This window comes from Eubalaena glacialis, chromosome 12 (genome assembly GCF_028564815.1).
Source record: "Eubalaena glacialis isolate mEubGla1 chromosome 12, mEubGla1.1.hap2.+ XY, whole genome shotgun sequence".
NCBI lineage: Eukaryota > Metazoa > Chordata > Mammalia > Artiodactyla > Balaenidae > Eubalaena > Eubalaena glacialis.
Window position 1 is genome coordinate 101,517,629 of NC_083727.1, and position 144,179 is coordinate 101,661,807.

At 37.3% G+C, this 144,179-nt stretch overlaps 1 protein-coding gene across 1 annotated transcript; it reads right to left on the reverse strand.

The window, feature by feature from the left end:
• Positions 1-26,636: 26,636 nt before the first annotated feature.
• LCA5 (lebercilin LCA5) lies at positions 26,637-89,300 on the reverse strand. Its single transcript, XM_061207032.1, has 8 exons — positions 89,138-89,300; positions 78,138-78,527; positions 73,025-73,554; positions 35,935-36,072; positions 34,904-35,000; positions 34,051-34,193; positions 31,347-31,479; positions 26,637-29,104 (listed from the first exon to the last, which is right to left on the reverse strand). The coding sequence occupies exons 2-8, from the start codon at positions 78,334-78,336 to the stop codon at positions 28,242-28,244; spliced, it is 2,103 nt and encodes a 700-aa protein (XP_061063015.1). The 5' UTR covers positions 78,337-78,527; positions 89,138-89,300; the 3' UTR covers positions 26,637-28,241.
• Between the last annotated feature and the right edge of the window lie 54,879 nt (positions 89,301-144,179).

Consider the following 144,179-nt stretch of genomic DNA (forward strand, 5'->3'; position numbering starts at 1 on the left):
AATCATTCTTTGTGATTTCCCGACTCCTCCTATGGCCTCATACATTTTTCTGGAGGTCATGGAATTGTTGGCATCCCTCTTAAGATGGGTCATCCAGAACAGACCCCCATGTTCAAGTGCGCTCAAGCCAGCCCAAATCCAGTGGACCTTGTTTGCTCCTTTGATCTCTAACCAGTAAAGGCCACGGTTTGTATCAACTTGAAGTCAACGAAAACTTTTCCAGAGATCTTCTATATGAGCGACTGTTAAGGGCCATCTTCCCCAATTTGAATTCATTCTATTAATTCTTTGACTCCAAAGCAGAATCTATACAGCTATAACAAGCTGCAATTCAGCTTCCAGCCTTTCTATTAATCCTTACTAAGCCATATCTTATTTGTTTTATTCTATATCCAAGTCTATCAAACTCATTTCAAATCTTGATTCTGTCCAGCAATGTGTTACCTCTTTTTCAGTTTTTTGTACTTCCTATATTGATAAGTAAACCATCTCTATCTTTAGTCATCTCTGAAAATCATTTTTAAGGGCAAAGACTAGAAGTCTCTGAAATCCCAAATCTGCTTTTCACACAGGACTTGATGGTACAGTATTTCACTGGACGTCCCCCTCTATTCACGTCCTACAACTCTGGGGTGAGCCAGCAAGCATCCCCGACGAGATGGCATAGGCGGCAGCTAGGGAGGAACACAGCCCTGAATTTCCTACCACCGGGCACAGTAAAAATGTCTTGTGCTTTTCCCACCACCAGGCACAGGAAAAAGAATATGAAAGCAAAAAGTGGAGACAAAACTAAAGAGAGGGTATTTTCCCGAAAGAAAGGAAATGTAGTAAAAGAACGGAGTCCCTGGTATCAATCAGCGCTTCCATGCCACTGACAAGCTAAGACCCTATAAACAGAGTAACGGGTTGGACCCCTGCCTAGTTTCCCCTGTAAATGCCACCCATGTCTGGCCCATTTATTTGAAATGTGGTCTCCAGAAAACTCTTGGATGGGGGAACCAAGTTCCTGGGAGAATTAGTCAGCTGTGAGTTTCACAGACTTTTGTCTTTACCCTGATTCTGCAGCGTCCCCATGGAGCTCTGGTTCCACACGTCCACGGTGAGGGAGTTGAATGTGACCTGGTGACCTTCACGTCTTCTCCGTTCAATACTTTTGATATGAAGATAAGTTTGATGCACGGTCAAGGGGCAATTTCCAGTTTTTCCTCATTATGCTGTTCAAGGTTATCTGTGGAACACAGATTTGATATTTCCAGAGCTTCTCTCTTTTTAAAAAAAAAAAATTATTTTATTGATGTAGAGTTGATTTACAATGTTGTGTTAATTTCTGCTGTACAGCAAAGTGATTCAGTTATACACACATATCCAGAGCCTCTCTCTTGCTCAGTAGTTCTTTCACATATCTCAAATAGGCTCCCTGCTTTTTCCACGCCCCTCAGGCACCGCTTTCGGCCCCTGCATGCTCCCTGTTTCCTGAGAAAATCGCGGAGATCTAGCCTGATGGCTAAGGGCAGCTGCGGCAGCCTCTCGGGCCTGGACCTCTCAGGCCTGGACTGCACACCCCTCAGCTGTGAATCCTGCTCCTTTCTGCCGAGGCACCCAGCCCACCGCTAAATTTCTTACAGCCTCAGTTTACTTACATAAAATGGGGATGATAATTCTCGCAGGACCATGGTGAGGCTATGTCAAAGAAAGAGTGTAAACTGTTAAATATATTGTCTGGCACATAGAAAACACACACATAGATGTTAGCAAAAAAAACAAAAAAAACTTCACATTTCTCTGCATCTTCACCCTATCTGGTCTGAGAGGAAGTAGGATACATATTCTTTTTCTGAGGTTATCACAGTTCCATTTGTATTGATTACTGGCTTAAAACAATAAAGAGGAATTACAGGTTTATGTAAGTGGAGGTCCAGAGAGAGGACAGAATACTGACAGCAACTTCAGGTTAAGGTGAGGGCCCCTCAGGGTGATGAGATGGCTGCAGAAGTTCCAGCACCTCATGCTTCATTTTTCACATTCAGCAGAGAAAGAGAGCTGCTTCCAGAACTTCACTCAGAAGAGCAAAGCAGCTTCTTTTTCAAAAGTCTAAAGAAAACTTCTCTCATATCTCACTGGTCTGAATGAGATGAGATGCCTTCCCTAAATCAGTCGGGTGATAAGTTCATGCTATTTTAGGCTTGAACCCCATACTCTATTTCTAGAAACAGGGTGGAGTCAAATTTCCCCATTGCCTATAGGGTTTGGGGTACCCAGGCAGCATTGTCCAATTATACAGTTTCAGGAGGCCTGATCCCTATGGATTTCTCTTCTGGAACTGTGTTCTATGCTATCCACATGAAATGCAATGGGAATAGTGCTCTGTGGAGTTACTCAGCTGGAAGCATTGGACCTGGAAAGAGGTACAGTAAGTCCCCTACATACAAACCTTCAAATTGTGAACTTCCAAAGATGTGAACATGCGTTCGCATGTCCAATCACGTAAGTTGGTTCACATGTCTGGTGTATATTGTCATGTGCGTGCATCCTCTACAAGTGGTTATGCTTTTGTATCGATCTGCAAGAGGATGACTTCATTGAATTCCTTGCTGTGCAACATGAGGAGCTTACTAATGAAGACCTGATAGAATTGGAGGCACAGAGAAAGGACGAAAAGAGACAAGAGGAAGAAAAAGTAACTGAAGAACTGAAGAGATTCACGATGCAGGAAATGGCAAAGAGATTTTCTGTATTTGAGGAGGCACTGTTAGTTTTTGAGGCACAGGACCCGAACGTAGAACGGTACATGAAGAATGCAGCAGCCATTCAGAATGCAATCCAGTGCTACCGTGTCATCTATGAAGAGGAAAAAAAGAGCTACTACCCAGACATCCCTGGATCATTTTTTCAAGAGGGTAGATAGAATTGAATCCAGCAAGGAACCAGAACCTGTGCCATCAACGTCAGGCGTGAGTGAAATTGCAGCCTGCCCTCCATCTCCTATTGCTGACGGTCCTTCATTTCTACCATCTCCCACCTCCTCTCCCTCCTCCAGTCAGTAACTCTTCTTGCCTGTTCACTCGATGCCAGCCCCTGTATGCCAGCTGTTGTACTGTACTACTGTACTTTTCAAGGTACTGTACCGTAAGATTAAAAATGTTTATTTTTGTGTCTGTCTTTTATGTATTATTTGTGTGAAAAGTATTATACACCTATTACAGTATAGTACTATATAGTCGATTGTGTTAGTTGGGTACCTAGGCTAACTTTGTTGGACTTAAGAATAAATTGGACTTACAAACACACTCTTGGAATGGAACTCGTTCGTATGTAGGGGACTTCCTGTACTTGAAGTTCAAGGAAGTTACCACAGGGGTACTAGATATTGGATAGCTCATCACAAAGGTCACTCCACCATGTGCCTTTGAGTCCATCTCTTCCTCCTTTTCCTACGGAACGTTCCCCTGTTAATTTATCCTTTTTCTTGAATTGGCATCAGCTCCCTTTTTATTGGGTCACTCGCTTATGCTGATTCTTCTTCATCCAAAACCAAACAGAAATTAAAATTAAATTAAGTTAAAATTAAAAAATCAAAGCTTCCCCAAACCTGCTACTCCACCAAGCTACCTTAGCTGCCCTATCACAGTTGCTGAAAGCACGGTCTGTATTCATTGCCCCGGGTCAATAATCTTGCTTCTGCCTCAACCTCTCCGCTGAATCTGCTCTCTCAGAATCATTTCTCTGTAAACTAATCCAAACGTCAGGCCAGTTCCAACTCCTCTGATCACCACATCCTTCTCCTTGAAACTCTCTCCTCCTTTCTATCCATTTCTTTGATCAATATTTATTGTTCACCTGCCATGTGCCAGACACTGGGGTAGATGCTGAGAATGTAAACATTAAAAGAATCCGGTCCTTGTCCTCAAAGAGGCTATAAAGGCAGTGGAAGGACAGCCAATGAGACAACAGGTGAGAGCCAGAGTGGAGGAAACATCTAAATCTACTAGGAATAGGAGAAGCTTCTAAAAAGGCAATTCTTGGACTGTTTTTAAAAAGCTCGGAGTCTGTTGATTGGAAAATGTCAAAGGCACAGGGAGAAGCATGGTGCAATCGGGAAACTGCAAGTGGCTTGGTATGGTGTGGAGGATGGCAGAGACTGTGGGGCGGGAGGGAGATAAAGTTGTTCAAGAAGGTAGAAGCCAGGTCGGTCAAGGTTTTGGACAATGTGATATAGATCGTGGGCAGCTGCTGAAGAATTCTGAGCCATTTAATGCCATGATCCAATTCATATTTTACAAAGGTCATTCCAGTGGAGGACAAAATAGGCAGGCCCAGAAGCTGGAGGACCAGTAAGGAGGGTGCTAAAGAATTTGGATAAAGATGATGATGTTTCTGAACTACAACTATGGTGGGGGGTGTTAAGGAGGTAGAACAAATTCAAAAGATATTGAGGAAATAAAAATATACAGCATATAATATGGGATAGGAAGGTAGGACCAGTAAAAAATGGTGAAACCAAGTGGAAAGAGAAATTCAATAATGTCAAATATAGTAGAGAGGTTAGTCAAGAAAAGAACACAGAATATTCTTGGTTTCCTCATTACTTCTATGACCAGTTCTCACTCGTGCTTGGGTTCTTAGCCCTGCCCCTGAGCAGGGGTGCTTCCCAGTGAAAAAGCCAGAGCAGATCTCCTGCATTCTTCCCTTCACAACACCATCTAATCTTATGGCTTCGACAATCACATCTATGTCCTAAGCTCCAGTTCTACTCATCTGAGTCTGAATTGTTTCTCAAATTCCAATGTCAGTTTTCAGTGCTTCCTCAGTGTCTTTTGCTTGGATGTCCATCTCTGCATTCTAACTCAACTGAAATCATCGCCTTTTCTCCAGACATATTCCTTCTCCCCTGTTTCTTAATCTGTTAATGCCGCTGCTCTCCTTTTAGCTAGACAATTTACTGTCACCTTTGCATCCTTATTAGTTCATTCATTCACTCATCAAATATTATTGAACGCCTACGATATCTCTTGAACTCTTCTAAGTGCTGTAGATATAGTGATGACCTAAACAAAGGTCCTGCCCATATACAGCTTCATTCTAGTAAGGGAATACATATCATATTAGATAAGTGCAAGAGGGTAAGAGTGACAGAGTGCTTGCTTGCGACATTCAATAAGTTGGTAAGACCTTTTACTTTAATGTCTTTTGCATTTATCCTCATCCTCTATTCCAACACTGGACCAAAGTTCTGCCTTCAGCATCCCTCAGACAAATGGTAATAGTGTCTCAGTTTAATCCAATTCATTTGAAACAATATGTAGTGAGCCCTTACTACATGCTGGACACTTGGCTTGTTACAGATCCTGAAATGAACTCTAAAAAATTTGCAATTTAGAAAAAGTGATGAAATGACCACCTAAACCACTTAAATACAAAAAATTGATAAAATTCCACATGGAAATTCTACCTAACTAGCCAGGGAAATTCACAGGATGGGTAGATCACTTTTGAAGGGGGCTCAGTTGAATTAGGGGTATTCAAAATGCCACTCAAAGAATGGATTGGACTTTTATTGGGTCTGGGGTGGCAGCTGGGGAGGAAAATGCATTCCAAGGGGAAGACACTGGATGAGTAAAGGAAGGAATATGGGAAGGCATGAGTGTCCCGGTGATAGTGGGTAGTTCCATTTTCTGGGAGCTTCGGTTACTGTTAGAGGAAGCTGAGGCTAGGAAAACAGACTAGTACCATCCTGTAAAGAAGCATAAAGGCTGGTCTGATGAATTTATATTTAAATTATGAAAATCCATCGTTTTTTCTCTTATTTTTATTAGATACATGACCTTTTCATTTGTTAATTTGTTTATTTATAGAACACTTGTGGAATTACTACCCACTACTATCCCAGAATATTGGTAATTTAGTAAAAAATTGCTATACAAGACCCATGTGTTGAAAAAGTATCTTATGATATGAAAGTTAAATGAACTCTGGTAGACGGTGGCATGAATGTATTTGTATCTGAAAAATTATGTTTCTGAGCTTTGAAATATTTTGGGTTTCCCATTATTTTGAAATTAGATAAAGACTAATTTGGAAGCTAGGAGTGAGCTAGCGTCCAAACTTCTATTTTTGCTAACTTCGTAGAATGAAGAAAAAGAAAATTTCTCTCCTGTGGGCTTTATCAAAATTCTATGAATTGGCAAAGGCTATGAAACATGAGAAATTTGAAGAACAAATCTGAGTAGAATATCTCCAGACTTTAATAAATGTCTGAATGAAAATACCATAAATATGGTTTCTTCCAAAAATATGTTAATAATTATCCATTTCTAGAATGAGACATTAGTTTCTAAAGAGGTGCTAATTTGTCTTTCTAAATAAAAGATTGAATTGTTTTAAGTTTTGCATCACCTTATAAAAGGAAATTCCCATTTGGAGGATTTTCAAAAACAAATAAACCAGTTGAAGTTTCCAAATATAGAACTATATGTGTTATATTGATGACATCTCCTAACAACCAGCTTTCTAATTTAGCTTCTGAATTATTCTGTACATGGACAATCTCTTGAAAGTATATATTTGGTAATGAGTATCATACTATTATTCTCCTATGTGAGTAGATTTGAAACCCAATATGATTTCAAAATTGGCCAACTTTACCAAGGAAACATGAAGGTTTCCATGGTTCCAGAGAATCAATAGTGCCCTCTAAAGGAAATCCATGTGAGGTACGTCCCATATCCAGGTTTAATTCAGCAGTTAATCTGCCAAAATGTTACTCAATTGTAAATCCAAAAATGGATTCAAAATTATAAAAAGAATGCAGGCCAGCCCTCATCATAAGTACCCTAGGTAGCTGCCCACCCCACTTTGGGGCTGTTGGAGCAGAAAGACCATTCTTCAGCCCTAGTTGCTTCTTCGTGCTGAGAACTGTTGTCACCACCCTGGTGGAAAGTTCCTGGAAAGGGAAAAGGTGATGGTTTCTAAAGGGAATCCAGGTACGTGTCTTGGGAAAGTGTGTCACGTATAAGGAAAAATGTGTAGGAGTTTCAAGGAAGCCTTGTCAGCTTTTTGCCCTGGGCCAACTCAGAAAACGCGAATATCGGGAAGACAGCCAAATCAGCTGAATTCCAAGAGGACAGACAGTGTGGTCTGGCTGAAACACATGGAAATTAAAAGAAGTGATATGAAACATTTATGGATATGTATCTGTCCATCTAATTTTGTGGTTTAATCTTACATTTTTTCTTCTATCCATCTTGCATGATACACAGAGAAATAGTCACAAATGACTTGATAATGTTACAAGAAATATTGGGCAAAATTTTATATTGTTACTGCTGATTAGGAGCGGGAGAAGCCTTGGAGATTAATATCTGCCTTAGAGGCATAAAAAGTCAATAAGTACAGAGGACGTTAATCCCAAATATAAATTGCTGAAGCAGGTTATTATTGTCATAATGAGATGGCTGAGAATGAAGTTTAAAATATTTCCTTTCTTCTGTTGCCAAAACTACACGTACAGAGAATTGTTTATATTTTAAAAATTTTCCTTCAGCATTCAGGTCCAGTTTTGTCAGACAATAAATATCATGGTAAGGTTGGCACTCGGCACATACACCTGTAACAGGTGAGACAGCTTACCTGGCACCTCCAAATATAAGACTTCACCTGAGCCTCACATTGACCTTGTAAGGTCGGCAGGTCAACTATTTATTTTTAATTAGTTAATTATTTATTTTTGGCTGTATTGTGTCTTCATTGCTGCGCACGGGCTTTCTCTAGTTGAGGCGAGCGGGGGCTACTCTTCGTTGCGGTGCGTGGGCTTCTCATTGTGGTTGCTTCTCTTGTTGCGGAGCACGGGCTCTAGGCACATGGGCTTCAGTAGTTGTGGCACACGGGCTCAGTAGCTGTGGCACACGGGCTTAGTTGCTCCGCGGCATGTGGGATCTTCCTGGACCAGGGCTCGAACCTGTGTCCCCTGCATTGGCAGGCAGATTCTTAACCACTGCGCCACCAGGGAAGTCCCAGGTCAACTATTATAATAGCAGAGATGGAAAGAAATCTCATGAGCATTTAATTTCCCAAGATCCTTTTTTCTACTTATTGATTAGAATATTAAAACACCTGAAGATATATTAGGTTAAAGATGAAGGGAAGTTAAAAATCTGCTAAGATGATCCATCAGCCACAGCAAAGCTTTCCGCCACCTTTTGGGACAGTCCAGGTGAAGGGACACATTTCCACAGAGATGGCTGTGGTTAGTAGAGTGAGTACCATCTTAATTAGACGTGACCCATTCGTCTAAAGGAATCTGAGAATTATGGCAATTAGAGTCATTCTTAGCAGGTTCCTCAAACTACGAGCCAAGCTAAAAGGTGCATCGTCAGAGCATCGTCAGAGAGCTGACAGGACATGCTGGCTCACTTATAGCACTACATCTACTCACAAGCCTCCTAGGATGCATTTGAACTTCACAGGCTAGAAGTTAAAAGGGGTTTTAAGTGTTCATTTAGGTTTCCCTTCCAAATGGCTCTTGGAAAAGACAAATCCTGGAAACTATAGATTTCTTTAAATCTCCAGGGCAGGAGGTTACACAAAATCCCTCCTATGACTTATCCTTTTTAGCTAAGAGGTTATTTTAAAGTAGGTGCCAAGGATGTACTTCTAAGGGTTTATCACCACCACAGCCCAGCACAGTGGCTGGCGGGGCCAGAATCACAGAGCTCCCTGGGTCTGACTGCCCGTCTCAGTGTGGAGTGGGATGTGGGCAGCCTTCTCCCAGCATGTTTGGAATTCTTTTCTGGAACCAAGGCCCCACTTTGGGAAAAAATGGCTCTTGATGGAGTTTCTGCTCACGGGGGCCTCTGGTGGGGTGAGCAAGAAAGCTTCTAGCCTGGGAAACACAGAAACAGCCTAGGTACAACCGAGGGTCAGAAGCTGTCTGCCTTCAGTGCCTTGGCCACTGAACAGAAACACTACTTTCTATTTTATGCACTAAACTCTGTATGAGGTCAGAGCCCATGGCTCTGAGAAGGGTGCTGTTAAGTTCGTACTGACTCCATAACTACTGGGTCTTCTCACTGTCACAGACCAGTTCCTCCTTGTCCTATGAATTATTATTATCATGCTGCTCTGTGTGGTTGTCATACTTGGACATGGCACGGACAGCAAGTCCAGAAGTTAGGAGGGCAAGGATTATTATCCCCACCTCGCTGCTAGGAAACCAAGGGTGAAATGAAATGATTGGGCCTGAGGACACTCTGCTGGCTGAGGACACTTGGCCCCACCCTGTAAGCAGTGCTCTTTGCTTTGTATCATTTATCCACCCTCCTTCCCTCCTGTGCCACGTGTCCGTGAGGCAATGTGATAAAATAACTAACGCCGATAGGATGAGATCAAAAGTGATTCCCCCTTGGTCTCTCTTCTGTAAGATCTTTCTGGAGACAGTATCTTTAAGTGTTCACTGTCTTGGTAAGCATTTGAGGCTGGAAAGGATAGCATTTTCTTGTGGCTTTTAGGGATGATGAAAAGCAGTGAGTAAAGGTGCACCTTTAATTTTCTTGTATAGGACGTTCAGGAACACACTACAGGTCTTTCGGCTGTTCAAGAAAACTGGCCCAGATACTAGGATTCTGCCCTGTGTTGGGCCAGGGGGACTAGGTGACAGGGCATGGGCGCTACATCAGTTAGACAGAGGATTGTGACCTGTATGTATGGAAACCTTCTGCCGGAACACTGTAGTTGTTAAATCATAGAGTCATTCAGGATGTTTCTTGTGGATAATGGGGCAATTATCGCACATTTTATTTCTACTTTACTGGATTTGAGCACTGCTTTGGCGACTGGAAGAGCAGGAATAGTTTGGGGGACGGTTGTGAAGTGCAGTGAGATGGGGCGAGGAAAGAAGAGCAGGCAGGAGTCGATGGGCCCTTTACCTAAATGAGCCATGGTTCAGAATACTCATGGCCAACAGAATTGCTTTCTGAGTCTGCTGATAAAGAGAAAGAAAATAAATCCTGAGGACTATTTCTGAAGGCTTACCCGCGACAGGGTCAATCACTGGAGGCACTGGCCTCCATTAGACTGGCTCATCCCAGGAGTCTAAGATTCTACCAATCAGGAAACCATCATTTTCCTGACCTCCAAAAACTGGAAAGCGAAAAATCACATTCGCCAGACTTGTACGTACCTAGGGTTCTGGATGCAATGAGGTGAAGGCTATCTTCTTTCAGTTTGGGGCACTTTTTTTTCTGCTGGCAGCCAAGACTTTGGAGACCCTTAAATACACCCTCTAGGTGCTGTAGGGCCAGCGGGAACTAGACTCCAGGCTCCAGTGTCCAGCAATTGTGGTGATGTTGCTTTCCAATAACGGCTTTTAATTCCCTGAATTGCAGCAGGGATAACGCGTTCTTGAAGTCGGGGGGCCCTGCCTGTGGCGAGGAAGGGGTGCCCTGGGGGATGAGTCAGGCAGGGTTCTGGAAGTCAGTTGTAGGAGCCCAGTCTAGAGCCCAATCCTCCAGTTCTTCTGTTTTCATGAGCACTTCATTCCCAGTGTTAAATCCTTTCTGTTCAAGATCTCTCGAGTGGTTCTGTCTTATGCTAAACTTGTTCTGATACATCAAATACCAGGAAAAATAGGAGAGGCCTTCAGTAAACATGGCCCGTTGACATTTTTATTTCAGTAATAAGGAAAGAAAATCTAAGCAAACAAAGAAGTTACTAAGGGGAGGAGATTTGAATTAGAGTAATAGTTCTCTATAATACTAAATAGCAAGAGAATTGGAGTGGTATCAAATTTAGGAAATGATGCACACTCCACTTAAAGGTTCATAATATGTAATTGCCTGGTACAGACTTGGAGAAGCTTGCAATAAAGAAGCATGCTTAATTTTGTTTACCCTTGTATTTCCCAAAGTCATTCAGAATGACAGTCATTATTTGGGAAATGCTAGTTTACTTCAATTAGAGGTAAAAAATATGGTCTTAATAACTATTCTTAAAGTAGCTTAGTACTTCGTAGTAACTTACTAAGGAAATACTTGAGACACACACACACAAAAAATCATGATTTAAAAAGCAAAGACAGGATATAGAAGAAAAGTCAGCAAGCAGTAAAACCAATAAAATAGTGAATGTTGAACTAATTGTTAATGTGGTTACTAAACTTAAAATGCATATTAAGCAAAAGTCTTGTAAGGAAAGATAAAGTAAAATGCTAATAATAACTATAAATTTAAAATCCTCTAATATTTGAACAAAATACTAAGAAGTAGGAAAGGAGGAATGAAGAAAGTGTGTTAATTTTTATATTCTACACTGAGATTTGGTCAACAGATTTGGATTTGTTCTTGATGCTGATAGGAAAATTTAGGAAATACATACATACATACATATTTAATGCTTAAGTAACAGAAAAGTATTTGGATTAATAGCTTTTAAATAAAGAGAGAGAAAGAAAGAAAACCTAATAGAGAAAAAATATCAAGAAATTCTAGCATTAGATGACAAACATAAAATAAAACCCAGTAGTGACACCTGTAACTGTAAAAAGCAAAAACACTTACACTGGCTTTTAAAGAAATCCAACTATATGTTCTTTATAAGCAATCTATCAAAACCAAAATCATATAGAAAGCATAAAATAAATCAAGGGATAGACAAAGATATCACGAGAAACGCAAACCAGAAAGAAGTACAAGGTCTTGGTATCAACACCCAAATAAAACTCAAGGTAAAAAAAATTAACTGGAGAAAAAAATGAGATTTTAATGTTGCTAAAAATTACACAGTGATGACAAAGGGGAGAGATGCCATTGTCTCCCTCTCTGAAATAGGAGCTCCCCACCTCTCAGAAGTGTTAAGGCCCAAGCCTTCAGAAGTGCTTTCCCCTTTGCTCTCCTATGTCCCTTCCAAGGGATGGCTTATTTGATCAATGAAATCAGAAAAGGATCATGTGTACTCATGGACTCCACTCTTGGCACACTTTCTTAGAGCCACCTACCTAAAAGCACAATGAGTTCCACATGGAAATCTCCCTGGAACATAGAATGATTCCACTGGCGAGTGGCTTTGGAGAAATCCGGCCCCTCCTCACCGAAGCCACTAGAATGAAGAGTGAAACGGTGTGCTTGCTCTGTAGACACGGCTTCCGGATCTGCTCCCTGGCATGCTCTGCCAACCTCACTATATAGAACCACCCCAACTATATAGAAATTCTGGGGCTACTGCCTTTTCTGTCCTGGCTACTCCGTTAATGACTAAATGAATTCAGTGAGTAGAGGAAGGTCTATTTTGGCTAGAAATCCAAGCTAAATCCTCCAATTCAGTTTAGTATGCAATGAAGCTAATATTTTATCCCAATCTGATTTCTGAGTATCTTTACCAATTAGTTTATAAACTAGAAAGGAGAGAGCTGTGGGTAATTACACCCTCCAAACCTCCAAAATGGGGGCCGTTAACTTTAATGAAAATATATTAAAGCAATATATAAGAAGAAATTGACAAAACCACATTCTAGAAGGGATACTTAAAACACTCTGTTTCAATCCTTAACTGAACAAAAGGACAAAGACTATGACAGGAGATAGAGAATTTGAACAAATAATAAGAATATGAATACATCAAAATTTGTGCTCTACGAACAGAGACGATATGCATTCTTCTCATATATTCATGGAAAAATTTACAAAATTTGATCATATACTAGCCCCAGATAGAAACTCAACAAAATTCAAAAAGTGACAGTTCTTCCTGCTATATTCTCTGACTGTAAAAATAAAACTGAAGGTTAACAATACAAGCAACAGTAAAATAAAATTTTAAATGAATTAAAAATATTGAGTAATCCTAACCGTCTGGTCAAAGAGACAATTCAAATTATAGTTTCAGAAAGTTGAAATAAATTACATCAGATGCCACCTGTGTACCTTACATCCTTCTTGGTTTCACCTCTGATTCCATCTGTATCTGAGACAAATATTTCCACACAGGTTTCAGCCTGTTTTGTGCGGATAACCGTGCCCCTCAAGGGTGGGTCATACTCAGTACTCATGGATTCTCAACCAGGACGTGTGGGGAAGTTAAGGCCTCAACCAATGGGGATGGGAGTCAGTGGAGAAATAGTTCTTCCTTTTGTCCTTTGGGGAGACAATTCTACGACACATTCAGTACAGTCCTCAGAATGTCCCTATGGGATCAAGGACCACTTTCACATAATGATCATCAACTCAATAACACGTACACACCTTAAACGTCCCTCTTTTCCCTGTTTCACTCTCCCTGGTCTCTCACTCCTGCTCCTGGTATCACTTCCCAAATAAACTACTTGTACACAAGCTCTTGTCTCAGCCTTGCTTTTCCCTTTCCCAAGAACACAAGGTAGGTCAAGCATGGTGCTAGAAAGCTCACCCTTGGGATGGCATCTGGAACCCAATTCACCAGGCAGATGGCAATAAGAACCCCACTGTGGTGAAATGAACTTCAGGTAACTGCAAGAGGACTGAGAATATCACCACGAAAGGATTGCTGCCTATGAGCACTGAGTATATTTACCTATAGAATTAAGACTAAAGCAAATGCAGAATAGGGTATCAGAACAGAGTGTAAATGTTTTATGTCCTGATATTACGGAAATTATTAAACTTGGGAAAGGAAGGGAGAAAGAAATAGGAGCTATTGTAAGAACATTAATTTCTTCATCTGTAATAGTTTAGAGTTAAAAGATATCATTTAAAGCTGATGACCCAAGAATCAGAAATATAATAATATTTAACAATACAAAAAGAAGATATTATCAGCTAAAATTTGTTGTTAGAGAAAAGGGGATGGGGGGAAGAAATATGCTAATTTTTGTTTAACACTGCAGGGTAGGAAATTAATAGATATTGTCCAAAGTAGTAGAAGACTAAGTAAGGGTATTAGGTAGTAGGGAAAAAAACTCACAAACCTTTCTTAATATCAGAAAAAGAAAACACACACACACAGAGGCATATGCATGTACAAAGAAAACAAGCCACATAATGAAAGACATTTTAAAAACTGCTAAAATAGAGTACATAAAATAATACAGTGGAACAAAGATCATCTGAATATCAATAAATATAAATTTAATTTATATATTGAAAGAAAGATTTTCATATTAGATCACAAAATAATCCCCAACTCTATGCTTTATACAAGAGGCATATCTAAAACAAAACAATCTAGAAAGGTTCAAAATAAATACTAAGCAAACACTTCCCAAAATAAAAATAGGGTCAGGATCTTAATATCAAAAAAGGTGGAATTCATACCAAAAAGCAGTAAACAATACACACAAAAAAGGACTTTTTTAAACCTAATGGGCACAATCCACAGTGAGTGTATACTTAAGAATCTTTCATGCACCAAATAATGCTGCTGCAAATTCTAGAAAGCAAAAATTGCAGAACCTACAAGGAGAATTAGAAACACAGTCTACTAATATCGTTCACCACATTATTAGACCAATCATATAATCCTATCTATTGTTACCAAAAAAGCATTTGGAAAACAGCCGAACAATCATTCTTGATTACAAATACTCAAGTAAAATGGGAAAATATGATTATTTGCTTAACATGATAAATCTATTTCAGCCCAAAAGTCAGCATCATGCTTAAAGGGAAAACAATAGAAGCATTCCTACCAAAAATTATGTGCAAAACGAGTATGACCACTGTCCTGACTATTATATAAAACTGTGCTGGAGGAAGGAGCCAATGCAATCAACCAAGGAAAAGAAATTAGACACATGTGGAATAAAAACAGATAAAAGTACCGTTATCAAAATGATCACAAACCTGGAAAACTCAAAGAGTAGCTTTGACATATACAAATAGTAATCAGATAAAATATATGATATGAAAGTAAAGTTGCTATTTACAATAGCAGCAAAAAGATTAAAAACCTAGGAATGAACTTAACAAGAAATGTGTGAGACCTTTACAAAAACAATAACAACAAAACTTTAAAACATACTGAAAGATACAAAAAAATTGAACAAATGGAAACACATACTATATTCTTAGATAAGTCAGCCAAATATTAAAAGCATCAATTTAACATAGTTTTAATAAAAATACCAAAAAGTTAAAAAAACTAGACAAAAATGATTCTAAAGTTTTTAAGGCAAAAAGCAATATATATCAAGCAAAACTCTGAAAAACATGAGGTGAGTAAATGAGGTAGAGGGTCTAGTACCACTAGATATTAAAATATATTTTATAGTTTCAAAAGTTAAAACAATGTAATATTGGCAAATGAATACACAGACATCCAAAGGAACAGAATAGAAATACCAGAAATACATTCAAATACATAAAATAATTTAGTATATGATAAACGTAGAATTTCAAATCAAAGTTCAAAGACGAACTTTTAACAAATAGTGTCAAAACAATTGGATAGCCATTTTGAAAAAAAATTACGTTGAAACCTTGTCTCACAGTATATACAAGTATTGATATAAATTCTATCAAAAATGAGACTAAAAAATTGTTAGATGAAAATAGAGGACTCTGTTATAACTCCATGATTCAAAGCAAATAACTGATAAATTTTACATAAAAATGAATCATGCATGGTGAAAAGAAAAAAACACATAAGCAAATCAAAAGACAAGGGATAACTTGGGGGGAAAAGTTTCCAAGTCATATCATGGGTAAAGAGCTAATCTCCCTAATATGTAAATAAATCCTAGAAATAAAGAGTAATAACCTAATAGAAAAATGGAAAGATTATGAACCGTCAGTTCAGAAATGTAAATGGCTCTTAAACACAATCCCACACTTACTAAGGGAAATGCAAATGAAAACCATATTGAGAGATCTTCAGAAAGGCAAAACAGGCACTTACATTGCTGAGTGTGTAAATTGGTTAAAACCATGGAGGGTAATACTGTAGTATCCGTCAAAAAAACAAATTATATATCTTCTGGCCCATCAATTCCACTTCTGGGACTTTGTCCAAATGAAGATATACTTAGATATACATAAAACTGATGTACAAAGTCATTCAATGAAGCATTGTTGTAATAGCAAAGACTGGAACAATACAAATGCCCATCAATAGAGGACCAGTAAATTAACTCTGGTTATTCATCACAATGGAGTACCGTGAAGCTATTTTTTAAAAGTAAGGATGCTTTCTATGTAATAATGTAAAAAGATCATTGTATTAGTTTCTCAGGGCTGCTGTAACAAATCACCACAAACCAGGTCGCTTTAAAACAACAGAAATTTATCCTGTTACTGTTCTGGACATAAGAAGTCTGAAATCAAGGTATTGGCAGGGCCACATTCCCTCTGAAGACCCTAGGAAGGATCTGCTCCATGTCTTTCTCCTAGCTTCTACTGGTTGCTGGCAATCCTTGGTGTTCCTTGACTTGTAGGCATCACTTTAGTATCTGCCTCCATCCTCTTATGGTTTTGTCCTCTAGATTAGTGTTTGATTGAACAACTGGGTACTACAGCTAGCCAAGTTGACACATAAAATTAACCATCACAATCACCAAGAAATATATTAAGGGAAAAATAATTCAAGATACACAGTAGTATGTAAAATATGCTACGTTTTATTTACAAAAGGGTAAGAATAAGAATTCATATTGCTTGTATTTGCATAAGTTCTGGAAGGATTCTCGTGGTTATCTGTGTGCATGTGTAACTGGTTAGATTAGGGACAAGGAAAGGAACAAGAATTTACTATAAACCTTTTCATATGATTTTAATTTTTGAACCATGGAATGCATTACCTAGGCAAAATGTTTAACTTAAAAAAAGATGCAACAGTGAGATCTGTGGTACTGATGTAAGAAAAGGCAGATCATTAGAACACGATACAAAGTCCAAAAATAGACACACACACACCCCCCGTTTAATTTTTTTTCCTATCCGTATTTTTTATTTCCTCAGTGAACCTGTTTCTTCTGTGGCGCTAGAAAAACAATTAAATGTCCTTAATCCCTCTTGGAAAGTTTAGCAGAGACAAAGGATGATGGATCAAAGCCTTTTGAGAATCAGAGAATTCATCTTAACAAAAATGTTGAAAAACTGATAGCCTCTCCTATTTTTTTTAAAAGATACATTTCTTACCTTGAAGGATTTGAAGGGCGAAAGAAAGGAGAAAGGTCCAGCGACTTCATTATCTGTACAGTTCATGTATTTATGAAACTCAGAATTAAAAGTGAGAACTGATCTTTAGGGAAACTGACACGATCATCTCTGCTATTACCGACATTTGCATTTGCATCTTTTACATATTTCGTAACCTTGTGCAGACCCATGGCTACAAATTCCAGATGTGTGTGATTGAGTCCCAGATCAGTATTTCTGGTGTGGCTCTTCCTTCCGTTTGCCGGACATGTCCACATGGACAACAAATTCTACATACTTAAACTGCAGTCACCCACCCCACCTCCTACCTCACACACCTGGTCTTTTCAGCCCCCATTTCAGTCCGTGTCGCTATCACCTCCTCAGTGACTTGGGGCCTCTTCTCTCTCCCCGACTCCTGTATCTAATGGATTACCAAGTGCTGTCAATTCTCTCTTAAAAATAACTCTACAATTCATCCACAGTGTAGTCCTGTTGACTCTGTCTCTTGTTATTTCTATTTTTCCAGTTTTATTGAGATATAATTGAAATACAACACTGTATAAGTTTAAGGTGTACAGCATGATGGATTGACTTACGTGCATTGCGACATGATGACCACAATAGGTTTAGTTAACATCCATCATCTGATATAGTTCAATAAGAAGAAAAAGCAAAAAAAGGAAATTTTTTTTTTCCTTGTGATGAGAACGGTTAGGATTTAATCTTCTAAGAACTGTCGTATATAACGTACAGCAGTGATAGCTACAGTCATCACGTTGTACTTTATATCCCTCATACTTACGTTTCTTATAACTGGAAGTTTCTGTTTTTGACCACCTTCCTCCAATACCCCCCGCTCCACCCTGCCTTCTTTGGTAACCGCATACATCATCTTTTTCTATGAGTTTGTTTGTTCGTTATTAGAGTCTATATATAAATGAGATCATATAGTATTTGTCTTTCACTGACTTATTTCACTTAATTTCACCTAGCACAATGCCCTTGAGGTCCATCCATGTTGTTGCAAATGGCAGGATTTCCTTGTTTTTTATGGCTGTTTTATTATATCTGTATATCTACAGATACAGCTATAGATATATCTATATAAATATATAAATATAGATATATCTATAGTTATATCTCACAACTTCTTTATCCACTCATCCATCAATGGACACTTAGGTTGTTTCCATGTCTTGGCTATTGTAAATAATGCTGCTATTACATGGGGGTACAGATATTTTTTGAGTCTGTTCTCATTTCCTTGGGATCTAGTCCCAGAAGTAGAATTACCAGGTCACATGGTAGTTCTATTTTCAATTTTTTGAGGACCTTCCATACTGTTTTCTATAGTGGCTGTACCAGTTTGCAATCCCACCAACAGTTCACAAGGGTTCCCTTTTCTCCACACCTTCGACAGCATTTGTCGTCTCTTGTCTTTTTGATGGTGGCCATTCTAACAGATGTGAGGTGATCTCTTATTGTAGTACTGTTGATTTGTATTTCCCTAATGACTAGTGATGTTGAGCATCTTCATGTACCTGTTGGCCTTACGTATATCTTCTCTGGAAAAATGTCTATTCAAGTCTTTTGCCCATTTTTAAATTGCATTATTTGAATTTTGCTATTGAGTTGTATGAGTTCTTTATATATTTTAGATATTAACCTCTTATCAGGTACATGGTTTGCAAATATTTTTTCCCTTTCCATAGGTTGTCTTTTCACTCTGTTGATCTGTGAAGAAATCTGCTCATTGTCTTACGGAGTTTCCCTTGTATGTAACTTCTCACTTCTGCTGCTTTTAAAATTCTTTGTCTTTGACTTTTGACAATTTAGCTGTAATGTGTCTCGGTATAGCCTATTAGGGTTCAACCTATTTGGATCCTTTGGGCCTCTTGGATGCAGAGGTCTATTTCTCACCACAAGCTTGGGAAGTTTTCAGCCATTAGTGCTTTAGATATACTTTCTGTCCCTTTCTCATTCTCTTCTCCTGCTAGAATTAGCTTCCCTACCCAGGCTCATCAGCTAAGTATCTCTAAGGCCACTAATGCTCTTTGTGGTCTTGACTCAAGTCAGCCTGCACCCCCGTTTCACTGGCTGAACAGGTGCTACTGACTTCGCTCTGGGGGCCACCGGTTCTGCCCACTCACCTGCTGGGTTGTGCAGCTTCCAGATGTTCTTGTCAGCCCGTCCCGTAAGATAGGAGTAGGTAAAGACCACACTCTACGGTGGGCGGGGCTGTGACCCAGACTTCTGCCTGGGTGGGACTGGGAGAGCCCACTTCAGGCAACTCTCCAGTTTTTTCTGAATAGGATTTCTGGTAGGGAGGCTGGGGGAGGAGCTAAGACTCAGCTCTTCTGCTGGGCATGGGCAGACCAGGCTCCAGGGCTGGCAGATCTCCTCATTGGAAGACCCGAATTAGGCAGACTTGCGCCCCACCAAGTTCCCTCGTCAGACTGTGCCACCAAATTGGGCTGCAGAAGAGCAAAGCTGCTGGTTGGGTTCAGTCTTTGGGCTCTGCAGGCAGGAACTCAGTCCGCCAAGATGCGAGTGCTGCTTGTTGGAAGCCCCTCCCCCTTTCTCCATCACAATCAGATTCCCAGTGGTTGAGCCCACAGATGCTCCTGTGATCCCCCTGGGGTGAAACCAGAGTAGGGGTTCCCATGAAGTGACCCCCGGTGCCGGTGGTGCTGGATGTCACCGCTGTGTTCTCTTTTGCCACTGGAGGAGCTGTAGGCACGGTGCTGTGCTGGCCCGGGGAAAGGGCCATGCGGTCAGCGTGTAGCTGTTCCTCTCACCCTTGAATTCAGTCTGTCTTGGTCTGTGTGGTGCAGGAGGTGCTTCAACCTCACTCCCATGTTCTGAGATTCTCTGAGTGATGTCTTATTCTTGCATAGTTGTTAGTTGTTCTTCTTGTGAAAGGGAGTCAAATCAGGAATGACCTATGTCACCATCTTGGTGATGTCATTCTCTCATTATTTCTGATCTGCAATTCCTAAACAGTTTAATCCATTTTCCACATTAGTATAGAAGTTATTCCTCCACAACGAAACTCTTATGTCATCAAAAATCCTCTTTTGACTTCTATTAAGTTCCATTTTATATAATAGAATCTCCATAAACTCTTGTTAAATGAACGAAGAAGTGGACAACTGGATGATAGGCAGTGAGTAGATTTAGGCACAGTTCTTTTCAGACTTATTAGCCATAAAACAATTGTTAGAAGAAATGCCAGCCAGTTAAACCCATTTGCTAGAACTTAACCTCTGAAACAACTGTCCGTATCACATCAAACTATTACAGATGAAGTTATTTTTCTTTGTAAGTTTCTTGATTTTATTTCATTAAATCAACCAGAGACAATGATGGCAACTTTATGAAATTTTGGAATTGAAAAGACCAGTAAATAATAATCATAATAATCACAATAGGATTTCTGCAGTACTATAGACACAATGGAGATGTATTTCCTAGTGGTGATTTAAAATTCAGAATTCTTTCAGCTCCAAATCCATATGTGTTGTGCAACACAAAGGAACACTCTCCCTCAAAAAAAGTGACTAATTCTCATCCACTAAATTGTTTAAAAACACATTCTTTATAAGTGTACCTGCACACATTTCTGTAAAGCTAAAAGCGTCCAGAGATATATAGCGCTCATCTTGCTATAAATTTAAATGTAATCCTGACCTGTATTTTTATGAATTAATAAAAATTTTACTTGGGCAATCTGGGTTTTGCAGTTAATCAAGAGAATTGTACCTTTAAGAGAGTATCCTAGCAACTTCTCAGCAGCTAAGCAAAGACCCATCTGACAACATACACAGATTTAATCACTCTGCTGGTCTCCATCAAACTTCGCAGTTTATCAAAAAGATACTTAAAAACAGAAACAGAAATTAAGCCACAGCTGAAAATGAGAACTATTGGTAAAAGGGCATAAGGGAAGAATTTTCTTGACTATAAAGAGAACTTTTTACTCTGGAACATGTTTATCAAGAAGCAGAGTAGCAATGAAATTGGTAAAGTTATGATTGCAGTAGGGGTGTCAGAACCAATATATTATTACTCTAAGAGATTGCTAGTTCCAGGGTCAAAGTTACATTGGAATAATCATAGCTTTATAGATATTCTCAAACTTGAAACCCCACTACATTTCAAGGCACTATCTAAATGTACACTTTCTAGTGGTGATGCATTTTGAGGGAACTAAGCCCTGGAGAAACGTTTCTCTTGAGCACACATTGGAAACAGAGCTAATTTCATCACCGCTACGTGCTTCAACCACCAGTCCAAACTCCCCATAATCACCACCGTCATTTTACATGGCCTGATATTCGGCCCCATCATTATCTCTTTATATCTATATATGTTTATAACAGATTACACAGAAACAGGTCTGTCCAAGATGAGGTAGGGTTTTTTTTGGGTAATAGATGCATAAATCAAGGAAGCCAGAGAAAGACAGATGGAGACTTTGTACAGCAAACAAAATCCAAACTTGTGAAAACATGGCCTACTTTGTCTAGAAATAAAAACTTCCCCTGGATGTATATAGGCATTCTTGTTTATATACATGTGTTCAGCAGTGCTAAGGAGTGGACATGAGAAATCTGAATACTTAGTTCTAATTTTTCTTTTATTTAACATATTCCCTGTATGTAGGCTAATTTCTTTTAGATAATTTTAATATTTCTTAAACCTCAGGCACAGAAAGCTACTTGCCTGGATCATTAAGTACACACACACACACATCTCAAACTTTGAGAAAGCTGAACTTTTAGATGTAATGTCAAATTTAAACCACATTGATTAGTTTTCCTTCAGGGAGTGCTGGAGGATGTTTGGAAAGTTTTTCTGGAAGCTTGGGGGTGATAGGCTGTGATGGAGGAACGACACATGAACTACCCAATCTTTTTGGTGCTGGTTGTTACAAAGGCGTTTCTCTTTCCTGACTAGTTCAAATCTTCTGATATATTAGCCACAGAGAGCTAACAGTTAGACCATACCTGGTTATAGCCGTAAAGAAGTGGCTTATTTCTAGTCTAGGTGGCACGCAGCGTGAGGGGCAAAGGTGAGTCCAGCCCCAGCACCTGCACACTGTAACCCCAAGCCCTCAGTGCTAAGATTCGAATTTGCAAACACTTGCAGGCAGCCACTTCTGTCTGTGTAGGAGCGTTTCCCCTCACCACCTCCTCCTATGGTTAGCTTGGAGCAGTAGTTCTCAAACTTCAGCTGCAGTGCGATCCCCTGGAGGGCCTCTTCAAATACAGACTGACCCACCTGTGGACTTTCTAATTCCAGAGGTCTGGAGTGGAGCCCGAGAACTAGCATTTCTAACAAGTTCCTCAGGGGACACGGCTGCAGCTCTGGGTGGGTGTGGCGACACACTTTGAGAACTACTGCCTCAAGTATAAAGCAAATGTGTCTATTTAAATGACGCTGAATCTGTTCTTCAAGAGAAAAACTGTGGTTATTGTTCAGAGAAATGCCATTATTTCCTGCTTAGAACCAAGGAGTGCGTATTTATGATAAAGCTCGACTTCAGAGTTATGCGTGCCATTGATTCTGGCCCCCGGTGATAATGTTTGAGGTGATAACACGACAGATTTTCCTGGCTTCTGTTCTTTGGTTCTACTGATTCTAGTTTTTACTGAAAATATTTTAAATAAAGAACAGATATGTGCTGATTAAGTCAAGGAGCTCCTCTGTAAGTGCTTAGGAGAGTAAATAGTACAGATATCATTGAAATTAGAAGCAAATATTGAAGCGAAATTTAAGATTTGGGGGAAAGTTCTTATAGAAGAACAAAAGGACTTCAATAAACCTTTGTTCCCAGGTGTACCCAGAAAATTTCAGTATCCACGATTGCCTAGGTAGGGTAACTCTTGGGTTCTTTTTGTCAGGATAAAAAAAAAGATCTGAAATCTATGATGTCCTGTTATATATATAGATTGTATGAAAAGTATGCCTAGCCAGGATCAATATCCACTGGGACAGGAATTCTGAAATTTGATATTTAGGTCAGTTACAGAGAGAGAGGCAAGGCAGCTGCTTTCGGCCATGCTATTCAGGGCAATCCTCACTCTATGGCAGAGAGGCTTCACCCTGAATTTCAATGCCCTGTCTTCAGAACACAGTGTGGGCTCCGGATTTCCATCTATTCCTCCTCCATGGAAACGGCTAGTGAAGCAAAACTATGTGTGTAAAACTGATTCTCCCACAGGCTGCTTGTTCCCAGAAGCAGCAAAGTGCCTTCTGTGGAAGACTGTAACCTCCGCATGGCTCTGTAAAGACAAGAGCCACTTCAAAGATGGCAGATTATAGGGTAAAATAGCACGTTTAGTTTTTTAAATTCCATATTAACAAGCATCTGTTGTTAAACAAAAGTTTGGGGCGTTGATACGGAAGTAAAATACTGACGAGGTGATGCTCTCCCTCTGCTGACATGCCACACTGTTTTACTTATTCTCTTCTCTCAAGAACACATCCTTTTATTAATCCTCACAATAACCCTTGTAAGATATGATCTGCCTTACTCCCCATCTGAGGAACCTTAAGTTAAATTATTTGACCAAGGTTGTAATTAGCAAGTGACAAACTCCCAACCCCAAAGCCTGTGTTCTTTCTACCCTACCCTGGCTACCTATTTCTAATTTTTGTTTTGTGCTGGATTGAGACAGAATGTCTTCATTTATATACAGATATAGATTTCACAAATGTAGCATTTAGTATGGGAAAATATGTATCTGGATCTCTAAGCCTTTTCTATGAACTCTAAAGCGTAGTTTAAATGTCTTGCAGACTCACCTACCGCTGAAACTGCCCACCTTTAACAACAAAATGAACTTCATAACACAAGCCCATGGTGAAATCCTATCTTATCACAGACATGGCCTGTTCCTAGGAATAAGGCGTATGGAGTAAGTAGCTAATGCTTATTCCATTAAGAGCTTTTCAATGCTTTTTTCCGTAAGAGCCATTAATTGTTTTAATTAATTGGGAAATACAGTAAATATGATTTTCTTTTTTATGCCCAAAGTGTCTTCATCAGGGAAAAATGCCTCCCCCATTCCACAGAAATACCAATCATTCCATGAAGAGGGCTAAGAGTAGGGAGTCCACGCCTCCCACGCACATGCCACCAGCCCTACAGGCGAGCACGCAACGTAAACTAGCCAAGCGGACCTTTGCCAGAACTACAGGAAACATTTTCTCTTTTCGAGGTGGGTGCCAGCTGAAGGGATGCTAGGGCTTGGGGCTGCCCATTGCAATACCGTCAGCAAATGTAGAAGTTATCTGGAAATGATACCCAGCAAATGATACGGTAAGAGGTGGACAGAGTAATAAGCACTACTGTTTTAACCTCCAGAGCAAACCACATTTTCTTGAGCTTTCCAGATTCAAGCCGAGATTAATTTCCTTGTTCTGCTTAAGCTAGCCTTATTTGGGTTTCTGTCACTTACCACTTAAAGAGTACTGCTGCAAAACTCTTCCTAAAATATTTTATTTCTTTGGACTTCTTAAATTGACTGTTGAATGCAGCCTGTTACCTGTGTAATCTATATTACAACCTGTTAGTCTCAACTGTAAAATGGGAGCAATAGTAAGCACCTTCTTTAGAAAAAGCTTTGTGAGGATTAAGTGAAAAAAAGCACATACATAAAAACACCAACCGCCACGTATAGAATTGAACAATACCACATCATTCCCCCTTTTCTCCATTACTTTTCCAAAAGTAATTTGAGCATCAAATGGTTCTAAGTTTTTTCACGTATGAACTCATTTACTGTATGCAACTACCACGAGGTAGGTACTATCATTAGCCCCACCTCCTAGAGGGGAGGGGCGGCACAGAGAGGCTTTGAACATATCCAAGGACACACACAGACATGGAGTCCCAGGGAGCTGGGCTACAGATTGTCACATGATGCAATCAAAGTCCGGTGTTTTCTGGATTTCATTGTCTTTTTGCTATGAGGCTAACTCTCTACCTCTCCTTATGTCACTAAAACTGTCTTCAGAAAAGCTTTCCAAAACTTAGCTGTTCTACTTACTCTTTTGTAGATTAGGAAACCAGCTCATGAATCATACACAGTTAGTGCCGAATAAAGGGACATTCTAAGTGCAGACCTAAGAGGCACAACGTATTTAGTACAGATATTTTGTTAACTTGGAGGTTTAGAAGCTCTTTTTGCTTGTATCTTACTCAAAGTATAATGTCAATGTATTTTGTATACATACCTATGCTCTATTTTTTCCAAGTAGTCCCTAAAGGAAACTCATAACAACTGTGGTAACAACAGCTGATGTTTACTGAGTGCTTATAATGTATCAGGCACTCTGCCAAACATTAACCTAAGTATTTAATTTACTCCTCATAGCCACCCTAGGAAGCATTATAGAAGACCAGTAATTGCTAAGTAGCCCAAGGACACCCAGGGAGTGGATGGAAGGGCAGGGACGCAGCCGGGTTCGCTGTGCTCTGGGTCCACACTGAGGGAGAGGCAGGGTCTTACCCTCCTGGCACCTCACACCGTGCCACGCACCCCCCAGGGAGCACTCAACAAACAGTCAATGAATGAATACATGACATGCTCTTTGCTCAAAAAACAAAACAACAAGAAAACACTTCCAAGTGATACGGAAGGGGACTTTAATGTGAAAGGGGCATTTGTTGTGTAGAGAGGAAAAAGCTTTAAAAGCAGATCCTTTCTTGACAATTTATGGTAACTTCTTTCTTTAATCCTAAAAAATCCACACTGTCACTGTAATACCAATTTCCCATCCCCTTCTCACCAGGCCGACTTGCAGGCTCTACCCAAGTTAACACCCAGCCAGGGACAGCAGAAGTTTAGTATGTCTGAAAGTGTGAGGTGGGGATGAGGGTCAGAAAACCAGTGAGTCAGCCCTGAAGTGTTTGTTTATTTTATGATTCAATCTAGTCTTCCTTACCCCCACCTTTTAATATTATAAGCAATATATGCCATTATGACAGCTATTAAGGGTGAAAGAATTCATTAAGACTGCAATTATCTGATAAGACTAAGCATACTGTCTAACCCGACTTAGGGCAGATTCATCTACTTCAACTAAAAATACTGAATAGGAAAATAAAAAAGGTGAATAATGAAATTAAAACCCTGCAGGTCCTATTTCCACGATATATTTCCCAAGTGACCTAAGGAAGGTATCATTCAAACAAAGAGTCATAGTGTGTTTTAAATTTTTATTAATAAGAGTTCTGAGTGCAAATAAATTTAACTTGACATTTAGGAAAAAAGTTATTCACTAAGGTTTGTTCATAAAGAAAAACTTGTTCTCTACAATCTCCCATTTTAATGCTTAACACCATATGCTTCTAAGTCTATAACTTAATTTTAGGTTTAATTTAATAATTCTGCCTTATTGCATCTGGTTAAAAAGACTAGAAAACATCAGGTAGAAAAAAGCAAGAGACTAATTAAAATGACCTGAATATAAAACTTTACTAAAGGACTTTTTACAAAAGCCTTTAGAACAAAAAAACCCTAAAAATTAGAATACTTTTGGCTGAAAAATTAGCAGCTATGAACAAAATTAACCATTACATAATAATATTTTATCAAGAACTGCATTACAATAATATTGTGGTTTACATGTATTCGAATGATTTACAACATACTAAATGCTTATTTATATCAGTCATAGAAAACTCTTTATTAAAAAATTTTTAATATAGTTTAGCACTTTTGAGAGATTCAGTTCCCAGTAAATAGCAGGAACACAATTTAGAAGATGCTAGGTGGTAACATCTTTTAATTAGAGAACTAACCAGGTCAGTCTTGTCAAATAATTATGAAATTATATTCAATAATTAGCATTTATAAGAACTCAAGATAAAACAGTAGCTCTAGTCCCCTCATCAGTATGTATGCTTGGCATGAGAAATCATACCATGAACAAATATGTAGTAAATGCTTGAAAACAACAGTTCACTTTAGAAAAAGTGCCAATCAATCAACATTTATTTATTCTTCCCCTGACGCACTATTTCCACCACTCTTCATCTGAACTGTGTTTTCTCCTTGGTTGGTGGTGTATTACTGCTGCTTAAAGACCAATCATGCCCAGCATAATCCAAGGTCATCAACTCCTTTGCAGCTGAAGTGAGCTACAAACAGCAAAAGACCAAACGCTTTTCAACAGAAAATATCAACCACCCTACTCAGCAAGGCAGGAGCCCCATCTCTAAAACAATTTTAACCAAGGTTGCTTTAAAATTAGCCCTGTAAGTCCAATAGTATCACACTATCGTTGTCTCTTTGGTTTGACAGTAAGTTCAAATCTTAAAAGTACCTATTAAAATTTCCTAGTTACGTTACTCTGGAAACATAATTGAGTTGAAAATCTTGCTATTTTGGGATGAAATTTCTTCTATTCCGTGTATTTGGTATGAACACTCACATCTAGTCACTGAGATATAAAAAGCGTAGGAGATCAAGAAAACGAATTACTGATTACACCGCACCCAAGCCTCTGGGAGCCATGAGAGGGAACTGTCCACGCAAACAAACATCATCTCAATTCAACCTAACGTATTAGCACAGTCGTAGGGAAGTGATTTAACGAGACTCTGTAATTGGGAAATGAGTAGCATTTAACTGTGGTTACGTCCAGAGGAATGGCAAGTCCCCATGTTGTCACCGTTCCACTTAAGAGCACCTCAGCCCTGCCACACTTCCCAACAGAGCCCCTCACTCTTCATTTCCATTCGACAATCAGCGGGAAGACGGTATTTAGCTCAGAGAGGGATAGGGCCAAAAATAAATAAATAAATAAATAGGGATAAAAGAGAAAATGAATATGTACACCAATGGAGTAAAACTCCCCACTGAGCTGATTCAGAGGTAAAACCTATTTGTAAAAAGAAAGTAAGATGCATTTCCATTTTTGGTTTCAGTCAAAAGAGCACGCTTCATTCTTGGCAAACTAGCTATGCGGTGTGATATGATCTACTTTTTATTTCCGCTGTAATTATACTTTAAAAACTATTGCTTAATAAGGACTTCTTAATATTTATTAAAAAGTCTATGTTTATAATAAATACTGTATTAAAACATTTTAATATTTACAATTGGAAAACATATATACTCTAGTCAGTCATCTCAGTGCTACTTCTTCAATTTCATCTTCTACAGAATCAACTGCTTTTACAGCTGGTTTATTGTTTGCATGTTTTAATTGGTGTCTATTTGGATTAAAACTTCTTCCTTCGCTGAAGAAAAAGTCGTCGTCATCATCATATTCCCTACCCCTGCTGCTTTTATCCCCAGGGAGAAAATTTAGAGGGTCAAAGTCTCCATTGGTGGCAGCCAGAGAATTTGGGTCACTGCTTTTACAGGAAATGCTGCTGCCACCACTGGCACCAAATAGCTGTTCCATCAGATTAGCTTTTTTCTCTTTTCTTGTAATTAAATCTACACTGTCTTTACTAAATTTCTCTATATTGTTTCTTTGGAAATCCAAAAGGCTACTTTTTTGGCTAACTGGATTTGACTTCCCTAATGTTTTCGCAAATGAAGGCACATAGCTACCAAATGCAAGCTCATCTGGAGAGGCTGGTTTTCTAATATTGCCCGGATTCTGACCATCTCCTTTTGTATTGAAAAGACTGATGTCTTGCAAATGATGCCCATTAAATAATCTCCCTGAGGATTCAAAGAATGTGTGTGTTTTGGGGTTTCTCTCTGGGGAGCGCAGTTTTGATTCCAAATCAGGAAGCAATGGCAGAGAAGGATATTTTAGATTCCGAGAACCTTGGAGTTCTCTGCTGATTTCATTCAGTTTAGCAAGTAGCATTTCTCTCTTTAGCCTTTCTTCTTCCTCTTCTTCCAATTTATCAGTATTTTGAATTTGGTACGTTTCCATCTGGTATCTTCCAGTTTCCAACACTGGCTTTTCTTCTCTCTCCAACAAAGATGTCTTTTCCTTTTGCTTTTTAGCAAGTTCTTCTCTTTCCCGCTCTGTATAAAATCAAATTTTAAAAATGGGATTTTATAGTAGTCAGTATTTTCGAATAAGAAAACTCAACTCTCATCTTTTACAAAACAATAGCTTTATCTAATTTCTGTATGATCAGTACAGTGAGGGTGAACACCATAAATTTCATTTTTATAACTTGATATTCAGGGTTTCAAAAAATAATATATACTTAATATATATTTAAGATTCACAATTAATTATAGAAAAAATTTTGTTCTTCAAGTTAGGGGTGAGCAAGAAGGTTCTCTGCCTATTTTTTATACCTAATAGTGTGCTGTACACTGAATGGAGGATGGTGGGATGGGTGGAGCAAAGAATTTTATTTTTAATTTAAAAATAAATTGAGGGCTTCCCTGGTGGCACAGTGGTTGAGAATCTGCCTGCTAATGCAGGGGACATGGGTTCGAGCCCTGGTCTGGGAAGATCCCACATGCCGTGGAGCAACTAGGCCCGTGAGCCACAACTGCTGAGCCTGCGCGTCTGGAGCCTGTGCTCCGCAACGAGAGAGGCCGCGACAGTGAGAGGCCCGCGCACCGCGATGAAGAGTGGTCCCCGCTTGCCACAGCTAGAGGAAGCCCTCGCACAGAAACGAAGACCCAACACAGCCCCCAAAAATAAAATAATTAAATAAATAAATAAATTTTTAAAAAAATAAATAAATAAATTGAACCTTTGGATGTCATACCCTGAGAAGGACACATCATCACTTATGTAGTGTTCTGACAGAAGATGCAATAACCTGAATTTAATTAATAGAAAACTTCAGATAAACCCCAAACAAGAAACATTTTACTAAAAAAATGGGTCGGTGTTCATGAAAAATGTTAATCTCACAAAATATTTTTAAAAGGCTGAGAAGCTGTTTTAGATGAAAGGAGACTGAAAAGATATGAGAACTAAGTGCAATTCATGATCACATCCTAAAGGGAAGAAAATGCTATAAAGGACAATACTGTGTCAACTGACAAAACTGTACTGTGGACGGCAGATTGGAGAAATGTGTTGTATCAAAGTTAAATTTCCTGAAGTTAAACTATACTGGAATGATAAAAGAGAATGTCCTTATTTTGGAGAAATACATATGAAAGTATTTTAGGATATGGGATATGGGCATGAAGTACACAACTTACTCTTAAGTGGTTCTCTGGCTATTACTGCCACTTTGCTATAATTTTGAAAGGACTTCTAAATGAAAAAACTAAAAATATTAAAACATGTAAGAACACTACGCATTTGGTAACTTTAGTAAATGGCACATATTCTCACTGATAATCAGATCATTCCACACAGACTCCAGGAAAAAAAAAAATCAGTCAAAAATGACAAAGAGAAGTGATAGTCTTCTGTTACTTTATTCCTTTTCCTGGTTCCAAGACAGAACTGCCCATAATACCTATTTTCTACTCTATAGTTTAACATGTGCAAGCGTCTTCCTTTGTGGTTTAGCCAACAGTGATATAGATGTGGCTTCTATTTCAACTGTTAGCTTGTTTTAAATACACACACAAAAATATACATACTCTAAGCAACAATTAGGTCATGATTTTTTGTTAACTTTAAGGGAAAAACAATATTTCTCTGTAAGCAGCTAATACATAATTAATAAAATACATGCAAAGGATTAGATTCTGGGATCCTTCTCGCTTATACCTTTAAGACATTTTATCCAAATGGAAATGAATTTATTCCTGAACTTCATTTCCAGTATCTGAAACTATGTGAATTGGTTCACTAAACTTCCACATGAATGGTTGAATATGTTAAAGATTTATTTTATATATTAAAACCAAAGAAAAATTATAGGAATATATTCAAGGCCTCACAATTCATTGATTTTAATGTTTGGGCTGGTCTACAGACGAGATAGTCTCAAGGTCAAGCCAATGAACAGGGTTGTCTTTCAGTTATCTCTTCATCAAGCTTTAGTTAATAAAGAATTTTTTTCCCCTTTCAACTGAATTCTACTTCATCTGAATTTTCTGAAGGTAACTTGTTTCTATCCCCTAATCCCAAACAGCAACTGACTTACAGTCTTCATTCTTTTTCTTTCCTTAGTAACTTCATTCAAATGTTTGTGACGCTTGATAGACTCCCCCCACCACTGTATCAACCTTTTCTTGTTCTGTATAACCAATTCACCGTTCAGCTGGAAGATATTAGGGGATATTAACCCTTTACTTTCCAAGGGATGCTGACTTATCACTTGCTTAAACTCTTTCTTACCATCCTCCAGCTTCTCAGCCTCCTGTTTCACAGCATGGAGTCCTTGATCTTTAACAAATTTGTCTTTTCTTTCCACAATTGGGTTTAGAATCCCTGCTTCTTCATGATCATCTCTCTCTTGAGGTTCCAGATCCTATTATACATTTTTTTTTTAAATGCAAGTTCACATGCAGGAAAAGGGGGAAAAAGCAATTTAAATATCATAGATTTATCTCCCATTAAGCACAACCCCAACTGTTAGAAATTAAAGCAAATTTTCCATTTCTAAAGCAGCAAGCTACAAGTTACCACCTTTGAAAGATTTTCAGAAGCACACAAGATTATTTCTTACTTTAGTTAAAATTTTTAAAGAGGCATTTGGAAAACATATCAGAACCAATATAATGGAAGCAAAGCCAATACCCTACATAAAATTCTGAAGAGACAAGTATCAGAAGTATCCTTACTGGGCTTCCTTGGTGGCACAGTGGTTAAGAATCCACCAGCCGATGCAGGGGACACGGGTTTGAGCCCTGGTCTGGGAGGATCTCACATGCCGCGGAGCAACTAGGCCCGTGCGCCACAGCTACTGAGCCTGCGCTCTAGAGCCCACGAGCCACAACTACTGAAGCCCACGCACCTAGAGCCCGTGCTCCGCAACAAGAGAAGACAACGCAATGACAAGCCTGCGACCGCAACAAAGAGTAGCCCCCGCTAGCCGCAACTAGAGAAAGCCCGTACGCAGCAACGAAGACCCAACACAGCCAAAAATAAATAAAATAAATGTTTATTAAAAAAAAAAGAGGTATCCTTACTTTGCACATTTCACAACAAAATCTGATGAATTCAGTTAACCAATAAAGGCTATTCATCAACTATTAAAGGCCAAGTGATATGGTGTTGAGCTGTAACACCGGCAGTGACAATGGCATAGAATCTTTCAAGTTTATACTATGCCCAAGGTCTCCAATTAATAAATCTTATAATATTTAAATCAAACAAAAATGTAAACTTAAAATTTATTGTTTCTTATGGTCCCTTTCACGTGTGTGTGTAATTTTTCTTAATAAAAGTAAAATTTATTACTAGTGGATTTGTAGAGAATTGTCCCCTAGTATCCATTTTCCCCTTCTTCCTTTTTGTTACAGAATCCCTTAAGTTTTAGCAGAGCACAGGGCTGCCTAACTGGAGATCACATTTGCTAGCCTCCCCTGCAGCTAGACAGGACCAGTGGAATGTGAGTGGAAATATGTACGCAACTTCTGATCACATTTATAAAAACAAAAGCTGCTTGCCCTCCGCTTCCTCATTCCTCCTTCTCCCAGGTATGATAAGACAACTGTAACCACACAGATGCGGTTACACACTTTATGATCAAAAAACAATAAGACAGAGAATGGCTACCATGGAACAAAGGTGTCTACCTATCCCGGACTACCCACTGACCTTCAGTTATTACAAGAGAAAGAATCTTATCTCTTGCTTGAGCCACTGTATTCTGGGTCTCTTTCCAATAGCAACAGCCTGTACTTTTACTAACAGAGCTCCCATTTGCTGGGACCCCTTAAAGTGACAGGATTAGTCTTAAGAGCTTGATACACTTCGTGATTAGTTATTACCACAACCCTGAAGGGTAACCCACCCTTGTTTTATAGATTAGGAAACTGAGGCTCCAACAAGTCACACAAGTCACTAAAATGTTAGAACTGCCATTTAATTAAAAGGCAGTGCTAACTCCAGGGCTACATCCTCTTTCACCACATCAGGCTGCTGCTGCCGCTTCTGCTGAATCTTATTATAAAGGGCAAATTTTTTTACCCTTCTAAAATTAAGAATTACTTTGCTATTCCACACTTTACCTTTTCAAAAAGAAAAAAAAAATTAACATGATCTAGTCTCCAGGATTTGTAAATATAGGAGGAAACACTTAGCAGATACAGCTAACTTATCTAACTTGTAAAACAGAAACAAAATAAAGGAAAAAAAAAAACAAAACAAAACTAGAGTACACACAGGAATCAATTCAGTCCACACACAGGAAGAGATCTCAGGATCCCTGGGATACTTACAAGTAGTATCAAAAATATAGCATTATATGAAATATGCAGGATCCCTCGCATATTGTTTTCTTTGGAGTTTCAACTGTAAACACTAAAGATAAAACCCTATTAGAGAAAAGGACCTTCCAGTACTCAACATGAGTCCTTTTAAATGAAGATGCAACACAGACCTCCTGAATTCCACTCTAATTTGAATGATATAAAGTCAGATTCCACTGCAATTACTTTGCTCGACATTCAGCTAAACTATAAAATTCTCTTACACAGGAGGCCAAAAAAATTAAATGTGGTCAAATTCTAACAAATCATTTGAAAGCTACTATAACTTGCTATTAAACATAAAAGCCAGAAGGATTTTTAGAGACTACGTGGTAAGAGACATAAAAGGTAAGAAACTTAGAAAATTTTCTTTTCTTCTTCCTCCAACCTAGAAAGTACAATTGACATTTCTGAAGCATCTGAAAGATGCAGTGTTAACTAAGGGTCAATCCAAAGGAGTTTAGTAAAATGCACATATGTTATCTCTTTCCCTGTAAAAGGCTAGTTGCATATTTATACAGCTATGGCACTAGCTTCATTGCTGAAATTTTTAAATGTTTGATATTGTGCATTTAGGAATAACTTCAAACCTAGAATTTAGTACCTAATCATATTGCTAAACTCACCAAAGAAAGACGTTCAGGTTCTTTCCATTTGTTTTCATAACACATAACTGTTTGTGGTGTTATAGGATATTCCTCCAGCTCGAAGTCTTCACTGGTTTGTACTTCTTTTGTACACTGGTTTGTAAAATCACTCTGGCATGCAGCTACCATGAAAATTATAAAAGAATTTTTCTAATCGTATTGAACAGTGCTAAGATATATGGAATTCAACTGGTATATGTTCACCCTCTAAATGAGAAAATGCATGTTTCTCAGCTCCATGACTACTCACTATTACTGTTTTTATTTCTAGGATTTACCGGCAATTTTGTCATTTGAGGACAACTCTGAGGGATGAATCTATTAAACTTTTACAAAGTTTATGCTTTTAACCTTTTGCAAACCAGAGAAGAAGGAAATTACACTTTTGTTTTTTAAAAAAGTAAGAATATGCATAAAAATACCAAAGTATTTATGAGTGAAATGAAATGACAGTTGGGATTTGCTTTAACATACTCTAGAAAAAAAGTAGAAAAAATAGGTGAAATAAAATTAGTAAAATGTATAACTGTTAAAGGTGGTGATACATGAATAAAGGTTTATCATACTATAATCTCCTGTTTAGGGTATGCTTATGATTTTTCATAAAAGTTTAGAAAAATAAGTTATCATAAGAAAAAAAAAATTAATTATGTAAAACATAACTGTAATGACCTCAAGGGAAAAAACTGAGAAAGTGAAAGGATTTCTGAAAAGTACCTATAAGGAAATTTATTTCAATAAAGTTCTTTCCCCTCATCTTCCTTCTACTTCAAAATTAATTTATTTTATTATTAATAACTACAATGTTTTTCAACAATAATAACTACTATACCATTTTTTCTTGATGTAATTTCTTTTTCTTTCTTTGGAGAAGACTTTGGCAGACGATTAGAATATATGTTTTTTATGTCCAGTTCTCTCTCCTTTTCCTGAAAACAAACCCAACACAATTAAGAATGTAGAGTCTCCGTTTAAAATAAAACGAAAATCCTCGTCTTTTCAACTGGTATTTTCCTCACCAAATTGGAATATACCTAAGTTCAGCTTCCCTTTGTAACTACCAACTACAGAAAGGAATGTCTTTAGGACATTTAGGTTACGGTAGAGCAATGATTCTCCATTAAAAGTCCAATATGCACTAGCAGTCACGAAAATCAGAATAAGGCAAAATTCATTTTCTACCCACTCCTACGTGATACAGTAATGTCTTCAACTGACTTCCAGGCTTAGCCACACAAAGAATTTAATTAGCATCTCTCAAATGTGGGTTTTAAATTAACGTCGAGTTAAAAATTAGACCATTTTTTAAAACACAAGTGTTCTTCACCATTTTGCGGCTATGGCTTTCTCTGAGAATTTGATTAACAAAATGAAAATTCTATGCAAGATAATGCATAAACAATGTTGCACAAAATTTCAACCCATCAATGACCTCTGGATAGAATTAAGAACACCTACTTTAACGGAATTAATTAATTCTGATGCTTCCTCTAAACACTGTGAAAAGGAAGGGCATTATTTGGAACAACTTTAAAAATAATCAATCATCGGGTTATCTGAGGAAGAACACTGAATTATTCAACCATGCAACACAAAAAAACTCTAGTTCCCATAACTTTCTTGCAGGATTTTATAACTTTTTTCAGTTATATCATTCCTATTAGTGTATCTAATGTCTCATTTTTGGTTATAGTGATTATATTAACAAATACTTTCTTTATAAGTGCCAAAGAAAATATTAGAATTTTGTAAATGATATTGTACCAAAGTTCCGAATATAAATGATAACAGTGTTTTAAAACAGAGTTTTCATCTAATATATAACATAGGGAGAAATGATGCCACTTAAAATAAAATGCTTACCTTTAATTTGTGATATAGTCGTTGTAGCTCCTTTTGAAGAACTTTATTTTCATCATGAGCCTCATATGCCCTTTTCCTTTCAGCAAGCAACTGTCGCTGGAAACTGTTAGTACTTAGCTCAAGGTTTCTTGATAGTTCCTATGATATGTGTGTAAATACATTAAAAAATAGTACTTAAAAAATAATTCAACAGTAAAATACTGCACTTAGTGTCAAAATGACATTTTTAGTGGTACTAAACAAGACATACAAATCAGGTTGGGCTTAGTGTTCATAAACATACAATAAAACGGGACATAGATTTACCAACAATTTAGTAAGATACTTAGCCTATTATTCCTCTCTTTGTTTTCTACATCGATTTGCAGATAAATTCTTAAGCAGTTGCATCAAGAGTACATGGATAGTCATTTAAGTTGGGAGCAAAAGACAGCCAAAGGATGTGATGAGAAGCACCGGCTTTTGGAATTAATTTTTGGGCAAATAGAAACTGAGGCAGCTGTGTAAAATTACACAGCACTATTCAAGGTGCAGAGATCATCATCCCAGTTTTTACTTATTTCAGCTCTAAAGACACATAGGATCAAAGTGAAAGAATGGAAGATGATATTTTAAGCAAACAGAAACCAAAAGAAGGTGGGCATAGTCATACTTAGATAAAATAGACTTCAAGGCAAAAAGGGTAACAAAAGATAAAGAAGGTCATTATCTAATGATAAAGTGGTCAACACATAAAGAAGACAACAGTCATAACACATACACTCCTGGGACTTCCCTGGTGGTCCAGTGGGTAAGACTCTGTGCTCCCAATGCAGGGGGCCCTGGTTCGATCCCTGGTCAGGGAAGTAGATCCCGCATGCGTGCCACAACTAAGAGTCTGCATGCCGCAACTAAGAAGTCCACATGTCACAACCAAGAGTCTGCATGCCACAACTAAGAAGTCCTTATGCCACAAGTAAAAGATTGCACATGCTGCAACTAAGACCCAGCACAGCAAAAATAATAAATAAATAAATAAATAAATATTTTTTAAAAAACACATATACTCCCAACACCCAAGCACCGAAACATATTAAGCAAATACTGATAGATCTTAAGGGAGAAATTGACAACAATACAATAATAGTAGGGGACTTCAATACCACACTATCAGCAATGGAAAGACTGTCCAGATAGAAAATCAGCAAGGAAATGTTGGAACCACACTTTAAAACAAATGGACTAACAGACATATATAGAACACTACATCCAACAGCAGCAGAATACACATTCTTCTCAAGTGCACATGGAACAGTCTCCAAGATTGATCATACTGACCGCAAAACAAATCTTAGCAAATTTAAGAAGAATAAAATCATACCAACTATCTTTTCTGACCACAATGGTATGAAAATAGAAATCAACAACAAGAGGAAAGTGAAAAGATTTATAAATATGTGGAAATTAAACAACACACTTCTAAACAACCATTAGGTCAAAACAGAAATCAAAAGGAAAATTTAAAAATTATCTCAAAACAAATAAAGATGGAACTACAACATACCAAATCTTGTGGGATGCAGTAAAAGCTGAAAGTTTAGAGCATTAATGCATATATTAAGAAATTAGAAAGATCTCAAATAAACAACCTAACTTTACACTTCAAGAACTCAAACAAGTTAAGCCCAAAGTTAGCAGAAGGAAGGAAATAATAAAGATCAGAGTGGAAATAAATGAAATAGAGACGAGAAAAACAATAGAAAGGATCAATGAAACTAAGAGCTGGTTCTTTGAAAAGATAAAATTGACAAACCTTTACTTGGACTAAGGAAAAAAGAGAGAATTAGAAGTGAAAGAGGAGACATTACAGCTGAACTACAGAAATGCACTGAATCATAAGCAACTAGTATGAAAGGTTATATGCCAAAAAGCTGCGTAACCTAGAAGAAATGGATACATTTTTAGAAACACACAACCTACCAAGACTGAATCAGGAAGAAACAGAAAATCTGAACAGACTAATGAGTAATGAGATTGAATCACTAATCAAAAAACTCCCAACATGGAGAAGAAAAGATCAAGATGGTGGAGTATGGGGACGTGGAGCTCACCTCCCCCCATGAACACATCAAAAATACACCTACAGGTGGAACAATTCTCACTGAAAACTAACTGGAAACTGGAAAAAGGACTGTACAACCAAGGCTGTAAAGAAGATACACAGGTAATCACACAGGAATGGAAGAAAAGTGATCGGGTAGGGACCTGTGCTCCTAGGAGGGAACTCAGAGGAAATAAGAAATTGCAAGAGTGGATACCCACCCTGGGGAGTGAGTGGGTCAAGCCACAGACTGGGTGTCCCAGTCCTGGGGTCCGATGTGGAGGAGACAAGCCTCCTGGACTGCTTGGACAGATAGAAAGGCTGGAGAAGCCTGGACTCTACTCATGAGGTGTGAGCACTGGCCTGCCTCTGACGCAGGGTGAAGAGAGGTCTGCTCTAGCAGCTGCCTGATTTCCCACAACCGTGCCACTCCGGGCCCCACTGTACCACACCTCAACACCTCCCTACCCCATAAACACAGAGAAACCATTCAGGCTCCCCTCCCCTGTGGAGCACAGTGGAGGCTGGGAACAGCAATCAGCTGTGAGGGGAAAGGGGGTCTTGCCTCTGAGGAGAGGTCTGGGTGGTTGCTGGGTTTCCCACAACCACCTCACCGTGCACCCCAGCCAAAGCCAAGTGAATGCTCTGGCTCTACTCAGTCTGTGCCGCAGTGTGGCACTGGATGTGAGACAGCCACGACCAGGGAAAAGACTCTACCATGGGTTGCATCTGAAGGAGCCACAGACACCTACACAAGCAGTGAGTTGAACCTCTGTATGTGAAAGGCCCCACTTGCTTCAGCACTCCCTACTCTGGGGCAAAGGTCTTGGTGCTGGGAGAGAGAAAAACACACACTTAAAGGGAAGAGGCAGCTTGAGCCTGACACAAAGGGCTTCTGCTTCAGCAACTTGGGATCAGACCCCGCCCCTGACAGAGAGGTGACAGCCACTGAACAGAGAGAAAGTCCCATCTCACACCAGGAGCCAGCTCTAGCCCCTCCATCCCCAGTCGCACCCCACTACCAAGGTAAGAGCTGCCAGCACAACATCAGGAAAGATGTGACTGGCATCCACATCAAATCCAGCCCTCCCACCAAAGGCACTGGGCATGTGCAGTCTGCATAGGGACACTCCCAAATAAGAACACCACTTCAAGACCACAAAAGGTCACTGCTTCACCTTAGTTCATACAAGCAGAGAAAAGTAAAACTAAAAGGCAGAGGAACTATTCTCAATTCAAAGAGCAAGAAAAAAACCCTGAAAAAATAATGAAATGAAAATAAACAACAGATAAGTAATTCAAAACATTAGTAATAAAAAGCTTAACTGAATTAGGTAAAAGAATTGATCTAAACACTGAACGTTGTAACAAGGAATTAGAAACATAAAAAAAAACACCCAATCAGAAATGAAGAATTCAACAGCTGAAATAAAAAACACACTAAAAGGAATGAATAGCAGGTTAAGTAATATGGAAAAATGCATAACTGACCTGGAAGATATAATCACGGAAATCACCAAATCAGAACAGCAGAGAGAAAAACAAATTTTATAAAGTGAAAGCAATCTAAGAGACCTCTCCAATAACATTAAGTGTTCCAACATTTGCATTACAGGGGTTCCAGAACGAGAGAGAGAGAAGGGGATCAAAAATGGATTTGAAGAAATTATGGTTGAAAACTTCCCAAACCTGAAGGAGGAAACAGATATCCAGATACAGGAAGCAGAGAGGGTTCCAAACAAGATGAACCCAAACAGACCCACACCAAGACATACAATTAAAATGGCAAAAGTTAAAGAGAATTCTAAAGGCAGCAAGAGAAAAACAAAGTGCCATATATAAAGGAATCCCCATAAGGCTATCAGCTGATTTCTCTGCAGAAACTTTGCAGGCCAAAAGGGAGAGGCATGATATATTCAAAATCCTGAAAGGAAAAAACCTGCAACCTACGATACTCTGCCCAGCAAGATTATCATTTAGAATAGGAGAGACAAAGAACTTCTCAGACAAGCAAAAACTAAAAGAATTCAGCATACTAAACCTACCCTAAAAGTAATGTTGAAGGGTCTTCTCTAAATTGAAAAGAGGTAAGAATCTGTAGGAAAGGGAAAATCCCAGTAGGAAAGTCAAATACACAGTAAGGATTGAAGATCACTTAAATAAGCCAGTATATAGATTAAAAGACAAAAAAAGTATAAAAGCAACTATAAAATAAACAGTTAAGGTATAAGCAGGAAAATGTAGAATATGATATCAAATACACAAAATGTGGGTTACGGAGGTAAAAAATGTAGATCTTTTAGAATGTGTTTGAATTTAAATGAATACCAGTTTAAAACAAGTAGATATAATTATGAGTCAACATATATGAACCCCATGGTAACCACAACTGGAAAACAAGTAATAAAATGGCAATAAGTATGTACCTATTAATAATTACTTTAAATGTCAGTGGACTAAATGCTCTGATCAAAAGACATAAGGTGGCTGATTGGACTAAAAAAAAAAAAAACAAGACCCTTGAATATGCTGCCTACAAGAGACTCACTTCAGGGGTGAAGACACACACAGTGTGAGAGGATGGAAAAAGATGTTTCATGCAAACAAAAATGACAAACTGTGGGTAGCAATACTCGTATCAGACAAAATCATATCAGACTTTAAAATAGACTACAATGAAAGACAAAGAAGGCCTTATACAATGATAAAGGGATCAATACAAGAGGGTATTACACTTGTTAACACAAACACACCCAATACAAGAGCACCTAAACATATAATGCAAATACAGACATAAAGGGAGAAATTGACAACAATACAACAATAGTATGAGATGTTAACACTCCACTGACATCAATGGACAGATCATCAAGACAGAAAATCAATAAGGCACAGAGGCCTTAAATGACACAACAGACCAGTTAGACTTAATTGATATCTACATGAGACTACATGCAAAAAAAGCAGAATACACATTCATATCAAGCACACATGGAACGTTCTCCAGTACAGATCACATACAAAGTCACAAAACAAGCCTCAACAAATTTAAGAGGACAGAAATTATTTCAAGCATCTTTTCCAACCACAGCAATATAAAACTAGAAAATCAACTACAGAAAGAAAAGTGGATAAAGAACAAACATGTGGAGATTAAACAACATATTACTAAAAAAACGATGGTCACTGATGAAATCAAAGAGGAAATAAGAAAATACCTCAAGACAAATGAAAATGAAAACACAACTTTCCAAAATCTATGAGATGCAGCAAAAGCAATTCTAAGAGGGAAGTTCATAGCGATACAGGACTTCCTCAAGAGCAAGAAAAATCTCTAACCACCTAACCTACCACCTTAAAGAATTAGAAAAAGAGCAAAGCCCAAAGTCAGCACGAGGAAGGAAATAATAAAAATCAAAGGAAATAAAGATTTAAAAAAAGTAGAAAAAGATCAATGAAACCAAGAGCTGCTTTTTTTGAAAAATAAACAAAATTGATAAATGTTTAGCCAGGCTCACCAAGAAGAAAAGGGAGAGGACCCAAATGAACAAAATAAGAAATGAAAGATGATAAATAACAACCAATACCACAGAAATACAAAAAATCGTAAGAGAACACTATGAACAGTTATATGCCAACAAACTGGACAATCTAGAGGAAATGGACAAACTTCTAGAAACATACAGACTGCCAAGACTGAGTCAAGCAGTTTTTTTGTAATAAAAAAAAACCCCAGCAAACAAAAGTCCAGGACCAGATGGCTTTATGGGGAAATTCTACCAAGCATTTAAAGAACTTATACCTATCCTTCTCAAACCATTCCAAAAAACTGAAGAGGAGATAACACTGCCATATTTATTCTACAAGGCCACCATTACCCTGATGCCAAAACCAAAACAAGACACTACAATAAAAGAAAGTTACAGACCAATATCTTTGATGAATATAGATGCGAAAATCCTCAGGCAAAGTACCTGCAAACTGAATCCAGCAATATGTAAAAACGATTATACACCATGATCAAGTTGGATTTATTCCAGGGTCACAAGGATGGTTCAATATTCAAAATCAATCAATGTGAACACCACATTAACAAAAGGAAAGATAAAAATCATATAATCATCTCAAAAGACACACATGAAAAGCATTAGATAAAATTCAACATACATTCATGATAAAAACTCTCAACATATTAATGGCCATTTATGACAAACCCAGAGCCAGCATACTCAATAGTGAAAAGCTGAAAGCCTTTCCACTAAATTCAGGAACAAGACAAGGATGCCCACTCACACCACTTCTATTTAACATAGTATTGGACGTTCTAGCCACAGCAATCAGACAAGAAACAGAAATAAAACGCATCTAAATTGGAAGAGAAAAAGTAAAACTGCCACTATTTGCAGATGACATGATACACTACATAGAAAACCCTGAAGTCTCCACCCCAGAACTATTAGAATAAATGAATTCAGCAAAGTTGTAGGATACAAGGTCTGTATACAAAAATATGTTGTGTTTCTATACACTAATAATAAACTATCAAAAAGAGAAAATAAAAAAAAAAATCCTGCTTAAAATTGCATCAAAAATAATAAAATACCTAATAATGAACTTAACCAAAAAGGTGAAAGACCTACACTCTGAAAACTATAAAACACAAATTGAAGATAAAAAAAGAAATGGAAAGATATCCCATACTCTTGGATTGGAATAATTAATATTGTTAAAATGGCCATACTACCCAAAGCAATCTACAGATTTAATGCAATCCACGACATTTTTCACAGAACTAGAACAAGTAATCCTAAAATTCATATGGACCCATGAAAGACCCCAAATTGCCAAAGTAATCTTGAGAAAAAAGAACAAAGCTGGAGGTATTACCCTACGAGATTTCAGATTATATTACAAAGCTACAGTAATCAAAACAGCATGGTACTGGCACAGAAACAGACACATAAATCAATGGAATAGAACAGAGAGCCCAGAACTAAACCCATGCACCTATGGTCAATTAATCTATGACAAAGGAGACAAGAATATAAGGAGAAAAGACGGTCTCTTCAATAAGTTGTGCTGGGAAAACTGGAAAGCTACATGTAAAATAATGAGATTAAAACATTTCCTTACAACATATACAAAAATAAACTCAAATGGATTAAAGATCTAAATGTAAGACCTGAAACCACAAAACTCCTAGAGGAGAACACAGGTGGAAGCCCCTTTGACATAAATCCTAGCAATACTTCTTTGGATCTGTCTCCTATGGTAAAAGAAATAAAAACAAGAGTAAACAAATGAGACGTAATTAAACTTAAAAGTTTAAAACTTAAAACCCATTCCATAGGTTGTCTTTTCATTTCAACAGAAATGAAACAACCAAAACCAAACAAACAATCCAATCAAAAAATGGGCAGAATACCTGAACAGACATTTTCCTAAAGAAGACATACAGATGGCCAACAGGCACATGAAGAGATGCTCAACATCACTAATTACTGGAGAAATGCAAATCAAAACCAAAATAAGATATTGCCTCATACTTCTCAAAATAGCTATCATCAAAAAGAACACAAATACTAAATGTTGGCAAGGATGTGGAGAAAAGAGAACCCTTGGTGGGAATGTAACTTGGTGCAGCCACTATGGAAACCAGTATGGAGTTTCCTCAAAAAACTAAAAACAGAACTACCACATGATCCAGCAATTCCACTCCTGGGTATATATCCATAAACAAAACTAAAACACTAATTTAAAAAGATACATGCACCCAATGTTCATAGCAACACTTTTTACAATAGTCAAGACATGGAAACAACCCAAGTGCCCATCAACAGATGAATGGATAAAGAAGAAGTGGTATGTATGTATGTATGTATGTGTGTGTGTATACATGCACACACATAATGGAATATTCCTGTCATAAAAAAGAATGAAATTCTTCCAACTGCAGCCACGTGAATGGACCTAGAGGATATTATGCTCAGTGAAAGAAGTCAGACAGAGAAAGACAAATACTGTATGATACCACTTATATGTGGAATCTAAAAAACAATACAAATGAATGTATATGCAAAACAGAAACAAACTCACAGATCTAGAAAGCAAATTAGTGGTTACCAAAGGGGAAATGGAAGGGGAGAGGGGAAAATTAGGGGTACGGGTTTAAGAGATATAACCTACCATGTGTAAAATAGACAACCAACAAGGACATATTATATAGCATAGAGAATTATAGCCATTATCTTGTAACAACTTTTAATGGAATGTAAACTGTAAAAATACTGAATTACTATGCTGTACACCTGAAACTAATATAATATTGTAAATCAACCATACTTCAATTTTAAAAATTTAAATTAAAAAAAAAACCAAAAAACCTCCCAACACAGAAAACTCCCATGACCACACGGTTTCACTGGATAATTCTACCAAACATTTGAAGAATTAATGCCAATCCTCCCTCAAACTTCCAAAATATCAAGGAGAACAGAACACTTCTGAACTCGGAAATTCTAAGAAGCCAGCAATACCTTGATGCCAAAATCAAATAAGGATACCACACACAAAAAAAGAAAACTATAGACCAATACCCCTCATGAATATAGATGCAAAAATTCTCAAAGAAATATTAGCAAACTGAATTCAAGAACACATTAAAAGGATTATACACCATGGCTTAGTGAGATTTATCCCTGGGATGCAAAGATGCAAATACAAAAGATGCAAATACATCACATTAATAAAATGAAAACTAAAATTCATGTGATCATCTCAAAAGATGCAGATAAAGTATTTGACAAAATACAATATCCTTTTATGATTAAAACCCTTAACAGATTGGGCATAGAACGCATCTCAACATAATAAAGGACATATACAACAAACCCACAGCTAACAATATACTCAGTGGAGAAAAACTGAAAGCATTTCCTTTAAATCAGGAACAACAGACGAGGATGTACACTCTCACCCCTACTATTCAATATAGTACTGGAAGTCCTAGCTAGAGCAATTAGGCAAGACAAAGAAATAAAAGGCTTCCAAATCAAAAAGGAATAAATAAAACTGTCACTATCTCCTGATAATACAATCATTTATATAGAAGACCCCAAAGAGTCAATCAAAAAACTGTTGGATCTAATTAATGATTTCAGTAAAATGGTAGGATATAAAATCAATATACAGAAGTCAATTGTGTTCCTTTACACTAAAAATGAAGCAACTGAAAAAGAAATAAAGAAAACTATTCCATTCATAATAGCATCAAAAACAATAAAATACTTAGGAATAAATTTAACAAAGGATGTGAAAGATCTGTACAATGAAAACTACAAGATTTTGCTGAAAGAAACCAAAGAACACACAAACAAATGGAAAGACATAACATATTCATAGATTAGAATTAATACTGTTAAAATGGCTATACTACCCAAAGCCATCTACAAATTCAGTGCGACCCCCATCAAAATACCAAAGACATTCTTCACAGAAATAGAAGAAACAATCCTAAAATTTATGTGCAACCACAAAAGAATCCAAATAGGCAAAGCAATCCTGAGAAAAAAGGACAAAGCCAGAGATATCACACTTCCTGATTTCAAACTATACTACAAAGCCAAAGTAATAAAAACGGTATGATACTGGCACAAAAATAGATACCAAGATCAATGGAACAGAATAGAGAGCCCAGAATTAAGTCCCAGCATATACGGTCAACTAATATTTGACAAGAGAGACTAGAACATACAATGGGGAAAGGATAGTGTTTTGAACAAATGGTGCTGGGAAAACTGGAAAAAAGACATGCAGAACAATGAAGCTGGACCTTTATCTTACACTGCTCACAAAAATTAAACTGAAATGGACTAAAGACTTAAATATAAGACCTGATACCATAAAACTCCTAGAAGAAAATGCAGAGAAGCAGCTCATTGTTATTAATCTTGGCAATGATTTTTTGCACATGACATCAAAAGCGCAAACAACAAAAGCAAGAAATCAACAAATGGAACTACATTAAATTCAAAAGCTTCTGAAGAGCAAAAGGAACAATTTACAAATTGAATAGACAACACACAGGATGAGAGAAAATTTTGGCAAACCATACATCGGATAAGAGGTCAATATCCAAAATATATAAAAAACTCAGTCAACTCACTTACAAAAATACAAACAATCCAATTTTTAAAATGGGCAGAAGAACTAAATAGACATTTTTCTAAAGAAGGCATCAAAATGGCCAACAGGCACATGGAAAGATGATCAATAAGGGAAATACAAATCAAAACCACAGTGAGATATCACCTCACACCTGTTAGAATGGCTCTCAAGAAGGCAAGAGACAACAGGTGCTGGCAAGGATGTGATGAAAAGAGAACCCTTATACACTGTTGGTGGGAATGTAAACTGGTCCAACCACTATGGAAAATGATAGGGAGGATCCTCAAAAATTTAAAAATAGACCTACCATACAACCCAGCAATTCCACTTCTGGGTATATACCCAAAGGAAATAAAAACAGGATTTTCATGAAATACATGCACTCCAATGTTTATCACAGCATTATTCACAATAACCAAGATGTGGAAACACCCAAATGTCCATCAGTGGATGAATGGATAAAAAGATGTGAATATATATATATACATAACAAAATTTTTTTAGCCATGAAAAAGGAGGATATCCTGCCATTTGTGACAACATGGATGGACCTTGAGCACAATATAGTAAGCAAGATAACAGAGACAGAGAAAGACAAGTACTGCACAATATCACTTATATGTGGAATCTAAAAAAGTCAAACCTGTAAAAACAGAGGGTAAAATGGTGGTTACCAGGGGATGAGGGCTGGGAGGATAACTGATGGTGTTTAAGGGTACAAACTTGTAACGAGGAGTAAATAAGCCATAGAGGTCTATAATGAATGTAGACAATAATACTGCACTATAATTATGTAACACTGATAAACATCACTACAATGACAGTCATATTACAATATTTAAGTATATCCAAGTAACACACTATACACCTTAAATTTATTTAAATTTATTATACAATGTTACATGTCAAATTTATTCAATTAAAAAATTTTCTTTTAAATAACTTAAGTTGTCAAGATACCACTTCTAACATCTGGATGAAAAAATGCCTTTTATTGATATAATTATAAAATTTTACTACAAATGTAATAAGTGTTTACTTTAAAATATTATAAAATCACAAAGAATAAAAAATTTTAAAAAGTGACAGTCTATCACTCTGTGATAATCACTGTCACCATTTTGGTGTGTATAATTTGAGACTTTTATACATTTTTCTCAGTAAATAATATCATAAATGCCTTTCTATGTCAATAAACACACTAATACCACAAAAATTTTTAATGAGATAATATTCTATTTTACAGATTATCAAAATTTATTTAATCATAGTCTGCTGCTCAACATTTGAGTACTTCCAATTTTTCCTATGGTGAACATCCTATTACACATAAATTTAAGCTTATTTTTAATTATTTCCTCAGGGTAAATGTTAAGAAATTAAGTTTCTGGGTTGACAGACATTTATACGATTTTAACGCTTTTCAAAAGCATTACCAAAATGCCCGCTGGAAAGATTTTAACAGTTTACATTCTCTTCAAAAGTCTAGTAGCCTTTATTTTACTATATTCTTGAAATAACTGGATATTGAAATTTTAAAATCTATTGGACTAGCAGAAAAGGATATTAATATTTTAATTTGTATTTTTTGGATTAATACTGAAGTTAATTTTTATGTTTATTGGCCATCCATAGTCTTTATAAACTTTTTATATAGTGTAATAGGAATTTAAAAGATAATGACACAATGGGGGAAAAAACAATATTGAAAAACAAAAAGGCTAAGAATTTTCCAGAAAGAAAAATATAAAAAGAAGATATAAAAAGATATAAAAAGAGAGACAGAGCTGGAAAAACCATCATGATAAAGACTGGATCAGGAAAGAATCATCAATGGATGTTAAATTTTGATGGGGAATAAGATATATAAATTCCAAGTGGCTCACCACAGACCGCTTATTGGTTTCACTGAAGGGGAAAAATAGTAATTGTATATATGGTGTACAAATCAAGCAATACATTGGTAAGGTGATCAAAATTAACATCAACAATAAAGAACAGGTGAAGATCATGTACCTCCAGCTGTGATATCTTAAGAAGGAAATTACATCACCTATTCAGTATTCTAGCCAAGAATACAAAAACCTCAGTCTAATAACAATAAAACATCAGAGAACTGCAAATTAAGAACATTCTATTAAATGAAAAGGGATGGGGTACCATATTCTTCAAAAATGTGCATGTCGTAAAAAAGACAAAAGTATGAGGAAATGTTCCAGATTAATGAAGGCTAAAGACATCTAGACAACCAACACACTACTTGACTCTAGATTGGACCTTGTACTAAAGGAGTAAAGTGGCATAAAAGACATTATTAAGTCAATTGAGAAAACTATATTGTGGAGAGATTTGAGAAAATTATTTTACAAATGTTAATTTACATCATAATTATACTATGTTTATACAAGGGCATATCCCTATTCTTAGGAAATAAAACCAATGTATTTAGGGGTAAAAAGCATGATGTATGGAAATTTCCCTCAAACAGTTTTTTAAAAATTTACATATGTACATGTATGTTTGTGTTCACATATGACAGAGAGAGCATGTGTACATAAGACAAATGGGGTAACATGTTAACAAAAGGTGAATCTGCGTTAAGAGTATGAGAGTGTTATTAGAACTACATATATATTTGCAACTCTCTGTAACCTTAAAATTATTCCCATATAAAAAGTTTATTTAAGTAAGTGTACCCTTAGATATTTGGAGGCAAAACAGAAAACCACTAAAAGAAAAAATGTTAAAAGCTACTGGAGTTAAAAAAAAAAAAAATCAAGTTCTAAGTGATAATAACTGTCAACCTAGACTCCAAGACCCAGTAAAATTATCATTCAAGAGTGAAGATAAATTATGTACAAAGACTGGAAAATTTTACCACTCAGAAGCCCTCACTGAAAGAATGACCAAAAGATAAGAAAGACAATGAACCCTGAAGGAAAGGTGCAGTAATGAGCAACGGTGATATGCAAGTAACAATGGTGAGCAAAGAAACTAATGGTAAACCTCATAAGCATGGTTAAAAAATTGAGGAGTTTCAAAATAAGGTAAATTAAAACAGACAATAATAATGTGGAAGATGACATGAGAAGAGACTGGAGAAAGTGTTCTACTGTCCTGAGAGAATTTGAAAAAAATATAGATATTAATTGCTTCAGACTTCCTTAATTCAAGTACACATATCTTAAAAATTCAAGGCTAAACTCTAAAAGAAGAGTAGTAGAATCTGTCATTCTGAAATCAATGGAAAGTCAGGGTAAAGGGTTAAGAGGCAGGAAGTAAAAAAAAAGCAGAGAGAAAAATGATAATTTTGTTTTTAAAGATAACCCACGTAAATCTAACTATCTCAGTAATCCCAACAAACGTAAATAAATAATTTTGTGGAACGAGATATTCTTATGTTGGATTCTTTTTAAAAATGAATTTAGTCAAATATTGTACAAGCACAGAGATAAAACATTAACACACAAAAAGATGAAAGTAAAAGAAAAAATATATTAGGCCAAAAAAAAAAAAATAGTGTAGATTAAATAGGCTTTAAGACAAAAAGCATTATTAGGGAGAGATAGGAATTTTTATTCAGCATTGAAAAAAAAAAAATCACCAGAAAGGCAAAACAACCCTGAACATGTTTTAGTTTCAATTCTGAACCTATAAATAACACAGCTTCCAAACATGCTACGTTTTTTGGCAAGCTTTATCAAGAAAAAGAAGAGGTACATATTAACTACATTAGGAATAAAAATGAGGTATGTAACTACAGAAGTGACAGAAATTTAAACATCATAAATACTATGAAAAACCTAATGCCAACAAATACAAAATCTGAGATTAAATGAATAATTTTCCAGAAAAATATAAATTATTAAAACTAAAAATATAAGATCTGAACCAATCTACAAATGAAGTGAGTAAGTAGAAAAAATTTAAAAAAACAAAAACTAACAAGCACTAGATCCAGGTTTCAGAAGTGATTATCTACTAAATTTTAAGACAGAGATATTCCCTATCTTTTATAATCTGTGAAAGAGAACAGAAAGAAGAAAAAACTCTCCAAGTCATTCCCTGTGAGAACTTTTATAATCTTGATGCCAAAACTGGATAAGGACAGCTTGAAAAAAATACATCATAGACCATTCTTACATATGCATATTGCTGCAAAAATTCCAAATATTAGCAAAAGGAATTCAGCAATGTACAAAAATTACATCACAAGAAGCACTTCTCTCAAAAAAGCAAAGCATAAGAGTAGTGTAACAGTAAAAGTATATAAATGTAATTTTCCATGTTAATTAAATGAGAAAAAAATACTTGATCACTTTAATAGACGCAAAAAAAAAGGCATTTGAACATTTGACAAAATTCTCCACTATCTGTGATTTAAAACAAAAATCTTAGCAAGCTAGTAATAGAAAAGCTAGTAATTCTTCATCTATAATACATATTATACACATACACAGAAAAGATCAAGAAGAATATACATTAAAATGCTAAAACTGATGATATCTGGGTGTAAGAATGTTTTTATTTTTCTCAAGTTTTTAAAAATGTATATGTGCTACTTATATAAAATAAAAGGACAATTTCTAAAAATACATTTAACTGTAAAAAGTCAAATAGGAAGAAGATATATCAACTTCAGAATAGTTACTTCTGAGGAGGGAGAGTAGAAGAGAGGTGTTTTGGAGAAAGTGTACAGGGGAACTTTAAAGTAGCATCTTATTTTTAAAAATATGACCTAAAGCAAAATTAACAAAATATCAAGTAGGTAGATGAATGTTTTAAATATTATTCTCTTTTTTATACGTTCAAAATATTTCATGAGAAAAAAATTAAAAGCGCTTTAAGAAATTAAAGATATGGAATAGAAAAAGAAGAAAAATCTTTGGCTGGAAGGACTATGGGTGTTTTTCCCCTACTTCACTGTAAGTCTAAAAATGTCTTTAACAAACATTTTTATAATACAAAAAAAAAAGTTAAAGAACTGACTTTTTTCCAAAAGGAAAGAGCACAGAATTCTAACTCTTTAAAAGAGAGAAATAAAGGTTTACATAATTTAATTTTTGCAAGCAAACGCAAAGGATAACTGAACTTACCTTCACTTATTTTTTATTAATTAATAAAGCAATATATACTTAAATAACAATACTCCATTCGTTAAAACAGGTCTATAAATGTCAGTTGTTTTATTCATTGCTCAGTGTTACTGTAACTCAATTCTGAAGGCTTAGACCCTTGTATAAGCAAGGAACCTATAGCTGTGGTCCCCAACCTTTTTTGGTACCAGGGACCGGTTTCATGGAAGACAGTTTTTCCACGGACTGGGTAGGGATGGTTCAGGCGGTAATGCGAGCAATGGCGAGTGGCAGATGAAGCTTCGCTCACTTGCTCACCTGCGATTCACCTCCTGCTGTGCAGCCCGGTTTCTAACAGGGAGCGGGGAGGGGGGGGGGAACCCCTGCCCTATAGGAACAGTTTTTACATTCCTAGTAGGTGGTCATGCAGCCTCTGTACAAATACCTGTGGTGGCAGAAAAGCTCAATAATACAAAGGGGACTGATTTCATTGTCATTGGACAATTCCAACTATTAGGAAGCTCTTGTTTATAAATGAGTGGAAACCTGCTTCCCAGAAATATCCATTAGGTTCATACTGCCTTCAGGAACATCCGAAAGCATATCTGTTTCCCCTCTTTCACACAACAGCTCTTTAAATACTCAAGTAAGTTACATTTGCCCTTAATGTGACTCTTATCCATAATTCCATGCTTCCTCCACTGTTCCTTATATGCCAGTTCTTTGACCCCTTGGTTCTTCTGCTTGCTCTCTACAGGTCAGTTTGTTACCTAAAATTGGGTACCTGTTATCAGATGTGATCCGGCCAGTAAAATAAGTTATTATTACCTTGAGAGCCTGGGCACCACCATACTCAATTAACTTTTTTCTTTCAGTTATCTTTTTAAACAGTTATATGATTATAGGTTCCTCAACTGAAACCTTAGACTTTTAAAAAACCTGAATAACTTTCAAGCCAGGTCTCCCCATATGGTATCCATAAAATGGATGGAAAAAAATTGAGGACTTAACAGTTAACTCGATTAGATTTTATCTTGCTTGTTTTCTGCCAGATTTTGAACCTAAGGAGATCAATTCAATCTCAGTCTTCTCATCCATCACATTAGCTGTCCCTTCTATTTGTGAACCTGTCCACGAATGCCACTTTATTTTACTGATCTATCCATCCATTCATTCCTTTAGGAGACAATAATTCTAGCCAGATAGTGTATCAAATGTTGCAAATACAAAATCAAATAAGACTCGTTCTTGTCCTTAAGGAGCCCACTCAAATACACTGATAAACATGCTGAAAGGGACAGGGCCTAATATGGCACCCCAAACACCCACCTAGAAATGTTCTCTCCAAGCTGACAGCTGTATATTTATTTGCACTCTTCGGGTTCAGTTACTGATCCAATTGTAATGCTTTCTAACATTATTTTCAACCAGTCCACATTTCTCCACTAAATCACAAACATGAAAGATTTACTGTATCTACTGTATATCAAGATATATTCTATCTACTATATATCAAGATATATCTATTAGAATCCAGTAGATATAGTATATACCTACAGAATATAGATGTAATATATATTATATACTATATAAGTGGTATAGTATAATCTGTAGTATATATTGTATAGTATAGAGTATAGCAAATAGTTTAGAATATGGATGTATACATATACTATATGTAAATAGTAAAGTATAATGAAGTATACTTCAATGTACCAATCTAACAATCTCATGGGGAAAAAAGTGAGGATACTTCTAAGTGAGGAATATTTTCGAAAACATACTCAAAAATTTGGTAGAGATTGGCATTAAGTATACTGATTGATAATTTCTAACATCTACTTCCACTTATCTTTGAAAACACTGGTACTTGTTTTTTGTTACTTTTCTTGCCTTTCTTACTCTTCCTAACTCCACAAAGAATACTGACAAAGATTCTGAAATCACATTCACAGGGTTCTTCAGTCCTCTGAGGTATAATTCATCTAAATCTGGAGACTGAGATTTTTAAATGAGTTACCCATCACTTATTATTTCTTCACCTGCCTTGAGAAGGAAAAGAAGCAAAACATAGAATCCAAAAGTTATGTTTCCTTTGAGCATTTCAAGTGCTGAGTTTTGGTATAATTACTCTAATGAAACTTCTACTGTTTTCTTTTAAAATGTTTGCAAGCCTTTGCTTACTCTGAGTTTTTGTCTTCCAACATTGTTAGATTTTACGCCACAGTATTCACCGCAGTTAGCGCCAAAAATAAACAGATTTCCGAAGTGTTACCTACTCAACAAACTGCATATAGAAAATTAATATGATATGAGAGATTCTGAAAAAATGATGTTTCTTTAACAGCATGTGGATACTGATAAAATAGCCAAAGTTAATTTTAATATCTTAATTCCTGCTATCATTAAAAATTATGAAAAAAACACAAATGCACTATAAGAGGAACATATTATTCAGCTTTTAGATACATGATAAAATCCTAAGGCTTTTACTAAAATGATAATAAAATAATAGAGCAACAGAATGGGAGACAAAAGACTGCAGTTCTAGTTCCAGACATGTGGTCCTAATGACCTGTGCGACTCTATGTGACCTAGAACATGGCATATAACATCTCTCTGTCATAACCTCCTCAACTGTAAAATGCTTGAGTTGGACTAGACTAGAGAGTGCCCCATGAAGGAGTTTCATGGGCTGCCTCAGGTTGCTGGGCAAGTGACTTTCTAAAGCCCTCTTTGCAGCCTAACTCACCAATCACCACACAGAATAGTTCAAGTTCACCCTTTGTCTGGTTTTCTATGAAGAACTGCTAAAATTTGAAAAACCGATGGACCAAATAGTTGTAAACTTTAAAAAAAAAAAAAAAAAAGAAATAGAATGCTTAAAGTCCACTGAGCTCAATTTGAAAACCAATGCACTAAACCATTTCTATAGTCCCTTCAAATTGTAGGATACTAACTGTAATGTACTTATTTTTAAACAGTGTACTTTTCCTTCAGTGTATTTTTTTTTCAATTCATATATTAGGTGCCTGATAAATACCAGGCACTGAGCCAGACTCTTTATGAATTTTATCTCTAACATGGTTCATCACCACCTGAAAAGTTTTACAGACTGAAAACAGAGGTTCAGATAATCTAAGTGGTAAAGAACATCATAAAGCTAGCCCAGTATAGAACAAGACTTGGAACCTGGTTTATATAATGTATGTCCATAAAATTCCAAGTTTCATTAGGATTTAACAGCTTAAGAGGTAGGTATTAACAGAATAATTAAAAGATAAATAATTGTTATGTGGCCTTGAATGCTAAGGCCATAATTTCTAACAACTAAGTTACAAAATTCAACAGTTTCCATATTAAAGATGCTTACATAAAAATGCATATGTTTTAAAATCTTAGGTGATATTAATCACAAGGAAGGCCAATTTGATCCTTAAAAAAATAGAATAATTTACTTTATTACTCCAAGAAAAACAATTATCCAGCAACATTCTTTAGGATCTTATATTAACAAGTAGTAAAAATGATTTTTAAATGACTTACTGATCGAGAGACTTTAACTTGCAGAAATTTTGCATTAGTATACTTATATATGCATACAAAGACTTATGTTCACTGCCATGTATATTTAGACTACCCCCAGAACAAGAAACTAATATACACATTAATAAGGGAAAAGGTCAACATATTATAATATATATACACAATGGAATAATACAAAACCTTTAAAAAGAATGAGAAGGCGAGAATGACATAACCAAGATGATGACATAGGTTGTTCCTGACTTGGCTCTGCTTTACAAGAAAAACAACTAAAAACTATGCAAGAATAAGACATCACTAAGAGAATCTCAGAACATGGGAGTGAGGCTGAAGCACCTCCTCCACCACACAGACGAAGACAGACTGAATTCAAGGGTGAGAGGAACAGCTACACGCTGACCGCATGGCCCTTTCCCCGGGCCAGCACAGCACGGTGCCTACAGCTCCTCCAGTGGCAAAAGAGAACACAGCGGTGACATCCAGCACCGCCAGCACCGGGGGTCACTTCATGGGAACCCCTACTCTGGTTTCACCCCAGGGGGATCACAGGAGCATCTGTGGGCTCAACCACTGGGAATCTGATTGTGATGGAGAAAGGGGGGAGGGGCTTCCAACAAGCAGCACTTGGATCTTGGCAGACTGAGTTCCTGCCTGCAGAGCCCAAAGACTAAACCCAACCAGCAGCTTTGCTCTTCTGCAGCCCAATTTGCTCTTCTGCAGACGAGGGAACTTGGTGGGGCGCAAGTCTGCCTAATTTGGGTCTTCCAACGAGGAGATCTGCCAGCCCTGGAGCCTGGTCTGCCCATGCCTAGCAGAAGAGCTGAGTCTTAGCTCCTCCCCCAGCCTCCCTACCAGAAATCCTATTCAGAAAAAACTGGAGAGTTGCCTGAAGTGGGCTCTCCCAGTCCCACCCAGGCAGAAGTCTGGGTCACAGCCCCACACACCAGAGAGTGTGGCCCCCAGCCCCATCTGGAGGAAGGGCTGACAAGAACACCCAGAAGCTGCACAACCCAGCAGGTGAGTGGGCAGAACTGGTGGCCCCCAGAGCAAAGTCAGTAGCACTGTTCGGCCAGTGAAACTGGGGCACAGGCCGGCTTGTGTCAAGATGACAAAGAGCATTAGTGGCTTTGGGGGTACTTACCTGATGAGCCCAGGTTGGGAAACTAACTCACAGCCCCACTTATTGCTGAAGACAGACTTCAGCCTGCCTGACCAGGGAACCTCACCAGAGCACACAGGGGGGCTGCAGAGCCCACCCAACAGCCCTGCTGACAGTGGCACGTGAACAGAGAGCACGGCCCGTGGCTTTCCCTGTCTGCAGAGCAAAGCTGATGGCCTCACCTGATTAGGATATTCAGCGCACACTCTTGCCTGATTTGGGTCCCCAAACAATGAGGCACCCAGGCATCCTGTTACCCCACCAGGGCAGGGATGCTAATTCATACTCCCATCCACTGATGAGTATATCTCCCAGTCTGTACTGTCTAGTAAGCCTATCCAGAGAATCCAGGCAATAGTGAGGCCATCCTACAGCCTCACTTGGTCAGGGAACCAAGCCAGCAGTCCTATCCAGCTACTTTCCACCAGTGGCACACCCCACCACTCCTGACCTCAGAACTCAAGTAGTTGCCTCAGCCAAAAGTAGACCCTAAAAGCAGACCCAGCCTGCTCAAGGATGTGACCAGCAGAAACATCCAGAAACCCAAATTAAGCTGACTCGTGAAGAACTGTCTCTGCCAAAGCAAACCTGCAAAGTCTGGAAGAAGGCACCACTTACTCAAATGCACAGATAACCAATGCAAGGAATCAAGGATCACAAAAAAAAAAAAAAAAAAAAAAATCAGGTAAATATGACACCACTGAAGGAAACTATTAAAGCTCTAATAACTGACCCTAAGGAAATGGAGATCTATGAACTGTCAGACTAAGAATTCAGAATAATCTTCTTGAAGTTTAGTGAACTACAAGAACACACAGACAACTAAAAATATTAGGAAATCAATGCATGAACAAGACAAGAAGTTCATCAAAGAAACAGAAATCATAAAAAACAAATGAACAAACTGAAATTCTAGAGCTGAACAATACAATAACTGAACTGAAGAATTCAATAGAGAACTTCAAAAGCAGAGTCGACCATGCAGAAGAAGAAATTAGCGACCTGGAATTAGGACATTTGAAATTATCCAGTCAGAGGAGTCAAAGGAAAAGGGAATGAAGGGCTTCCCTGGTGGTGCAGTGGTTGAGAATCTGCCTGCCAATGCAGGGGACACGGTTCGAGCCCTGGTCTGGGAAGATCCCACATGCCGCGGAGCAACTGGGCCCGTGAGCCACAACTACTGAGCCTGTGCGTCTGGAGCCTGTGCTCCGCAACAAGAGAGGCCGCGATAGTGAGAGGCCTGCGCACCGCGATGAAGAGAGGCCCCCGCTCGCCGCAACTAGAGAAAGCCCTCACACAGAAACGAAGACCCAACACAGCCAAAAATAAATAAATTAATTAATTAATTAAAAAAAAAAAAAAAGGGAATGAAAACAGTGAAGAAAGCCTATGGAACTTATGGGACAAAATGAAAAGAAACAATATTCAAATTACGGAAATTCCAGAAGGAGAAGAGAATGAGAAAGGGACAGAAAGTATATTTAAAGCTGAAATAATGGCTGAAAACTGCCCAAGCTTGTGGCGAGAAACAGACCTCTATATCTAAGAGGCCCCAAAGACCCCAGATAGGCTGAACCCTAATAAGGCTAGACTGAGACACATTATAATTATATTGTCAAAAGTCAAAAACAAAGAATTTTATAAACTCAACAACAACAAAAAAAGAGAGACATTACATACAAGGGAAACCCCACTAAGACTGTTGGCAGATCTCTTAACAGAAACTATTCAGGCTGAAAGAGAATGGAATGACATATTCGAAATATTAAAAGAATAAAATCCCAACGAAGGATACTATACCTGGCAAAGTTATCCTTCAGAAATGGAGGGAAAAACACTTTCCCAAACAAATGAAAGCTGAGGGAATATATGCATACCTGAATCACTTTGCTGTACAGCAGAAATTAACACAACATTGTTAAACAATTATACTTCAATAAAATAAATTTTAAAAAAAAACTGAGGAAATTCATCACCAGTAGACTTGACTTACAAGAAATGACTACTGAAGTTCTTTGAGTAGAAGTAAAAAGATGCTAATTAATGTCATAAAAACAGAAGGAAGCATTGTAAAACTCACTGGTAATGGTAAATATATAGTCAAATTTGGATTCTGTAATATGGTAATGGTGCTGCATAATTCACTTACAATTCTAGTTTAAAGTTAAGGAAACAAACTCAGTAAAAATAACCATTACTACAATAATCTGTTATTAGTTACACACTATAAAAAACATGTAAACTGTAACATCAATAACCTAAAATGGGAGGTAAGGGAGAAGTGAGTGTACAGTTTAGGAATTTTACTGAAGTCAAGTTGTTACTAGTTTAAAATACAATGTTATAACTTTAAGAAATTTTATGTAAGCCTAGTGGTAACCACAAGAGAAAACTCTACAGTTATTACCTCAGAGAACATGATAAAGTCAAAGCATAATGATACCTCAAGACATCAAAACACACACACAAAAAGACAGCAGGATAAGAAACAAGGATCAGTGGATCTACAAAACAACCAGAAAACAGTTAACCAAATGGCAATAGTAAGTCCTAACTTATCAATAATTACTTTAAACATAAACAAATTAAATTCTCCAATCAAAAGACACAGAATGGCTGAAAAATTAAAAAACAAGATTCAACAATATGCCACCTACAAGAGGCCATTAGCCTTAAAAGACACGCATAGACTGAGAGTAAAGGGATGGAAAAACATATTTCAAGCAAACGGTAATCAAAAACAAAGCAGGGGGCTTCCCTGGTGGTGCAGTGGTTGAGAGTCTGCCTGCTAATGCAGGGGACACGGGTTCGAGCCCTGGTCTGGGAAGATCCCACATGCCCCAGAGCAACTAGGCCCGTGAGCCACAACTACTGAGCCTGCGCGTCTGGAGCCTGTGCTCCGCAACAAGAGAGGCCACGATAGTGAGAGGCCCACGCACCGTGATGAAGAGTGGCCCCCGCTTGCCGCAACTAGAGAAAGCCCTCGCACAGAAATGAAGACCCAACACAGCCAAAAATAAATAATTAATTAATTAATTAAGAGGAAAAAAAAAACAAAGCAGGGAGAGCTATACTTACATCAGACAAAATAGTCTTTAAACTAAAAATGGTAAAAAAAAAAAAAAAAAAAACCAAAAACCACTACATCACAGTTTGCACATTCTAATCACTTTCCAGTACCACAAGAGAGATTTTTACTTATGTAATAGTCCTAGAGTACGCAGCTGGTAAAACCAGAGGCTACAATCCAGTATTACTGCTAAGAGACATTTTTCATCCACCAATGTTGTACATGTATGAAAATGGTGTACTATATACTTTAACACACCCCATACTTTGTAGTGGAGAGTACAATAATGTAAATCCTAAAAGCACCACTATTTTAGCATAATAGAAGAAAGTCCAAAGAGCTCCTATATAGACTACTCCAGATAACTTCACTTCTTTGATACTTGCAGCTTACTGTAATTTTTTAAAAATAAATTCAAGGTCATTATCATTGTAAAAAAAAAAAAAAAAAAAAAAAAGAAGGTCGTAATATAATGAAAAAGGGTCAATACACCAAAAAGATATATCAGTTGTAAATATTTATGCACCCAAGATCAGAGCACCTAAGCAAAAGGAGAAATAAACATCAATATAATAATAGTTAGGGACTTTAATAACGCACTCTCAACAACAGATAGATCATCCAGACAGAAAATCAGTAAGAAGACCACAGATTTGAACAGTACTATAGACCAAATGGACCTAACAGACATACACAGAACATTCTATCTGACAACAGGAGAATACACATTCTCCTCAAGCACACATGGAAGACCACATGCTAGGGCAGACCACATGCTAGGCCACAAAACAAGTCTTAGCAAATTCAAGAAGACTGAAATCATACCAAGTATCTTCTCTGACAATGGTATGAAATCAGAAATCAATAACAAGAAGAAAACTAGGAAATTCACAAAACATGAAAATTAAATAACATTCTCCTGAACAACTAATGGATCAAAGAAAAACTAAAGAGGAAATTTAAAAGTATCAAGACAAACAAAAATGGAAACACACCATACCAAAACTTATGGGATGCCCCAAAAGCAGTTCTAAAATAGAAGTTCAGAGCAATAAATGCTGACATTAAGAAGCAAGGAAGACCTCAATAAACAACATAACTCCATGGCTAAAATAACTAGAAAAAGAACAAACTGAGCCCAAAGTTAGCAGAAGAAAGGAAATAATAAAGATTAGAGCAGAAATAAATGAAGTAGAGAACAGGAAAACAATAGAAAAGATTAACCAAACTAAGAGTTGGTTCTTTGAAAAGATAAAATTGGTAAACCTTTAGCTAGACTAACCAAGGAAAAGAGGATCCAAATCAACAAAACTGTATGAAAAAAGGAGACATTACAACTGATATCACAGACATACAAAGACTCCTAAGAGGCTACTATGAACAACTACATACCAACAAACTGGACAACCTAGAAAATGTACCAATTCTTAGAAACATACAAACTACCAAGACTGCTAGTTCTATTTTTAGAGAAACCTCCATACTGTTTTCCACAGTGGCTGCCCCAATTTACACTCCCACCAACAGTGTATGAGTATTCCCTTTTCTCCACATCCTTGCCAACATTTGTTATTTGTGTTATTTTTGACGACAGCCATTCTGACAGGTGTGAGGTGATATCTCATTGTGGTTTCAATTTGCATTTCTCTAATGATTAGTGATGTGAGCATCTTTTCATGTGCCTGTTGGCCATCTGCATTTTTTTCTTCGGAAAAATGTCTATTCAGTTCTTCTGCTCATTTTTTAATCAGGTTGTGTTTGTTTTTTTTCATGTTGAGTTCTGTGAGCTGTTTCCATAGATTGGATATTAACTAACCCCTTATTGGTCATATCATTTGCAAAAACTTTCTCCCATTCAGTATGCTGTCTTTTCATTTTGTAGATGGTTTCCTTTGCTGTGCAAAAGCTTTAAATTTATTTAGGTCCCATTTGTTTATTTTTGCTTTTATTTCCTTTGCTTTAGGAGACAGATCCAAAAAAAATACTGCTACGAGTTATGTCAAAGAATGTTCTGCCTGTGTTTTCCTCTAGGAGTTTTATAGTATCCAGTCTTACATTTAGGTCTTTAATCCATTTTGAGTTTTTTTAATCAATATATAGTGTTAGAGAATGTTCTAATTTCATACTTTTACATGGAGCTGTTCAGTTTTCCAAGCACCACTTACTGAAGAGACTGTCTTTTCTCCATTGTATATTTTGCCTCCTTTGTCACAGATTAATTGACCATAGTTTGTAGGTTTATTTCTGGGCTCTCCATTCTGTCCCATTGATCTATGTGTCTGTTTTCATGCCAGTACCATACTGTTTTGATTACTGTAGCTTTGTAGTATAGTCAAGTCTAAACTACCATATGACTATCATATGACCCAGCAATTCCACTCCTGGGTATATATCCAAAAAAAACAAAAACACTAATTCAAAAAGATACATGCACCCCAATGTTCATAGCAGTATTTACAACTGCCAAGATGTGGAAGCAACCTAAGTGTCCATCAAGAGATGAATATATATATATACCACATCTTCACACACACACACACACACACACACAATGGAATACTACTCAGACATAATAAAGAATGAAATTTTGCCATTTGCAGCAACATGGATAGACTTTGAGGGCATTATGATAAGTGAAGTAAGTCAGACAAAGACAAATACTGTATGGTATCACTTATATGTGGGATCTAAAAAATACAACAAACTAGTGAATATAACAAAAAAAAAAAGCAGATTCACAGATATAGAGAACAAACTAGTGGTTACCAGTGGGGAGAGGGAAGGGAGAGGGGCATTATGAGGGTAGGGGATTAACAGATACAACCTATTAGGAATAAAATAAGCTACAAGGATATATTGTACTACATGGGGAATATAGCCAATATTTTATAATAACTATAAATGGAGAAGAACCTTTAAAAATTTTGAATCACTATATTGTACACCTGTAACTTACACTGTACAGCAACTATACTTCAATTATAAAAAACAAAAACAAAAAAATCTACCAAGACTGATTCAGGAAGAAACAAGTCTGAATAGACCGATTACTAGTAAGGAGATTGAATCAGTAACCAAACTTCCAATGAAGAAAAGCACATGACCCAGATGGCTTCACCAGTGACGTTTGCCAAACATCAAACTCTTCCAAAAAATCAAAGCAGAGGGAACACTCCCAAGCTCATTTTACAAGGCCAGCATCACCCTAATACTAAAGACAGAAAAGAACAGTACCAGAAAATAAAACTACAGATCAATATCCCTGGTGAACACAGATGCAAAAATTCTCAATAAAATACTAGCAGACCAAAATCAGCCCCATATTAAAAGGAACATTCACCATGATTAGGTGAGATTTATAGCTGGGATGCAAAGATGGTTCAATACATGCAAATCAATAAATGTGATATACCACATTAATAGAAGGAAAGAAAAAAATCATATGTTCATCTCAATAGATGCACAAAAAGAAGTTGAGAAAATTCAACATTTGTTCTTGATAAAAACTCTTAACAAATTAGAAGAATTATTTCTCAACATAATAAAGGCCATATATGACAAGCCCACTACTAACATGATACTCAATGGTGAAGGCTTGAAACTTTTTCTCTAAGATCAGGAATAAGACAAGGATGCCCACTCTCGCCACTCCTATTCAATACAGTACTGGAAGTCCTCGCCAGAGCAATCAGGCAAGAAAAAAATAAAAGGCATCCAAATTAGAAAGGAAGAAGTAAAACTGTCTCTATTTGCTGATGACATGATTTTATATACAGAAAATCCTAAAGACTTCAGCCAAAAAACTGTTAGATCTAATCATTGAATTCAGCAAAGTTACAGGATACAAAATTAACATACAAAAAATCAGTAGCATTTCTATACACTAACAAATTAGCTGAAAAAGAAAGAAAATAATCCCATTTACAATAGCATCAAAACAATAAAATACTTAGGAATAAACTTAACCAAAGAAGTGAAACATCTCTTCTCCGAAAGCTACAAGATACTGATAAAGAAATCAAAGAAGATATAAGTAAATGGAAAGGTATCCAGTGTTCATGGATTGGATGAATTAATATGTTAAAATTGTCCACACTTACCCAAAGCCATCTACTGATTCAATGCAATGCCTATCAAGATTCTAGTGGCATTTTTTTTTTTTTACAGCAGAAAAAAAATCCTAAAATTTATAATGAATGGCAAAAGACCCCAAATAGCCAAAGCAATCCTCAAGAAGAACAAAAAGCAGGAGGCATCACACACATCCTGACTTCCCGCTAATACTATAAAGCTATAGTAATTAAAACAGTACAGTAGTGACATAAAAACAAAGAGATCAATGGAACAGTATTGACAGCCCAGAAGTAAACCCAAGCATACACAGTCAAAACTAATTATTTGACAAGGGAGTCAAGAATACTCAGTGGAGAAAAGACAGTCTCTCCAACAAATGGTGCTGAGATAATTGGATATTCACATATAAAAGAAAGAAACGAGACCCCTATATTACATCACTCACAAAAATTAACTTGAAATGGATTAAAGACTTAAATGTAAGACCCGAAACCATGAAACCCCTAGAAGAAAACACTGAAAATAAGCTTCTTAATATGGGTCTTGGCAATAATTCTTTGGATATGACACCTAAAGCACAGCAACAAAGTAAAAAATAAACAAGTGACACTACATCAAACTAAAAAGCTTCTGCACAGCAAAGGAAACAACCAAGTGAAAAGACAACCTATGGAATGGGAAAAAAATATATGCAATAAGAGAATAATATCCAAAATATATAAAGAACTCATTCAACTCAATAGCAAAAAACACAAATAATCCAATTAAAAAATAGGCAAAAGACATTAATACACTTTTTTCCAAAGAAGATATATGAAAGGCAAACAGGTACATGAAAAGATGCTCAACATCACTAGTCATTAGAGAAATGCAAATCAAAACCGCAACGAGTTACCACCTCACACCTGTTAGAACGACCATCATCAAAAATTGAGACAACAAATGTTAGTGAGAATGTGGAGAAAAGGGAACCCCTGTGCACTGTTAGTAGGACTGTAAACTGGTACAGCCGCTATGGGAAACAGTATGGAGGATCCTCAAAAAATTAAAAATAGAGCTACTGGGGGTTTCCCTGTTGGTGCAGTGGTTGAGAATCTGCCTGCCAATGCAGGGGACACGGGTTCCAGCCCTGGTCTGGGAAGATCCCACATGCCACGGAGCAACTAGGCCCGTGAACCACAACTACTGAGCCTGCGCGTCTGGAGCCTGTGCTCCGCAACAAGAGAGGCCGCGATAGTGAGAGGCCCGCGCACCACGATGAAGTGTGGCCCCCGCTTGCCGCAACTAGAGAAAGCTCTCGCACAGGAACGAAGACCCAACACAGCCAAAAATAAATAAATAATTAATTTAAAAAAAAATAGAGCTACTATATGATACAGCAATTCCATTTCTAGGAATATATCCTAAGGAAATGAAAACACTAACTCAAAAAGATATCTGCACCCCGTGTTCATAGTGGCATATATTTACAATACCCAAGACATGAAAACAACCTAAGCATCCACTGATGTCCATTATTCATCAATGGATAAAGAAGTTGTGGGGTGTGTGTGTATAAATGATCTTTAAAAAAAAAAAAGACTCATAGAAAAAGAGATCGGATTTGTGGTTACCAGAAGTGAAGGTGGGGCGGGGGGCAGTGGCGGAATTGGATGAAGGCAGTCAAAAGGTACAAACTTCCAGTTAAAAAGTAAGTAAGTACTAGGCATATGATGCATGTATAGGATGATGACTATAGGTAACACTGCTGTAGAACATATATGAAAGTTGTTTAAGAGAGAAAATCCAAAGGGTACTCATTACCAAAAACAAAACAAACAAAAACCCTTTTTTTCTTTTTTTTCTTTTTATTGTATCTATGAGATGATGGAGGCTAACTAAACTTGTTGCAGTAATCATTTCACAATATACGTAAGTCAAACTATTTTGCTGTACACATTAAACGTATACAGTAATATGTCAATTATATCTCAATAAAACCTGAAAAATAAAAAATAAAAAGAATGAGGCAGATTTAATATATGTGTATGTGAGTGTACACACATATATATTACATATACATCCACAATGATATGTAAAGAGCACCAAAATATACTTTCAGTGAAAAAAACACATATTAAGCAATGTGTATGGTACACTTTCATTTGTAGTTAGAGTAAAAAAAGGGACATACGTATACATGTATGAACTTGTGCATGTAAAGATGATTTCTTAACAGTGATTACTTCTTGGGAAGAGGCCTACAAAGGATAGCATAGAGGGATACTGATGTTTCACTGTATACCTCTCTGTATTATTTGAATTTTTAGGCCCTTTTTTTAGTACTTCTATTACTTTTTCGATAGAAGGTTTTTACTTTAAATATGAACACAAAATTGCTGTAATAACTGTTCTATCTAAATGGGTAGTTTCTAAGGACCCTACCAAATTTATTCTCTGCAATGGTTTTAAACTTTACCCTTCAATCATAGATCTCATAATTTCATTGTAAATCTTCTTCCACCAAAAATGATAAAAATTTTGTAAATAATAAAATCTAGCCAATTAAGGATCTCAATGAATGCTATTTTATTTCACAATCAGTTCCTTTTTTCAACATTAGAAATCTTTCATTTCTCCAACTTCAATGATAAACCTAATAAGGACTTAATCTTTTTAATAAATATGGTTTACCATGCTAAAAATACTTTTGACACATGAAAGGTTTAAAAACATGATTTAGACTCTGATTCAGATTTCAGAACTGAGAGGGGCCTCAGAATCATTTAATTCTGCAAACAAAGCAACCAAAATCTGGGCATTAAGAGGGCTACACAATGTCAGAATAGGGCAAAAACCAAGCTGAGCTCCTGGTTTGACCTCCATTACTCTGTCCTAATTAGCATTTTTTTTTTTTTTTAAGAGATAAAGCAGGTAGGTGAGGCAAAGGCAGGCCTTCTGGATTTGGGTTTCTGGAGGGTGAAAGGGCAGAAAAACATTTAGAGCAGAGACCTAGCCACTAGAGTAAGGTATGGCAGGGAAAGATTCAGGAAAAGGAATCTACCTGGCCAACACTACACAGCTCAATTCTCACTCTGAATAAACTAGGAAGGGTAAGGGAAGACAAAGCTGAATCAATTCTTACTTTTGAAAATGATTTACAGTGGAGGACAATATTATTTTTTTATCGACAAGAAACAAATACCTACTTGAGGGCAGCTCTAGGGCCAAGGGAATTTGAATGCCAATCTCTTACAAAAAAAACTATCAAAAGAAAAAGAAGTCTATTCAAACTTCCTTTTAGAGCTCTATGATATTCAGGCTACCCAAATCATTCCCCAAAATCTTCAGAAGTTTCTAAAAAGGGAGAGAAAGCCTTGTTAACAGTTTCATTATATTTTTCTGACAAGGTAATTCACTCTGTGCCAATTTAATGTTAAAATAGAGTTGGATTTTTTAATGTATTAAATGTGTGCCCTACAGCTTACTGGAGTATTTTAATAATTGTGTGCATGCTATTACATTTATGATCTTTTCATAAAACTTAGTAGATAACTTCCCATTTAGTGATTAAGGATTCTTACGATAGTTAGCAATTCATGATATTTGCTTTATGACAGACTGTTGATCATATCTCTGACTAATCTGCTACTGCATCCTGAGATCAGGAATGCAACCCCAGCTGTAAGGCTTTCTTATGACGGACAGGACAGAATTGATGCCTTTACCTTCAGCCCCTATTGGAGGACAGTTCCAGGCCCAGTAAACAATGGTGCAGTTTGGCAGTCATTAATAGAAACTGCAAACTGGGGGAATCGCTAATGAAGTTGCTAACAAAGAACCACTGATATTCAATCAGTGATTCTCGAAGAGTGGTGCAGGGACCCCTAAAGGTCTCTGAGACACTTTCGGGAGTTTGCAAGGTCAGAACTACTTTATAATACAATATTATTTGCTATTTTCACTCACTGTCATGAGTGTACAATGGAGCTTTCCAAAGGCTATATAACATGTGATATTATATAACGAAACATGTCAATTATTTGGAAAGTGTGCCTAATGCAATGAACGAACATTTTCCAAATAACGAACATTTTCCAGATGACTAATCCATGATATTACAAAATCATTCACGGGTAAAACATTCATTCAAAGGAGACCAACGGATTTTAAGGCGACAGAGTACAAAAAGTTCTTTGATATGGTTTTAGATTCCACATTGCAACAAACCTTTGAGAACACCACTTACTAAGTTTTGATGTAGTATCAAAGAATATCCAGTTATCTGAAAAGCTTTTAAATATTCCTCCATTTTCTAACTCCTATAGACATCTGTGTGAGGCTGAATTTTCTTTTATTTATCAACCGTAACAACATATTGCAACAGACTGAATGCAGAAGCAGCTATGAGGACCCAGCTGTCCTCTATTAAGTATGACACTGAAGAAATTTGCAAATATATATCAATAAAATGATGCCACTCTTGTCCCAATTTATTTTGGATTTAGAAAATAGATATTTTTCATTAAAAGATTTCATGATACCATTTAGTGAGTTGTTTATTATTTATTTTAAATAAATTAAGAAATATTTTTGAATGTTCTCAATTTTAATTTCTAATATGGTAAATATCAATAGGTATAGCCATATAAACAAAAGCTCCTGTGGTAATGGTGGGGGGGATCTGCAACAATTTTTAAGAGTATAAAAGGGTCTTCAGACCAAAAAATTTGAGAATCGCTGCATTATATAACTAACAATATTTTACTGCTGCAAATGTTAGCACTTTAACAGTTTTTTGCAGCTTTTTTACAATTTGTTGCAGTTTTAAATATTAATATATATAGCTATTAATATTAAAATAAACATATTTAACTGGGGCTGCTACTTTGATAGGACCCTACTCAATAAACTTATTGAAGTAAAAGCCAAAATGAAGGTATAAAGCCAACGCTAAATAAAGAAATAAACATGTAGTCTGATTTAGCTGTCTGTACCTTTGTACAGAGCTCAACAAATTTAACCCTATCAAGCATCTCTTCGTTCCTGGTATATGGCCCAGGATCCGGCAGACCACGTGGCACAAGGCTGGTGAAAAACAACTGCCGTGGGTGATTGTCCCTACTCACATTTTAAAAGGTTGTTTGTCTAACCATGTGTCCGCTTCTAAACCACTGTACTCTTAAATTACTCAGACTATGCATTCTGTCACTTCCATCAACTAACAAAATAAACTTGTATCCAACTTACAGAGGGTACAGAGGGAAGTTTTTCACAGCTCAACTATTTAGAGGTAACCTTGAAGAATGCTTTTTTTTCCCCTCCCGTAGGAAGAAAATGTAACACAAGGGGAATAAGAATTGTGGCCTGAAATCCTTTCTGGGATAAGGCAATCTATAAACAAATAAACAAAGTTGCCTGTCACAAACTCCAGCTTAAGGACATATTCTTAAAATAAAAAGCTACACCACGCAAAAACAAAAAACACCATACAGATAGTCATCCTTAGTAAAGAATAGCACAAAACTTAAAGACAGCACTACGAGGATTTTACTGCAATTTGAAGGGACACTCAGGACTTTCTCAGGTTTTAGTTAAATTTCCAAAATGAAACACCACAGCTGAGCTCCTAGATTCCTCCCTTACCCTTAAAGTCAGTGGTACCGAGTCTGAAGAAAAAAGATTAACTTAGTGTTAAATAAAACTTGAAAAACTGAATGAGGCATGAAAACAAAAGCTAAATTTCACACTAAACTAAGACACTGAATAGTAAATATTTCGAATTCTGGATTGATTACTGAGATTATGAAAGATAATTTTCTTTCAAAAAGAAAACTTTAGGAAGTATGAAAACTTTAGGAAGTATGAAAAGGTAAGCTAAAAAGTAGAGAATAATTACCCTCAGGTGGGTTGCAGAGGCTCCTCCATTCAGAAGAGAGCTAGTCTGATATGACAGCTGACTTGAGATTGATTTGACAGTAGGTTCGTAATAACATATTAAATGTTGATTCCAATATAATTTCAATCACAACAGAAATGAAGCAGTTTAGATCTCCCAAACAAACTTTGAGGCTTGGAGCTAATAAACTCAACATTCCTGAAACTTGAGAGTAAACTTCTAAAGCTAAGCCATTCCTTCATGTGCATTAAATAGTCATAACCCCTTGTGAAAATGATTTTTGCAATAAAAATGAGCTTTGAAATTTGAAAATAAAAGTTCAAAAGTAATTTTCTCAACCAGAAAGAACTGAGACTATTTACAGTTGCTCCAAACAAAATGAAATATTCAGGTATAAATCTAACAAAACCTGTTTAGATCTGAATCCCGAAAATTAAAAAATGATGATGAAAGAAATCAAAGATGACCTAAGTAAATGGAGAAATATACTGTGTTCAAGAATAGGAAGATTCAACATAATAAGGATATCAATTCTCCACAAACTGATCCATGTTTAATGGAATTCTTATCAAAATCTCAGGAAGGTGTTGGTAGACAGAGACAAGTTTATTCTAAAGTTCATTTGCAAAGGCAGAGGACCTAGAGTAGCTAAAATAGGTAAAATTTTAAAAACAAAGCATAACATGAGATGACTCCCTCTACCATAATCATATATATAAGGTTTACTATGTAGCCTGTAATGAGGAGAGTGTGGTATCGGCAGAGGGATAGACACATACATCAGTAGAATAAAGAATCCAGAAATAGACCCACAAAAATATGCCCAACTGATTTTTGACAAAGGTGCCAGAGTCAGTGGAGGAAGAATAGCCTTTTCAACAAATGGTACTAGAGCAACTGGGCACTAAAAGGTGGAAAAAAAAAAATGAACCTCGACCTAAACCTCACAACTTATACAAAAATTAACTCAAAATGAATCATGGACTTTAAAATAAAACATAAAACCATAAAGCTTTTGGATAAAAATATAGTAGAAAATCTTTGGAGCTACAGACAAAGGGTGCCAGGGAGAGCAAAGAATTCTTAACTTGACACTAAAAAGCACAATCCATGAAAGAAAAATCTGATAAACTGGACCACATCAAAATTTAAAACCTTTCTTCTGAAAGACCCTGTGAAGAGGATGAAAAGACAAGCTACAAACTGGGAGAAAATATTTGCAAACCACGTATCTGACAAAGAACCTGTATTTAGTATATATATAAAGAACTATCAAAAATCAACAGTAAAAGCACAAACAATCCAATTAGAAATATAGGCAAAAAACAAAAAAAATGAATAGGATCTTCTGATGGCAAATAAGCATATAAAAATATGTTCAACATCATTAGCCATTAGGAATAATGCAAGTTAAAACCAAGAGATAGTGCTAAAAACCTGTAAGAATGGCTAAAATTTTAAAAAGTGATAACACCAAATGCTGGCAAGGATGTGGAGAAAGTGGATCATTTATACATTGCTGGTAAAAATGTAAAATGGTACTGCTGCTCTACAAAAGAGAATGGCGGTTTCTTACAAAATGTGTGCTTATCGTACAATCCATCAAGTATACTTTCATGCCTATATCCCAGAGAAATGAAAATTTATGTTCACACAAAAATCTGTACATGAATGGTCATAACAGCTTTATTAGGTAATAGCTAAAAACTGGAAACAATCCAAATGCCCTTCAATGGGATATACCATAACACTCTATTGTATATCCATGCCATGGAATACTACTTGGGAATAAAAAAAGGAACAAGCTATTGATATATGCAACAACTTGGATGGAGCTCAAGGGAAAAAATGATATCTGCCAACCACAAAAGGTTAAATACTGTATGATTCCAGTATTTATATTAGATTCTTAAAATGATGAAATTATAGAAATGGTGAACAGATCAGTGGATGCCACGGATCAGAGAGCTGGGGAAGGCAGGAAGGTAACTGTGCCTATAAGTTGGTAACACAAGTTCCCTGTGATGGAACTGTTCTGCATCTTGACCACGGTGATGGTCACACGAATCTACACATGTGACAAAATTGCATAGAACTAAATACACACACACACACACACACACACACACACAAACAAGTCCAGGTAAAACTGGTGAAATCTGAATAAGGTTGATGAGTTGTATCAATGTATTACTACCAATTTCCTAATTGCAATATTATATTCTAGTTATGCTATATGTTACCACTGGGGAAACTGGATGAAGGGTATATGCGATCTCTCTACATAATGTTGTTAAAACTTCATGTCAACCTACAGTTAACCGAAAATAAAGTTTTTTTAAATTTCTTAACTCCAGTAAGAAAAAAAAGTAAGAATTGAGGACACTATACAGTTAACAAGTATTTCAAAGACTTATCATCACAGATGACTGATTTTCATGCTCTCAAGTGGGTAGCCACATAATTCAACTCCATCTACAACTCAGAATCCACAGACTTATTCCATTTTTCCTCTCTTCCTTCTTTCTCTTCCCTCCTCCACCACTCCATCAGCCCCCTTCATAACTGGCTATAAGAGGGAACTGCAGTACGTGTGTATTTGTGTGTGTGCGCACGCGCGTGTGTACTGCAACTCCGTGTTCTCTCTAGTTTTATACAAACACGCACAGAGGTGTGGGTTGTTTGCAACCATACTTATTAATTCGCATTCTGTGCTCTTGGTTCCTAATTTTAAAATCCATTATGTGGCACATTTTATACTTCCCTTTAAAAATAATTACAATGTCAGCTATTTGTTTATGACGATAGTTGCTTCCATCCCTACCCCCACCCCCACTACATAGGTAAATGGTCCTTAAAAAAAAGTTTTCGTATGTTGCTCTGCAGTTTGAGTTAATCACTGGTGGAACCTATACAATAAGATATCTTCTGTGCACTGAAGCAGAAGTTAGTGATTGCTGATTTTGGAGAATAAGCTAGGCACTTTTTCTGGTCACTGATATACACTCTATTTAATAAGCCACTGTCTCTGAGCATGGCGTTGGTAGATTGAGCCTGGCATATTATACAGACTAAGAAGTACTATTATCATACCATGTACTAAAAACATCTAATTAATACACTGCGGAAAGCTAGTTTATTTATAGTTCTGACTTGCCCTTGCTCAGAGAGCTCTCACAGCAGGCATTATTCTCACACTTTTTCCCTACCTTTGCTTTCCACAGTACTTTGTCAATTCTAAGTAATTCTAAGCCCTGACTCAGGGCTTCTGTTTTATACACACACACACACACACACACACACACACACACACACATAAACAGAGAGCACGACATTTCAGTGGATGTTTAAAATTCCGTGGATCTTAGTCACTTGGGGAAAATATACTATTTGATTTAAGATGTGTGTGTGTGTGTGTGTGTGTGTGTGTGTGTGTATCTCACAGGTAGCATCTAATATAAGTTCTCCATATAACAATCATAGGGTAGTACGTTTTTCCTCTCTAATTATAAGAAAAAAATATTTTTATAAGATCTGCTGTATTCTCAGACTATTACCTCAACATCATTCCACCCACCTCTCACATCAGTTTTTATTTGGGGGAGTAGAGGCACACCCTGTCCCAAAATATATCTTTCACAAATGTTCAAAGAAATAAAAACAGAAAGTATTATTCACGTGGCATTTCTTACACAATGGCCCCAAAATGTCAGTTTTACACACTATAGCTCTTATAGTATCATTTTCAATTTTAGAGAAACAATCGCATAATCAAATAGTATATTTCCCCCAAATGGCTAAGATCCATGGAATTAAATATCCATTAACATGTGGCCCATTAATGTATACAATCTTTTACATCTTGCTCTTAAAGATAAAATCTTAAGTTTTTCCTAATCTCTTACTCAGAAAGATAATACCAAAAAAATAGTTTTCATTTCTAAGCGATGCGGAACTGCAATAAGCAGTCTTAAAAGAGCACATTGAACGCCCAATGAAGACTAACACAAAACAGCACACTTAGCAACTGTAGAAATTTTACCTTAATTCTTCTCTCGGTGTCATCTAATTTTAACTCTGCTGAAACGAGTTTCTTTGCTAAATCATCTCGTTCAGGTAGGTGTCTAGCTTCAGAGATCTTTTTCAGTTTCTGTAAGGAAAACTTTGTCCTAAATAGTTCACCTTCTGTATCTTTCACCCTTTTCTCAGTTGCCCGTTCTTTCTCTTGAGATTTTCTTAAGCGTTCTTTGAGTGCTGTAATCTCATTGTTATGACGAGCAATAAGTTGTGAGATTTCATTTTCTGTATCTTCAAACTTACTCAGGGCTTTCTCCTGCCTATACTGAAGCCTTTTCAAAGCCTTATTTTCTTTTAGCAGCTCAGCTAACTTGACCTGGAGTTCAGTTACTTCATTCTGCAATTCATTGATTTTTAGCAGTCTTGCAGAAAGAACCCCTTTTGTAACAAGATCAGTATCTTTCCGAAGTGGCTCCCTATTGAGGCTCTGGGAGCGAAATCCCACTCGGACGCCCCTTCTGTTTGGTGGACCCTTAGGGCTTGGTTTCCTAGGGACTAAAAAAGAAACAGTAATAATGTAAAGTGAAAGCTGTACCAGATGTAGTATTATTTACTCATCCTAACACAAGTGGATCCACAACGTTCTTTAGTTATTTTGTTTCCTTAAAAAATGATTTTACAATATTTAATTAAATATCAGGTTTTACTTAGAGCTCTTAATATAATGGTTTTATTAAGAAAGGTTTGAAATCTTTTAAGAAAGTTCAAGAATTATATTCTGATCCAGCAAAATAATATCCCCAGAGTTTATAGGGAATTATTTTACCATTTTTAACTTTACAGATAAGATAGCCAGCCAGCATTCAAACATAGGCACCATCAGCACTAGCACGGTGCCTAATAAACACTGGACAAAATATTGTGATAAGCAAGTCATTTGTGCCAAGATATTTGGGATCATGACTTAAAATGTGGAAATGTATGGGTTTTTTAAAATTAGTTAGAAACCTTTATTTGGGGAAAGAGGATGACAACATGACAGCAAGAAGATTTGGGACTCAGATTTACCACTTAATAAATCCTTGAGCAATTCAACTTAAACCTTTTCAAGGTCTATTTTCCCTATCCACAGAATGAGGATACCAACTCATTTGTTGTTGTGAGGATTAACTGAAGTTTGCATGTCAAACAGAAAAGTTCTCCACAAACATTCTCTGTCAGTGACAAAAACTTAATCCCAGGTACCAGTGATTGGAAACAGAACACACTTTAGCGGTACAGATGTGATTCTAAATGCTTCCTCAGAGGCTTTCTTTGGGGTGATGTTCGAATCAAAAACATCTGGCATAATTTAAGAACAAGATAAAAAACTCCACCCTAAAAAATACAACCATGTGAAATCTTTAAAGTTAATTAATACACATTAATCACAATATTTCACAAAAATTTGGAATGTTATTATTTTTTTACTAAAAGTTCATTGAACTTAACCCTCAATATACAGAGCACCTGCCCTTTAAAAGAGGCATCTGGAAGTCTGCCACAGTTGAGAATAACGAACTTTAATCTCCAAGGTGACTGCATTTTTTCAAGAAGGAAATGCATTCCAGAGGGAAAAAAAAAATGAAGAAAAACTAGAAAATCCAATGTTTCCCTACCCATTTTGCCAGCCATGGATACCCTGATTTCATTATGTAAACAAGTAAAGGGTAAGAGTAACATTTACAATTTAACACTACAAAGTTTCATTAAAGAGATGGAAGTTTTATAGAAGGTATTTTGAATGTGTAACTGATTTGGGATTCCAGCTCTATAAATGCTTGAATATATGAAAGGAAGTGGTAATAAAAAGAAATGAGGGAAAACCTACTTGTAACTTTGAAACTATGCTATCCAATATAGTAGTCACTAGCCACATGTGCCTACTGAGAAACTTGAAATGTGGGTGGTCCAAACTGAGATACCCTGTAAGTGTGAAACACATACCAGATTTCAAACACTTAGTTTAAAAAACAAAGGAATGCAGAATATTCCACACACTATGTTTTATATTAACTATATTTAGAAATGATAATATTTTGGATATGTTGGGTTAACTAAAATATATTATTAAAATTAATTCCACCTGCTTTTCTTTTTAAATGTGGCAGTAAAAAATTGCATGTGTGGCTTGCATTTGTGACTTGCATTATATTTCCATTGGAGAGATTGCTCCAGTTTTAAATTGGAGCACCCGTCATTTCAATTCTCTTTCTTTCCCAACATACTGAATTAACAGAGTTTTAGTATCTACATGCTATTATAGAATATGTACTCAGCTCTTGGAGTGACAGAAACTTTATCCATAAAAATGACTGTACATAAGGATGAATGTTAATCATTCCAAATCTCTGATTTTTATGTATAAAATTATATTGCTCAGCAAACAAGACTTCATACAAATGGAAACTTAATTTGAAAAGTTAAAGCCTAGATATTCTATGAATCAGGATAAAAATTTTCCACTAATATTTTATTCAACAATTTAGCCAGACAGAAAGGGCTTCCACAACCAACTTCTGACATCCTAAAAACCTGAACATTGATTTTCAGCATATTCTATTAGTACATCTACAAACAAAGTACACTTAACCAGAACTCAAAAATATTTCTCAGCATTCATCTACTTCTTTCATTTTTAAAACTATCAAGATGAAATACAGGGCTAGTAAGAGTCAGAACCAAGATGACTTATTGTTGTGTATACCATTCTTCATCTCCCCCTTGTTAAGTCACCACCAAAAAGAGGGTGGGCAAGTAACTGTTTTCCTTCCGTCAGGTGTTAAAATTACGGTATGACTCATTTAAAAAACATGTAACAGGGACTTCCCTGATGGCACAGTGGTTAAGAATCTGCCTGCCAATGCGGGGGACATGGGTTCGAGCCCTGGCCCAGGAAGATCCCACATGCCGTGGAGCAACTAAGCCTGTGCGCCACAACTACTGAGCCTGTGCTCAAGGGCCCGCGAGCCACAACTACTGAGCCTGCATGCCACAACTACTGAAGCCCGCACGCCTAGAGCCCGTACTCCACAACAAGAGAAGCCACCACAATGAGAAGCCCGCGCACCGCAACGAAGAGTAGCCCCTGCTCGCCGCAACTAGAGAAAGCCCGCGCACAGCAACAAAGACCCAACGCAGCCAAAAGAAATAAATTAAATAAATAAATTAAAAATAAAAAAATTTAACAAAGATAAACTATGCATCTACCAAAAACTGTGTTTATATTACTGATAAAACAAGAAATAGAATAAGTATGTAATATGTAATACACAAAGATGTATAACCTAATTATTAAATTTTATTATCATATAACTTCTGATAGAGCACAAATTTTACTTTTAAAAATAATAAAACATGCTGAAAATTTAAAAGGAGGAAGGAAGAATATGTTATCAAACATGAAATTCCACAAATTCAAGTGTTCAAGATGCTTTTTTAATCACATTTGTTCTTTCCTTAATTTAGTCTACACTGATGATTGTGACTTAAACCAAAAGGAATTAAGTTAGTGTTTAAGGAAAGTTATCAGTTTGGTTATGTTGTTTGATCTAAGGTAGACAAACTACCACAGATTTTAATTCAAAAGATAATGCAAAGCAGAAAACAGTACAAGTCAGATTGAAGACAATAACTGAAATTTTTCTGGGTGATATTAGAACTGTTTCTCATAGCTTTTTCTCAATTATCTTCTTAAATAAGATAAGGCGTAAGAAGTTCTGACTCCTTAATTGGGTAGCCTCCTAAACTGCTTCTGGGTAATGAGGGAAAAATTAAAGTATTCTTGCCAGTAATTCCCGAGGTATGTAAATGATTTCTTGGGAATAAATAGTCATTTTCTAAGGTTCAACCCTAAGGTCTGTTTGTTCTTAATTATATAGCAAAAGTTTAATATCAGATCATGCTCTCAACCACAAAATCAAAACAAGAAAACTGCACTGAGACAGATTTGGAGGAAGAGACTAAGAAACCTGCAGCACTGTACTTGCAGGAAAAACAAACAAACAGAAGAAGAAAATGCACCCAAATTGTTAAATGTATCAACATCCCTGGGAAGCTAGATCAGGGATCCATGAAAGGGCTGCTTTCAAAAGGAACATACATTCTTTGCAGATTTTAAAAAAGCAAATGTTACTTTTCAAAGTAAAAATCTGTAAAGGCAAATTTAATCAAACTCCTGATTAAAACTTTTCAATAGCTAACTATTCTCCTGTACAGAAACAGTCCGTATCTTAACACAAGATGCCAGGTGTTTCATTGCCTTGCCCCTGTTTTCCTTTTCATCTCCCAAACTTACCACTCCCTGCCTTGCAATCTTACCATTCTAAGCTACTGCTGTTATATTGTGCTGTATTTATTAACGTATATTATAAAACCTCATTTACCTTAGCTTACTTTTCTATGATACAGTCCTTACATATTTTGTTACTAAGTACATCAGGGTTTTCTTGACCAGGGATTTATTAAGATGAAGAAGAGATTTCTAGAACATTATCTAGTCAAAAAGATATTAATAACTAGTTCCAGACTAGTAACATTTTAATAAGAAAAATTATTTCTAATGATTTATGTTGTTTCCATTATAACACAGCTTAATAGAAAACAGACTGGTGGACCCAAGTCCCAAATTCCAATTCTAGGCTGAATTTGAACTTTTGTAGTAAGTAGGGGAAGTAATTTTACTCAATCTGTAAAAATGCCCCTTAACCACTTTATATCAATGCTTTTCACTACTTTTTGAAATTGAAGATAAAGGAAGGTCCACATGTTTTGTGATTTTTTTTTTTTTTTTTTTTGCCTTTACAGTACCTCACAAACTCCAAGATAATCATTTATTTAGAAACAAGAGAAAACAAAATGAGAAGGCTCAGTTATGGTTCTTTCTTTGGTATACCGTATGACTTTGAATATAACAAAGGATAATACACAGTACCATAAGCAACATTTATAAAAATATATCCTATTCTAAATGTAAATCATCCCATTTCCATGCACATATCCATATACAAATTAATAGAAGAGTTTCATTCATACATGTTTTCCTTAAGCATTCACAATGAATATTCTAGATCTACTGGACTTTTTTAAAGGATGCTTACCTTGATGATGCACTTGGCTGTCTGAAATTTGTTTTTTAGGATTTTTTCCCTTAATACTTGCAGGTGAGGAGGGATGGACCAGCGATGACTGGCCAGAAGACTGTGGTGTAGCTCCAAAATCAGATGAACAGTAAGAGTAACAGTGTGTGCCTGCCTTACTTTCTTTACCAGTATCTGGACTTCTTTCTCTTTCCCCCATGGCTTTGAAAAATGGCCTCTATTCACATAATTTCACAGATTCTTTTCTTCAGAAAAATCCATGGCAAGCCAGAAGAGCATTTTTTAGAGTCTTCAGATCCCAGGGATAATATTCATGTATGTGCAATTTGTTTTCTCTCTGCATCTGTAGTCCACAATTCACAGGAGGGACCAGAAAATACACTTTTTCCCCTACAATTAAGGAAGGGGGAAGGAAACTCATCATATTTCATGAAATAGATTTCTACAGTTAATTACAATGAAACATACTAAAAGCAAAATAATATTACTGCTTATAATTTTTAAAAGAGGCTGTAATTTAATTCATCTGTATTATCACACAGTTATTTACAGTATTTGGAGAAAAGACAAACTGTCATAGCCTAGATAGAGAACATGTAAAGTACCTGACATATACTTGCTTCTGAATAAATGTTAACTGCATTTGACTCCCTTGAACCTTAAGATTTAAAATAAACACAAGTGCTGATTTTTAACAGGTGAATTATGATCAAATCACCAATTTTTCTTTTTTTCTTTTTTTTTTTTGGGTGGGGTGTGGGGGGATGGTGGTAAAGGACAAGACTAACAAAACCAAAGAAAAATATCTAAAATTGCATAAAAATGTAAAACTGAAGTATGTAAAAAAATTAATCAAATTAAAGCACTTGATGAAAAAACATTTGCAACATGACAGAAAAATGGTTACCACCCTTAACAATAAATACCTCATATCATGCCATAAGAAAAATATGAAGTCAAAAGATAAATGGGCAAATACATGTTAAGACCCATAGCAAGCAATACAAACTATAGGCACATAATAACATTCAACCTCAGATACCATTTTTAAACCTATCAAATTATCACAGATTTCTCAACACTCAATGCTTCCAGAATGGCTGTCAAGAAAATATTGGGAAAAAAGATGGCAAAATATATTAAAACTTTAATTATGCTTTTAACCTTTGATCTGATAATTCCATTCCCGGATACCAAGAAAATTACCCTAAAAATAGGGGGAAAGTTTATGCACAAATGTTTAATGCAGTACAATTAAAACAACAAAAAACAAAACCAAACAAGGAAGCAACCTAATCTAACCACTGCAAAATAACTAACAAAATTAAGAAAAGTATTGAAAAAATCAATATAGCATAGTATCATGCAACTGTTAGAAATGTTTACAGAAAGTTTGTGTTAACAAGGAAGATGCTTATACTATTAGAGTAAAAAGAAAAATTCAAACTGGTGTATACAATATGATCTCAACTACACACAGTCATTGAAAAATACTGAAAACACTGAGTATTCTTTTTAACTGAACTCAGGAACTGAAAAAAACCTGCAAACCAAGGTATACATAATATACCAAAATAATGTCTGGAATTGGATTACTTTTATAATTATAATTGTTCTTAATATTTACAAGAAATGAAAAGCCCATTGACGAAATTAGTGTTAAAAGTATATACTAGTAATAAATGAAAATGACACCTGCACAAGGCAGCACTACTACTATTCATGCAGCACTTTTGTAGCGGCAAAGGACTAAAAGAATCAAAATGACCATCGATAGGGAACTGGCTGCATACACTGTAAACCTCCACACAGTGAAGTACAGTACTACGAAGCTATTAAAGGAATGCGGATTACCTCTGTATATTCTCTGCAGTCTGAAGTGATCTCCAGAATATATGAAGAAAAGGAAGAGGGAGAAAAGCATGTATAGTACGCTACCACTTAATGAAGAAGGAGGGTTATAAATTTATATACACAACTTTTTATATTTTTAAAAAGTAGAAGAATAAATTAAATACTTAATGAAAAAACAATGGGTTCTCTAGAGCAGGGCTGTCCAACAGAACATTCAGGAAGAATGCAAATGTTCTAAAATCTGTTCAGTATGATAGCTAGCCACATGTAGCTATTGAACACCTGAGATGTGGCAAGTGTGAACGAAGAACTAATTTTTAATTACGTTGAATTTTAATTAATTTAAATGTTAAAAGCCACATGCACTGGTGGTTAGCTGACTGGACAGTATAGCTGTAGAGGAAAGCAGGAAGCAGAGTTCAGGGACAGGGATAGGAGTTAGACTTCTTTATCTATAACTTTTGTAGTCTCAACTTTGGAAATAATAATTTTTAGAAATTAGATTTTTAAAAAGCATTTCCTATGAATCAAAAGAAAATGAAACAAATAAATGTAACTATATATACAGTTGGCGGCAAAACCACACAGATTAACCAGTTCTAATGACTTTAAAACACAATCCCTAGTGAGCTATATCCTACTGACAAAAAAGGCACAAAATTTTTCTAAAAACTGCTTTCAATAATCGCATTGTTGGCATTGTTATTCTCAGGCTACTACATGTGCACTGTGAGATAAAGCAAACAAGTAATTACATTGGTTCGGTTAGGTATTAGAATTTTCTAAAACAAACAAGTATAAGCCAATACGAGTTTTAAAATTCTGGAGCCCAAAATGTGAATTTGGAGTATCAGTATGAATTTATAATGGATTTTACATTTTTTTTTAAAAAAAACACTGTTTCCTAGCTCTGTCCACTGAAAAACCCTAGAAGCAAGAAACAAACTAATAGCAACAAACATTCCCAGCACTCAAATGTAGTGTCTAAATACCATTTCCCTTAAAAGAAACTAGTAGAACTCCTTGTAAAATGTCTTATTCCACATCTAAGAGAGGAAACATACAAGATGAACCTAAGAATCTAGAAATCTGGTCATACTAGAGAGCAAGACAGCTGTGAGGCACTCCTGATGGAGCATGAGAAGGGCTCGGGAGCGCACGCCAAGAAGCTCCGACTAGCCAACAATGGGACAATTGCGTCATCAATAAGAATTATATCAGCAAAGGATTAAGACACATCAAATATGTTTAAATTCATGAGGTCATATGTTATTTTAAAAAGACGAATTAGTCACCTCTGAAAGACACTAGGCAACCAACTCATTCATCTGAAATTGATACATAAAGAGAAAAAAATCAAACAGGTATCCTGCCTATACTGTTACGAGCTGTATCTTAAAATAACAAAACAGTAGATAAGGGGAAGTACTGGGTTGGCCAAAAAGTTTGTTTCTTTACAGAATTACTCTAGCCAATAAATTAAAAAGGGAATATCAGAATGACAGAATTAGAATATTGCCACTTGGTAGCCACTAATGAAATAATGAAAGTAGACAGTGCTCACTAATGGCTGCTAACACTACAGAAAAGAAATAATCAGACACTGTGTGCCTTCCAGATAGGACACAAGGCTACCTCTGAAGTAATCTGCTCCTCCTACAAGAAAAATAAAATCTGATTCTGGTCAAACTTCTAAACTGAAATGACAATTTATAGAAAATACAGGGGACAGAGATACAAGGAAGCAATTAGCAAAATCCACACTGTGGCAAATCCTACAGGACAAACTGGCTTCTTTAATGCATAAATTGCAAGCAGGAAAAGAAGAGATGGCGAGAGGGTTTCTATATTTTTTTATTTTTTATTTTTTTTATTTTTTTTTTTTTCTATATTTTTTTAAAGTCTTAAGGAAAACAAACAATTGCAATCTATGAGCCTTGTTTCAATCCTGATTCAAACAAATTATATAAAAGAAAATCATAAGATAATTGAGAAAATTTAAACACTGACTGGATATTTAATGACATTAAGGAATTGCTATTGCTTTAGGTGAGATCATGATATTGTGGTTACTTTTTTTAAAGAGTCCTTATATTTCAGAGGTAGATGTTGAGATATTTATAGGTAAAATTAAATAATGTCTGGGGTTTGCTTCAAAATAATCCAGGGGGAAGGAGGTAAAAGTAGAGATTAAATAAGACTGGCCATGAGTTAATAAAACTATGTAAAAACTGTGGAGACTTGCAGCTTCACTATTCTACCTCTGCTTTCATATTGTTTGAAATTTTCCTTAATAAAAAAGATTTTTTAAAAATCAAGCAAACAAACTTAGAACTTTGTTTTACTTCTTGGTAGATTATTAGTGCCTGGCAATCTCAGTCTGTGTTACAATTAGCTATCTGATCTGAAATCAGCAACAAACACTAATATTAAAAAATATATAAATCAGTCTGAATCTTTCACTTTGCAATCATGACAGAAAACATTTACACATTTAAAAAACTGTCTAGGAAAAAAGGATGATGGATTAAAGCAATTAAGTGGCTCCATCACTTATTAGCTGTGCAAACCTGGAGAAGCCACCTAACTTCTCAATCTAAATCTAAATCTCAATTTTCTCATCTGTAAAGTGGAAATAATAATGGTAACTTCCTTAAAGAATTGTTGTGACAATTAAATGGGATAATTCAATAACTATCACACAATGAGCACTTGGTAAATATCAATAATTATATATTACAATTTAAACATACAAGATGCTCAGTAAATTCTGATTAATATTCTTTGTCAAAGACTTTCAGTTTTAATTTTAACAGTATAATTAAAAGTTGATTATATGATATGGATGAAGATTATTTGTTTATATGCACATCACAGCAGTAGCTCCCTGTGACCTATCCCATGTAAGTCAGGGGTCCCACCTAACTTTTTCTTGCAAAGGGTAAGAATCCACAAAAACATTACCTGCCATTCATCTCATATACACCAACACTAGCCCTCTCCCCAACCCCTGCCCCAAATATATACATATTAAAAAAAAAAAAAAAAGGAAATATCCATTGCCCCATTATCCAAATCCTGTTTCCTGAGACAACTATTTTAATATCTTATACTTTTTTGCTTATACTATTTTTTTATTGAAGTATAGTTGATTTATAATATTGTGTTAGTTTCAGATGTACAGCACAGTGATTCAATTATGTGTGTGTATCTATCTATATATATGTATACATTCCTTTTCAGATTCTTTTCCCTTATAGGTTATTACAAAAATTGAGTATGGTTTCCTGTGCTATACAGTAGGTCCTTGTTGCTAATCTATTTTATATATAGTACTGTGCTTATACTATTTCTTGAATTAGCAATTTTAGACTATGAAAGATGAGGATTTAACTCACACCTCATTTTAAATGGCTGCAACACGCAACTACATGTTGGTTACGCAGAGTTTTTTTCTCTAGAATTCCTAATTGTCCTTTTTTCTTGAGAGGAAAAAACATCTTTCTTATCACATCACTGATATCTATCAGTTTCTTGGTCATTCTATCTATAGCCTGAAATCCATTATTCTTCCTCTTAAAGACATTTTTCTTGGAGACTAGTAATTTCCTATTCTAACGTAAACCAATTACTTTCTACCCGCTGCACCACTGTCATTCTGGAATTACTTTTACTGTACTTCTGAGTTAATCTACCATTTCTAGTGGCCCATGTCATCGTCTTTATTAGTTTTCATTGTATTTTACTGCTCCATATCCTCAAGTACCTTCTTCAGAAAGGGTTATCTGAGGTAAAAGTTCTGAGTCTTTGCATGCCTGAGAATGTCTTTATTTTGCCTCATACTTCATAGTTTTCATAGGTTCCAAATTCTAAGTCACTCTCTCTCAGAACTTTGGAGACACTGCTCCACTGTCTTCCAAACTCTCAGAGCTGCTTATGAGATGTGACAGTCATTCTTTTACTCAACATATACTTTTCTTGAGCTCTCACTACGCAACAGTAATAAAAAACAACAACGAAAAATCCCTGCCCTTATGGCGTTCACACTCTAGTTATGTTCATCTGATTCTCATTCTTTATAGGTAATCTTTTTTTTTTTTTAACTCCCTAGGAACTTTTAGGATTTTCCCTCTTGCTATATTGAAACGTCACAATGATGTACGTAGGTGTGGTTCTTTTTGCATTGTGTTGCCCTTTTCTTCCCCTCTTCCTTTTAATCTGGAAACTTGTGTCTTTAAGCACGAGAAATGTTCTTAGGTTTCTTTTTTGATAATTGACTCTTCCTTTACTCTTTCTGAAACTTCTACTGGTTCAATAACAGACTTTGTTATTTGCTCTCTTTGTCTTTTTGGACTATTTTCAAAGACATTTACTCAATTTATCTTCTAAATAATCCAGGATTTTTTTTTTTTAATTTGTACAAATATCTTAATTTCCAAGAACTCTTTCTTGTTCTGATTTTTTAAAATAATTATTCTGTTCTTGCTTTAATGAGGCAATACATTCTCTTTCCCCTGAGAACACTAAATAGACATTTTGTTTGTTTTAAGGTCTCTTCTGATCCAGAAATTATCTTTGTTTCACACAGTTACAGTTTTTCAGTTTGTTCATCTTAGGTTTTTTTATACACTGCTGGTTTTATTTCTTTGAAGATAATTTTTGGTCACCCACTGATACTTAGGAAAGAAAAAGAAAGAATGAACGGAAACCATGTACATGTGAGCGGGGCCTCCTCACAGGCACACGTTGCTTTAGAATGAACAGCAAAGAATCAGCCATTATGCTGGGGACTCCCTAAAAGTTAGCAATGAGGAGGGATCATCTCCAAACACAGATGTCCACCATGGCAACTCTCCTTCTTCTTTAGTGTCATCTTTGTTTTTATTTCCAGAAATTACTTCTGTGTTTTTTGATGGGAAAGGGAGTGAGGGGTGAAGGGCAGAGAGTATGACACTGACCGTCACTGTGCATGAGCTTGGGTGGGAAAGGAGGCACAACTATTCCATTTATAGTTTTTTAATTATTCTTCCTCCCCATTTTCAATTTTCCTTTCTGACTTTTTAAATCCCAAGATACTCTGAGACGCTGTTGGATATATCAGAATATTTCTTTGCTGCAGTTCCCTCTTGAATATACTGGGACATAGTTCTCTCAGTTCTAATCTGTTCCATCCATCATTTCTTTCATGTTTCAGACATGTATTGTAATCTCTCGTCTACTGAGAGTATTCTATCATTCTTACAATGTTATAGGTTTATTCTTTTTTTCTTTAATATGATTTTAATGTTGTCTCCAAGTAGAAGAAGAGACAAATACATATGGTCAGATCTACATCTTTAACAGCAAATATAAGTCATCTTTAGGCTAACTATTTATAACAATTATTCTCGACCTTTCAAGACAACTTGATATAAGCAATCACTTTTCCAAAGTTCATGAAACTACTATTCAATTCATACACTTATTCAGTCAACAAAAATTACTGATGATACAGATGCCATTTTAGACAATGAGGAAACTAAGATGAGCAAAAATACACTATGAGTTCTTTTAGGGCAGCGTCTGGCTCTTCCATCAAAGAGAGACGATTAAGAAAAAACAGTCACAATAAATTATGTATGTATCCTTTATATATTCCCTGAAAATATTACATGCTAATTACATGAGAACACTTTAAAAGTGATAAATTCAAGAACAGCCCCCCAGGACATATATGTGGAGAAAACCATAATTCAAAAAGATACAGGCACCCCAATGTTCACTGCAGCACTATTTACAACAGCCAGGACATGGAAGCAACCTGAATGTCCATCAATAGAGCAATGGATAAAGAAGATGTGGTACATATATACAATGGAATATTACTCAGCCATAAAAAGAAGGAAATAATGCCATTTGCAGCAACATGGATGGACCTAGAGATTATCATACTAAGTGAAATAAGTCAGACAAAGACAAGTATCATATGATATCACTTATATGTGGAATCTAAAAAAAAAATGATACAAATGAACTTATTTACAAAACAGAAACAGACTCATAGGCTTCGAAAATAAACTTACGGTTACCAAAGGGGAAACGTTGTGTGGGGGAAGGATAAATTAGGAGTTTGGGATTAACACACACACACACTACTATATATAAAATAGATAATCAACAAGGACCTAGTGTACAGCACAGGGAACTCTACTCAATATTCTGTAATAACCTATGTGGGAAAAGAACCTGAAAAAGAATGGATATATGTATGACTGAATCACTTTGCTGTACACCTGAAACTAACACTACATTGTAAATCAACTATACTCCAATGTAAGATAAAAAATTAAATTTAAAAAAAAAAGAAGAATAGCCCCAGGAACGCTAGAGAATATTTTGTTACCTTTGCCAAACTTCTCATTACTTAGGATCTATGCGGAAATAAGGTAGGTATTTCTAAACTATGTATCCCATATTATGTTACAAACCTTCATGACAACAAACAAGCATTCCTTAGAAAATACAGCAACCCAAATATCTAAGCCTTCCTAGAAAATGGAAATTTAGACACTTGTGAAAATTTTCTTTTATAAAATTAGTCCTTAGTCCTTGTAAGAACACTGTTGCCTGGTTGTCAGTGGCTGCCAGAAAAACAGTTCAAACAAGCAAACAGGAAAACAAAAGTTAAAGAAAAAAGAAAATGCATGAAATATTAGACCAAAATATGAAAGGAAAAAACGGATAAAGATGAGGTAAGACAACTATTAGAATAACAACTAATGATTTTTTTTTTTTTTAGAATAACAACTAATGATTTTTTTATGAAGTACAAACAAAAACAAATGAACTACTATAGTTTAATAAGATTACATAACAATTTAGCACGGGAAGGAACCCTGGGAAATCACTCCTTTCTTTGCATAGATTAAGGAAACTAAGACCCAGAAAAACAAAGTGACCTACCCAAGATCCCAATTTATCTAAGGTCACAGACGTAAGTTAGTAAAACTGGAAATGGACTACAAGTTGTCTGACTCTTGGTTGAGGGACCTATTCAATATTTCAACACCAACCATCGATGAGAACTACCTCATCTTTAAAGCCACCTCCACGTGCATCTATTCCATAGTGTGGCACTCCCCCTACTAAAACTGATGCAGCATTTCTGCTCCTTTTTAGAGCTAAACTGTTCACCTGTCTTCTTTCCCACTCCTCTCCATCTCAAGGACTGTGCTCCTGCAATTCTGCCCTCTCTACAGCATCATTCCGATCAACAAAGAGGTTCTAGGAAAGCTGTTGCTTGACTCCATGTCCTATTGCATCTACAACCCAATTTCTCCACTCCAATTTTCCAGTAAAAGTTTTCGAAGAGTAATTTATAATCTAGAATGTCATCTCTACTTCCTTTCCAACAATGTTTTTCTGAATCCACACTAGTCAGGTTTTCATCCCGACCATTCCACTGAAATAGCTTTTGTCAAAAGCGACAATGACATTCAACCTGGTGAAATCCAAGAACCAATTTTCTGTCCTCTTCATCCCTGACCCCACAGCAGCATTGGACAAGAGTGACCAGTCCCTCCTGACTACAACACTCTCTTTTCTTACTTAACTTCCATAGCCACCTGCCTTCCTGGTTTTCTCATTACCTCATTGGCTGTCTCTTCCCAGTCTTCTTTGTTGAATCTGCCTCCTCTTCCTGACCTCTAAAGGTTGGAGTACACAAGGCACCACATATTTGGCCCTCTTTCTTTAATCTACACTCTCTCCTTAGGTGATCTCACCTAGACTTCATTTACTCTGTCTTTCGGATTCATATATTCACCTTCCTATTTGACAACTCCAGCTGGGTATCTAAACATCATTTCAACCTTACGTGCCAGTACAAAATCATGATCTATCCCCTTTCTACTCCTACTCACTCTTTCCTATCTTTCTGATCACATTAAATGGCATTTCCATCTACTAAATTATCCATTTCACAAATCTAAGGATCATCCCGGATTCCTTCTTACTCTCACATCCCACAACCAAACCATCTGTAAAACCAGGCTGTTTTATCTCCAAAATATATTCCAAATTTGATGATTTCTTACCATCCACACTGCAACTGCCCTGGTCCAAGCCACCATCTTTTCTCACTTGAACTTCTACAACAGCCTCCTAACTGATATCCTGCTTTCATTTTTGTTGCCCCAGTTAGAGAAAGCTATTGAAACTTGACACAGAGATCAGACAGCATTACTCTCCTGCTTAATACCCAATTTGTTACTAATTGATATTTGTAGTTTGTCCGAGGCCACAAAGTGAATGAGAGGGGTTTAAACTCAGGTGAAAATCAATGAGAGGGGTTTAAGCTCAGGTGGAAGTCAGTGAGAGGGGGGTTAAGCTCAGGTGGAAGTCAATGAGGGAGTTAAGCTCAGGTGGAAGTCAGTGAGAGGGGATTAAGCTCAGGTGAACCGGACCCGTGCTCTTCACCACTGTTAAACACTGCCCCGTGGTCCTGCCGACTTAAAACACCAAGTATCTGAGCACCCACTCCGATTCACCGATGCCAAGAAGGCACTTTTTTTTGGCCAACTCTCCCCTCCTCTCATTCCATCTCTGAAGGATGTGTAAAAATTTCACAGCCTGCACCAAAGAGCCTTTCCACTCTAATCACAGTCTTAACTTCCTGTTAATTCCAAGGCTACCAAGAGCCTCACAGTCTCCTTCCCCTTCTTGCCCCGTCCCTCCTTTCCCATCTTCAGTGTCTACAGGCCTCTAGGGCTTTCTAATAACTCCGAACCCCTTCTCTATATCCTCCTGCAAGGCGCTCCCTTCCTTCTCTTCCTGATCCCCCAAAGCAACCCCTCCCGAACTCGTTCTCATCCTAACTTCCCAATCCCCCACCTTTCGGTCAACCTCCCCTCCTCCCAACCCCCTCCCAGCCGCCGGGCTCCAGATTTGTTTTCCTAGGACTTTTCTTCTCCCCGCGTCCCCCAATCCTCTTCCATCCCTAATCCTTTAACAACTCCACTCGCACGCCCCCATCTGCTCGCCGGGTCCCGCACAGCCCGGCCTCACCTCGCACCCTGAAGTCCCCCCTATCTCCACGCCCACCCCAAAGCCCACCTCCAAACCGCTCCCGCCCCTCCTCAACGCCGACGCGGCGCCCGCCTCCTTACCTTCTGTCCGCGGGGGCCTCGGCGTCTGGCCGCCAAAGAGGGGGTGCCAGACTCGGCTGCGGGGTGGGCGCTCAGGGGGCCGGGGTGCGGGAAGTTTGAACACGGGGCTAAGGTAGGGGCGGGGACGTCAGCTCCCGAGTTGCAGCGGCGCGGCGACCTCGGCTCCAGGGTAACGGAGGGGGAGGCCCAGACTGCACTGCGGGACGCCCGCAGCCAATGATAGGCCCGCCCCCGACCTCCCATTGGCTTCTGTTGTTAGAGGGCTCTTTCTATTGGCTTCAGTGGAGCCGGAAGGCGGAACGATGAGTACGAGAGTAGGCGGCCATTGGTTGACCGCTCTGGCTGTAGAGGCTACGGAGAGTGGCGAAGTCGTGCACGCCGAAGCTCGGAGAAGCGCGCCCGGCCCTTTAAGCTGCGCGAAGCCAGGGGCGGCAGCAGAGGGTCTAGGGCCCTGGGTGGTGAGAGGTGGAGGGCGAGGGCGGAGAGGAAAGGGGTTACCTGAAGTGAATTGTAGAAATGAGCGACTGCATAATTGAAAACATTGAAAATTGTCTCGAATCGTTTTTGGAAATCGCTTGGTTTTAAATTAGAAATTAGAAACAAATAGCTAGTCGCTTCTGTCTTAGCACTGCAATTGCTGATTTTCAGGAGGATGTGGAGTTAAGTGTACTGATGCTCCTGCCTCGAAGACCTGGCTTTAGTGAAGCACGAAAGCGCCCCGAATTAGGCTTAAAAGTGATTGTTAGGTTTTGGAAGGGGTTTGAGGTGGAATGACATTTGTGGCGCATGTCAGTAACCTATTGAGAGCTGCTTTAAGGCATATTTTCCCTTCAAAAATAATTGACAGTGTATTAAACGGCATTAATTGCGGGAGGCAGGGAAGGTAAAAAGAAAATCCTCTCTGCGATGAAGTTTCTTTCAAGCCTTTCTGAGCGTTCTGATTATCAAGATGGTTTAACACCATACTCCGCTGTTCTCGCCATTGTTAATTTCTCTAGCACCTTCATTCTGCAGAGAATCTAATTCTTGAAGGCAAAGGCGTTCTAATCAATCTTCTGACCATGAATTACGGTAATTCCGTTTCTTGCTTGACCTTGTTTTCGACTTGCACTGTTTCAAACCTTTCATTTTACCCTGTCAATATATTTTACTTCAAGTTAAAGATTAACCCACCTAAACAATACCATAATTAAATGCAATCGTCTCTATGCGCAATAATCGGTAGACGATAGTAATCATCTGTTTGTAAAAAAATTAAGATGAGTAATACCAGAAACTGCACGGAAATAGCTTTTCATTAATTTGTTTAAATATGCTAATACTCTTCGTTAAACTAGTTCACTGGTTATTACTCCGTTAAAGTTAATACTATGTAGCTCAGTAAACGCATTGATGGATTACTTTTAAAGGAAGTTGCTATAAAGAGTCAAAAAACATCCTGTGACTAGATTAAAAAAACAAAAACAGAAAGAGTCTCTCCCCAAATAGTCAAACTGGGGTTTGCTAGCACTCAAGGAGAGCTGAGAATGAAACAATATTCAGCACTAACAATGTGCTAGTCAGTGTAATATTCTGGCTTCATTCAGGTTCTAGACTGGTATTGTTATTCATTGTTCTACCTGAGGAAACGGATTCTGAAAGGTTAAAGGATCTACCACTAGATACTAAAGTAGTAAGTGGTGGGGTCAGGATTCAAGCCAAGGTCAGCTAAATTCCAGGTTTCAAATTTAAGGCCTTTAATATGTTTCACCTACAGGTTAATAGAGTTGCTGGCAAGCAAGAAAGAATTTAAAAGTTCAGGAGTCTCCACAAAATTGTCTAATTGTATGTAACACATTTTCAAGATCTTTACAATGTACAGTTTTATTCACTCTTTCATATTTGGAATAACAGTGACTATCAATTTATTGGACCTAGGAAAAAGACCAAAAGAATTTATAAACCTTCAGAAGTTAAGAATGTTTATTGAACTAATTTTTTTAAAGGTTATCCCAAAATAGGAGATAATTTCAAATGTTTTTATGTGATTTTACATGGTTTTGATATGATTTTGATAGGGCTGGAATTTCCTAAGATTATACCATTTGCCATTTCATTTCACTATATACTACATAGAATTCTGCTTTTCAAAAAAAAAAAAAGGGAAACAAAGCCAACAAAATTACATCTTTACATTTATGCCACTTGAAATTATAAGCAACAGGAACCAGACTTATTATTTTTAAAGATTATGTTTATGAAAAAATTTATGTTAATAATTATTAAGCACTTTGGAGTTTTATTTTTAATATTTGGGGGCTTATATTGTTATTGCCATATCTCCAGATTTAACTGAATGTTAACTTTTTGCAGGACTCTGATTGCCTTAATACTATGTGGCAATGATACAGATGATATCAATTAAAGTCTTCCTAGAAATGCTTACCAGTAGACTTATTCCCATTTTGCATATGGGGAAACTAAAGTGTTTGAACAATTGTTAGAAGCTTCATAAAATTAATAGACTAGTAAGTAGACTTTCCAGCTGTAAGCAATCTAGAAACTACAATGACTATAATTTAAAATGGGCATACTAGAAATAATCACAACTTAGAAAGTACACCAGCATATAATTATTCTTAGCTAAAGTTCAGTTGTCCATTTAATACAATTCTTAAAAAAAAGAATATATATATAAGGTTATATATGTTCTTATATATTTTACCTTTTGTGATAAGTAATACAAAATTAGAAAATTCTAAATCTAACTTTTTGGTGTCCATATTGCTAGAAAATTTTATTTATAAATTCCAGGTAAATAGTGGGTTGTCAACACATAATATTAACTTTTAAACATTATCTAATACACCAGATGTTTAAAAAAATGGAATGGCTTAAGAAAACTTGAGTAGGGTATAAAGAACAGTAAAACTGGGGACACAGAAAGTAGTCTGCTCTTATAAAAACAAATTTAGTCTAGTTGATTTTTGTTATTATTTGCCTTTGCAGTACAGAAAGCTGACACTCTTTGACTATTATTTTCTTTAAAGGATAAATCTTATTTGATCACTTGATGAAATTTACAAGTTAATTATTTTGTTAGTGGAGAAAAATAAAGCTATTGAGATGTTTACTAGTATTTTTCTTTCATAATTGGTGAGTAAATCATTAATAGTTTCTCAATTTCTTAGAGTTTATTTGAATTTGGGGGGCTTCTGCTTTTGTTTTGCATAGAAAGAACTAAATCAGAAGCTGGTTTAAGCTAGTTTTTAATACATGTTTTCGTATTTTGTTACTCCACAATTACATCTTTAAGTAAATTGACCTACAGATCAAATGCTGTCTCCAATGCAGCAGGACTAACATTGAAGGAAAATGTAATTCTATTTGTATTCACATTGTTAGATTTGAAAGGGAGAATGTTAGTATAGTTTTCTTAGTAGATAATTGCCTGTTCTCAACTGAAAATAATCCACAGGAGATTCTATTATAATCAGTGACTGTCTTTTTAACTGACAATAAATATCCTAGGTAAAGAAAAAAGTGTTTTTACTACTTTGGAGTTCTAGCTATTTCTCCAGTGAAAACAGGAAAATGGCATAGCAGAACTGCAATGGGAAATTTCTGAGGTAGAAACCTTCGTTCATTCATTAAATACATACTGAGTACTTGGGGAATACAGAGATGAAAAATGAAGTCCTTGTCTTCCAGCTGCCTGCTGTCTAATGAACAAGAAAGATAAGTTTTTCTGATTGCAGGTCATCTATGTAATAAGGGCAATTATAAAGATATACCTAAGGTGCTAAGGGGACTTGAAGAAGGGACTCTTAACTCAGCCTGATGGCCCAGATATGATTCCCAGAGGAAATAACTCTTGAATTAGAGCTTATGTCACATAAAGCTAACCAGAAGTGGGAAGATAAATAAGGTAGAAATAAATCAGTATATACCCAGGCAGGGCAGTGTATGCCCAGAGGCAGGGCAAATCGTTTAGTAAACATCATGGGGGAGGGCATGGGGAAAGGTAGAGCATACACTGAGAGAGGGAGTAGCCCCTTCTCTCTCCATTGTATGGCTGGATAGGAGGCAAAGGCTAGAGATGTTTAAATGCTTTTTTAAGCTTGTATTTAATCCCAAACACCATAGGTAGTGACTGATGAATTTCTGGACTGATATGGTTTGATCTGCACTTTAGAAAGATTATCCCAGTGGCATCATTCAGGGTGAGACTAGAAGCAGAAAGGTCAGCTAAGACCTTTAAAACTTCAGGAAGGGGCTAGTAACATAGGCAAGAAATGAGGAGGGCCTGAATCAACTAGTATTGGTCAAGGGAGCAATATTGACCAATATCAAGTGAGCATCTTCTATTCCTGGCCCTGGGCATACAGTTTTACATACTCACTTTAATCCTTGCTGCAACCCAATTTAATCCTTACTACAACTCTGATATAGTATTATTTTTGTTATTTGTTTGTTACAAATGAAGCCTGGGGCTGAAAGAGGCTAAGTGCTTTGCCCAGGGTTACAGTTAGGAAATAGCGGAGTAGGGGTTTAAATCCCTGTCTGACTCTAGGACCCGGGCTTTCAACCACCTGTTTTTGTAGTTTATTAATGAATCATCAAATCAATTTATGGTTTATAACCACATTTTTTAATGGATATAGAGGAGAACAGAAAATACCAGAGTATATTGTGTACAGGAAGGATAAGTATCATTTTATGAAACTTCTGTTTCAGTGATTTTTATATATCTATAATGTGGTATTACTATGGCTCAAAGTAAAAAGAAAGGAAGTTTGAAAATGACTGTACTATGTTATACTGCAATTGTAGTAGGGAGAGAAAGAAAAATGGGTGTGTACTACCTATGTTATAAGTTTGGGTGACTGACTGTATGTGGGAGGGTGATGGGGAAGAAGAATCCCAGGTTGACCCCAAATTCCTGGAGAAGACGCCTGGTACCCTTCACCAAAGACGGTGAGTACAGAAGGGCAAGTGTGAGATAAAGGACAGTAATAAGTGGTTTGGGGACCATGTTTGAGATATCTTTGGGACATCCAGGTGAAAATGCAGACAGCATTTCTTAGGAAGTTAAACATACTTTTATAACATGACCCAGTAATTTCATGCCAAGGTATTTACACTAGAGATATAAAAAAAAATTCAAAAAATACTTAATCAATAGTGTTTATAGCAGCTTTATTCATATTAGGCAAAACAGGAAACAACCCAAATATCCATTAACATGAAAATAAAATTTTTAAATCCAGTATTATCCTTACAATGTAATGCTGGTCATCAACAGAATTAACTACTGGTCAACACGGATGAATTTCAAAGGCATGATGCTGAGCAGAAGAAGTCAGACACAAAAGCATATATTCTGTATATTTCCATTAATAATCAGTTAAAAAACAGGCGAAGTTCATCTTAACTGGTGAAAATCAGAACAGTAGACTCTGGGGGTGGGGTAGGGACGGACTGGAAAGGAGTGAAAGAGTGATGTGAATATACTATATCTTGACTGAGGAGGTAGTTAAAAGAGTGTTTCCTTTATCAAAACTCATCAAAATGTATAATTAAGATAGGTGTTTTTCACTGTATGTGAACATTACCTCAATTTTTAAAAATGGCTTAGTAAAAAACAAAGAAGAATAGATTGTTTTATATGATAGAAAAATCTAGAAGTAAACCCAGCTCCAAATATGGTTGGATGCAAGTGCTCAATGTTATTGATATTAAAATTTTGTTTTCTCTTTGTCTCTTGCATGTACTTTTTTATGTGTAGGTTTTATGTCAGGCAGGCTTTCCCTGCCAAGTTTGACCACCAAAGCGCCAAACTTACATTCTATTCATCTAGCAAACCCATAGGAAAAAGAACACCTCTTTTCTGATTGGTCCAGCAGAAATCCTGGCATTAACTCTGCTCGTACCTGAACATGAACTAATTACTGTGGCCAAGTGGCTCCTTGGGGTGGGGAGGTGGAAAGGGTATGATCAAGTCACCTGTATTTTTATGTTCACCCAGAAGAGCTGAGAGAGGTGCTTCTCCAAAGGAAAACTGGAATGCCATTACTAGAAGAAGGAATATGGGACAAAACCAATAGTCCCCAAAAGTGATAATAATTTTATTCAAATAGGTTCAGATGGTCTGGTGTTTTTTAAAGTTCTTTTTAGAAAAGCACATGTAATTCTAAGTTCCCCAGTCTGTAAATACAGATCAGATCAGCCAAATTTTGTTGTCCTTTGACCCCTTCTGATTTATAGCTGACCCTCCACTGTCAAAAGACTTCCCCACCAGTAATTTATGGGACTTCCCAGAGTGTCTCATACTTACAAACACCATTACCTTCAATGGTAATCCTTCTTAGGAAAGACAATAGGACCACTGCCCTATCATGGTTAGTCTATCCCCTTTCTCTCCAGAACCCGGCAGTTTCCACTGGTGGCTGTTACTGATTCACTAAGTACCACCACTATGTCAGTGCCAAAGTTGAACTGGAATAGTGCCCGTTATATGCCTATTGCTTCTCAGTTCCTAGCCTGCCTTTCTGTATTCTACTATGTGATGCTGGGACTAGGACTTGGCTAACTGCATTTCCCAGACTCCCTTGTGAGTTGGCTCACTGTCAGGTTCTGGTAGCAGAAGGCATTGGGAAACGTTTAGAAGGCAGGTGGTGAGGAGAGAGACATTCCTTCTTCATGTCCCTGTTCCTATCAGTATTGCTCCAGCAGCGGAAGCAGCTGGCTCTAGTCTGACATGTCTTTTGCTGCTCCTAGGACTAGATACCTAGAGCTCTCTCCTCTGGGTGTAGATACCAGACCTGTGGGGCCTTTTCTCTGAGTCCCTAGGTTCTAGTGACCCCACCTCTCTTTGTTTATTCCTTTAATCCATACAGGTAATTGCTTTTTGCAGTTACAAATATCTGGGTTATCTTGGTGATCCCTTTGTGATCTTTCAGCCTTTCAACACCTGTGTACCAGTTCCCTGTATTAAATACTCTCATTTAGTTATATTTATTTATTTATTGCCACACAGCACAGCTTGAGGGATCTTAGTTCCCAGACCAGGGATTGAACCCACGCCCTCGGCAGTGAGAACGTGAAGTCCTAACCACTGGACTGCCAGGGAATTCCCAAATACCCTCTATTTAAACCTAATGCAGTTTCTATTTTCCCAACAGCATCCTGACCTAGTGTTCTAGAGCCAAGCTTTGGAGGTGAAAGTGATATGCCCCCTTCCTTATGTGTCACTCTGTTACATGGATCCCAGTTAAGTGTTTCTTGCTGTATTAGACTGAATGTTTGTGTCTCCCTGAAAATTCATATGTTGAAATCTAATCCCCAGTGTGATGGTACTAGGAAATGGGGCCTTTAGGAGGTGATCAGGTCATGAGGGTGGAGCCCTCACAAATGGGATTAGTGCTCTTATAAGAAGAGGCCACAAAGCTAGGACTCTGCCATGTGAGGATACAACGAGACAGCTACCTGCAAACCAGGAAGTGGGTTCTCACCAGACACCAGATCTGCTGCCATCTTGATCTTGACTTCTTAGCTTCCAGAACTGTGAGAAATAAATTAATGTTGTTTAAGCCACCCAGTCTATGGTACAGTATTTTTGTTATAGCAGCCCACACTGACTAAGACACTCATTATGCCCAGATGTTTTACATAATTTAGTGAAACAGGGCTTTCATTTCTCTTGACTTATCATACAAACACAGTAGGGAGTTGGACTGGCATGGATATGAGTGCTGTAGTCAGACACTACCTTCTCTGACAGCTCTTGATCAAGGTAGCTGTACTTTATCCTTTTCCCCTTGGAAAAGTTCTTTCCCAGGAGGATTCTGAGGTCTATGGCTCAAGCTGAGATCCTCACAGCATGTAAGTATAGCATCTACTATTTATACGGCTCAGTACTGAGGCTGAGTTAACAGACTCAGTGCACACACAGAATATAAATGAGAAGACTGCGTGAATGTGCTCATTATTATGTTTGTAGCCTACACTATTACTTTACCTCCCCCTGCCCCACCCTCCAAAAACATATAAACAATAACAAAGAAAACACTCCACAAAACTTTCCAAGGAGCAACTAACACAATGGGTGACCCAACAAGCATTAAAATGCCTTGGAGTAGGATCTTAGATTTGTGTAGCATTTTGCATAGCACTTTCACAAAGATTACCTCATTTGATTTTAAAACAATCCTGAGAAATAGAAAGGGCAGATACTTTCCACTTTCAATAGATGAGGAAACTGACCCCAAGGTTAAGTCAGATTTGTCTAATAGACCCATAATGTGAGCCACATGTTTAATTTTAAACTGTCTAGTACTCATGCTAAAATAAGTTTTAGAAAATGGAATTAATTTTTACAATATATCTCATTTAACATAATATATCCAAAGTATTATCATTTTCAACATGCAATCGATATTTTAAAATAATGAGATATTTCACATTTTTTTCTACTAAGACTTTGACACTTAAGTGTCTATTTTACAGTTACAACACATCTCAGACCAGCCACACTTCAAGTACTCAACAATGGGTTGTGGCTACCCTATTGGGCAATATAGGGTTAGACTATTTACCCACAGGCATGTAATAGGAAGGTAGTCAGTTTCTGAAAAGGGAAATAATAGTCTGAAAACTTAAAGACCTGAATTTTAGACATGACTCAGCCTCTTACTGGTTGTGGGATAGAGGACAAGGAATGCTTCTTCTTTAAAACAAAGCAAATGGCATTAATCATTTGTCTTTACTTCGTTCCCAGTCTTCCTCTTTCCCCCATACACACATCGGAACCCTTTCCTCAAGGGAAATCTTGAATGGAAGGCCAATATTTAAAACATAAGATGTGCTTCTCTGTTGAAGGAGGAATGCCAATGGGGAGGGAGGGGTACAAGTGGCTCACAACCTGTTTAGCATACACACGTGTTTGTGCATACACATGCACACACACACAGAGCATCTTCTGAGGGGCCTTGGATGAACCCCTTGGGCACATTTGAAACCCTTGGAGGAAATCACCTCTAAGTTCTTCTCATTTTAAAGTCTATGATTCCATGGGTACAACTCCACTCAGGTATGGTTGACTCTTTCAGCCACTGTTTAGTTTAAGATTTAACCAAGAAAAAGAAAGTACTATTGTGAGTACAGTACAATCCACAGACATCATTATATTTGTGTTTGAGTCACATTTTTAGTTTCATAGAATCGTCAATTTTCATAAGTGGAAGGGGGTCTTTAAGATCAATTATTCAAGTGGCTTTCTGATTTTTTTCCCGTAGTAATAGAAGCGTCTTTTCAAACAGTAGGTTACACAGAAATCTAAAATATACTCTATGAGAAAAGGAACCCTTCTACGCTGTTGATGGGAATGTAAATTGGTATAGCCACTATGGAAAACAGTATGGAGGCTCCTTATAAAACTAAAAATAGAGTTATCATATGATCCAGAAATCCCACTCCTGGGCATATATCCAGAGAAAACTATAATTTGAAAAGATACATGCACCTCAATGTTCATGGCAGTACTATTTACAATAGCCAAGACATGGAAACAACCCAAGTGTCCATTGACAGATGAATGATTAAAGAAGATGTGGTACATATATACAATGGAATAGTACTCAGCCATAAAAAAGAATGAAATAATGCCATTTGCAGCAACATGGATGGACCTAGAGATTATCATACTAAATGAAGTAAGCCAGACAAAGACAAATATCATATGATACCATTTATATGTGGAATCTAAAAAAAAAAAATACAAATGAGCTTATTTACAAAACAGAAAGAGACCCACAAACATAGAGAATAAACTTATGGTTACCAAAAGGGAAGGGGGGGTGGATAAATTAGGAGGATGGGATTTACATATATACACTACTATACATATAATAGATAATCAACAAGGACCTACTGTATAGCACAGGGAACTCTACTCAATGTTATGTAATAATCTATAAGGGGAAAGAACCTGAAAAAGAATATATATATGTGTAACTGAATCAGCGTGCTGTATACCTGAAATTAACATGACATTGTAAATCAACTATACTTCAATTTTAAATAAAGGAAAAAATATATATATATACTCTATGATAGAGTCAGGATAGCCGTGCAAAGGGGAAGTGCATGTGAGGATCTCCCAAACCCCTCCCAGAAGCAGGCCCCCAAGAATCCTCTCTCAAATCACCAGGGCAAACCAACACAGAATTTTAACAACCAAAGTTTAAGTCCAGTTCCAACCCCTTCATCCCATGAGGAAACTGAGGTCTTGTGAGGTGCTTGGAGTCCCAGGGCAAGCTGGTGTCAGAGCTGCCACAGAAACCAATCAATGACCTGCGAGAGCTTGCTGGTACTGGCTCCCAAGAGCCACCTGTTCACATTTTCAGAAAGTTTCTAAGCCAGCTGACATCACGACAGTAGCTGGAAATCAGGCATGGCGAAAATATTTAAACCACAGAAATCAGCAAACGCTACAAATCAGGGCTTTCCCCAGAGAACCGGTTGTTATACCTTGACCAGCACACCTCCCAACCCAGAGTTTCCAAGTCCAGGTCTTTATACGCTAGGCAGCAACCTGAGAATAAGACGCACTCATTGTTGCTTTATAGGAAACAAAAGTTTAAGTTAATAAAAAATTTAAAATAGTAAAACTTGTGTCTGTTCATGAAGAAGAACTTAATACCTAGCAATGCGTCTCAATATTTACCACTTTCTATTGTCCTGTGGGCACTGGTCCCATTGAGTCTTTTCAGCTGTTATGTGGAGATTTCAGCTACTTTGGAGATTGAGGTTTTTTTGTTTTTTGTTTGTTTGTTTTGACAGAGCCACGCGGCATGCGGGATCTTACTTCCCGGACCAGGGATCAAACCCCAGCCTCTGCGGAGTCTTAACCACTGGCCAGGCAAGTGAAAGCTTTAGAACATTAGTTAAAATTAAAGTCTAAAAATAAAATAAGGGGAACAAATGAAACTATCGAAATTGCCGTTTGAGTAGCGAATGATCTGATATACCTCCTCTCAGTCTCCCTCTGGTTCTATTTCTGGCTAAGAAGGTATTTAAAGGTCAGTGTAAACAACCGCTGGTCTCCAAGCTTCTCAGCTGGCCTCGTGCCTCCACCTATGTAATCCTCCCAACCGAACTTCTGATTTATCATTTTAACAATAACCCTTTCCCTCTGCCTCTTCCTCCCCTCCCTTCGTGGCTGTTCTTCCATTCCTTTGTGGCTCCGCTCTCCTCCCTGGCCTGTTTGGACATGCTTGTGATGTCAGATGCCTGCACTTGAGCTGTCCTTTTGTAGCCATGGTGATGGATGAAAAATAAGCTGCTTTGCAGTGATTTGAACTTTAATCCGTTCAAATGATGCATGCTTTATTACTCAGGTGATTTTTTTCCCCCAATACTTCTGGACCACTGAAATCTTGAATTATTAAAGAAGAATTAACATGCTTTCTCTTTTCTTTCTTTCCTTTTTTTTTTTTTTTTTTTAACCTTTTTTGCCTCGGTAAATTCGAATAATCTTTTTGATCTCAGCAACTGCAATTTTTTCTTGATAATTAAATCAATAGGAAAATAATTTCAAAAATATGACTCCAAAGGAAAAGGAATTATAAAAGATATTTAAAGTTTCTTCTCACTACATGTATATAAGGAACTTATATTAGGCTAAGTAAAGTTTGGAGAGCCTACATAACACTAGGGAAAACATGAGCAAACTGTAAAACATTTACAAAGTAGTACTGCCCAAAATGTTGGCCTCTTAATACTAGTGGCACATGAAATCACTTCAGTGGTCTACAGGTATAGTATTACATAACTGGCTTCCAATCTTTCCGAATGAAGGAAAACAGAAAATCTCTGCCTGGTGGCAGTTTTTAGCACTTTGCTAATACTTGCTGATCATTTTTTAAAAAACAGCAAATGTTGGCAAGGATGTGGAGAAAAGGGAACCCTCGTACAATGTTGGTAGGAATGTAAATTGGTGCAGCCACTGTGGAAAAAACAGTATGGAGGTTTCTCAAAAAACTAAAAACAGAACTACCTTATGAGCCAGCAATTCCACTCCTGGGTGTATATCCAAAGAAAACAAAAACACTAATTTGAAAAGATACATGCACCCCAATGTTCATAGCAGCATTATTTGCAATTGCCAAGATAAGGAAGCAACCTAAGTGTTCATCAACAAATGAATGGATAAAGAAGATATGGTATGTATATACAACGGAATTCCCCTCACCCATAAAAAAGAATGAAATTTTGCCATTTGCAGCAACATGGATGGACTTGGAGGGCATTATGTTAAGAGAAATAAGTCAGACAGAGAAAGACAAAAACTGTATGATATCACTTATATGTGGAATCTAAAAATATAAACTAGTGAATATAAGAAAAAGGAAACAGACTCACAGATATAGAGAACAAACTAGTGGTTTCCAGTTGGGAGAGGGAAAGGGGGTGGGGCAAGATAGGGGTAGGGGAGTAAGAGGTACAAACTATTAGGTATAAAATAAGCTATAGGGATATATTGTATAACACAAGGAATATAGCCAATATTTTATAACAACTATAAATGGAGTATAACCTTTAAAAATCGTAAGTCACTATATTGTATACCTGTAACATATAATACTGTACACCAACTATACTTCAATTAAAAAAAAAGAAAAAAAGAACAGAAAACAAAAAAAACCCATAAAAATCTGGCACTCGATCATCAGTGTAACCAGAGGTGAGTAAGCCTTGGGAAAAACATTAATATCATATGAAATATCCAGAATAGGCAAGCTCAGAGAGACAGATAGTGGAACCGAGGTAGCCAGCAGCAAAAGGGCAGGGAGGGAATGGGAGTTACTGTCTAATGGATACAGAATTTTTGTTTAAGATGATGAAAACCTTCTGGAAATAGACAATGGTGATGGTTATACATTTGAATTTACTTAGTGCCACTGAACTGTACACTTAAAATGGTAACTTTTATATATATTTATGTGTATTTTGCTACAATTTTTAAAAATATTGCAATTCATGGCTGTTCTTATCCTTGGTGAAAGAAGTTTTAGTGAACTGGTATGGGCAGAAGCTAGTGATAGGGCACAATCTAGCATTAGAGTTTAGGGAAGCTGACGTGCACAGGATGCCCTTCCTGAAAATTCAGAGGCAAAGCAGGACACCCAGGGCAAGTCCAGGCTGTGGATGAGCATCAGTAACAATGCAATTCACCATACTGGATCCTGAGATAAGAACGAGGGACCTGGCTGTGAAAGCTCAGGTAAGAAATCAGACAGCAGGGAGCAAGATCCCACTTGTCCTGTTTGGCATCCTTGAATTCTATTTCTTCTTGTCAAAGGCATAGTGGCCAGTTGCCTGCTCCTAGTGACAGGACAAGAGTGGGGTTAAGGTCATCGTATCTGGACCAGGTAGAAGGTTAGGGAGAACAGGGTAGCCATTTCATAAGCTTTGGTCCAGTCTATAACACCAACATTAATAACTGGGAACAGATGCCAGGCAGACTCTGACTCTAGGACAATACCTAAGACATTTAAGAAAACTGCAAGAGCTGGATGAACTGAGAAGACTTTTTTTTCAGATAATACAAATTAAATAATACAAATAGTGGGGTAAAAGTTATTAAACTTGAAAGTGTCTCTAGTCTTCCCCTTACCCACTTCCTGCTTAGTGAAATGTTGCATGGGATTTTTTCCTGTTAGTCCAGAATTGTGGCTACTGCCCAAAGCTGAGATCATTCTCTAAAGAGCCGTAAATAATTAGGACTCAAAACCTTTTACCAGGGCTTATTAAAAAGTATAGAAGCAATCTTACCACTACCAACCACCACCCTAGGAAACTCCTTTCTTTGCCTTCATCTCACCAAAGGAAAGGCCTTTGGGCCTTTGGGCCTCACCAAAGGGGTGAAGGGAAGAAATCCAGGAGAACAATTCACAGGTAACTTGAAGAAGAGGAGACTAGCATCTCGCTCCCTGACTGATGCCTGCTAAGTTGCAGCCCCTTTGTAACTTTGTGCTGCCATTGGAATAAGGCATTTGAGATGGCTTTGGGAGTGTCTTCCATTGTTTATGGGGCATGCATAGAGACTAATGTCCATTTCTAGTCTAGAAATGTCTGAAGCTGAGAGTAGAAAAACCACTCCCAATAAGGCTTGAAGATACAGTATGCCTAGAAGAAGGTGAAGGCTCCTGCCCCCAATCAGTTGGCCATGATTTTAAAGGACATGGCAGGGACACCCGAAGTCTCATTATTCCAGGGAAGAAGTGGAGAGTTAAAGGAGAAGCAGATAGAGCATGGGGCTGCCCCGGAGGCAGATGTGTGGTAGATGCACAACCCAGAGAAGCTGGGAGGGCAAACAGCTGGGCGACCTGAAGGAAGTCTAGTTTGCCCTTCTCTTCCCCACAGCAACAGAGGGGACCTGGGGAAAGCTGAGCATTGCCCCAAGGGACCCACACTTCACCTGTCTGGAGACCATCTCATCCTCTGAGGCACTGGCATCGGACAAGAACATGACGAACCAGAGAGAGACAAGTGATGCCTCCCCACCTGTGACCCATGGGCCACTCACAAAAGGAGGTGGATGCTGACCGCCTCCATTGTCCAGAGCCAGCTGTACGGCCTCCCCTACTTCTGTTGTGTTCAGAGTTCCAGCTTCTACTGTACGAGGGAAGGAAAAGAAATTGAATCAGAAATGAGACTGAAGGTTTAAAACTAGACTATACTTCAAAACCTGAAAGTAACCACAGTGTTATGGAATCTGTCCAAGATGTTAATCTGGAATTGAAGAGAGCACAGTTGAAAGCAGTGATACTGTTGTATTTTTGAATATTGAGACAGCTTAATTAACATACAGAATCAAACTATGTACACAATTTTATATGTGATTTTTTTCACTTATAACAATTTTCTCATCATCTTAAAAAAATCTTCACACGCTCAAAAAAACTTTATAAATATTATTTATAATAGCTGCATATTTCCATTTTACAGATATGTCACAAGTTTTTAACCATTACTCTGTTGTAGGACATAGATGTTGCTTTCAAATTTGAAGAATTGAATTATAATATTTATTTGTTCTTTTAATGTGATTATTTTTATCATTATTAAATATCCACTGACTACCTAGTAATTCATTAGAACAGTTTGGGGTATCAGTAAGCCAGCCAGGAGTTTCGATGATGTGTTTACTAAGCTGGCAGCATTACACGTTTTATCCTTCTAGTGTTTGCCAATTGTGTGGAGCTGATGGCTGCAGTCCTACAGGATATAACATGTCTCTGCCTTTTAGAATATAAGCACCACAAGGGTGGGTGTTTGTCACTGTTTCATCCTCTGTCGTATGCCTGGTACCTTGAACAGGGCCCAATAAGGGAAGGCACTAAATAAGTACTTAAAAATAAATTAATGCAGTTTTAAGTAGGAATGGGTCATAATTACTCCTCAATTTCCCTTCAGTTTTTGCAGGGTGCATTTATGGGAACCACATAGGAGGTGGTTAGGATAAGAATGGATCTAACAGAAGAAAATGAGAGGAGGCAGAGCCACTAGCAGAAGACAGAGACGAAGGGGAAGAGGGAGCTTTGGGTCCTGGCATCTGAATAAATATTGGCATGATCCTACGTGACGTGATCTTGTTTGTATTAAGATCTAAATAAAGTTAATTCAATTATTAAGATATTAGGCTTATCATAATATGGCTGAAACCACCCAATGCCATACAGGGGAAGTTATTCCTAGTGTTGCCAAGTGGTGGACTGAACATACATATCGAACCCCCTGCTCCCTAAAGTCCCAGGGAAATAACAGAAGACCCATCACATAGATTTTTTTAAAAACATTTTTGAAGATTAAAAACATAATGTATCTCCATGGGATGGAGATAGCTAGCAGCTGACCAGAAGTTTGCAGAAGTCCTAGAAGACAGAAACTAATTAGGATCAGACTGAAGGGGCAAAGAGAGGAGTGAAAAACTACAGTCCAAAAATTCATAGGTAAGGGGAGTCCTTTCTAAAGGAGGCCCAGAGAAATTCCAAGTTGAGAGGCAACACTGGCAAAAGTCAGTTCAGGATGGGGATATTATCAGTGTAACTAATTAAAGAAGTACTGAGAGGACTTCCCTGGTGGCACAGTGGTTAAGAATCCGCCTGCCAATGCAGGGGACATGGGTTCGATCCCTGGTCCGGGAAGATCCCACATGCCGTGGAGCAACTAAGCCCGTGCGCCACAACTACTGAGCCTGCGCTCTCGAGCTCGTGAGCCACAACTACTGAACCCCTAGAGCCCGTGCTCTGCCACAAGAGAAGCCACCGCAATGAGAAGCCCATGCGCCGCAACGAAGAGTAGCCCCCGCTCACTGCAACTAGAGAAAGCCCACGCGCAGCAACGAAGACCCAATGCAGCAAAAAATAAAAATAAGTAAATAAGTAAATTTTAAAATAAATAAATAAATAAATAAGAAGTACTGAGACTGTTGGGTCCTCCCCACTCCCTTTTCCCTCTCTTTCCCCTGGGTTTATAGTTCCAAACTCAACCTATAAACACAGCATGGAAGATCTCCTTAAAGCCATGAGACAATATCAACATTATAAATGTCAACAATTTAAAAAATTTAACAAAACTCAGAAAGGACAAAGGCAGAGTATCTGTAGGTGTTCTAATTTCCTCATCTTTCATGACAAGTTGATGAATACTACCTAAAATTAATAAGTCAAGAAATACAAGTGATGCTGTACACCTGGAACTAACACAACATTGTAAATCAACTATACTTCAATTTTAAAAAATTAAAAAAAAATTTTTAAATAAAAAAAATAAATAAAAGAAATAGAAGTGAAATGTATTATTTGAGGTTAAGGAGTAACCACCACAGACAAACAAAAATCCCTTACAAACAGTGAGTGGACTACTGATGAAAATGATTATCCCCGGGAAGTGACACTTGGCATAGGAGGTGGGGGCAGTGGCAAGGATTCTCAGAGAAGTTTGTATAATTTAAAAGGTTTTCTAAGTTCTTATATTGCTTTAATAAAAGAAAATGTTTAAATGCTTAGTAAGAGGAAAACAGAAAAAATACACTAAAATGTTAATAGTGGTTGTTTTTGAATGATAAGAATTATGGACAATTTTGGATTTTCTACAATTCTACATTCTCCAAGCTTCCTATCTCTATTTCTTCTGTCATAGAAAAAAAATCATTATTAGGAAAATGTCATGCGTACCGTATAGCACAGGGAACTATACTCAATATTTTATAATAACCTACAAGGAAAAAGAATCTGAAAAAGAATAGATATATATACGTATAACTGAATCACTTTGCTGCACACGTGAAACTAATACAACATTGTAAATCAACTATACTACAATAAAAAATAAAATTAAAATTAAAAAAATTTTTTTAATAAAAATTTTAATTAAAAATAAATTTTAAAAAAATTTTAAAGATAAGAAAAAAATAGGCTCTCAAAACACACACACACAAAGTGATGACCATGGGTTTGCTGTAAAGTATTATACATGCAGATAAAGAATTTAAATAACATGTATCTGAAGGGAGGAGGCCAAGAGGGAAGGCTGGACTTTGCAACTACTGGTAACAGAATGAGGCAAACACTGGACCTGAAGAGAGGAGGCTGGCACTGGTTTCAGAAAGCAATGATTTCTGCACGTAATCAGAGGACGTAAAATGATTTCTGCACATACACAAAATGGAGGGTTTGACCAGCCATGGGTTTACTGAGCCACTCCTGGATTTTCCCCCACTGAGATCCTCTGCTTCTCTAGATTTTTCTGTAGGATGAGACATGCATATCCATTTTCCTCCCTTATCTAAAACAACCAAGAGAAAAACCTGACCGCCGCAGAGAACACCAATGAGACCTTCCCCATTAGGACATACTCTTCCTGGAGCTGCTGCTTCCTGCTTTTGCACTGGTGGTCCTGTCTCACACAAACCAGACATGATCTTACAGAGTTAGCTCCACGACCACCTGACGGCTGTTCCTACAAGCGGTCAAGCCAAGACCATGCAGGCTAAGGTCTTCTATGGGATGGTCACCACATATGGTGCGGTTAGTGCAGAATATTATCAGAAAGTAACTGATTACCATAGTGGGTGCCTTTTCTAGCAGTCTCCATGCTGGCACAACTATCAGTGCCTCCAGCAAACCTGTCTTACTGGGACTTCAATGTCATGACCATGGCGTCTATCTCTGAGGCTTTCTTTTAATACTTTTTCTGCCAGTGTCCCAGAAGAGCATATTCTTTCAGGCAATATCCAGCAAAGATTTTCTACAGAAGTCAGTAGTCAAAGATGCAGTGTTAATTGAACATCAAAAGGGAAGCATGCCAGCCTACTACAGAGAAAGAGGCCCTTTAGAAATATCTATCATTTCAAGGCACCCTGATGAAGGCCAATTGAGAATATTTTTGCAATGTTTCAAAATTTGAAGGACTGTTACGTTTTTCCCCCATTGCCAAGACTTTATTTTTAATTTTTTTATTAAGGTATAGTTGATGTACAACATTATATAAGTTTCAGGTGTACAACATAGTGATTCACAATTTTTAAAGGTTTTGCTCCATTTATAGTTTATAAAATAATGGGGACTGTTACTTTTTTGAAGGACTTTTTTACTGATCCTCTGGTGTGCTTTTTTCATTGCAGGCTATAAAGAGATTTTGAATTATGTGCAAGTTCTTAGGAGTTACAAAGCCTCACCCCTCAAATTCTTTGCTATATAATGGAGCAGTAGAAGCTATTGAAATATTAAGGGAGTCATGGATACCTTCTCAGTGCAAGATCTTGCTTCTCAAAGTGGAGTCCACAAACAAGTAGTGTCAGTATCTCTGCACATCACTTAGAATCTCAGGCCCCACCCCAGACCTACAGAATAAAAACCTTCATCCAGGTGATTTGTACGCACAGTAAAGTTTGAAAAGTACTGGTTTAGGAGAATCCAAGGCTGCTTTGGGAATGTTCTCAGCTGTCAAAACAGAGGATCTACATCTATGAATTTTATGACTAACTTCTGAGCATGCTCTAATGGTTATTTGATATTTAAAATAGGTTACATGATTCTCATAATGACTGCAGTATTTCAGATTGCAGTTACTCTAAGCATGAGATGCTATGCCAAAAGGTTTGCAATCAACCCCTCATTGCCTTGGTGATTCAGACTCTTTTAATTGTGTTGCAGGAGACCAGAGAGACTCCCATCTCTCAAAGAGTATTCAGTTTGGGTATGGAAGCCACTTCTCAGTCACTGCTGGAATTTTCCTTTGAGAAGCATTTATAGAGTCTACACAACCAACTGAAGAAAGAAAAGATGGAGTTCACAGCTGATGCAAGTCAAGCAACAAAGTTCTAGTTTTACCATCTAATCTGCCATGGCCTCTGAGTTCGTACCTGCCAGTACCAACGTTACTCTGATCAAAATTACAGAATGTTGAGGAAGATGGTGTTTGTATGTTTTCTTACACGTGGAAATATTTTGCAAGACTGGATTCCAATGAATCTCTTCAAAATCACAACAAAACCTCAGTTTTAGACAAGATACACACATGTTCAGAAGAACTGAGTGCAAAAGAAAAAGGTTACCATCTAAATAAAGATAATTCATACTTGTGGCCCAGTGAAAAGAAGGGACCCAAAAATTCAGTGTATGTTTTGGTTTGTTTGGTTTCTTTTTTTTTTTTTTTACCACATGGACAAGCACACAAACATGATATATCAAAAATAAGAAGGTTGACTTTTGCAGCCATGATGGACGGAAACCATCAGAATTCCAAAGATCCTGGATGACTTCATCTTGTAACACTGAGCCATTTTCCTTCCTCTTCCATTAAGTATCTTTGATAATGAACAGGTTTCTGAGAAAATTATAAGGTCTGGTCCCATCTTTTAAGGACTCTTCTTCATGCTGAAGAAATGCTACAGTTATTGTTCAGAAACTATTATTTATCATCCATTTCTTAATGGTCATTTTAAATTATGTGGTCAATTGAGCTGTGTTGAGCTCATGAGTATCATTTTCAATGGCCTTTGAAGAGGCAAATGACCTGTCTTTCCCTCTTATTCTTCCTGTTGTGACCATAGTAGGTATATTAATACTATGTCGTTATGATAGCTGTCTAATGTATAACAAAAAATTAAATAGGAATTTCTGGAACTGTCTAGAAGCTTTTTGTATATAAGAAATTCCAGGAGTGGGAGAGAGACAAAATTTTTAAATCACAAAGCTTGTGCTAAGGACATAATATGTGCAAAAATATTAATAGAGCCTTTCTAACCTTCTTTTGACAAGTTCTACTGCCAGTCATTTGAGAATTCTTGTTTCTGGAGTATTCTCTGAAATTCAATAGAGGGTTTATTGAGGAGTCTGCAACAGGGAATAAAGAATGCTGACTTGAAATCTGTAAGTCAAATGTACTTTCCTCTCAATCCTAAAATTCAGTCCATCAGAGTATAAGTCAAAAATATAAAATGGAATAACTTTCCTACTGCAGAGTGGTGTGGTTAATAGCACAGACTTTGAGGTCAGAGGTCAGAGAGACTTGGCTCTGTCACTCAGAAGCTGCAAACTGGGGCAAGTTACTCAAATGCTCTAAGTTTTAGCTTCCTTACTTGTAAAATGGAAACCAAAATGTCCACTTCCTCAGACTTTTTTGAAAATTAAATAACATAATTGTTTAGTAAACCCCAAGTAAACCTCAGTGAACACAGGTATTATTATATTATTATTAGGTACCTGGCAATATCTTAGTTGGACAATGAAAGAGATAGATATTATTATATAGATAAATATTGTTATTACAGATATTGTTATCAGATATCTACCAATATCTGGCTAGATAATGTAAAAGACAAGATAGTTCATTCACAATAGTTACATTTCATGACCTACATAAAGAAAAAGCTAAAAATATACCACGTCCCTGGAAAGGAAAACTGAATAATTTAAAGGTGTCAAATCATCCCAAATTGATTTATAGGCTCACTGATAGTCCAAAACCATTTAAAAATTTTTTTCAAACGGATCTTAAAACATATTTAGATGAATAAACATGCAAAGTAAGTTTAAAAATGAAAAATAATAATTATGAGGAGAAATATAACATGTTCAAACATTAAAATGTTGGAGTGCTACCACAATTTTTATAATAGTACTAACACAAATTAAAATATATGATAAGGAAAACTTCTCAAATCAAAAAAAAGAAAGAATTATTCATTAAATGACTCTAGGGAAAGTCACGGGCTTAGAGATCATTATTTATAACCCATACCTTATACTATTTCATTAAATGCATACCAAATGAATTTACGAATTAAATGTAAAATTCAAAATGTAAAAAGCAAGCATAAAATGAAATATCAGATTTCTGCAAGGAGGAAGCTTTCTAAAATTAAAAATAGTGAAAGAAGTCTCCAGTAAACATATAAACAAAAGATATGAATAGACAGTTGCCCAAAGAGAAATTAATGCATGTTAGAAATGTAGAAAAGTCTAACGTCATTAGAAGGCTTTAAAATTTTTTCAGAATGAAATGATTAAATCCAAGTAGATTCCATTTTCATCTCTCCACTTATTTCTTATTTCAAGAATAAAAATACTGAATGCTGGTAAGGAGGTATTAAAACAGGCACTCTCAGACTCTCTGGTAGTATAAACTGGTTTAAACCATTTTGTTAGTAGTACATCAAAAATCTTAAAATGACTGTATCTCTCAACCCAATAATTCCACTTTTAGAATTATTCTCCTTGAAGAAATTCCTATATACAAAACTTATAATGTGCAAATGTACAATAATCACAAAAGTATTTAAAAAAGAAAATTGAAGATACCATAAATAGTAATGTGATTAAATATCATGGTATATGATTAAACTTTGGAAACATTAAAAATGTAAAATTCACAATGAGGAGAGGAAATAATATGATAATTTTTAAAAAGAAACAAACTTCAATACAAAAGCATAATAAATGTGCAAAAATATTAACTGTTTTGGATGATGGAACTACTGGAATTTTTTGTATTTGTTTTTTAAATATATGTTCTGATTTGTCTATTTTGAACATGTTTAACTTTTATGATTAGAAAAAGATAAAGTACTTTTGAAAACTCAGAAAGTAACATATTTGTTTTTATAACAATTCATGCTTTTCTGCCTATGTGAGAAATATATAAAATAACAATTGCCAATTTATATTTCTTCCCGGACCATATGCATAATTATAGACTCCTAGGTGTCCAAGTAGAATGCTATTATATACATTGCAATGAACTTTGATTAAAAAACATGATTTGTTTGTTTTAATCAGCAGATATAAAAGAGTACCTGCAATTTATATTTATAATATTTTATAGATAACTTCAAAATTAAATCATGATAAATAAGATGATTGGGAAAAGAAGATACACAGAATTATAATGTGAGTCACATTTTAATTTTTATTAAAATTGATACCTATTTAATTTTTTTTCCTTTTTAGTTCATGATCATTTTAGTCGTTCGTGACACGAAAAATTAAAATTGATGACTATGGAGAAGATGTTGAGTTTTCCAAATTATTATTAAAATATAAAAGGTTTAAAATTCTTATTGAGCAACAAAAAGCATCCAGCAAAGATTTTCAAAAACATCTGTAAAATGGAAAAAAAAAATGTGGGGAGCTATTAACAGAGAAATGAGAGAACTGGAGCTATTCCACTGGGAATGTTCCCAGACTGTAGCAAACATTACCATGCAGTAACCTTCTGAGGGTAATTATGTTTGGAATATTTACATTTGGACTAAATGAGCACTGGAGGAAAATGCATTGTAATTAGTAGTGGATAAGCTTGCTAGGACACAACTTGCTTCAGCCAGCAAACATTAGATATCCAGAGAATACTTTTTTTAAGTCAATTTTAATATTTTACAAGACAATTATTCATTTATGTGTCCCATTTGGCATGCAAAACTTTTTCCAGAATGCTTCCAGGAAAAAAGTTACCCTGATTGTGGGGAGTTTGGAATTAATCAGGCTGGAATGGACAAACGATTATGTATATTACAGTTTATTATTTTGAACTTCACTGATTTAAGACATGATCATTCAAGTCTGACTGGGCTCTTGTTTTCCTTGGAATCCTCAAGGGAGAAAATGTTTACAAGGCAAATGAGTATCATAAATGAGAATCTCCTAAACAAGAAAACTAATTTTAAACACGTCTGCGCATTGACTTGCTATGAGGGTCAAATGAGTTTCACTCGAATGAGCCACACCTGCGAGGAAGGAGACATCATAGCCCTGAGGAATGAACAGCAGATGAGAGGATGTGTGTGGAGTCTGCTGCTTTAACTCCTGCAGACAGCTCAGCTCTGGAGATGGGTGGACTGGAGAATCAGCATGGTTGGAACACAGGTCATCTACACACAGAAGGGTCCACCACTGTCAAATAGGCAATGGTTGAGGGTGTTGCAAATATAAGGATAGCACTATATCCTGGTGTCAAGACCAGCCTTCCATGGTTGCATAAATGCATAATATAAATGTGAATTTTAGAATCCTTTTTGAAGGGAGGAAGCAATTTATTTGAGGGTACTTACATCACAGAATCTGTTAACTACATATAGTCATATATTCACTTTAAAAAACGAAAAAGGAACTCTCCTACACTGTTGGTGAGAATGTAAATCGATGCAGCCACTATGGAAAACAGTATGGAGGGAGGTTCCGTAAAAAAACTAAAAATAGAGTTACCATAGATCCAGCAATCCCACTTCTGGGCATATATCCGAAGAAAACTCTAATTCAAAAAGATCCATGCACCCCAATGTTCATAGCAGCACTATTTACAATAGCCAAGACATGGAAGCAACCTAAATGTCCATCGACGATTGAATGTGGTATATATACACAATGGAATATTAGCCATAAAAAAGAATGAAATAATGCCATTTGCAGCAACATGGATGGACCTAGAGATTATCATACTAAGTGAAGTAAGTCAGACAGAGAAAGACAGATATCACATGATATCACTTATATGTGGAATCTAAAAAAATGATACAAATGAACTTATTTACAAAACAGAAATGGCTCACAGACATAGAAAACACACTTATGGTTACCAAAGGGGAAAGGGTTGGGGGGAAGGATAAATTAGGAGTTTGGCATTAACAGATACACACTACCATATATAAAATAGATAAACAACAAGGTCTTATTGTATTGCATAGGGAACTATATTCAATACCTTGTAATAACCTATAATGGAAAAGAAGCTAAAAAAGAATAGAGATAATCAGGACTTCCCTGGTGGCACAGTGGTTAGGAATCTGCCTGCCAATGCAGCGGACATGGGTTCAATCCCTGGTTTGGGAAGATCCCACATGCCGTGGAACAACTAAGCCTGCACACCACAACTACTGAAGCCTGGGTGCCCTAGAGCCCACACGCCGCAGCTACTGAGCCCACGCACCACAACTACCACAGCCTGAGCACTCCAGGGCCCACATGCCGCAACTACTGAGCCTGCGTGCTGCAACTACTGGAGCCTGCGAGCCTAGAGCCCGTGCTCCGCAACAAGAGAAGCCACCGCAATGAGAAGCCCGCGTACTGCAACGAAGAGTAGCCCCCGCTCGCTGCAACTAGAGAAAGCCCGCGCACAGCAACGAAGACCCAACACAGCCAAAAATAAATAAATAAATAAATAAATGAAAGACATGTGGAATAAATTAATATCGATTTTTTAAAAAATAAATAAATAAAAATAAAAAAGAATAGAGATTATATATATGCGTAACTGAATAACTTTGCTGTACACCCAAAACTAACACAACATTGTAAACCAACTATATTTCAATAAAAATAAAAAATTAAAACTCTACATAAGTTCTCTGTGAAATAAGAAATATCCCTAATTGACCTTCTGACCAATGGTGAGATGGCTATTGCTCAGCAAAATATTCTGGTAACAAACTGAGGTGACTTTATAAGATGCATTCTTGGCACTTGGGGTGTTTTTCTAATTTAACTTTTTATTATGAAAATGTTCAAACATACGGAAAAATAGAGAGACTGGTATAATGAGTCTCCATGTATCTATCACCAAGTGAAAACAATGATCAATATTTTGGTGGCATGGACTTTGATTAGAATTACCACTGCAGGGTGTGTCTCTTTCACCTTATTATCTGGAATACCAAGCCTAGTCATGACACATATATAAATGAGTGACTTAATGAACAAATTTCAGACTAAAAGAAAGTAAAAGGGAAAGTTCCCTGGCAGGCCAGTGGTTAGGACTTCGAGCTTTCACTGCTGTGGGCCTGGGTTCAATCCCTGGTTGGGGAACTAAGATCCCTCAAGCCATGCGGTGTGGCCAAAAAAAATTAAAAAATAAAAGGATTTAGTTCAGAAAATTGTAACAGGAAAAAAGGGCTAAACCCCTACTGGAAGAATATTGCACTCTAGCAGACCGATTTGATATAAGAACCGGAGAGATGAAAGTGTGAAATAGAGTAAATCACAATCCAACCATATACCCACCAAAAAAAAAAGAAAAGAGGCTGATCCACTTTCCAGGGCCCAGAAGGAAAGAAGAAAAGAAATAAGTCAACATGTACCAACTTTCCCAAGAATAACAGAGAACCTATTTCGGATCTGTAGAAGAAGGGCAGATCAGGAATGAGGGTTGGGATTGGTACAGTAATGGCGTACTGCAAGTGCAAAAAGGAAGCAAACAGGATGAAAGAATCAGAAGCAGGTAGGGATGACTCAGATAAATGGGAGAAGATGGACACTTTTAAGGAAAAGAAACAGGAAGAGTTCTGTCAAGTGAAAGGGCCCTGGAAGCAAAACAAGAAGTAGAGTGAGTGCCAAGACCTTGTTCTCTCATGTCATTCCCTACAGAAAGGAAGGAGCCAGGGCTTCTAAGAGGAATGACTGATTCCAGGGCTGGCATGCTTTCATACTGAATCATATAGGTGTAGTCTAGTCCCCTTGTTTCACAGACTAGTAAATGTGCACCCAGGGAAGTTATGTAACTTTTTAAAAGTCATAAAGTTGTTCAGAGGCAAACATCAAAATTAAAATCCACATCTCCTGATTACAAGAAAGTTGCCTTTGCACTATGCCATATTATTTATAGGTGTGTATGCTTATATTTATAATATTGATATTTATTTTATTTAGTTAATATTTTATTTTATGTTTATATATTTTATATTTACACTATTATATTTAGTTATTAAAAAAACACATTTAAAAATGAATACTATACTATCAATACAAGCGCCTTGAGAGCAGGGATTTTTTTTTTTTTTTGATTCATTCACTGACATTTTCCCAGTGCCTATAAAAGTAATGACGTATATTCAGTGCTTATGAAATATTTCCTGAACAAATGAATGTAGGGGCAAACAGTTATAAAATGTCAAAACCATTAGTTATGTGGTATTTTAACTAAGCTGGTACTATATGAAGGCAAGTACTATCTTTTGTTCACTGTCCTATCTTAGGCACCTAGAACTTGGGCTGATATCAAATACTTAATTAACTCTTTGAAATAGCTATGAAATGGTGATTGATTTGTACCACAAACTTTATTTTGACCAGAGCAGCATGATGTGGTAGACAGCACTAGTCCAGATGGGTGGTCTGGGTTAGGATCTCAACTCTGCAATTAACTGGCTTCATAGCTTTGGATAAGTTCCTTCAGCTCTCTGGACAGTGCTAAAATGAAAGGGTGAACCATATTTCCAGTCTCTAATTCACCTCTAATACACTAAGATTAATCTCCCCACACCTCTGCCACAAAAATATATTAATAATTTTGCAAGACTCTAGATGTAACAGCTTAGTAACTCACTGATTTTCAAATGTATGACATTCTTCTTCTGAAAACTGTCATATCAGATAGGTCACAAGGGAGCCAAGATATAAAGTTGGGTTACAACTGCTCTGAGCGATTTTCATCATCTAGATCACAGAGGTAAAATGCTGAAAAACAGATACCTTGGCAGTGGGATAAAACAGATCTAGTAGCAAAATCTTCTAGCCCCTGCAGTTAAATGTGAAATGCATCTAAACACAGATGTTTCTTTCAATTTCAGAACATCAGAATACGGAGAGTTACGTAATGTCACTTAAGCATAGAATAGGGTACATAACAAAACAGGTCAACTACTATCACTGGCTAAACCATTTTCTGCATAAAACCGACCATCACCAATAAACTTTACTTAGTCATTGGTTCCCGTTCTACTCAGCTATGTAAAATCCATCATAGGCCACAGAGTCCATTTTTTCAAGGGTTTCCACTGGTGTGCTTTACTGGTTTCATATACCACCCACCACCATTGCCACTCCCGATCTGACTTGTCTTGAATGGAAATGATATTAATCATTCATTTATTATTTGCCTGTGAGTTGAAATTTTATCATATTTAGAAAGTGATGACAATAGAAGTCTGAAAGGCAAGGTGTGTCAACTCTAAAAATTGCTTTTTCTTACTGTTCTCTTCGTGATTTTTAAGACTTCTTCTATCAGCATAGGCAAATGGGTTGGAATTCAAATTTGACATTTAAAAATATAATCTAAGTTCTATTTCAAAGCTTGACACATGCAAGGTTGAATGGTGGCAATATGAAGAAAAGGCAACATCACGTATTTTCAGAGTAGGTTATGATGTTTACTCCTCCATGGCTTTCAATACAATGCTCCCTCTTTTTGCAATGAATTTCCCTCCTACCTCTCTATCTGTAAAATCCTGTGCATCCAAAACCAAGCTCAGGCATCACCATCTGTCACAGGTTGTTTACAAAATTTCTCTCCTTACACCTGATGATCACCTCCCACACTGACTTTTGGCTTGGCAAAGTAACTTGCTTGGCCAATGAGAATAACAAATGTGACACAAGCAAAGACCTGAAAAGGGTTGTGAATTGAAACTTACTTTCTCTTGCTCTTTTGGGTACACAGGAACGATGTCAAGAAGCCTCGGCTTCCCTGCTACATGTTGGAGACATGTAACCCAATTGGCCCTGTGGCTCCTGCCATCCACCACACACGTGAGGCCGTTCACAAACAACCAGACCCCAGTGACACACCAGCTGAACGTAATCACATGAGTGAGTCCAGGTGAGACCATCCAGATACGTCCAGCCAAAATCGCTGGTCTACAGATTTGTGAGCTAGTAACTGATGATCCTTTTCAGGGACTATGTTTTGGAGTGATTCATAATAAGCAAAAATGAGCTGACAGAAAAATTTGTTCCTATAACAAGGTGTTGCTATAACAAATATCTAAAATGTGTGACAGCGGCGTTAGGGGTAGGTAGCCAGCGGAAGTTGGAAAAGCTGTGGACCAAGGCTGTTAGCAAAGACTGGAATAGTAGCAAGAAAGCCATTAGCAAAGGCTGGAAAGAATGCTGAACCAACCATTAGTGAAGACTGGAACAAGAATAAGTAAACTGCTGCATCAGGCTGAAAAAAGAGTGACCCATTAGTATAATAGTCCAACAATTCACAGCTGTCACCTGTGGTACTTTGGAAGATAGCAAATATACCTAATAAACTTGTGGAGCTTTTATGGAGATTTCCAGGCAGTGCCAACTGGTTTCTGCTAGCTGTCTATTAGAGGTCTGGAAGAGAGTGGATATATGTATATGTATGGCTGATTCACTTTGCTGTACAGCAGAAACTAACACAACATTGTAAATCCAACGTATATACTCCAATATAAAATTAATTTTAAAAAAAACTACTGTTAAGAGAGAGATGAGCTAAAGAAGGAACTGCTCAGTTTGTAAATAGAATTTAGAAGACAATGACCTTCATGCCCAGCAGGAGAAACTTTAAGAAAGTAAAAGTGCATTATATTTTATTCAATTTAAAAATTTTTTATTCAATATTAATTTGTACTTCCCATGAGTTTGCAAATTCTTTTACTAATTCTGCCATGATGCTTTATTAGAAAAAGCGAATCTCTGAGGTTACAGACGAGGTCATGGAAGCTATTTACCCAATTACACAGCACGTAGTAAAGCCAGGATTTCATCTCCAGCTACCTGGATTCAAAATTAGTACTCTTTCCTGCTTCCCTGTTTCCCTAATTCTATCAATCAAGAGAGCCTTCCAATTTATGAGTTATTTAACTTAAAATAAAATGTATCCTATTTTTTTCATTTATAGTGATTCTCAAAAAATACACAAGAGTTTCACAGAACTGAATCTTTTTAATATTCAAGATGGATGATAGAATGATACATTATGTATGAAGGGCTGGAATATGCTTTTTTAATTATAATAGAGAGGAAATTACTACGGTGCCCTGATAGCTTGTGCTGTTGAAGGTGGACTCGCTTTGATATCTGACCCGTAATGCTCCCCTGGTATATCTCCTGCTGTTTCTGGCTTAGCTTCTTCCTCTTTTTCTGGATAAGCTTTTTCTCTGTTTTTTTTAATTTGGAAAATTCCCATTTAGATTAATGAAATGGAATTTTCCCTGGCAGGAGAACAAGGAAGAAATGGATGTTCAACAACAGGAGAATATAATATTAAACCTACTTAGAAAGGGAGGAATACATTCAGTTAAGATGATTGTTCCCTTTTTTTTTTCCCTCCACACAGAGAACTCTATTCTTGGAACAATTTATATGTTATTTTCCCTGGAATCAGGGAACACATAATAAATTTCTTTAAGTCGTTTATTCTTTGAATTTGCTCATAATCTCCGTTCTCCTGGGATTTGGAAATGAGAAAATTCTCCATCTTTTAAAAACATGAATACAATAATAATTAAGCCTCCTACAATGACCTTTATGTGTGGCAGAAGAAACTTCAAGAATATAAAACTGCACTGTATTTTATTTAATTTTTAGAATTTTATAATTCAACATTAGTTTGTACTTTCCTTGAGTTTGCAAATTATGTCTTTTACTACTTTTGCCATGATGTTTGATTTAAAAATTAATGCTCATCAAATGCAGTTGTTTTTGTCATGTATCAAATATCTTAAATATTGTAGAAGGAAGAGAATTAGAGCACAACTCATAGTTTATCATATTATTTGGTATCGTTATAATGCACGGTTTCTCACTAGAGGCACTATTTAGTAGCATTTTGGCCAGAAAGATAATTCCCTGTGTGAGATTGTTCTGAGCATTGCATTAGTTTATCACATCTGGTCCCAACACACTAAATGGCTACAGGACCTCAGAGTCACTGCGATAAGCAAAAATGCCCACACACATTTACAATTACCCTTTGGGGGTGTCGTATTGTCCCTGAGGAGATTCATTGATACAGTGCAGATTTGAGACATCCCCAACTCTCTCTTTTTCCTCTCTACATCTCTCCCAACGAATTATAGGAGTCCCTAGGGGGCATCTCACTTGTGCTCATGGAATAGACCTGTCCTCTCCTACATGGCAGCAGCTAACTTCCTTCCTCCTGCTTCAACTTTCTGCAGTGATGTCCATCTCATCATTGCTGGTGCTTTTTCCTGCGACAGCTCTTTCCAGACACTGGTACCACTGGCTTCTCAGAACCTGCCTGTTTCCTCCACATTCTGACGGTTAGTTGTGAACTAAAATATCGCCTGCCATATCAGTAAACAAAGGATGTTGCAGCCATCAAGCCATCACATTACATCCGCCCTGATGGTGAGCCCTGAGGGAACTCAGGGTGGAGGCAGGATGCCCCCTCATCTAGCAGTCAGCAGCTGCAGGCACCCCGACGGTGCACCCTGAGGAGACTCAGGATGAGAAAGCACAGGATACTGGCCGCAGACAGCTGAGGTGCATATCAAAGGAATGATTTCAGTGAGCCCACACTCTTGCATCTTCCCATATATAGAAAAGTGCTAAATTCCTTAACTTGGGATGTCTGATTTTCTTTTATTAATAGTAAGCTTTTAACGTTCCAACTACCTGGTCTTTTGTTGCAAAAACTCTGATGTATCCTGGCTCCCCCCTTGCCTCTTCAGAACAGTTTCTCAGCGTTATCTGAGATGCTGTGTGCCGGGCTTGAAGTCCTCAGAGTGCCCACCGAATAAAACATAACTCTCAACTTTTACATTGTGCATTATTTTTCAGTCGACTTAGTATCAAGTGAGATGAACGGTATGCTTTGGTAAGTTTCAGGGGGAGGAGGTTGGAGCTGAGAGCTCTAGCCTTGCATCCCAGAACCTGTATGTAACACTCTCCTGCCTTAGAATGAGTTACTTCCCAAGAGCATCTCAGCCCCTACCGGATTCTGGATTCCATGAGAGCAGGGAGTTTTGGGGAACAATACCTGGCTCATTGCCAGTGTCAAATATTTAGAGCTTGGATTTATCTTGAATTCGTGTATTAAAGTTCCTGAATTAATAAGCAGCAGCCTCTGCTAGACCTCTAGATATACTCAAAAGTGTCCCATCCAAACAGAGCCCTATTTAAATTCCCAGACTGAGACACTCCTCTATAATTTTAGCTTTTAAAAACTTAGTTGAAATCTTAACTGTGTGCTCATCTTATGCTTCCAAGTGCTTATATTTTTCTGTTGTCCCAAACTCAATATGTCCAGAACAGAAGTATTATCTTTCCCGTCAAACCTGCTAGAAAGTCTTTCCAACTTCTTAAATTTGTGGAGGAGGGGAGAGGAATCAGTAGTATAATCATACTTCATGAAAAACTTTGAGGTAATCTTTGACTCTTCCCTTTCTTATTTTTATTAGATACTAATTATTATATGTTAGTAATTCCTTTTTAGTGACCTAATATGTCACTAATTTCAATGATCCCTTTATAAATTAAAAAAAATTTTTTAAATTAATTTATTTATTTTTGGCTGTGTTGGGTCTTTGTTGCTGCGCGTGGGCTTTCTCTAGTTGCAGCGAGCGGGAGCTACTCTTCGTTGCGGTACGTGGGCTTCTCAATGGGTGGCTTCTCTTGTTGCAGAGTACAGGCTCTAGGCGCACGGGCTTCAGTAGTTGTGGCACATGGGCTCAGCAGTTGTGGCTCATGGGCTCTAGAGCGCAGGCTCAGTAGTTGTGGCGCACGGGCTTAGTTGCTCCGCGGCATGTGGAATCTTCCCGGACCAGGGCTCGAACCCATGTCCCCCGCATTGGCAGGCAGATTCTTAACCACTGTGCCACCAGGGAAGTCCCCTCCTTTATTAATATTTTCTTAATTCTCCAATTACATTCTTTCCACATTGCCATGACACTTTTTTTCAGAACTTTGTTGCCTTGAACTGGATTAATCAACTACCTTGTGACTCAGTTTCTCCTTGATTTATTCTGCCCTCTACCCTATCAAGTGAATTTTCCATCGGACCATATACAGCTCTGTACCTACTTGGTCAACTATTCCTTGATGTCACTCATTTTACAAATATTTATTGGACGCCTATTATGTACCAGACCTTGCTCTTCCTTTCCTTATTAAAAAAAAAATCCTACTTATTTAATATGAAATTTATCCTGATTACTTTAATCTACATAACTCTTTTCTCTGAACTCTTATTCCACAATAGCTCATAGTCAGAAGTACAAAGCTCGGAATTTTATTAATAATCAATTGTTTTCACAATAAATTATAAATCCTTGGAAGACATAAATCATATTTTACTCCATTTACATATTTTTATATTATCTGGAACAGGGCTAGGTACATTACAATTGATTATGAATAAATACTTGTTCACAATTTTTATTGAAAGCTTAGATTCTCCCCAAAATGAGCTAGCTGGTATAGAACATATAAAATCTCCATTCATTGATCTTGGCTGGTTTCCTATAGGCTGTGATGTTTCATGTTTTTAAACAAAATAAAGTCTTGCTAATTAAATTTTTTAGGATGGATGTTACTGAGTTAACTCATTCCTTAATCTCTCAGCACTCCTTTAAAATGATTTAACACTTATTTGTGCAGTGTTTAACACTTACTTAAGTATTTAACACTTATTTTCATCCTATGTTATAGAAGAATTATAATTAATGAAAGTACACCTGCAGAAAAAGTTTATTAAATTGCTTTTGTGAAATGTGATAAGTGAATTGAAATTTTACACAAAAGAGCAAAAGAATGAGAATAGCCAAGGAGAAAAAAGAATAGCCAATACACTACTGAAGAAAAAATGTGCACAGATGGATGAAGAGAATTTACCTACTAGATTTCGAGGCTTATTTAAAGTTTCACAAGTGTGTTAGTGGTGCAGAGATACACAAATATACCAATGCAACAAAAATAGGAACCAAACCTCAGAGACAGACCTTCACATATGTATATGAAATAAGTCAGAGCTGCAATTTTAGAGCAATGTGGAAGGAATGGACGACTTAATAAATAATGCATGGAGAGTTTGCTTTCTATATGGACCCGCGTCATAACCAAAAAATAAATTCCTGATGATTAAATACACATAAATTTCTAAACTTTCTGAAGAAAATATAGATTATCTTCGCAAACTTGTGTCACAAAAGGGACTTCTTAAGACCAAAACAGGCACCATCCATAAAGTAAAAGAGACAAATACAAGTCTCTTAAAATAAGAACTTCTGTTTATTGGAAGACACCATTTTTAAAATGTAAAAAGACAAGATATAAACCAGGGTAATATATTTCCAACACATCTTAGTTAGAACAAAGTGTTAGAATCATATACATCTATAAAACGTCAGTAAAAAAAAAAAAAAAAAAGCCATGCAAACCAATAGAAAAATGGACAAAAAACATGGGTACCCATTTCATAGAAGAGGAGAAGCCAATATTAAGTAAACATACAAAAAGATGTCCAACTTCACTTGTAATCAGGAAAAGCCTGAAATATCATTTTGCACCCAAAATATTGGCCGCAATTTTAAAGCCTGACAGACCCATGTGCTGGTGAAACAGAAATTCTTAAATACTGCTCATGAGAGAGTAAATGCGTCCAACCTCCTCTGAGAATAATTTGACACTATCTAGTAAAGGTGAAGATGTACCCACCTAATAGCTAGCAATTCCAACTCTAGATAAATACCCTAGACTAGAGAAACTCTCATACATATGCAACAGTACACAGGGACTAAAATATTCATTGCAGGACTGGTTTTAATAGTGAAAACTGGAACCAACTCAAAAGATCATTGACAGGAGACTGGATAAATAAGTTGTGGTAGATACATAAGGTGGAATACTTAATTTATAGCAGTGAAAACAAATGGACTAGAGTTTCATGCAGCCAGATGAATGAAACAAGGCTGATGAAAAAGAAAGTGACAGAAGAATACATAGACTGCAGTTCCACGTATAAAAAATGGATATAGAAACACATACAAAACCCCACAAACATATTATTTAGTGATACATAAGTTTTTTGGAACTACAAAGAAAAATAAAGAAATAACAACCCATAATTCCAGATAATGGTTACCCAGGGAGCCAGGAGTGGAGTAAGTTGGAAGGCTGGTGATGCTTGGTAACGCTAGGATCAAAAATATGTTACGGTTTTCATTCTTAAGCCGCGTGGCGGGTAGAGGTGTGTTTATTTTCTTTTTCTTATTTATACTGTGCCTATGTATATTATATATTCTTTACATATATGAAATAATTAAATGAATTTGTTGTTACCATATGTAATAGGCGTTTAGCTAACTAACTATGCTCCTGGTTTACATCCTGATTCTAAAGTGAGTTTGTTTGCCTAAATTGTCTGGATATGTACCTGCAGTGGTCACGTTAAACACGTTAAAAATTTCTGCTTTGTGTGCATGGTTCCAATAACTGAACGTAAAGAGGACTCGCTCTGTCTTACTTCCTCGAGAATTCACATCCAAACTCTCCAGAGTAAGACTATCCATGGGAACAAGCAGAAAGTCGGGGTGGTTGTGATGAAACTGGGGAGTGGGATTATTTCTATTCATTCTGTATATCAGTAATTTGGGAGATGTCCACTTTGCTCTATGCTGAGTGGTAATGGTCTACATGCCTACAATTTCAAAATAACATTCTCAAAAATAATCCCCTTCTTTTTTACAACTCTCCCCACACTCCGTATCTTCAGGAACATATGGTAGTTGCCAGAAAAAGCCAAGTGAATATCTGAAACATTAATGCGCCCTGCTGCTACGATCACAAGAATAAAGAAAACTGGGAATCCAGCAACCTCCTCACACAACCACTGCCGCCTGCCAGCTCTCATAGCAAATAAAAACCATCACTTCGGGGAAGGATGGTTGCACGGTGACTAAGCAGACAGATGGCAGGTGTGAGTCAAAACACTCTGGGGTGCTAGCTCAAAGCATTCTGCATTACTCACTGCTGGAGAAAGAGAGAAGCAAAAAACCATCGCCCAGTGGACGAGGAGTAAAGTGCTAAAAATCCAACCAATAGACACAAATACAAAAGGTAGAGGAGGCAGCCAAGGTTTTACGTGTTGTAACTTCTTACCAAATTCTTCAGTCCTGCCCTTTGATCTTTCTCTGCCTTCATCTGATTTAAGCCTCTCCCACCTTCCTGGCTGGTGTCCCCTGTGAGGCACAAAGAGATTATTGTTTCTCCGCTTCACTGCCCCGCCTAGGCTGGGACCACCTGTTAGAGAGGTTAGCCTGCTGCATTCCTGGAGGGCACTGTCCCAAGGCCACAGGAACGATGGTACACATCCTCACCTGGTCAGCGTCCCCCATGGCCATCAGAGCCTTAGCTTTCCGTTCCTGGTGTCGGGAGGGACCAAACCTAGTTTGTCTGTGCTGGATGCTCAGAAGAAAACAAAGATTCAACCACACTCTCTAATTTGCATAACTGTTTTCCCTATTGCCGTCCCAAAGATTAGCTTTCACGAATATGAATGTAATTACAGAAAAGGGCCCTAGGTGGAGCCTCGGTACTGGTGGCCACAAATGCAAGAGCAAATGAAAAATAACATACATCAAAGTCCTCTAAAAATGCCACAAAGAATGACAGCATTTTATCCCCAGACTTGTGTGTTGCTGATACTGTGTTTCTGGTATAGGAAAAAGATGAATATAGAAAAATATATGTTTCGCTTAAGAATAACTCTCAAAAGAGTGTGTTCCCTAGTAAAGAATGAAAGCACATTATTCTGGGGTTAGCAGATGTAAGCTATTATATATAGGATGGATAAACAAGGTCCTACTGTAGAGCACAGGAAGCTATATTCAATATCTGGTGATAAACCGTAATGGAAAAGAATATGAAAAAGAGTGTACGTATGTGTAACTGAATCACTTTGCTGTATAGCAGAAATTAACACAACACTGTAAATCAACTATACTTCAATTTAAAAAACAAAAACAAAAACAAGCACATTAATGCCGCTGTGGGTATTCTGTCTCTGAGGGGGTTTCTACGAGGCAGTGTTTGGGCGGGAGGGACTGTCCCTAACCTCTTAGCATGCTCTCCTCACCATTTCTCCTTGCTCCTTAGAGGGACACCACCACTAACTTATTTTGAGAGTAAAAAATCTCACATTATAAGAGAAATAATCAGAATTATTTTTAACGACTTTAATACGTTACAAACGGAAACCGCAAGACGTCAAAATTACCTTTTTCTGTTTTTTTTTTTTTAATCTTTGTCACCATCGCCAAAGAATCCAGACAGACTTATTTGATTTTGAAACCTTATTTTACTCTGAGGAATCTATATAGCACTTAGACAGAAAAACGTATTTGTATTTGTTATCACATGTAGAGATTATTCATGCAAAAGTGAGATTTGGACGATTTTGCCAGCCAATGACAAATAAGTGGTGGAAAAGTGGTAAAGTGAGAATGCCTGCCTATATGCAGAATTTCTGCATTCTGGGTAGAATTCTTTGGGTCTGCAGTTGGAATTCAGGACATACATACTGATCCTCTCTTTACTTAAAAATCTTGATATTTTGCTCATCATGATTCATTTTGCCTTAATTTTTTAAAATACTTTAAAATATTGTAAATATTTTTGTAAAATTTTGATTTATTAAATATATTAAAATTCTTAAAAATATCTTGATAACCGAGTTTTTTGGTGCTTCTTAAATTTTGCAGTTGAGGTGTTGCCTTTACTTACCTCAACCTGGTCCTGGACCTGATCTACAGACAATTATTATTTTCACAAACTTCTAATTGAAACTTAGCATTTCCTTTTTCTTTTCTTTTTTGTTAGCATTTTCTTTAACGATAAACTTAGGCAACAAACTATAACAGTATAAGTATTATCTGTGGCTTTGAGGCCAGTAGAGATTATAGATGACTTCATGCGACATTATGATTGTTGCAAATATCACCAAATATCATTTATGTTCATCACTACTTTCAAATTATGATAGTTATATCTGCAGTATATCTTGTTATTCAATGCCTTAATAAGCACACATTAATATACTACAAAAATTTTTAAATAATTTATAACTATATTTTAATATAATTGTTTTCTTTTATAATCTTATGTAATTATTTTATTCATTTAAATGTGCTATTCTGAAAAGGGATCCACAACTTTACCAGACTGTCAAAGGATGCAAAGTACAAGAAAGTTTAAAACCCCATATAGGATAGCTACCTAGCTGGCTAATAATCTCTTGGTCAAGTCATCTCTCAGCTGGGACTACTCATTAATTCAGGTAACCTATAACTCACATATGCATACATTCATCCTCACATAAAGTATACAGATAGATAGATAAAGAAAGAGAGAGAGAGAGATTATATATATAGAGAGAGAGAGAGAGATAAATAAGAAGTTCTTTGAAATCATTCATGCTAAAATAAACCAAATCAGTTTAATTACGTAGACATACTCTAAATGGTATAAGAACACTTAGTATGTTAAAAGTCCAAGTTCCTAGGTCTTACTTGAACTCAGATCTCTTGGGGTCTTGGGCCTAGAATCAAACTTTTATGTGAGCTTTCTTGAGTTTCTGAATCAGATGGCTGTTGTCCTAAATGTGCCTCAAACTCCAATCCTTAAAGGTTACTACGAGAGGTCGTTAAGACTTCCAAACCATTTAGAAAAGAGTATCTTTAAAAATTTCTGTATTTAGTACTGCTTCCCTTCCTTTCCACTTTTCTCTCTCCCTCCATCCTGCCCTTCCTTGTTTCCTTCCTTTTAGAGAAACTGGCTTTTAAAAAATTATCAAATATTCTAAATAATTTAAAGGGAGAATTTCATAACGAAATCTGTATGTGTACGCACCATCCAACTTAAGAAATTAAACATTGAAAATAAAGTTTAAATTCTGTCATTAACCTTTCTGATCATATGCCACTCCCTCACCTTCAAGAAGTAATTAATATTCAGAATTTGGTGTTTATTATTCACATACATATGTTTAAAATTATACTACATATGTACGTATCATTAAATAAGACATAATATGCTAAATGCTTTTACATTTGTATATTTGGTACATATTGCATGTGTCATCTTCAACTTGCTATTTTCTCAGCATTATGTTTGTGAGATTTATTCATAATGATATAAGTAGCTCTATTCATTCTTTTTTTTAAAAAAATAAACTTTTTATTTTGAAATAATTTTAGACTTACAGAAAAGTTAGAGGGTAAAGAGACCACCCATACATCACCTCCTCAACTTTTCCCAGTGAACATCTCACACAACAATGGTACTTTGTCCAAATGAAGAAATTAACATTCATACATTACAAATAACTAAACTACAGACTTTATTTAGATATGACCAGTTTTTCCACTAATATCCTTTTTCTGTTCCAGATTCTAATCTGAGATACCATATTGCATTTAGTATTCACTCTTCTTTTTCTACTGTATGATTATACTAAAATTTATTTCTCCATTCTTATATTTATAGACGATTAAGTTGTTTCCATTTTTTTCATTAATACACCTGATGATATCTTTGTGTACATGTATGATGTCCTTGTTCACATACATGTAACATGTATTCTTCAAAGCAGTTACACCAACATATACCTCACAAATAAGTGAAAGTTCCCACCGCTCCAAATTCTTTCTAACGTTTGGTGTCTTCAGCCTACATTGTTAACAATTTTATGGGTATAAGATAGCATCCATTTTTATTTAAATTTACATTTCCTTTACTACTAGTGAGCCTGAGTATTTTTCTTGTGTTTCCTATTTTGTGAAGTGCTTGTTCATATCCACTGCTATCTGATTTTTTGGTACTGATTTATAGATATTTATATTCACACACACATACTCTACAGCTCATGAAACTGAAAAGTATAATTTACTAAAACTGACTCATACATAACTGTATAAGAAATAATCTCTAAACATTAAGGAAACTGAAATGGTAATTTAAAATTTTTCCCAGAAAAAAATGCAAAGCCCCATAAAATTTACAGGTGAATTCTATCATATGATCCCAACTTTATACAAACTCTTCTGCTCATGAACATAACTGTAAAATCTTGGCAAAGTATTGATGAACTGAATCTGGGTGAGTATTAGATTTATAATATATTATGACCCAAAATCACCTGAAGATGATTAAGTCTGGGGGCTATATGATAAAATTTAAAATGAGTGGTATTGGTAAAGCTACATAAATAGATCAATGGAACAAAATATACACATTTGAAACACACACATTTAGAGAAACTTGATTTATGGTATAATAGGCATTGCAGGTAAGTGAGTAAAAGAGAGTCTAAGATAATGATCTTAGCCTGGATTCTTGGAAACCAGAGCCTAAGGAAAAGCTTAAGGGCTTTTACTTTACTGGGAGATCTAATCCTAGGGCAGCAAAAAGTGATTAAAAAAAAAAGCTGGGGGTGGGGGGAAGCAGTGAGGCTGTGAAGGAGGGGAAACGAATATATTTCTGAGCTATCCACAGCTTCACGTAAAGACATGGTTGTTTGCTCACTGCTCAGTCATGCTGGACATTTTAAGACAGGTTGTTCAGATCATCATGGATGGTTCACAGTAGCCTATCAGTGGGAAGACTGGGGAGAGAATTGATCTGCTGGTTCTCTCTTGTCTTCTATTCCTCACTGGTCAAAGTTTGTCTCCGAAACCATGAACCCCAGCACAATTCCAGGCAGCATCACTTGATCTCTTTGGGCCACCTCTAGAACACTCACGCCAAGATCTCATACCTCGTAGTGTTGGATTTTGTCCAGAATGGGCAGAGGCAGGAGGAGCCAGAGACTCTGTGGGTCCATTTGTTTTGGGCCCGTGTTGGGCTGCACCCTGCAGGCCTGCAAGCCCTGTACTTGCCCAGCCTCAAGACCGAAGGAAGAGCCCAGAGTCAGCAACAGAGACATTAATGATTTAATGGATGGGAGATCTTACATGTCTAAAGCAAGGTCCTGGAGCAACACCCCACCGTGTGCAGCAGACGGCAGGAAGGACATGGCAGTAGTCTTTGCTATGGGGGTGGGGGGGTGGGGGTGTGTACAGGGGGAACTGACATCAGGTTGGCTCATCTATTACCAAGGAAACCAGCCGAGGAGCTTGCCCTTCGCCATCCCTTTGATAAGCTATCGTGGTGGAGATGTTCTGATCAAAGATCAGAACAATCACTAGCTGGGCCAGGGGCAATGTATTAGGAGGGAAGGTCAGTCATGTGAGCTGGGTATAGGTGAAGCAGGGACTGGTCCAGCAGGGGATGTACAGAGAGCAAGAGAACAGCCATCTTGAGTGGCCTGACCATACAGCCCGGGTTCCAGATCTACTGATGTTCCCACAGCAACAGACATGATGGGGGCAATGCTGGAGCTGCCACTGTCCATGGGTAAGGTCAAGACAGCTGCAGTGCTGGTAGATGAGGCATTAGCAACAGCAGTCAAGGAGCTCCCCAAGCACCATCAGTGGAGGAACCTGGGCAAGGTGAGGCTGAGTGAATCTGAGGAGCTGCATGTATTGGCCCAAAACAATTGGACGTCCACATGGGAAAATATGACATCTGATCCTACCTCACACCTAAAAAAAAAAAACAATTCTAGGTGGAGTCAAGGTCTAACTGTCAATAGAAGACAATTCAGGAGAATACACTTATTTCCTGAAGAGACAGATTTCTTTAACAGGTCTCCAAAAGTACAAACCATAAAGATTTTAAAATTTTATAACATTTATGGTTAAGAATCTACTGTTCATCAAAAGACTTCATAAAAAGACAGAAAAGACAAATGACAAATGTGGAGAAAATTTTTGCTACACTTATAACTGATAAAGATATTTAGGCTATATTAAAAAAGTATTAAAATCAGTAAGAAAAGGACGAACAACCCAGTAGAAAAAAGGCAGATGCTATGAACAGTATTTAATAGAAGAACACAGGGCTTCCTTGGTGGCGCAGTGGTTGGGAATCTGCCTGCCAATGCAGGGGACACGGGTTTGAGCCCTGGTCTGGGAAGATTCCCACATGCCGCGGAGCAACTAAGCCCGTGAGCCACAACTACTGAGCCTGCGCGTCTGGAGCCTGTGCTCCGCAACAAGAGAGGCCGCGACAGTGAGAGGCCCCCGCTCGCCGCAACTGGAGAAAGCCCTCACACAGAAACGAAGACCCAACACAGCCAAAAATAAATAAATTAATTAATTAATTAATTTTGAAAAAAATAGAAGAACACAAATGGCCTGTAAACATATTTTAAATACTCAAACTTAACATCTGAAATCAATCAATGTAATACATCAAACAATATAGGACAAAAACCACATGATCATCTCAATAGATGCAGAAAAAGCACTTGACAAAATTTTATCCTTCATGATAAAAACACTCAATAAACTAGAAATAGAAGGAAATTCCTCAATTTGATTAAGGGTATCTATGAAAAGTTTCCATCAGACTTAATGATGAAAGACTAGATGCTTTCTCCTTAAGATCAGGAACAAGAAAAGAAGGTCTGCTCTTGCCACTTCTATTCAACATTGTACCAGCTGTTTTAGCCAGGGCAGTTAGGCAAGAAAAACAATAAAAGGTCTCCCGATTGGAAAGAAGAAAAATTATCTCTATTTGCAGATGATATGATCTTTCTTGTATACAGAAAATCCTAAGGATTCTATTAAAAAACTATTAGAACTAATAAATGAATTCAGCTAGGTTGCAGGACACAAGGTTTATATACTACAAAAATCAATTGTATTTCTAGATAGTAGCAATGAACAAACCATAAATGAAATTAAGAAAACAATTCATTTTACAATAGCATCAAAAAGCATAATATATTTAAGAACCAATTTAATAGAAGTACAAAAAATATACTCTGAAAATTAAAAATCATTGTTGGAAGAAATTAAAGAAGATCTAAAATAAATGGAAAGACATTATGTGCTCACAGATTGGAAGGCTTAATATTGTAATGATGGAAGTACTCTCCAAATTGGTCTACAGATTCAATGCAATCCCTATTAGAATCATGGTTGGTTTCTCTGCAGAAATTGACAAGCTGAACCTAAAACTCATATGGAAATGCAGGGAACCCAGAAAAGCCAAAGCAATGTTGAAAAAGAGCAGAGTTGGAGGGCTCACACTTCCCAATTATAAAACTGACTACAGTCCTGCAGTAAGCAAGACATGTGGCACTCGAATACAGGTCACTGGAATAGAATTGAGAGTCAGAAATAAACTGTCATAGTCAGGGTCAATTGATTTTCAACAAGGTGCCAAGACAATTCAATGGGGAAAGAGCAGTCTTTTCAAGAAACAGTGCTGGGACAACTGGGTATCCACAAGCAAAAAAATGAATTTGGAGCCCTACCTTATGCCATACATAAAATTTAATTCAAAATGGATCAATCTAAATGTGAGTGCTAAAACTATAAAACTTTTAGAAGAAAGCATAAACATAAATCTTTATGACCTTGAACAAGTCAATAGTTTCTTAGCTGTGATATTAAAAGCTCAAGCAACAATAGAAAAAAAATGATAAATTGGACATCATCAAAATTTAAAACTTTGTGCTTCAAAGGACACCTCAAGACAGTGAAAAGACAATCCACTAAATGGTAGAAAATTTTTGCTAATTCTATATTTGATAAGAGACTTGTATGTAGAATATATAACAAACTCTTACTACTCAATAATAAAAAGACAGTTAACCCATTTTAAAAATAGGCAAAGGCTCTGAATAGACATTTCTCTAAAGAAGATACATATATATATATTGCATGTATAATACAAATGTCCTATAACCACATGAAAAGATGCTCACCACCACTAGCTATCAGGAAATGCAAATCAAATCAAACTGAGATACCACTTCACATCCAGTAGGATGAATATAATCAAAAGACAGGTAATAAATTGATGAAGATATGGACAAACTGGTGAGAATGTAAAATGGTAATGGCAGCCCCCATGGTAAAACAGTCTGGCAGTTCCTCAAAAGGTTAAACATAGAGTGACCATATGACCCAGTAACTCCACTCCTAAGTGTATACCCAAGAAAAATGGAAATATGTATCCACACAAAAATTTGTACATGAATATTTAAAAGTATAAACAACTCATATAGTGTATTTCTATATAACATTAACTGATGAATGGATAAATAAAATGTTTTATGTCCATATAATGGAATATTATTTGACACTAAAAAGGAATGAAGTGCTGATACTGATACAAGCTACAATATGGATGAACCTTAAAAACATTATGCTAGTGGAAGAAGCCGGTGTATATGATTCCATTTATAGGAACTGTCCGATGTAGGCAAATCTATAGAAACAAAAAGTTACCAGGGTTTAGGGCCTTGGGAGGAAATGAAGAATGACTGCTAAGGGGTACAGGGTTTCTTTCAGGGGTGATGAAAATATTCTAAAATTGCTTGTGGTAATGGTTGCATAACTCTGTGAATAAATCAGAAAGTATTGAATTGTACACTTTACATGAGTGAATTGTAAGTTGTGTGAATTACATCCCAAGGAAGTAGTTATAAAAAATTTAAAAGCGCTCAACCTCATTCAATATCAGATAGATGCAAATGAAAACCACAATGATATTTTATTGCAAACAAGTGGGGAAAATTCAAATATTGGAAAGTGCCAAGTGTTAGCACGATCACAGAACAATGAGACTCTCATCCACGGCTTATGGGATGCAAATTAGAAGCACCACTTTGGAAAAAACTTCGGCAGTAACTTGTTACATATCCTATAACCTAGCAAACCCCTTCTCTTGCATATAAACACCAGGAGACCTATGCAATAATGTTTATAGCAGCTTCTACCACAACAGCAAATGACTGGTACCACCCAAATGTACACCCACTGGGGAATGGATTCAATTGGCTGGGACAAGGCAGACACCTTACCAATTGTCCCATGGGAACTGCCCACAGTAGTAGAGGGGACATTCTGTAAATGGAAATTGGGTGCTATTAGGAAAGGAGAATGGCCAAAAGCAACCATCACCACCACCATGAAACAAATACCCTCTACACACCAGGGTGTCTTTTTTTCAACTGGTTCAGAACCCACAGGTAATATGGGTATGATTACCTAACTCCCTCAAACTCCTAAAAAGCAATGCACCCTATTATTAGCCCAGCATGAGCCCGGAATCATAGAGAGAATTAATGAGGGTAGAGAAAATAGGGGCTTTGTCGACTGTTTTCAAAGGTTCAAGATGGGACTCTGGGGGGTGAAGGCCCCTCTCTCTCTTGCTATGCATAGAGAAAAAGAAAAAGCAGGCAGAAGGCAGCTCTCTCTCTACTTGTCCTCTGGCTACACTGCCCTGTCCCAGAGAATCAGGAACAGGAACAGAGGAAGCCACTAGTCCTTCCACTCGAGCTGGTTCAAAACCTGCATTACCTACATTAACCACTCCCCCAGGCGAGGGAGAAAACCACACTGGCCCATTCCTATCTCCTCTGGCACAGAAGTAGATGCTGTCTGTCTTCTTACTGCTGAGAAAAGTACTTCCTTTTTTCACCTGAAGTGGGTTCCCAGCTTCTCTTGCCACTAATCATTTGTTTTCTAAGTGTGACATCTTCCCAGTTGTCCTTTCTATTAATAGATCCCCAACTTGTCCCACCATCTTCCCAGGTGACACTGGTGTCACTGATTTGCTCCATCATCACAGCTTCCTCTGAAAGCATCTCAGGAGTTCATCCTAAAGGACCCACGCCTCCCCTCCACCAGATGTAAACAGATCTCAGTGCCAGTTGAAGGTTTTCATGCCCTGAATCTGCAGACTTGGATCATCTGGCAACACTGTTCACCTAAGGTGGTAAAACCCATGAATTGTGACTTTTAGGCAGGTTTTTCTTCCTTAAAAAAAGGTGGCAGGGAACCCAATAAGCCACAGAGAGAAGGAGTTTTAAGTGGGTCTGCAAGAAAAAAAATTATATGTATGTGTGTGTGTGTGTGTATATATATATATATGTCTTGTAGTAAAGTCATGCTTCAGCAATTCAAGTGGATTTTACACTTTAAAAATTCAACTATTTCACAGATAAATGTCATCCGTTGTTGATGAAATATTTACTTATTCTCACTCAATACTCTGTGCCAGCTATGTCACAGGCCTGTAAAAAGGCCTTTTCAATTTTCTACAAATACATTCAAAGTTTCTTTGGTCACCGTTCACATCAATATTTAGAGCTAACCATTCATACTACACAGCGTTCTCTCTGTGAGATTCCTGAAAAATCATTTTACTATGAAGGACCCTATCTGTATTTATTTATTTATTTATTTATTTATTTATTATATGGTACTTGCTTTCAAGAAGATTTTTGAGGTGGCTTAAAACATAACACATAAAAATAATGCAACTACAATAGTAAAAGAAATTAAAAGCCATGCAAAAGAAAGGAAACAAATATACACAAAAGGAAGCAAATACAGCTACACTGATTGAGCGCTAACTTGAGCTTTCTAGCAGCTAAAGTAAAAAGGGAAACAGAAACCATACCAACACTTGAATTAGAAAGACCGGTTTGGTTTCGTTGTACAACCAAATCTAAAGGGAGTTTATCCAAAAGGAAACATTCATTAACTTATTTGAAAAGTATTTATTTAATACTTACAATAAGCCAAATCCTGCAGAAGATAATGGGAATACAAATTTAAACATTTCAAAATGGTCTCTTCTCTCATAGAATTTAGAGTCTATTGGGAGAGACAGACAATAAACAAGTAATCAAATAAATAAAAATAAATCACAATTGAAGACATGTACAGGGAACTGAGAATAGCCAAGGTTCAGTCAGGAAGTCCTCCCTGAAGGGGTGACATTTAAAAAACAAGTAAGAACAGACTTGTGGTTGCCAAGGGGGAAGGGGCGTAGGGGAGGGAAGGATTGGGAGTTTGGGATTAGCAGATGTAAACTGTTATATATAGGATGGATAAATAACAAGGTCCTACTGTATAGCACAAGGAACTACATATTCAATATCCTGTGATAAACCGTAATGGAAAAGAACATGAAAAAGAATATATATATTTATAACTGAGTCACTTTGCTGTGCAGCAGAAATTAAATACAACGTTGTAGATCAACTATACTTCAGTAAAATTTTTGGTAAAAAGTAAGAAGAAAAATGTCATTTCTGCATAGAGGAAAGGCCCTAAAGTACTCTTACAGAAGACAGGATTTTTGAGGGGCAGAAACTCAGAGTGTGATTGTCGGATATATCCTGCTTAGGCACATCGGAAGACAGGCTCTAGATTTTTAATTAACATACATATTTATTTTATTTTTATTTTTTAAATGTTTATTTATTTGGCTGCATCAGGTCTTAGTTGCAGCACGCGGGATCTTCGTTGTGGCAAGCAGGCTTCTCTCTAGTTGTGGCGTGCGGGCTCCAGAGCGCACGGGCTTAGTTGCCCTGCAGCATGTGGGATCTTAGTTCCCCAACCAGGGATAGAACCCAGGTCCCCTGCACTGGAAGGTGGATTCTTAATGACGGGACCACCAGGGAAGTCCCCATACCTAAATATTTTAAATTAATATACCTAAATATCTTTTAATTAATATACCTAATTTTTCATTAATATTCCTAAATATGGGATTGAGAGTCAAGGGAGACTTTTAATGTGAGGATGGCTGGAAGTTAGATTTACCTAAAGAAGGAGCAGAATCTGTTTGCAAGAGTCCTAAGGGTACATGTCTGCTTACTTAGACTTAGGTGATTTTGCCTGAACTCAAAGGTTAAGAAAAATGGTTTCATTTTGGTAACTTCTCGCTTTATAATTGCTTTCCTTCCCCTATCTCCTCCTTAAGTAAAAGATAAGTAAGAAATGCAGTTTTACGATGGAAACATTATAATTCAGATTCGTATTTAAAGTTTGAATAATTTAGAGACTGAAAAACCAAGAGGAAGTTATATGAAATGTCTTCATTCTTTTTTAGGCTGCTGAGAGAGTAGGGGCAGAGAGGGAGAGTGCAGGGGAGAGGAGAAAAGGGGCAAAAGGGGGAAGAGTAGGAAGAGTATGTGTGAGAGAGCCTCTGCTTTAGAAGGAATATGATGCTGAAAAAAGCTGACAGGCAGAAAACACGCCTAAGTGGTGTTGCTATAGTTACCGTACCATCTGTGTTCCTGCCTACCCCACGCCAAAGAGTTATATAACCTTGCAACTAGATAAATATGAAAATGGACTTCACAGTGAAACCCGTTATTTTTGTTATTTTTAAAAAGGGTGGTTCTAAATCAAAATGAAACACTGCACAAATGCTTTTTAGGTCTACTTCCACGCGAATTACTCTAGGAGGCAAGAACAATTCCCCTTGAGGGCATCAAGGAATCTCTGAAGTACTGCAGTGGCCCTGATTTTCAAATCTTTGAGAGGCTATTGTGCTTATTCAATTTACAATTAGGTGATGACTCAGCAGTTGATATATTTATATGTTTTCAATTGCAATTGATTTACAAATAAACCAAAGGTAAACTAAAACACAAGAACTGTTCTCTACAAGGAAATGAGACTCCATTGACTCCATTTATATATAGTAGTGTATATCTGCTTTTTTTTTGCCACGCACAATATATTAAATGAAAAGTGCACATTATAAGACAGTATGAATAGTATAATCCATTTTTTAAAAGTTTGTAAATAAGCATACTTATGCATAGAGAAAATCTGAAAAGTATATTTGCCAAATATAAAGTGATTATTGCTCATGGGGTAGACTGTGGGAGATTTTTTTCCCTTTCTGCTTCTCTGTGATTTCCTAAAAAGACAGTGGTGCCCCTGGGCTGCTCTAGAGCCCCAGGTCCTAGAGGTGTGCTGCTGTGGAGCCATCCAGGCCCTGCTCACCCAAGCCCAAGTCAGGCGGTGGGGACATCTGAGGCCACTGGGCATGCAGCCCTGGGAGACCCAGGCCAGGGGGCTCCTTACCCGCCTCTACAACACCCTTCCCTTTCCCCTCCTAATTTATCCCTCCCGCCCTTTGGTAACCATAAATTTGTTTTCTATGTCTGTGACTCTGTTTCAGTTTTGTAGATAAGTTCATTTGTATCATTTTTTAGATTACACCTATAAGTGATATCATACGCTATTTGTCTTTCTCTGACTTACTTCACTTAGTGTGATAATCTCTAGGTCCAACCATGTTGCTGCAAATGGCATTATTTCACTCTTTTTTATGGCTGAGTAATGAGCCATGGAGAAAAGTGGCGACTAGTGTGTTTCGCATGTGGCTGGAATGTGAACTATTAGGAGGTGATGTATAGTAGATGGTTTCCCAAAATGGTGGCATCAATATTCCCCATCCCACGAGCTTTTCACAGTGTGACTCTGCCACTTCTCTCCTTAAGAGGTAGTGCCTATTTTCTCTCCTCTTGAATCTGGGCTGGCTTCGTGACTTGCTTTGACCAATAAAATGTGACAGAAGTGACATAAATCTTAGAGTTTCATGTAGAAGATTTTATAGCTGAAATCCTCCCTCTAAGAATGTTGCCTTGAGCCCACCATACTGTAAGCAAGGTGGAGAGGCTACCTGCGGTGAAGATCAATGTGCCGTGGCCGACAGCCTCCGCTGAGCCCGGTCCCCAGCCAATCCGCCATATGGGCACAGCCCCGTGAACGATGCTGGGAGAGATCGGCGGAATCACCCAGGCAACCCACAGAATCGTGAGAAAAAAAAAATAAGCTGTTGAATGATTAGTCACGTGAATGAATACCTCCATAATCTTGTTCCCATCTTCTTACAGTTTAATTTCCTACCCCTTGCCCCTTGACGTTGCATAAGGAATTATTTAGACAAATATTAAGATTTTAAGTTTCTTCATAGAGTATTATCCAAAACCACCTTGAATTTTCAATGTTTTGGTAAAGCTGTAATACTCATAGCGAATTTTTAAATGTGGGGAATTGAGACAATGAATACCCAGATGTTAAGTGCCAAGATGAAATCTGTGGCGTGGGAATTCAGTCAGCTGAACAAGCAGGCTTATCATCCATTGACTGTGGGCACCCAGGAGAGTCAAAATGTGAAGAAAACTTTGAACATGTGTGGTTGATTATATCAGTTTGATCAAACACACTCAAAAGAGAGATGATTCCTGCTGAGCCAATCAGGAAACGAAAACAAGTGTCTGAAAACATTACAGCAGAGTTGGTCACTAGGAAGCACATTTCACCTTGAGATGCAATCTTGGTGGAAAATTTTAGTTTGGTTACTTCTTCTCCTGGACATAAAATTGCTGACTTAATCATATTAATCCCCAGTGGAAAGAAACCAAAGGCTTCTCATTTAAAATAAATAATAATGTAATAAATGTTTAGAGTACTGTTGAATTGGTCTTCAAAACCTGACTTTGCAGGTTGGGGAACTGATGCTGAAAGGCCTTTTCAGAGGTGGGAGATGGGCAGGTAGAGAGGCTGGCTGAGGAAGCGCTCACAAATCACCGGGCATCCTATTGATCCTGGGTGGAGGCTGCAGAGAATCCTTCCTGCTGTAGGAGAGGACAAGTCTGCCCTGCTTAGATCTCCGGGTATCCAACCCGGAAGCCTCAGGACAATCCTTACACAAGATTTTTAGGTTTTAGCTGGTGGGGCATGTATTTTGTTTTCCTAATTCTTCTTAGCCACATACATACCTGTAGCTACCTTCTTTCCTATTCTTGGGTCTCTGAAAACTTACTTTCTTCATGTTGGGCATTAGATACCCTTGCTGGAAGAATTCAGACCTTTCTGCTGTCACAATAAGGCTTACACTGCATTTCCCTTGCCATGCTGAGAGCTGCTGAGTAGTTATAACTGGGATGGATGCTAGTGCATCAGAAAAACAACCTGACCTTCGGTGTCTGGCTGGCTGGCTGGCTGGCTGGCAGACCCTTTAGAAGTCATTTGCTTTTTGGTTAAAATGTCACAAGTTACTGTGTCAAGGAAATGTGATCTTTGGCTTTTTTGAAATCAGAAACCCAGATTCCCCCTTCTTTTTACTAAGTACCATATTTTTTGGTCAGGAAAAAGTTCCTTTTTCAGATGAGTTTATATTAATGAACATCTTTTGTCGTTTACTTACACACCAATATCTGGCTGGGAAGTTCTGCTAGTAGTAAATGTTAAGTAATGCCATTACTTATTACCACATTCTTTTTTTAAAAAAAAGAAAACTATTTCAGTTTTGGACATTTATTATTTTCAGAATTAAACTTTGGGCTCCAGTTTTGAGATAAACATAAATATTTTTTTCTAATTGTTTAAAAGGAAAACACACGTTGCTTCTTTATTGGAATAGAGAGAAACAAGCACCCCTCTATCTTTAGAATTCTTCAGGCCTTGTAAAGAGACTTAGCTGCTAACTTTACTATGAGAATCCCATCCATCTTTCCCCAGCACTCGTTTTATAAGAATGTAAATAACCTTGCTTCCCAACACGCCCTTCTGCACAGAGGCCTGGGTTGTTCCCTGACTCACTCTGACCTCTGTTGATGCAGTTTGGTTCAGCTGGTCTTAAAATTCTCTGCAGTTTGGAGCTTCCTCCCCTTGGCTGATGCCCTGTAGTTTCAAAACCACAGCAGTGGACCTCCAGCCTTGCAACAGAGCACGCATAAACAAAAAACCAGCAGCCTGACGGACAGATCCAGGGATGGAAAGCAGAGGGCTGGAACCTTAGGCTCAGAATGCACAGCTGGACAAACAGCACATGCTGGGCTCCCAGTGTACCTGGCAGAAGGGAGAATTCCTGGCTCTTCTGATTTCTTTTTCTCTTCATTAGCATCATCTCCCTCCCTTCCTTAAACCCACAGTCCTGTTGAGCACTTCCTCCACGGACCTATGGCCTGACTGGCTCCATGGACCTATGGCCTGACTGGCTCCACGGACCTATGGCCTGACTGGCTCCACGGACCTATGGCCTGACTGGCTCCACGGACCTATGGCCTGACTGGCTCCATGGACCTATGGCCTGACTGGCTCCATGGACCTATGGCCTGACTGGCTCCATGGACCTATGGCCTGACTGGCTCCATGGGCCTATGGCCTGACTGGCTCCATGGGCCTATGGCCTGACTGGCTCCATGGACCTATGGCCTGACTGGCTCCATGGACCTATGGCCTGACTGGCTCCATGGACCTATGGCCTGACTGGCTCCATGGACCTATGGCCTGACTGGCTCCATGGACCTATGGCCTGACTGGCTCCATGGACCTATGGCCTGACTGGCTATCCCAGCCTTTCTTCAATTCTTCCCTCAGAGGCCGGGAGGCGCTTCCATACAGCTCAACCCGAACCTTACTGGGACAGCTGCACCCAGCACACAGGTACTGAGCCCTTGGGCATTCCATCCATTATGAGAAAAGAAAAGTAGCAGGAGGCTGGAAAAGGGTCCTCCCTGGCCTCCTAGGAAGACAGTTAACATCACCTGGATCAAGGTGTGCCAGGATCAGCTCTTCAGTACCTCTGGCTCTTTCAATCTGTAGTTCATCATCTGATTATTCATGTATAAGAGTCTCATTTTCCATAGTCTAGATTCAGTGTCAGCTTCCTGTAAACAGGAAAATTGTCTAACCCACTGAGTTGCCCAAAGGGCCTGGCATATGGTAACTGTTCAAGGCATTCTGACTTAACAGGATCCAGAGCTTCCTCCAAAAAGACCACAATGTAAATTGAGGGCAGGACCATAATCACATGCGGCATCACAACAGTGGTTTTTATAAAGATTCCTAAAGTGTCTCAGCAGTTATTACTCAGGGGGAAAATTCTCTTATGACTTACAAAATCTTTTTACTTTTTTTTTTTTTTGTCTTTATTTTTTTTTAATTGAAGTATAGTTGATTTACAATGTCGTGTTAGTTTCAGGTATACAGCAAAGGGATTTATATATATTCTTTTTCAGATTCTTTTCCATTATAGGTTATTACAGAATACTGAATATAGTTCCCTGTGCTATACAGCAGGCCCTTGTTCATTATTTATTTTATATAGCTTTCTTCTTTTTCTTCCCCCCCCAGAATTCAACCTAGGAATCTGGCTTCCCATCCTGGCTGTAGATCAGAACCACCTGGGGTGCTTGCCAGAACTACAGCCCTTCTGCCCCGACCCCCATTCCCTTCACCACCGATTTTGAGGTGTTAGATACGGGATGCAGTTGGAAAATACGCATTTATTTTAAGTTGCCTAGGTAAGGTAATTGTCTCACGCCTGGCAAGGTTTGGGTCCACTGGCCCCAGAGAACGCTGAAATGCAGAGCCGTGTGCTAAACCTCCCACGGCCTGCAAAATTGCTGGGGAGGCCGAGGGTGTAGCGCTCTTAACAGTAAGCTTCCTATCAGGGTTGGCACAGGGAGGGGTGGAGATTCAGGTTGATCATTTACACTAAACATACATTTACTGTTGGCGCTCGAGGTGCCTCCTCATCGGTAAGCAAGAGAATTTTCCCTCGTGAGATAAGCACCTTTCCAATTCATGGCATTGCACATTAGGATGTGTATTTGAAGCTGGTGCACTGAGAGTCAAAGGAATGAGTTAGGGTTGGTTGCAAAATAAAAGTTCTATGAGGAGAAAATGTTTATGAAGGGCAGGAAGCATGTACTATTTGAAAAGTCTCTGTCTGCCCACAAGGCAAACTGCTTAGACACATCCAGATGAGTTTGAAGAGAAGGCAAGCAATGGCCATACCCCCATACTGGCTTTGATTCCACAGTGTACCTGCCTTTCCAGGCCCAGGGTCCCGACCGGCAACCGGCCCTGGCCTCTCCCTGCTGACAGGCATCTCTCCCAATTAGAGGAGTGTCTTTTTTCATTCCTCATATTTCTGTCCAGCCTCATCCATCCCTCAACAGCACGGTTAAGTCAACAGAGCCATCTGAGTTGGTGCGATGGTTTTTCTATGGTGATTATTAATGATTCATTCATACGCAGTTGATCCAATAGCCATATTGATCTAAGCAGTCACACAGCTATATGTCCATTAGCTGTAAGGATTCCCAAACACTGAATCAGTCATGTCTCAGCCTGGCAGTCTTTATTATATAGTCTTATTTTCCACTAATGCAGCAAATATACTTGTAGACGCCAAGTTAAAAGAGACTGGCTAGAATCTTATCATCCATTTATCCACCCAAAAAAGGCAGGCCAGTTAAGTCTCATTTCTCATGTAGCCCAGCAAATGGAATGATTATTGCATTTCTGCACATGGAAGCCACATTTCCAATGTCAAATTAGAGAATTTTAGAAATGTCATTATGCAACCTGCTCTAGTTTTAGAGATATGCTGCCTGAGTTAATGTCTGCCTTTCCATACCCTAACTTTACGTTTGCTTCTGCAAAGACTGCAAGACATTTTGCTGACATTCTTATTCTGGAGCAAAGGAGGGCACAACATTACTACTCTTTTTTATAGTGTTGAAAGATTCCAAAGACGCTAATTGGGAGAATGAAATAGAAATTGGATGGAATTCTAAAGTCCAAGTGTTACCAAGTCCAAGCGCGTACTGCTTGCTGTACGACAGGCCAATAAATCAATGTGTCGGGACAAGGAATAGTGATTTTATTTGGAAAGCCGGCAGACTGAGAAGATGAAGAACTAGTGTCCCAAAAAACCATCTTACCTGAGTTAGAATTCAGGCTTCTTTTATACTAAAAGGTGGGGAGTAAAGTCAAACATTTCCTGGTTCTGGTCAGCCTTCAGAGAGGATGTGTTCATTTCTTCCTGCCTGCAGTTATTCACAGGTGGGCCTCGTCAGGATGTTTCCTGTACTCTAAGCAAAGGTATTTTAGCTTAATGTTCGTTACCTGGGAGGCAGGGTTCCCAACAATGGGCCATTACGTATAATTTAAGCTTATAAGCAACATCCCTCTAGTGATTAACTTATAATAGGATACAATGGTTCTTCCCTATTACACAAGATTGCTGCTAACTAGTTATTTAACTTTGGATAGTTACTTGACTCATCGTGCTCACCTTTCTCAGTCATGCATTTTTTTCATTCAATATACATTTCTTAAATTATGTGCAAATATTTAGAGCCAAAAGATCTCATAAATAAAGTGGTTCAGGGACTTCCCTGGTGGTGCAGTGGTTAAGACTCTGCGCTCCCAATGCAGGGGGCCAGGGTTCGATGCCTGGTCAGGGAACTAGAGCCCACATGCATGCCGCAACTGAGAGTTCGCATGACACAACTAAGGAGCCCGAGTGCCACAACTAAGGAGCCCACAAGCTGCAACTAAGGAGGCAGTGAGCTGCAACTAAGAAACCTGCAAGCTGCAACTAAGGAGCCCGCCTGCCACAACTAAGACCCAGTGCAACCAAATAAATAAATAAATAAAAATAAAGTGGTTCAGGGGTTCGTGCTTTTGGCATGGAAGGACAGGGAGGGCCTCATGCATTTGAGACCAATGTGGAGGCTGCACCCTGGGCCTGCCTTGTGCCTGGTGAGGTCACTCTTATCTTCAAAAATGTTCCCAGCAGTTCACGACTTGTGAACTTGATGAATATGGCCCTTTGTTATAGAAACAAATGCTTTTCCTTATTCTTATTAATTGCATTGAAAGAAATCGTCCAATGAGGTTCCAGTCAAAAGGGTTGGACTTCATTTTGTGCAGGACAAGTCACTCCAAAGTCACTCAGAACGGTATTTCTGACATTCACGTGTAGGATCAAGTGATATCTGATGCTCCAGCACCTCTCTGGCTTCACAGCAGGTTGAAAACTTTTCTCACTAATTATGTCTCAGT

Coding starts and splice junctions, on each gene's coding strand:
- LCA5 (XM_061207032.1), bottom strand. CDS start 78,336: ATGGGGGAAAGAGAAAGAAGTCCAGATACTGGTAAAGAAAGTAAGGCA. Junction 36,073..73,024: donor ACACCGAGAGAAGAATTAAG/GTAAAATTTCTA, acceptor CACATATCATAG/GAACTATCAAGAAACCTTGA. Junction 29,105..31,346: donor GGCTGAGAAGCTGGAGGATG/GTAAGAAAGAGT, acceptor GATTTTATACAG/AGCGGGAAAGAGAAGAACTT.